General features: G+C 42.9%; 2 protein-coding genes across 9 annotated transcripts in view; both read right to left on the bottom strand.

Annotated features, from left to right (window-relative positions):
- Nucleotides 1-18,185, bottom strand: part of LOC149322992 (plasma membrane calcium-transporting ATPase 3) — a 173,602-nt gene extending 155,417 nt beyond the window's left edge. For all 8 annotated transcript variants that reach the window (XM_089485876.1, XM_089485929.1, XM_089485881.1 and 5 more), the window contains exon 1: nucleotides 17,851-18,185. The gene's annotated coding sequence lies outside the window, so the exon portion shown is untranslated. The remainder of the gene's footprint in view (nucleotides 1-17,850) is intronic.
- Nucleotides 18,186-37,411: 19,226 nt separating this feature from the next.
- Nucleotides 37,412-113,996, bottom strand: LOC149322991 (biglycan-like). The gene is made up of 8 exons (XM_089485866.1): nucleotides 113,914-113,996; nucleotides 60,926-61,194; nucleotides 57,196-57,308; nucleotides 55,973-56,186; nucleotides 55,404-55,514; nucleotides 52,868-52,961; nucleotides 43,783-43,921; nucleotides 37,412-41,937 (listed from the first exon to the last, which is right to left on the bottom strand). The coding sequence occupies exons 2-8, from the start codon at nucleotides 61,170-61,172 to the stop codon at nucleotides 41,740-41,742; spliced, it is 1,116 nt and encodes a 371-aa protein (XP_089341992.1). The 5' UTR covers nucleotides 61,173-61,194; nucleotides 113,914-113,996; the 3' UTR covers nucleotides 37,412-41,739.
- Between the last annotated feature and the right edge of the window lie 30,183 nt (nucleotides 113,997-144,179).

Raw genomic sequence — 144,179 nt, 5'->3', positions numbered from 1 at the left:
TGCTATAACTGCATAGTGAGAAAGCCCCCCACCTCTCCCACACACAAAATCTGTAGCCCTGTTACTGCAATTCCAGTGTTCTGCCCAGTGACTATGGTCCAAAGCATACTGCAGAAATAGTCCAATTTGAGACTGCTTTAACTACCCTGGCTCAGTGCTAGGGAATACTGGGAACTGTAGTTTGAGGAGACATTTAGCCTTCTCTGCCAGAGAGCTCTGGTGCCACAATAAAGTTCATTTCCCAGGATTCCCTAGCATTTAGCCAGGGCAGTAAAAGCAGTCTCAAACTAGATTATTTCTGCAGTGTGTTTGGACCTATACAACCACTGGAATGATTAACAAGCTCTTAATTTTCAATTTTATTACTATTAATTTCAGTTTTATTACAGCTGTCTAAGAATTTAAATAATGTCTAGATTGAAACACAGGAGACCAGGGTTCGATTCTCAGCTCAGCCATGAATCCCACTGGGTGACTTTAGGCAAGTCATATGCTCTCAGCCTCAGGGGAAAACAATGGCAAAACCCCATGTTAGGGTTGCCTTAGGGTCGCCTATGTCGGAAATGACTTAAAGGCATGCAACAGAGAGAGAGAGCACTTATATGTATGGATTCTGGCTTTATTTTCCCCACATTGATTTAAGATACATTCCCAGGGCTGGATGGTCAATGGAGCAGCTGGAACAAAAGCATCAGGGCCCCAAAGTAGTCCTGCTGGCATTACTCACAGTTACAGGCACACACGTACTGTGATGCTGTCAAGAGAGAAAAATATCCTGGGGAAAATGGGATTTTATCTGCCTCTCCCCCTGCAATCCCAATTTTTGCCCCACTCTGACTGTATTTCCCAGCTGCGATGTGAGCAAAGAGACAAGTATTGCACTGGAGTCACTGCCTCAGAGCCTCTGGCTTCAGTCATGCCAGCTGGAATGCATTTCGCTTCTTCCTCTTAAGCCTTAAGGGGATCGCTTAAGGGAGGGCTTCTATTGGCCTCTCAGCAAGCCTGATACATCACAGCACACAGCAAGTTCTCCAGTGGGAGAGCTCAGCCCCTGGGATGACGGTTTGGTTTGTGGAACAGTGCCCAGCCACAACCACAACAAAGCATGCACACAAGCACTCACACATACCCTGACTTCATCATCTCCAACATTTGCAGATGAAAGCTGGGACACTTATGCCCATGTGACCTCAGACGGTGATCAAGATGGCAAAAGGTATCCATGAGGAAGAATTGACAAGCTAGGAGTGGCTGCAGCTGTTTGCTTTTGCCTGAGCTTCTTGGGAAGGACAGGTCTCTGCTCCTTCCTCTCCTTTCTCTCCTCCTGCATTACTGGAGTGCAAACTATTTGGCACTTAGAACTCAGGGCAATGGAAGTAAGCAGAGGGCAAAGAGGAGATGTGGAAGGAGGAAAGACAAATGGAAACCATTTGAAAAGCCACTGAAAAAGTGGGGTGACAGAAGATTAATTGGGATTGTCTCTGCCAAGTCAGCAAAGTTGGAGGGGATGCAGCATATAATGCATGAAACATCTTGAAAAAGTAAAAAGCTTAAACTATAAGGGGATAACAGGTCTATCGTGGCCTGCAAATCGTCTCATGCTCAAAACAGAAAACAATAATTCACCTTGACCAGCATTCATGTTCTGACTTCTCCTGATCTTTAGCTAGACCTTGCTCAGATTGCTAACTGGAAGTACCATTTCCAATAATATAGCTTGAGAACTATTTTGCCAGTTGCTCATTGTTTTATTTTTAGTGGGGCCTGGAGGCTGGTCTTGAAGTCTCCCTTCCGCACTTCGTAGACCCACCAGGTGTCTTTCCTGCCCCATCTCCTCGCCCCCTATATTAGCAGTATAATATCCCACCAGCAACCTTGACCTTTCTTTAAAGCAACAGCTATCAATGGGATGAATATGCAACAGAAAAGCCTAACGTACAACAGAACAATAGACTAATATAGTGCAGAAATAACAAAATAATACTACAGTATTCTCAGATTCTACAGAACAAACCATTAAACACTACAGAAAAGACTGATATATTACAGAACAGAGCAACAATGGACTAATATATTTTCCCAGAAAAACCCCTCTGAGCATGTACAAAATGTTCCTTTTTTAAACCACTAAAGCAACTGAGGTCTGTCCACACAAAGTTAGAACTAAAGACCAGGCAGGGCCAGACATAGTTAGGCTCATGAGAAGCTCTGAACACTAAAATCCTGATTTCCAAATAATTAATACCTTGTCTCCCCTTGGATTCTAGCAGAACATTACACAAATGTGTTGTTATTATTGTTGTTGTTATTTTAATTTAAGCTCCAGGGTTGTGGCAGGGACGTAGCTAGGATTTTAGGAAGGGGGGGGGGTCCAGACTAAGTGCCACCATTATAATGGGGCTTGGATGCGGCGGCGCAGCAGCACACACCATTCATTTTTCTAATGGAAGGGGGGGTCCGGACCCCAAGAACACCCCCCCCTTGGCTACGTCCCTGGTTGTGGTGGCACTTCTATAGCTCTGCTAAATCTCATGGCAGTATACTATATCTATGCTATACCTCCTATAGCATCTGTATATAGATACATCAAAGGATGCAGTGCCATGCCCATTTACCTGGAGGTAAGTGGGAGAGCCAGCATGGCAAAGTGGTTTGAGCATTGGAAAATGACTCTGGAGACCAGAGTTTAAATCCCTACAGGGCCTTGGAAACACACTGGGTAGCATTGGACAAGTCACATTCTCTCAGCCTCAGGGGAAAGCAATAGCAAACCTGCTCTGACCAAAGCTTTCCAAGAAAACCCCGTCATAGGTTTGCCTTAGGGTTGCCATAAGTTGGGAAAAACTAGAAGGCACACAACAACAATTTTTTTACAACCTCTCCCTCCACATCTGATGCCCTTTCATGTCATAAAATATTATGCATGAGGCAACTGCCTCACTCAGCCTGGTGATAGTCAGCACTGTTAGTCCTGGTGTCCTTTTCCCGTTTCTGGCAGCTAATTCGTATGCCTTGAAATATATATTTTTAATAAGCATTGCATGCACCTTCATGCACTTAATCCATTCATTGATTGCCTTATTAATGTTTTAAAAAGTAATTGACATTCGTTTGGGAGCTTTTTTTAAAAAAAACATATCTAAAACTGCTTTGGCGATTCAGGGCCAGTAAAGCTGCACCTGACATTACCAGCCTCTCTCTGTCTGACTCTCTTCATCTGACCCTGTTGCCCCCTTCTCTCCATTCTACCCCCACCAGCAATGTTACATCTATCTTCACCCATAAATTCGGTCTGCAACATTACCAGGGCAAGGAGTTGCTCCTCATTGTCCTCTTGATTGTCCTTGATTGAAATTGGCATGGGCTACTTAAATAATGTATGAGCTGTTGAGAGCAGAATAGCTGGGTTGCCTGTGAGAGGCCAAAGTGGATGGGGGGAGGAGAGACCAAACCCCATCAGTAATGCACCAACCCCTAGCAAGCTCTGAGCAAGTAGACTGAGAAAAGGAGAGGGGGAGCAAGGATATGAAAAGGGAGGCTTCATTAGGAACACGGAGGGTCTACAGCCCTCCAGAAGCGATTCTGTCATGATGGATGATGATGAGTCCTGGATGAAAGTGGGAGCACCCAGAGTGTGGGAAAGTTTGGACTACAGCCACTGGAACAGAGGGAACAGTAGTTCAAAAAAGAAACTTTTTCAGGCACTGGGAGGTGAATAGTTGTTTGGGATACTGACCCAAATAAATACTGCCCAGTCAGCCTGGCGTCAAGACCAGGAAAGATTTTAGGGCAGATCATTAAACAAACAGTCTGTAAGCACTTAAAAAGGAACACCATGATCACTAAAAATCAACACTGGTTTGTCAAACATAAGTCATGCCAGACTAATCAGATCTCTTTTTTTTATATAGAGTCACAAGCTTGGTAGATGAAGGGAATGTTGTGGATGTAGCATATCTTGATTTCAACATGGCCTTTGACAAGTTCTGCCATGATATCAGGGCGAAAAGGCTAGTAAAATCTGGGCTACACAATGCAATTGTTAGGTGAATCTGTGGTTCGTTGAGTGACCAAACCCAAAGGGTGCCCACTAATGGCTCCTCTTCATCTTGGAGAGAAGTAAACAGTGAGGTGTCACTGTTCAACATACTTATCAGTGACTTGGATAAAGGAACAAAGGGCATGGTTACCAAATTTGCAAATGACACCAAATTAGGAGTAGCTAATACCCCAAAGGCGCCAGTCACACTCTGGTCTAGCTTGTCCATCCTGCCAGTCTTGTTCCAGGCATCTGTGCCTGTCAGTTTCTCCCCTATCTGTCTCTGCCTTCCTTGCCCCTCCACATCAGCTTGCCTCATCCTGCTGCCAGCTTGCATCTTGCTTTCTAGGCAGGCTTCTCAGTTCAGACACTGGCCTGCAGTGACCTCTACTCTGCTCTGAGAGTTGGCACTCCTGCAGAATTCAGCAGTCTATAGGCTAACTTTGGTGTCAGTCAGGGTCAGACTCATCAGGTGGCAAAAGAAAGCCACCATATCAAGTGGCAAATGCTGGAATGAGGCACCAGTAGCAACCCCATAGCATCTTGTCCTTCTTATAGGACAAGACTTGTCCCTCACAGAACTTTATCGCACTGCGTTCCTTCCACGCGTTCTGAGAACGGAACGGAAGGAGTAGGGATGAGTGCGGAACGAGTGGGGGACGGATTTTACCGCACGCATCCATCCCTCATTCGTTCCGTTCCCCCTCTCTTCCGTTCTTAATCTGTTCCAGAGGGGGAAATTTTTGAGAACTGTTCTGAACAGTTCTCAAAAAGCGTCCCCTCTGGAACGGAAGGGGCAGGGAAGAGAGGGGGAACGGAACGAGTGAGGGACGGGTGTGTGCGGTAAAATCTGTCCCCCACTCATTTCTGTTTCCTGCTGGGCCGGGCCGAGAACCCGGTGCAATAAACTTCATAGTCTGCTGGCAGCACCCTAAGCTCTAGAATGGTGGCGGATGCTGTCCCCATTGGCTGTGTTGAAGCAAGACTCAGCAGCTAGTCTGGTATGCATCTCGACAAGGAATGGGGAAGGGGTCTCAGGTAGTAAAATGTCTTGTGAAGGTCCTGGAACGAAACTGGACAAGAATCTCATTTCAACTCCTTACATCAGGAAAAGGAAACATATGACCTTCTGGACATCATTGTTATGCATTTCCCACCATCACTCACAACTGGCCAGGCTGGCTGGAACTGACAGAATTTAAAGTTTAATAGCATCTAGAAAGCCACACTCTAAAACACTAATCTATATACTTGCCTTATCCTTTGCTAATGGTAGATGATAGATGAGGTGGACAAAAGGACTGCTAAGTTAAAACCCCTGGCTCAAGACAGATTCATTCACAGGCTAAAGCCCAAAATTTAGATGATGGTGAGCCAAAGAGAACAGAGGCAATGACTATGACTCTGGAGAACAGGATTTGAATTCCCACTTAGATGGGTTTGTCTTAGGGTTGCTATAAATCAGAAATGACTTGAAGGCACACAACAAGAAGAACAATATGAGTAACCAGAGATCTCCAGATAACAAAAAGCAAGTGAGCCATGCAACATGCTGTTACAAAGACTGTGTACCCCTAACAGTCTAAATCCAATTGTTAGCGTCAACTAGAGCAGACTCACTGAATCATCTGAATATTACAAAAATGTCAATTTATCAAACAGATAATTTTTGGTGAAGACTAACAGTTGGTTTTAAGCCCAAGATAGCATGGTAATACCATTGGGATTTAGGCCAACAATACCATGGATGGAAAAATAAACATCTCTGGCCCTTATGGAAGCAAATCTATGTTGAGACTCACTCTGCCTAGAAGACAGAGACATTGCTGAGTAAGATGTTGAATAAATTGCTGAGTAAGAGTAAGGTGGTCACAAGGAGAGGTGTCCAGCATGGCTCCATGTACCTCACTGTGGGTAAGGAGAATAAACTATGCAGAAGAATTGAGTTTAATCTGCATTTTTTTGCATTTTTTTTTTGTGTAGGTCACACTATTCAGCTTCTCAGTGCACCATTCTTAAGGACTGTGGGGCAATGAGAGGATATAGAACAAACACTATCTTTGTAATAGTGAAATATATTTTCTGTCTCTTAATCTCATATCATTCTGAAAAAACCCTTCCCAGATATAATTAATCAGATTAACTGAGCATCCATTCCAATTAGGCTGGATTAATTGCCCCACCCTGAACTACAGCGGAATACTCTCACTTACATAATGATGTACAAATGAGGTAAGTCTACTAGTGGATATTTTGCTTTATTTGTGGTGTGATGCTTCTTTTACTTACTGTTACAGACTCCAGGTCTTTAAAATGTAGCTGCTGATGGAGAACAGGGCTGTGTGCTTGCCTTTCAGCCTACTCCCTAGAGATGAAGGGATGAATGGATGGAAAAAATGGACATGGATAGGTAGGTTGGAAGGGAAGGGGGAATAATGTGTGTGTATGTCTTCAAGTCACCAGTCAACTCATGGTGACCCCATACTGTTTTCTTAGGCAAGGAGTACTCAGAGCTAGTTTTGCCAGTTCCTTCCTCTGAAATCTAGCCACAACACATGGTATTTGTTGGTGGTGTCCCATCCAAGTACTAACCAGGACTGACCTTGCTTAGCTTCCAAGATCAGACAGGATCTGGTGCCTTTAGGGTATTTAGACCACACTGTCAGACAGTCACACTGGCTGGTGCTATATTATGTTCCTTCCTTCTGTGACTGAAGGATTGTGAAGCTTGAGCACATACAATACTTAAGTATCTTACTACACTTGATCCCAACCTCGATTGTTCATGAGCTCTTTGGTTAAAACCTCCGATATCCCATCAGAATGGAGGGAAAAGAATATATATATATATATAGTGCCATTCTAGAGATCTAGAAGGGAAAGTGTAGGGTTGCCACATTCACTCTTTTACCGAGGACACTACTCTCTTTGAAGGACTGTTCTACCATGTCTAAGTCCCGGGTAAACATAATATTGTTAATAGTTTAATTTGATTTTAATGTTAACTTTTTGTATTTGTTTAATTATATTGTAATCATTTTAAGTTGTAAGACACCTTGAGCCCCAACCTTGGGGAAATGAGGTTGTTTTACCAGTTCCTTCCTCTGAAATCAAGCCTACAACATTTGCTGCTATTCATTGGCAGTCTCCCATCTAAGTATTAATCAGAGCTGATCCTGCTTAGCTTCCAAGATCAGACACGTCAGGTGCCTTTACGGGTTTTATGCTGCTCCATACATCTATCGTCTTTCCCCATATAGTGAATAGGATTGCATTTTTAGTGAAGTTATAGCAATTATTTCTCTATTTCCATCTACATGGGTAAATTAACATAAATTTTATGCAAAGCTGCATCCTCTAATGCTGTCCTTGATCATCCTAGTTGACCAACTCCACAGTATAATACTAGGATAGCTGGAGGGGACCAGGAAGGGATCTGGGTACTCTTGAAAAATGAGGCCAGAGACAAAGGGGGGGGGGGGAACTGAGCCCAAACACTTAAACTGGAATAAAGGATGGGATGGAAGCAAGAGCATTTATTTTGCAAGTCACTACCAGACACATCAGTGGGGCAGCTGGGTTTTTGGATAGATATGGGCAAAGGATTGGAACATAACACTATGTGCAAGCCTCTTATGCATCATAAGAGCAACTGTCTTTTAAGGTAGGACTGTATACTGTACATCTTGCTGTTTGTGAAAAGGGATTTGACTTGACAATCTGGGAGGTCTGAGGGGATGTGAGTGAATAGGGATGAGATTTAAATCCAAGAGAGCAGAGAAAAGGGTAGAGGAGTGCATGCGGGGAGGAATGTTACTGCAAGGAATCTTTACAGAAAAGGAGAGGATTCATTATCTTTCTTTTAAAAGATCAGGTTGCCAGGACATGGTTTTCTGGGGCTGGAACCTACTGAAATAACAGGATCTGTATATATTCAGGCTTCAGTTCATAGGCATTTGGGGCATAGAACAACAAGCATGTATGCAATACCAGGACCAATTTTAAATCAGGCCTAACTAATCTAGAGATTTCATACTCTCTTCCAGTCAAGGCCTGGGTAACGACTGACATTGGTCAATTAACTTGAGACACTTTAGCCCTCTCTCACAGTTTTCATGGACCCCTGGATTGGTGAATTGGGCAGGTCTGAGAGATTTTACTATCTGAGGCAAAGATTAAACCCCTTCCATTCCATGTACAGAAGCTGGCTGGACTGTCAGTGGAAACTTATTCTAACAATGGCAATGTGAATGTGTCAGACTTGAGAAAGGAGTTTATCCCATTAACTAATAAGTTGGCTTACTTCTTCCAGGTTGAATTCAGGATCCATGATGCCCCCGGATGTTATCATACCTAAATCGCTGCCTATCAAGCCGGGATGCCACCGCCCAAATGCATCCCGGATCAAAGCCTTGCTCAGCCAGCACTTTTTCGAAATCAGGGAGCTTACAACTTCAAAAACTGGCCGGTTGAGCGAGGCTTTGACCCAGGATGCATCCGGGCAGCAGCATCCCAGTTAGATAGGCGAGTGATTTAAGTATGATAACGTCCGGGGGCATCCCGGATCCTGAAATCAAACCGGAAGAGGTAAATGACTTATTTGTGAATGGGATAAGCTCCAAAGACAGGCTAGTTTAAGCGATGCAAGACAGGGAATGTAGCACATGCAGCCCTGTCCTCTCAAAGCAGAGAGTGAAAGAGGACTAGAAGGAACAGCTGTGAGCCTGCCATTGCTGACACTCCAGAGTCCAGCATATGTTGCCCAAGACAGCTGCCTCACTCTGCCTAAAGATAGTGCTGACGCTGTGAAGAATATATTCTTCAGGTCTAGATGAGTTCATGGTGTAGTTGTGACACAAATGGGGGCAGAGGTCAGGAAGACCACTGGAAGACCACTGAAACTATCTCACCATCTCTTCATTCCATCTCTGTTATCTGAGCAGAAAAAACTCCAAGAAGGAGATTCCTCTGAGGTTGAATTATGCCGGCAAAACCAGGACACACATCTTACCTCGTTGTTGTTGTTGTGTGCCTTCAAGTCATTTCCAACTTATGGTGATGCAAGGCGAATCTATAATGAGGTTTTCTTGGTAAGATTTATTCAGAGGAGGTCTGCTGTTGCCTTCCCCTGAAGCTAACAGGATGTGACTTGCCCAAAGTCACCCTGTGGGTTTCATGGCTGAGCTGGGAATCAAACACTGGTCTCTAGAGTCATAGTTCAACACACAAAACACTATGCCACACTGGCTCTCCTATCTTTGTCATACCTATATCTAATTCTTATTCTAGTTCAGAAGACTGTACAAATCTGACTGACAGCTAGCTAGGGGGATTTGGAGTCAGTGAAGACATTATCATCATGTCATTTAAGGACAGAGGGCATCTCCTCCCTTGTGTTTCTGAGTTTATGTGCGTTTATTGGTCAGGAATTCTTATTCTTCTGGTCAACTTCCTGAAATTAAACGTACTATATATTTCAAAGGCCTTATATATGCAGTATGCATGACAAATAGGCAAATCCCTTTGGTATTATTTATTTTTATAGGGTTGAGATTATCATTATGATACCCACTTATACAGCAGCTCAAAATGTTCTAACAGCTGTACAGAGATGACGAGAAAGCAAATACTGTAAAGGATCCACCATGAACACTCTTAAAATAGACTATTGGTTGATTGTTCTTTGCAGGTTCGTATTAAATATGTGCAGGATCATGTCTTAGCAGTCAGGTGGAATATGCACTGCCAGCCCTGGCCCCCAAATCTGAAAGCAGCATCCTAGGAGTTGATCCAGAACAACCTAATGTAGCTTTCCCTAAGTGGGAGCAGGCAAAAGGGATAACATTTGGAGGCTCTGGGAGCAGAGATGGTAATGGGAGAAGTAGTATGGCAAGGGTGGCATCAAAAATCAAAATGAGCAGGGAATACATGAGTAGGTTACTTAATACAGGATTATATAAGGAGAGAGAGAGAATATGTAGGTGGGTGCTTAGTTACTGGAGCTAACCATGGTTCCTATACTGCTATACACAATAATAGGGTTAGAAATTTCCTAGAGGTCATCAAATCCAACCTCTCCTTTAAAACAGGATCCTTCACAATCATAGTCAAATTAGGTCAGCCTTCCCCAACTTGGTGCCTCCCAGATATGCTGGACTAGGACTCCTAGTCATTTCCAGCCAGTATGGCAAGTGGTCACATACAGCAGGGATGGTCCACGTATTGTTTTCTTTCCATACATTTGGCTGATCACAACTCTTAACAAAAAGGAGAGAATGGATCACTAACTATAGAATCCATTACAGAATGAATCACTCTTTAAGAAGAGGAAGCTAATGGACAGGGACTTAACTCTCTGAGGTTTTTACCTTCAACAAAGATAAAACTCTTCCATTTGGACTACAATTGTCCAGGTTTACCTATTCAGCAGCTAAACATTTTTTTTCCAGATGCATAGGTACTTCTTGAGAAATTTAATGTTCTCTGTCTAAAAGAGAAGCAGTTAGCTTTGCACAAGGACAACCTGGTCTCAAGGGAAGTTACTTTTCTTTTGCTAATGGATTTCAAATTTTATTACCTGCCTTTTATTGTCTCTCATCCCCACAAACAAGAAGGGATGTGACTTCTGCCAGCATTGAGATCTGTCAATAACTGACAACAGAGCAACATCTGAGACAAAATGTAGGCCTGTGACTCTAACATGGTCACTTTTCCTCTGTGTGATTTTTAGCACATTTTTAGCCTGATGAAGAAGCCAGTGAAGCTTCAAAATATTGCTTGATGTATCTTATGCATTTTGGTTGGCCAATAAGGGCACCACTCTTTTGTGGATTTTGTTGCACCAATTTGTAGGGCAGCATCACACACAATAGAATTTTGCAACTTGGACAATGACACGATGCTGAAGAGAGAGACCTTCAGAAAGTAACAAGCTTACGGCACATTCAAAATGGCTGGAGATAACAAACCTAGGGAAGGCTCACTGGACACAGCATATCAATGGGAATGGGTAGAAATGAACGAATGGACTAGGCGTGCATGGAAAGAGGAAGGAAAGCACATGTAGAGAGGGATGAGAAGGATGTGTAAAAATAAAATCTTATATAATGTGAACAGGGGAAACAAGGAAAGAAAGAGAGAGAGAGAGTCTGGTAGTGGGCCAGTCTGGCTAGGGCTGATGGGAACTGGAGTTGAACAGCATCTGGAAGGACACATTCTTCTCCCAACCATGCTCCAATGTGTAAAAGCGTATGCCAGTCTTTCTTAACCTCAGGGCCTCCAGATATTTAAAACTACATCTGGAGGGCCCCAGGTTGGGGGTGACTATTTATGCTATTAGATACCCATTTGCTTTGCAGCTTTGTCACATCCTTTGTTGTTTGAAACAATTAAAATTGTTCTACTTTTTGAAAAACTTTGTGTCTACATTTTAATGCTTGTATTGTTTTTAGCTTGTACTGCTTTAAATTTTTGTTAGCTGCCTTGAGTCTCTATATCAGGAGAAAGGCGGAATATAAAGGCGGATTCCTAGTGATTGGGCGGCATATAAATAAATCCTATTTATTATGCAGCCTCAGAGTAACATTGCTAGACGTCATCTCACTTCATGAGTGAGGCAGGCCACTTTATGTGGTGGAGCAATGTGCACACAGATGTCATCTCCACCACATAACACATATAACAATTTGTGCAACAACCTTCCATTCAAGGAGAGTGTGAGCTGGGCTCCCATGTGAAGCACCTGCAAACTCACACCATATGCTCTATGGGCAGCGAAGAAGAAGAGCAGAATTCTGCTCCTTCCTATCAGGCAAAAAGAAAACCTGTGTGAAGTCAAAGGCTTTCATGGCTGACATCCATAGATTTTTGTGGGTTTTTCAGGCTATGTGGCCATGTTCTAGAAGAGTTTATTCCTGATGTTTTGCCAGCATCTGTGGCTGGCATCTTCTCTGAAAATCTATGATTGCAACCTGTTTAGGGGCAGAAGAAGGTATGGTACCCCACTAGGCCTTAGTGGCAATCATCTTCTTCAAAACAGGAACCATATTTAACCTGCAACAAGGATCTGAATTTTAAATCTTTGATTATGAGTATGAGTATTACTTTTATTGTTAAACTCACTTTGGAGCTAATGTTTTCTCTTGCCTGATTTCTCTGCCAGCCTTTCCCCTTCTGTTCCTGCCTTTCGTTTTCTCTCTTATCTCCCTTCTGCCTCTCCGCAACCTTCAAAAGATGGTTATGAGCATGGCACCACCAGTGCTAGCCACGTATATGCATATTCAGATTTTTCCTTGTCTGCCATCCCCTTTTCATGAGTAGCTTACCCAATACAGGGAAAGAGTTGGCGAGGTGGGATTTGGACTACAACTCCCATCAACCATTGCCAGCCTGACCAGTGGTAAGGGGTGGTTAGCAGTCATTCACCAATATCAAATGTGTAAATTTACAGCGCTATATAAATAAAGGTTAATAATAATAATAATAATAATAATAATAATAATAATATCAGGAGGGTCCAGAATCCCCCCACCAGAGGCTTAGAGCCACTGAGGAACAAATTCAGAACAAATACTGTGGAACAAAGGAGATGGAGTGGTATAGTGTTTTGAGCGTTTGACCATGACTCTGGAGACCAGGGTTCGAATCCCTGCTTGGCCATGAAAACCCACTGGGTGGCCTTGAGCAAGTCACATTCTCTCAACCTCAGAAGATGGCCTTGGCAAATTCCCTCTGAAGAAACCTGCCAAGAAAACCCTGTCATAGAGACACCGTAAGCCAGAAACGACTCAAAGGCACACAACAACAACAACAGCAACAACAAACTGTGGAACAAATGCTACAGAACCAATTCAGGCTTAGAGCAGCCTCCCCCAGTGGCTGTAGCAGCAGCCTTGTGGTTTATTCTCAGCCTCTGAAGTCCAGTGTTATACTGCCATTTTCCCACTAAGAGTAGCAATCTGAATTTAGAGACAGCTCTTCCATGACTTTGTCACATCCCTTTAAAGAAACAACAAGATCTTAGCCAGCACCCACTCCATCTTGTGGCAGGGAGTTCCACTGTGGAATCCATAGAGGACCTTTCCTTGGAAGACCCACAGGAAGGAAGAGCCAGGCAGACCCTGATCGAAGGGGAAATTGGTCCCCATATCGTCTGAATTTTAAACCTAAATGGTTTTAATACACATGTGTCTCATTTAAATTGATGTATGTTTTAACTGAAGTTATGTTCTTAACTGATGCATGTTTGTTGGCCTGCTGTTGTGCCCTGCCTCAATCCATGAGGAGAGGTCGGTGAATAATAATAATAATAATAATAATAATAATAATAAATTTAGATTGTTTTAATACATATGTGTCTTGTTTGTTCTTTTAAACCGATGTATATTTTAAATGATGTTGTATTGTTAACTGATGCATATTTGTTGGTCTTTTATTGTTCCCTGTCTCAATCTATGGGGAGAGGTGGGTAATAAATTATCATTATTATTATTATCATTATTTAGATTGTTTTAATCCATATGTGTGTTTGTTCTTTTAAACTTATGTAAGTTTTAACTGGGGTTGGATTCTTAACTGATGGATATTTGTTGGGCTGTTGTTGTTGTACCCCACCTCAATCCATGGGGAGAGGTGGGCAAGAAATAATAATAATAATAATAATAATAATAATAATAATATAGATTGCTTTAATGTGTATGTGTCTTGTTTGTTCTTTTACACTTATGTATGTTTTAACTGAAGTTGGGTTCTTAACTGATGGATATTTGCTAGTCTGTTGTTGTTTGCTGCCTTGATCCATGGGGAAAGGTGGGTAAGAAATAATAATAATAATAATAATAATAATAATTGCTTTAATACCTGTGTGTCTTGTTCGTTCTTTAAAAATGGTGTACGTTTTAACTAATGTTGTGTCCTTAACTGTTGCATATTTGTTGGTTTGTTGTTGCTGCCTATCTCAGTCCATGAGAGGCGGGCAAGAAATAAATATCAGTAGTAGCAGTAGCACTAGTAGTAGTACATGGATCGTTTCAATATGCATGTGTCTTGTTTGCTCTTTTAAACTGAGTCCCCCGCCTTGATCCATTAGGAGAGGCGAGTAAGAAATGATGATGATGATGATGATGATATTCCAACTCTATGATTCTATTAATATTATTATTATTATTATTATTCCCACACAACACACAGAGATGGGATTGTCCAACTCTGTGATTCTGTTACTACTACTACTACTATTATTATTCCCACACAAATCACAGAGATGGGAAAGGGATGCCCAGACCTTGGACCTGTGTATCCCTTTCCCACCCCTGTGTTTTGTGTAGGAATAATAATAATAATAATAATAATAATAGAATCATAGATTTGGAAAATCACCACCATCACCACCACCACCATCACCTTCACCACCATCACCACCATCACCATCATCATCACCATCATCATCACTATAATCATCATCACTATCATCACCATCATCAGGTTCAGGGTACCCTGAGGTGTGCCTCTGCCTGCTGCCCCCAGAGCTGCCCTGGGCCTCTCCTGCCAGAAGACCCGCATCTGCTGCTCATTCCCACGACGCCTTTCCCTGTCAAGCTCGGCCTCCGCCCCGCCCCCGCTGCCAATCAAGCCCTCTCGGCCAATCAGGGACGGGGGAAAGGGAGGCAGCCCCCTCCCCTCGGCAGCCTGTGGATCCCGCCCCCTCCCCTGCAGTTGCCTGGAAAAAAGCCTTGCCTTCCCCATCCGGAGCCTTGCAATGCGCCAAAGCAGAGAGCAGGGCAGGAGCAGCACTAGGGCTGCCTGGCCCCATGCCCTTGGCAGGAGGGCACAGCTGACCCCAGAGCAAAGGACTGCAACACCCCAAATCCACAACTCCCTGATGTCCTTCTCATGGGCCAACCCCAATGCCCCCAAGTGCATGGTGCTAAATGCATGGAAGATTCCAGGGGGGAAGGTACTGTAACCTCCCAAATCCACCCCACCTTGAGACCTTGCTTGGGCATCCATGAAAGGCCAAATGCCCAAAACACATGATGAACCCAGGGAGGAAGGCACTATAACATCCCAAATCCACCTTTCCTGGGTATCCAAGAATGCCCAAATGGCCCAAATACATCTAAGAACCCAGGAAGGAAGGCACTATAACATCCCAAATCCCCCCATATCATGAGACCTTTCTTAGGCCAACTCCAATGTTCCAAATACATGGTGCAAAATGCATGAAAGAACCCAGAAAGGAAGGTATCATGAGATCTCAAATCCACCTCATCGTGAGACCTTTCTTGGGTATAGTGTCCAAATGCCCAAAATACATCGAAGAACCCAGGAAGTAAGGTACTACAAGACCCCAAATCCACCCCATCTTGAGACCCTTTCTTAGGTCAACTCCAATACCCCAAAGCCATGATGCCAGTTTGCAAAGTTTCACTGGTGAAGCTGCTAAAACTCCACTGTTTTGTGGATTTGGGATGCTATAGTACCATCCTTCCTGGATTCTTTCATGTGATTTGCATCATGTATTTGGGGCATTTGGGTTGGTCCAATAAAGGTATCATGGTTGGGTGGATTTTGGATGTTGCAGTACCTTCCTTCTTTACTCTCCCCCCATTTCCTACTGGTATACCATATTAGTATAATATTATATCATATTATACCAAATTAGTATAAATCCTGTCAGTAAAAAACAACCAAATCTTCCTTGCAGGCCTTCCTGGAGGCCTCCTGGCCCTAGTCCTCCTCTCTTTCACCTTCGCATTCCTTCCCTCCATCTCTCCCTTGGCCCTCTATATCCCTCCCTCTCTCTCCTCCCTTCATCCCTCCATCTTTTTACCTCTTCTCTCTCTCTGGGTCTTTTCAGCTCCCCCTTCCTCCCTGCCCTCTTTCAGCCCCGGCCTTCCCACGCTGCCCCGGCGAGGAGCCCCAGAGATGCTTTCACACACCCGCAACACATTCAGACGTTCTCCTTCCCCCACCTCTGCCGCCATTCATTCATCAAAGGAGGAGGACGAGGAGGAGGAGGAGGAGGAGGAGGAGGAGGAGGAGGAGGAGGAACAGGGGCGGTGGGGGCAGATCAGTGCTGTCAGGTGCAGCTCATCCATCCCCACCCTATCTCCATCCTCCTCCTCAGCTCCATCTTCATCCTCATCCTCATCTCTATCTTCATCCTCATCTGCATCTTCATCTCTGTCTTCATCCCCATCTCCATCCCCATCTCATCCCATCTTCATCTTCAGCTCCATCCCCAACTTCATCCTCATCCTCATCCCCATCCCCATCTCTATATCCATCTCCATCCCCATCTCATCCCATCTCCATCTTCATCCCCATCTTCATTCCCCTCTTCATCTCCATCTTCATCTCTGTCTTCATCCTCATCTCTATCTTCAACCTCATCTCCATCTCATCTCATCCCATCTCCATCTCCATCCCCATCCCCATCTTTTATCTTCATCCTCATCTCCATCTTCATCTGTCTTCATCCTCATCTCAATCTTAATCTCTATCTTCATCCTCATCTCCATCCCCATCTCATCCCATCTCCATCCCCATCTCCATCTTCATCCTCATCATTTCCATCTCCATCCTCATCCCCAACTCCCTCTCCCTCTCCATCCTCATCCCATCCTCTTCCCCCTCCCCATCCCTTTCCTCATCACGATCCCCCTCCATCCTCGTCCCGTCCCCATCCCTATCTTCATTCCCATCCTCTTCCTCCTCCCCCTCCCTGCCCGCCCCCTGTTCACTGCAGGTCGGGTTCTGCAGTGAGAGATCCCCCTTGTGGGTTGGAGACCCCCTCCCTCCCTCCCTCTCTTGGGCTGAGGGGGGGGGCAGGGACGTCACCGGCGCCCCTCCCTTCCCCAACTCCTGGGGCGCGTGCCCGCGCGTGGGTGTGCGCGCGCCCTGCCTGCCTCTCTGCCTGCCTGCTTCCCTCCCTCCCTTTCTCTCTCTGCTGCCAGGACTACGTCGCTGTCACCTTGAGATGCCGGCAGGCAGCCTTTGCAAGGTGCAGGAGGAAAGGCGGAGATGGGGAAAAGACAGGCCCCCTCTCCTTCCCAAAAGGCACCAGGGGGGCGGCATGCCCAAATATCCCATCATCATCTCCTTTTAAAATATTAACAATAAAAAACCCACATCTTCTTCCTCCTCTCCTTCTGAAAGCATCTCAAGACCCCCGCATTCCCTGCAATGAAACCAGCCCCCCCCCCCAAAAAAAAAATCATGCAGGAAAAGCAGAGCCCACAAGCTTCCGCAGGAAGGGCTCCCTGTCCCAACCACAGTCCCAGCCCCCATGCTTTTGGACATCTTCTCCCCCCGCCCCAACAAGCACAGCTCTGCATTGCCTAGGAGGGAGGAGGGACAGGGGATTTACCCCCCCCCAGGCAAAACGGGTTCCCTCACTCATCCCCACCCACTCAAGCTCTGAGATGGTTCGTAAAAGTGTGTGGGGTCTTTCCCCTCAAATACCCCCCTTTTAAACTCTGAGATGGTCCTTAAAAGTGGGGGATCTTTCCCCTCAACCCCCCCCTTTCCAAACTCTGAGATGGTCCTTAAAAGTGGGGGGACTCTCCCCTCAAAATCCCCCCTTTCCAAGCTCTGTGAGGTTCCATAAAAGTGTGGGGGGGTCTCCCCCCTCAACCTTCCTCCCCAGTTTTCAAGCCTTGAAAATTCTCTTTCCTTGGAGAAACTGGATTGCAAAACTCCCCCCCCCCATTTCATCCCCATCTTCCTCTCTTCATCCTTCATCCCCATCTCCATCCCCCTCCCCCCAAAAAGGAGGCAATCTCCCCTTGAGGAGGGAAGCAGGTACTCACCAGGCCATGCTAGATGCCAGAAGGGACTCAGATGGGGGGCAAAGAGGGTTGTCTATGTGGGGAAGGGGGTGTTCCTTTAGGGAATCCTCTGCAAGGAGAAGATGCTTGGCTTTCCCCCTCTGTCTTTCTGCCCAGAGGAAGAGGAAGAGGAAGAGGAAGGGGTCTGGTGGGAAAGGGAGAGGGGCTTCTGCTTCTTCTTCCTGGACCCTTCCTTCGGGAGGGAAGTGGGGCAGGGTAAGGGCCGAGGGGGGGAAAGCAGGCCAACGATCTACAGCCCCAGGGATGCTGCGCCTGACATCGCAGCGCCTACATCCTGCAAGGATGGTCCAGCTGCAAATCTCAGCCCAGGGAGGAGGGAGGGAGGGAAGAGGGGGCAGCTAGGCAAGGAAAGCCACAGCCAATAGGAAATCGCAGCCTCTCCTACCCCCCCCCCCCCATCTATCTTTCCATCTCAGTCAGCCAGGTCCACCCCCCCTTCCATCCCCAAATGGAAAGGCACCCTATGGATGGAGCTCCCTCATGGTTCCTTCCTCCCCCCCCCCCCCTGCGTTGGTACCTTCCAAGCGACCTCTCTCCATCATCACAGCAGGGCCAGGGATGCAGGGATGCAGGAATGGGAGGACCAGCTCCTTCTCTCCTCTAGCATCTGGGTACCAACCTCTCTGCCAGGGTCACCCCCATGGCCCTCCTTTTCCAGCCTGTGCCCTCCACTCAAAAAAACCCTGTCAAGCGTGGGTTTGGATTGATACGAATGTTTCCAGCTTTTGTTGGGGCCTGGCCTAGCTCTTTATTTCTCCCTTTCATGTCCTGCATCAAAGGGTCAGGAAACCATGAAGCCCTATGAGGAGAGACTTAGGGAGCCAGGGGTGTTTAGGCTGGAGAAGAGACGGTTAAGAGGTGATATGATAGCCCTGTTTAAATATTTGAAGGGGTGTCATATTGAGGATGGAGCAAGCTTGTTTTCTGATGCTCCAGAGACTAGGATCCGGAGCAAAGGATTCAAGCTGCAGGAAAAGAGATTCCACCTCAACATTAGGAGGAACTTCCTGACAGTAAGGAATTTATCACACGGGGAACACTTGGAAGTGTAAACGGTGATTAACCCATGATACTCCCGCAATTGCGCTAATGGTTGTCACACAACGTCATGCTCAAAGTGATATCATTTCATGAATAACCCATTATCACGCAATTGTGCTAATCATTTTTGCATGACGTCGAGGTGAAACATGATTAAAGTGCCATTAACCTGCGAATAACCAGGCAAGAAACAGCAGCAAATCATGCACAGGATTTTCCCGTGAATGACTTTTTGCTGGTTATTGCCTGGTTATTCATACAATGGCTCCTGTATTAATCTCATTTTAATTGTGTTTTAAAGTCAGTTGAACTATTTTCTCAGATTAATCACTGTTTAAAGTCCCAATTCCCCCCCCCCCCCATGTAATGAACTCCTAAGAGCTGTTTGATTGTGGAAGACACTCCCTCAGAAGGTGATGGGGTCTCCTTCTTTGGGGATCTTTAAAGAGAGGCTGGATGGCTGTCTGTCAGGAGTGCTTTGGTTTTGTGTTCCTGCATGGCAGGGGGTTGGACTAGATGGCCTTTGGTGTCTCTTCCAACTCTATGAAAGTAATAGGCCCAGAGTCCAGGTAGATTTGAGTCCAAAGCACACTGCAGTTTGAGGCCACTTTAACTGCCCTGGTTCAGTGCTAGGGAATCCTGGAATCTGCAGTTATTGTGGCCCCAGAGCTGTCTGAAAGAGAAGGCTAAATGTCTCATAAAACAATAGTTCCCAGAATTTCCTAGCATTGAGCCAGGGCAGTTAAAGCAATCTTAGATTATTTTTGCAGTGTATTGTGGACCATAGTCAGAGTCTTTATTATTCCCATCTCTCTCCTCCTGCCATGTTCCCCAGGGCTAGTTAATGTATGTAATAAGGACTGGCCAGTCTAGAAGCTTAACAAAAGAGTCAGCTTGGCCAGAAAAGAACTTCAACAACAACATCTCCCAGTACACCTCCAAGAAAACTACAGATTTATCAAGATATAATAAACCAGCTCAGTCACCACTGGGTGACTTTGGTCAAGTCACACATTCTCAGGGGAAGGCAATGGCAAACCTCCTCTGAGCACACCTTGCCAAGAAAACCCCATGATAGGTTGGCCTTTAGGTCACCATAAGTCAGACTTGAAGGCACAAAACAGCAGTAGAACCACAACAAACATCTGCGGAGACTAGCATCTTACACTTGCATCTTACACTTATTTATTTATTTAACTATTTCTTATGGTGGTGTGTGCCTTCTACCATATGCCAGATGGTTAGACTCTATCATGGAAGCCACAGACCTAGGCCTGGAGGACCTGAGCAGAAAGGGAAAAGTCAGGGGGTCTTGGAGATAGTGGTAGAATCATGTTGGTATAAAACTGATAATAGTCTGCAAAATAGGTGTACATTTACAGTCATGTTTGAGGCCCCTCCAACCTATCTCTGCGAGGCACAAATAAACGGCATTTGTTGTGCAAAAACACTATTTTCCTTTTTATTATACTAAACTGTGTTGTCCTGCCTACACATTTTGTGGCCCATTAAAGCAAATAAGTGTGAAAAGCACTCATTGCAGTCTTCTGTAAAGATACAGATGAAATAAGACTTTCTTGCTTGCAACGTTGATTGATCAAGTTGAGAAAAACTGTGAAAAAATAGTGTACAATATGATTACAGCAACAAGAATAATATAGGCTCAGAGATGGAAGGACACTGATCTACCAACACAAGAGGGTTGACTAAGGAAGATTATTGTATTTGCTGAAATAGATAAACTGACAATGGAGTTTATCACACAGGAGGAAAGTGCCCAAATCCAGTGGATAAACGGAAGTTAAATCCAGGAATATCCCACAAAAGCGAGTTTGTTTTCAGATGACATCCTCCATCATCACCATTATTCCGTACTTAACCCATGAATTAAAGTGCACATTTTGTCTGTTTTTGGCCACTTTTTACTTTGGGGAAAATCTTGAAACTAAAAAGAGGCACATTTTGACCACTTTAATCACTGGTTAAGTCTGGGATAATGGCGACGTCGGGGGACGCCATCTGAAAACATTCCTGCTTTTGCAGGATATTCCCTGATTTAATCCTTGTTTATTCACTGGATTTGGGCACTTTGCCTTTGTTGATCAACAAAAATTCTTCAAATAATGTTATATTATTATCAATTATTATATAATTGAATAACTTTAAAATTTTGTAAAATCCACAGAATTGGTATATTGTAGTGTCAGCATGGCTAGTACCTTGAATATAGGACTGCAACTCTGGAGACCAGGGTTCAGTTCCCCACTCAGCCACAAAATCCACTGGGTGACCTTGGGGAAGTCACATGCTCTCAGCTTTAGAGGAAAGCAATAGCAACCCTCCTCTGAACAAATCTTGCAAAGAAAACCCCAGGATAGGTTCGCTTTATGGTTGCCATAAGTCAGGAATGAATTGGAGGCACACACCACCACCACCACCACCACCAGAAATATTTTAATAAACACAAAAAATATGTGTATGATGCAAGTGGGCTGTAGTCCACCGATGATTATTATGTCTTGCTAGTTGGAAAAAAGGTAAACAGCAACAACAACACTAACAACAACAACGAGGCTTAAATGTATTATTATATAAGGAAGTTGAATAACAGTGGTATATATTCACCAACTGGGGGAGGAGTCAATAGTTTACTTTTATTTAATAGTTTAGTTGAGTTTGTTCAGTTATTACTTGCTATTGTTGTTTGCATTTAGTATATCTACAAACTATGCTTGTGACTGTTTTCATGCTTAATAAAAATGGTTAAAAACAAAACAAAACCTATTATCTCCTGTATTTTGTTGTTGTCTTGCAGCACCAAGGTGGCAGCAAAACCAAAGGTCAGGCCAGGTTCTTGGGAGTGGTGTTTCATTGGCCACAAACTGCAGGTCCAGCAATGTTCGCTTACCACTAATGGCCGTGGAGCTATTCTGGGAGGCTGTGGCTGATGCAGATCATAGCGGTGTAATCCAAAGCAGGGCAACTGCTAAAACACAGATTAAAATTAAAATGTTTCAGGATTATGTTTTTTAAAATATACTAATAATGATGATGATGGAGACATGTGAATTTTCAGGGGCATGAAGCTATAAACTTGGGGCCACCACTGAAGAAGCCCTGCTCTGATATCTGCCACTGTGCCATCTTTCAGTGATGGGGAAGAGATCAGGGCCCCAGACACTGATCATAATTATCAATACAGTACAATACATTGAGGCTGTGATCAATATTTAGTTTGGAGTGACCATGCTGAATTAAACAGAAATAATTTTTATTTAAAAATATTTTATTATTAATTTATATAATAACATAATTAAAATAATTTATTATTAATAATTAATAATTATTAATAAAACACATATAAACATATATAAACATCCTGACACAACAATATCACATCCAATACATATATCTACATTCCTCCTAGACCAAAGAACAAATCACTTTCTACTACTTCTTAAATCTATCTGACTTCATAAGCTCTATATTCTCGGCTTCTAACCATCATATGATTTCCCAGTCTCTAGCTGTGCTACATCTATTGAGCTCAGTATTTAATATTTTGTATTTTACCCTTCCCATCTCCTCTTACAGAATTCTAGGATAGGGGCCCATTCTTTCTCAATGAGGGTCATATCCTTGTTATTCAACCTTGCCGATAATTTATCAAGTTCACACATGTCTGCTAGGCTTAGTAGCCATTCTTTTATTGTTGGTATTTCTTTAGATTTCCAATGTTTTGCTAGCAATATTCTGGTGAAAATGACCACATAATAAAAATAATAAATAATAAAATATTTATTTGTATCCCACTTCTCCCGTTTGAGGATCGAGGCGGGTATATAACATTATACCCATATATAACATTATCCTCCAATATTTTTTCTCATCCACTTTATCAGAAATTATTTCTGAGTATTCCCATAAAGGTTTGCATTGTTCAAAATTCCCAGAGATTCCTAGAAATAGCAGAACCAGATACCAACACAACACAGGATCCTAGAGTTGGAAATGACTGCAAGGGCTACCTGATCTAACCCCTGCCATGTAGGACTAGACAACTCCCCAAGAGATGGCCATTCTATCTGTGTTTAAAGACCTCCAAAAAGCGAGAGTCTGCCGTTTTCCAAAGTAGTCTATTCCACTGTTGAACACCTTACTGAAGGAAGTTCTTACAATGCCTGTGGAATAATAAGCCTTTAGCCTTTGTAAGATAGTGCTACTGAGTCACACAGGCGAAATAAGGTCATTCCATTACTCAGTGGCTATCAGAGACAAGGCCCAACGCCTGACAGACAAAAAGAAAAATCAGGAACTGGACATTTTATTTATTTTATGCATGTATATTAGACCTAAAACTCAATGAATCTCCCCCCACCCCCCCACCCCCCCCGCAACCAGCTACATATCCTTCAACATTTCGCAGAAGAAATCTGGGGCACATGTGTCCAAGCAACATCACAATGTGACCAAGGTGGCAAATGTTGTTAATGAGGGAGAACACACAAGCTAGAGGAGGCTGCAGCAGTTTGCTTTTATCTGAGTCTCCTGGGAAGGGCAAGATTGAGGTGGCATCCATGACTGCATCTGCATTGCAGAAATAATGGCGTTTGACATTTCTTTAACTGCCATGGCACAATGCTATGGAAGTCTGAGAACTGTAGTCTTGTGAGAACTTTAGCCTTTGCAGTCAGAGAGCTTTGGTGCCACAAAAAACTTCAAATCCCAGGATTCCATGGGATGGAGCCATGGCAGTTAAAGCAATATGAAACTGCATTAATTCTGCAGTGTGGCAGCAGCCAGAGTGTCTTCTTCTCTTCATCCCCCATCCCCAAGTTAACTGAATGTAAGCTAGTTTTGCACATTTGAAACCACTGCAATAAGCTAGGATGAAGTGAGGAGTAGGAGAGAAACAGGTACCAGTATGTTTTGAAAGCATTTGAAAAAAACAGGAGGACAGAGGATTAATCAGAACTGTTCCTGCCAAACTGGGATCTTATGAGGCATGCAGTTAGCTTCCAGAAATGGTGACACATAAATGGGTGCTTGGCTGTCTTATAAGAAAAAAGACACTCTTTCTGATCACCTGCATGTCATCTGCTTGAAGCCGCTGCCCTAGCAAACAACGCGTGGTACAAATAGATCCAGTAGATGGACAGAGGGCAGCTATGCAGCCTCTCCCACCAAAAGGTTGGCGAAAGCTCAAACAGGAGTGCTTCCCCAAATCCCAAAAGCATGGTGATTTATTATTAATTTTTTGGCCTTGCCAAGAAGGTTCTTCTGAGCAAAGCTATCAGCTAATGGGCATCATTGGCCAGCTGGCAGGGCAAGCATGATCCCCGCTCCAAGAGTCCACAGTCAGCAGCACTCACTCACACCATGAATAATGGATGTCCCCTGGTTTCCGCTCTTCAATGTTCCCAGCTGGTGGAGAGCACACTGGTTTCCTCAGACGTTTTTCTAGCACCAGGGACGAGACTAGGCAGACCAAGAAGAGTAGAAAGGGCAACCGGTGTGTGTATGTGAGCGCACATCTCCGTGACATATCTGTCAACAAATGCGTCAGGATGGCAGAAGACAAGCCAGCAAAGTAGGGACTCAATAGGAAAGCATAGCCTTCCTCTTAAATTTTATTCCTAGCCACGTCTGTGAAAATAGGATATATAATATTGTTCCAGGTTTTCCTTGCATAGGTTTCTCCATTTTCTTGGTAGGGTGCAAGTTCTCTGTTTCTAAAGTAGCACAATGTGTCTATCATGGATTTTTTTACTGATAAAGGAAAATACATTTTAAAACAACTTGCTATTGAGTACACTTTTTTAAAAACCAAAGCCCCTCTAAAGAGAAGTACTGTTGTGCCCCTTATTACCCAGCCTGTCCTGCTTCGACCTTATTGATAAACTAGTAACAGGCCAGACACAAAGTAGTTGTAGGGAGCGGAGTGGAACTTTGTTGTGAGGGGTTTGTGTCTGTGTATTATGGTTTAATTTGGGGCGGTACATAAGAGCAGGCCTTAGATAAACCTTGCAGCAAATCAAACTACCAAGATCTCCTTTTACATACCATATAGAGTTTGAGCGCCATGGTGTAGTGCTTTGAGCGCTGGATTATGACTCTGGAGATCAGGGTTTGAATCCTGGCTAGGCCATGGATGTCCACTGTGTGACCATGGGCAAGTCACACTCTCTCAGCCCCAGATGATTGGCAGTGGTAAATCCCTTCGAAAAAACTTGCCAAGAAAACCCCATGATAGGGTCGCCTCAGAGTTGCTGTAAGTCAGAAATGAAGGCACACAACAACTCATAAAGTTTGCATGGAAAATTGGGTTTTGACATCCCATTTACACTTCAAATCACACAGTTATACTACTAAGCAAAAGGATCTTGTAGCACCTTTGACACTAACTGAAAGAAAAAAAGAACATGCGTCTGAGGAAGTAGACTCTAGTCTATGAAAACTCATGCTGCCAACTTCTTTCTTTCAGTTAGTTTCAAAGGTGCTACAAGATCCCTTTGCACACTGATTTTCCAGGATAAACATGGTTATAGCACTATGATTCCCTGGGTGCAGCCTAAAGAAAGATGAAGTCTGTACTCTGGGGAGGCACCAGAACTCTCTGGCGGGGAATTCAAAATGCCCCTTCCTAAACTACCAACCCCAAGATTTCAAAGGATGGAAATATGGCAATTGAAATGGGACTGAAGACCTATCCTGTTGTAGTGTGAAAGAGCCCTGGATAGCTTGGGAATCAGAAAGCCAGTTTTTCAAAATCTATGGGAATTGCTGCTACACAAGCCCTCCTCTGCTGTGCTGTCAGCATTGCATCACCTTCTTTACACAGTGGCCTTATCATTTCCTTGTTCTTCCTCTAGCTCTGAACATAGCTCCCCAAACCCCCATTTATTATTTTTAACCTCTCTAATGAGCCTGAGCTCATTCTGAGCTTTAGCTTTTTCTGCCGCCCCCCCCCCCCCCCCACCTCAGGTATTGGCTATTTGTTTGTATTCCTCTTTGGTGCTTTCCCCCTTCTTCGATTTCCGATATGTGCCTCTTAAATCGTCATTTGAAAGTTCTTTGTATAACCTCCCTGGTTTCTTTAGAAGCCCTCCCATTTTTCATCCTCCTTGGAATTGTTTGGAACTGGGGCCTTCAACATCTCACCTTTAAGAAACTCCCATGAACTATGAGCTTATGAACTGACTTCTCTTTGAGCATTTCTGACCATGAGATTTCACTTGGTATTTCCCTAAGTTTGGGCCGGAACAGAGAGGCCAAAATAAAGCTGCTTCGGGTCACTTTGAAGGTATGCTGTTTAAATGACACAGGCATCTTAAGAGGCCAGAAGCTGAGCCAAAGCCGTGCTCCAGTCCTTAGGATTTAAGTAGGCATTTGATTATTAAGGGTCTTTTAATGGTGCTTATATGTGTATCCTTCTTGTTATGTTTTAAATTGTTTTATATTGTTTTAAATTAGTAGTATTTTAATATAATATTTCATTTAATTTTCTTAACTTTTGTATCATCAGGTTTTTAGTTGTATTTTGTTTTAACCTTGTGGTCCCCGCATTGGGGGAAAGGTGGGATAACAAATAAAAACACTTGTGGGTCACAGGATTCCAACCCCTCTGAAGATACTCTGAGAATATCACTTTTACCGTTGACCCTCCATATCCATGGATTCTGCATTCACAGATTCAACCATCTATAGCTCTCTCTCTCTCTCTCTCTCTCTCTCTCTCTCTCTCTCTATATATATATATATATATATATATATATCTCCAAAAAGCAAACCTTGATTTTGCCATGGAAACAAGTGCGGTGTAGTGGTTTGAGCATTGGACAGGGTTCAAATCATGGCTCAGTCATGTAAACCCACTGGGTGACCTTGGGCAAGTCACACTCTCTCAACCTCAGAGGATGGCAATGGCAAGCCCCCTCTAAAGAAACTTACCAAGAAAACTCTGTAATAGGTTCCCCCTTAGGGGTGCCATAAACTGGAACTGACTTGAAGACATACAACAACATCAACAAATATTTATACTATTCCCCTGTTTGTTTGCTTTTACCACGTTCACTCTTTTCCTGTATTACTCTAACCTATAGTCATTTTCTGTTCTCTCTCTCTCCTGTGTAAGACTGTATGTTTGTGAACAAGTGAGTAAAGCGTCCTTTATATATTTTACACAGAAGATTAAACTTGTTTCTTTTCTCTGGTGGATCATGCACAGGTTGAGTATCCCTTATCTGAAATATGTGGGAACCAAAATGTTTTGGATCTCAGATAGTTTTGTATTTTGGAATACCTGTATTTGCATATATGTACATAATTAAATATCTTGGAGATGAGACCCAAGTCTAAACACAAATCATGTACACTTTATACACATAGCCTGATGGTAATTTTATACAATATTTTAAAAATAATTTTGTGCATGAAACAAAGTTTGTGTACAATGAACCCTGAGAAAGCAAATGTGTCACTGTTTCAATCACCCATGTTTTTTGGCATATTTCAGAATTGAGAGTTCCAAATAAGGGAGATTCAATCTGTATGTGCATGGATGGCTGTGGGATTGGTTGTTGTTCAGCTTCTGCATTGCAATTGATTACTTTGTTTGAGGGATCCACTACTATGTCTCACATTTCCCAACCATCTGAACTGCAGAGCTGTGAACACATGAGAAACCTTGATGGCCATCATAGACTTTAGAGTATTGGTATGCATGTGCTACTTGTCTACTCAGCGCAGGGCGCAGAAGTGATCACAGTACGTCCCCCTTCCTATGTGAGATGTATCTGTTGTTTCAGTGCAAGAATGTTGATTAGGAAGAAATTACACCCATTTCTTTTGCGGGGCCACTAAAACACAGAGACATAAACGTGGTAAGGCTGATTGAAGAAGATGCGTCTGCAATCCAACTCTGAGAAAAAGAGAGTGAAAAACTAGTTCTGAAGAAACACATTTTCAGAAGAGTACGGGTGAAAGATGTGTTCACTACCGTGAACTCAAGCAGATCTAGAAAGTCAATATAAAGTGATAGATAATGAGATGTGTGACTAAATTACTCAGGAAGATGACCAAGAAGGTATTGTTTGACTAATGTTGAGGTATTGTTATCACAGTACCAAACCAATAACTAAGTACCAGACCTCCAAAGGGGTGTTCAGCATGTAATGCCAGCTTCAGTATGCAAGCATTATGTGGAACATGTGTACAAGGGAAAATATTTGGACAGATAAATGGGAGCATGTTCATGTCTGATGTGCTAATGTAGTGATACCAGAACATCAATGCAAGTTACACGTTGACATAATTTAATTTACAGTACCTTCCTTGATCACATAAATCGGGGGGGGGGGGGGGGCAGACCAGCAGTTGTTTTGTTTTGGAAGCTTCATTAGCCAAGCAACACAAAATGTGTAACATTATTTCAGAGGAAGGAACTGGCCAATCAGGTCTGAGGATTCTTTGCCTAAGGCACTTGAAGGCACAGATATATAAATTATTATCCTTCATCAGTGCATGGTGCATAGTGCATGGGACCTCTTGGAGCAGAAAGCCAAAATATCTGGAAGACCAACAGTTAAGAATCACTGCTATGGTGGATGCAATTACTGGACTTTGACTGGAGAAGTTATCTTTTCCCTATTACACTCTCTGGGTAATGTGACTTATCATATTCTCTCAGGCTAACCTACCTCTCAGGGTTGGCATGAGAATAAAAGGGAATTAACCCAATAGGTAACCTGGAGCTTTTTAGCAAGAAGGACAAAATGTAAAGCTTGTGATAAATAAATAATGATTATTAAGTGCATAAATGGTACTAAGTGTTGTTCAGTGAATGAAAAATGGACAGGACTTTGCCAAAATAGGGGGATTGTTACCATCTAATAGCCTTCAAGGGAAGAAGAGAGGAGGAGAGAGGAGATATAAACAAGACACACTCTTGTTTCCTTGCCTTCTTTTTCTGATTGCAGCCGGGGAAAATGGCCACTGATGGACCGATGCACTGACAATTATTTATGGCATAACCCATTACAATGGTCAAGATCTCACCAGCAAAGCTCAGTTCAATGGCAAAAGAACCTGTGGGAGGAAATCCTGATCTGTTGTCCCATTTGACAGAATATTCTGAGTGACGTGATGAGTCAAAAGACCTTTCCCCTTTTTAATTCACTTCTCCCAGGAGAAACATTCAGTCCTTTTGCTTTTCAGCAACAGCTGATGGGACAATCACCTAATGTGGCAGAACCTCTTTCCTCTGCCAACTGATGTGACTTTGCAGGGCCTTAGTAAGATTATTCAAATCTAGCATCATAAATGACTTAATTTCTACACTGAGAATATTCTGTTTCTGCACTCAGTGAGAGATTTTGTCACGACAAGGCAGTGTACATACAACAGGGCTTGAAGATCTTTGGTTCTTCATACTCTATGGCCTATGTTCCCATCAGCCCTACATTGTAACCAACATGGATAAAAGTGGTCCAAAGCATCTGGAAGGCCAGATGTTCTGCACCCCGTCTCTTAACTTGGGTGCATAAATTTGTGTTGCACTGGCATGTTCCAAGTAATTCTGGCAACCATAGACACAATGGTGAATGCTGAGATGTGGTTCTGGCTGAACAGCACCAAATCAGATGGCATCAAGCCACATAGTATCTCTCCCATCTTGAAAGACTTCAAGTCCATAAGGGAAGAATGCAATAAAGATCAGTATGACACCATGCAACAGAACATATCCTACTGGGGCAAGAACAAAAATACATGGCAGGTGAGGCATGCAGTCTGGATACCTCTGAGACTTACAACATTTTGCTGGATTCCCAATATAACAAATATGAAAGAGATTGCAGTGATTTTGAGTTTAGAAAAGCTACTTTGGGGACTACAATGCTCAGAACCTCCAGCAAGCATAGGATCTCCTTTTCTAATACTTTCCCAATTCCTCTCTTTGTCCAGCAACCTAACAAAACAAAACAATGTGCCAGGAGTTCTGCAGAGCATCACAAAAGGACAAACCCAATGGCAGATTTTGCTGGGGAACAAGAGAACCCAGCCCAGTGGGTGTTCCTCCATTACAGGAAATGGTTTGGGAGGACCACCAGCAAAGAGTGGGAGATGGAACACAGGAAGCACAGACTTTCACCTGAGGTTTGTCTATTTAAGGAACTAGACCAACATTTCCTTCCAGCTGGTCCTGGCTTGAACTGCTTGGCTCACTTCACCCAGAAGGCAAAAGATGAGATGAGGAGGAATTTCAAGAGCGCACTATCTAACAAAGGGAAGTCTTTCTATCCACAGCGCCCAGTATGTCAGCTTCATTCTGTCAAAGAGCTTGGCCTGGAGGCTTGACTGTCTAGTGTTTTACTCAAAGCTCAACAGGCAGGGGGTTCTTCATCAAACTTGGAAAGCTCATCCTGTTGTCTCCACAAATCCTCACTGACTGCTCCTGGGGTTTTGGAAAGTATATTTGGGCTGTTGGAAAGGAATGGAAAGTGGTCAATGTACCCTGTACCTTGGGTGCATTGCCCATAGGGAGTTCTATAAGCCATACAAAAGCCAATGGGGATTATCACTGTAGCAACTTAACTAACATGGACCCCAGAATGGGAGGAGGACTTGAGCTCTCCTTAAGACTAGGCTGGAGGGGCTGAGTTCCCCCTCACCCCACATGATCTGAAAAAATAAAAACAAAACCCTATGTAGTTGAGCCTACTCAGGAGTTATCAGTTGGAAGTGTACTAAATGGTGAAACATGGACATACAAAGACCACTATTGCAGCTGCAACCTCCCAGCAGTTACACAGGTTGACTGCGATCTATCCTGTGGAATCTTGAAGACACTTTTACATACCCACTGTGCTTGCAAGAGTCTTTGTATTTAAGGATGTCTGAATGATAACAAATGGGGAAAGTAATTTGGCCTCCTCTTGCAAGTACCTCCAATCAGGAAAAATTAATAGCAACTTCACCTGCCAATGTTGATCCTTCCTTAACTTCTGGTCTGCCTGTGACTTTGCTCATGGGCAAAAAAATCTCAGGTTATATCTGCATAATTTCTCGGATGGTTATGGTTCTGAGTGATGCCATCGACTAGCACAGCCCTTACATTTGTTGGTATTCACACGTTCCGGTGAAATCTTTCTTTCTATTCCAGCACCTTCTACTATAGGATTGGCTAATATTTTACTTGCTGGCTATGTGTGCCACCTCTGCTGATGAATTTGGAAGTGGAAATAGTTTTAAATGGCATTTCTCCCTTAAAGCAACATGGAAAGGAGTGTGCACTAAGTTTTAAAGGAGAATCACACTCATACAGGAAATATGACTCTCCTTTAAAAACAAATTATAGACTCCCAATGTGCCTTGTTTTAAGGGGAGGAGTAGTACTTTCTATGACCTGGAAATGTTACTCCACTTTCCACCACAGAATCTACATTGTAGGTGGTAAGTTGGCCTCCAAATGCATCAAAGTTGCCTTCATCATTCTACAACAAACACAAGACATGCAAAACATGGGCCATGCAATCTTGTCTATAGATTATGGTGTCCTTCAATAAGGATTGACTTGTCAAGGAATTCCTGGTCAAACTACTGCAAATAAATGTCTTCTATCCAAAGTTAGCATACCCATCACCCCCGTGCTGTATATGGGGCTTCATATTTACATTTACATTTTTTCATATCTAGAGCCAGGCATGTTCTTAAGAAGTCACAATGACTTTTGGAACACCATCAAGCTTTCCCATGGGAAGGGCACACTGATTCAAAGACATGTGAAGGACCCAGGTAATAGCAAGATAAAGGTTAAGTGGGTTTGCTGATCACTCTGTGTGTCCCCAAGCTCATAACTGGACCTGTCTGTTGCACTGGAGACAAAGGCAATAGTGAGTAAGACAATTTCTCCTACCTACCCCGTGCTGTGTTCCCAGTGAGCTTCCTTATACATCGATCTTGAGGTTGTCCTTCGTCCAATCACTGTTTTGTTAATCTAAAGTTAAGACCGTCTAGTGGGATTGTTCTGTTTGTCAGTTCCATGAGAAAGCAATCAAACTCTTTGTACTCCATGTGGGAACATTACGTACCCCTTGAGACTAGGGTATCAGATATAAATATCAGTCCCAGCAATAGCCTTGTGTGCACAAAGAGCCTCTTCCACTCACTGTATCACCCTCAGATGCTGTCTGAGTCACATCCCTCTGGTAAATATCACTCCCTCTATATCCCAAGCCTCAGTTATCCAGTTTCCATACCTCTATTTTGATTAGCCTTGCATGGTGTTTCTGCTTGAATTACTGTCGTGTGTTTGGTTGCACTCTTGCGCAATGCTAAATAAAAACCTTCTTTATTCATCAATCTGGAGTCCTCCTGCAGTTAGTACTAGTATACATAGGTGAAAACAGTCCCTTAGGTTACCTAACCTCTTGCAGGCCTCCTCTGATCAAAGCATTTCCCCCAACATTTAACTGCTGAAATTTGATGGGGACCTCCAGTCCCCCCACCTTTTTGGGTAACACCTACTATTTGTTAATGGAGTTATTGAATCTGACTCATAAAAGTGGAAGAAGCTCAGAGGATAGTTTGTTTGGTTTTTAAAAAAAATATTAAATTGGTATTTTGTGTTTATAGTAACATAGCTATATTTGTTGCTGTGTGCCTTCAATCATTTCTGACTTAAGGCAAACCTAAAGCAAGCCTATCATGGGGTTTTCTTGTGAAGGAATTCTTCAGAGAAGATTTGTGGTTTTTGCCTTCCTCTGAGGCTGTCAAGATGGATCTCTTCCAAAAGGCCTTTCCTGAATAGAAAACCCAGCCACCAATCTGAACTTACCATCCCTTGAATTTGCTGTAGCCTGTTCGCTTGATCTGTTATTTTAATGTATGATTTTAAATTATTAATCATTTAATTGATATTTTAGGGGAAGGTGCGATATTGGGACATGGGATTATTTGTAATTTTTAACTTGTAAGCCACCTTGATTGTCATTGACAGAAAGGCAGGATATAAATAAAGTTTTATTATTTATTATCATTTTATTATTGAGACTTGCCTAAGATTGATCAGTGGGTTTCCATGGCTGAGCAGGGGTCCTTGATCTCCAGAGTCCTAGACCAACACTCAAACCACTATAACATTCTGGCTCCTTAAGTTATATTGCAAAACTTTTTGTCTTCACAAGGCACTTTACAATACATTTTCTCTTCACAATACCTGGATCAAAGCTTTAGCTTAACTATTTGAACCTTACAATATATGAAGATCTTTTGTTGTCACAGTACCTACAAATATTTGCTTGAGGTTAAGGTTTGCTTAAGTGAATGAGGATTTTAAAGGTAGACTGAGAAATTATTATATCCAATAACAGTATGGTAGCAGGAGGAGAGGTGATGGTAAATAAGGAGCAGTTGAGTAGACCCATATTCTTGTGCTCTGAGAAGGAAAGAAGTTGTTGTGGTCCCCCCCACCCCAATATACTGTTCCTCGAATACAGAAGCATTTTGGATTCCTTGCATCTCCTTTTCCCCGTTGATCATGAAGGCTAGAAACTTTCTATTAATCTTTTCATTATTGGTGTCATGTGTCTTCAAGTCAACTCTGCCTTATGGTGACCCTACCCTAGAATTTTCTTGGCAAGATTTATTCTAAGGAGTGTTGTTGTTGCCTTCCTCTGAGTCTGAGAAAGTGTGGTTTGTTTTTTCCAAGATCAGCCAGTGGATCTCCATGGCTCAGTGGGGATTTGAACTCTGGTCTCCAATATTCAAACCATTATACCACACTATCTTTCCTCTCTGTTTTTATATGACGTCTCAAGCTACATACAGCCAGGCACATGGTTTTGCATGACATTTTGCTGCATGCATATTCAGGGTGCATCCAGACTGATTAAAAAATTCCCAGATTCTGTTCTTGTTCTTTATTATTATTATTTTGGAGACCCATGCACATTTTGTTTGTTCCAGAATATTTTCTATTGACCCCCAATACTGTCATGGACTTTTTATACCAGTTATCCAGGCCAGTTTATTTTAACCCAATATAAAATTGGAACGAACGGGAACAAAATCTGGGACTTTCCATGCAGTCTGAATGCACCCTCAGTTAAGTGAAGACACTGATCTAGGGCACGCATTGTCTCTGTGTGCAGCTGAATAGCAGGGTTGCCAATTGTCTAGCAAAAAGCAGCCTGATCTGCCCTTGCACGCTTAACAGCAGAAACCAGCAGGGGAAGCCCTTTCACAGCACAGGAAAGAACATTATCTCCTGCTAGAGCCAGCAGCTTCTATTCAAGGCCCAGTTAGGGGACATGTTAAAAAAGTTGCCCTACCCAACTCAGTTGCAAATGCACAACCAGAAGGCAGGCAGTTTCCTATCCCTCCGTATCTTAGCCTTCATGCATTGCTTGCTCTGTTTGTTGGTCTGTGTCAAGAGGAGGCAGAAAAACATGCATATCTAAATTTAAAACAGCTCCTAAGGCAGATGGAGACTTGAGTAGTTGGGTCATGTTGCCATGACAACTCAAGTTTCAGAATTTGGGATGGTGGGATGCTGGATGCTTAGCGAGGGAAAGGATGAAGAGGCAGAAGGCGGGAAAGTGCTGGGTTTGACATTGGGGACGTTTTCCCACAAGGTATATCACCACCAGAGCTTTGTGTGGCATGGATGTACAGTTCTGTGGGAGTACAGAGAAGGTACAGAACAAGGCAGTCGCATGCTTCCTGAGAATCCCAGGCTTCTCTTTTTTACTTTATTTTTCAGTGCCCACTAAAGTTTAAGGTGACTCTATTAGATTTCCAATGGTCCAGGGACAGAGGGTGGAAAAAGAAATTTTGGGATACTATGGCTCCCTCAGATAGCATTGCTACTGGTTCTGGGAGGTGTAGTTTAAAAGTCACTCTTCCAAGCTTTGTTCGATAGTGGGACTTTGACTCCTTGAGCTCCCAAACTTTGTGACTAGCAACACCAGGATAAGTTATAAAGCTTTTTTTAAAAAATGTAGAATATGGGGCTGTACAGACTGGCACTTTATGCCGGCCGGTATGCGCGATGAGGGTGGAACGTCTACATGCTCCAAGCCCTCACCATGCTGCCCGGACACCATCCCCTGGGCGCAGCACCCGAATGGCACAGCGCAGAATGGGTGTCATAATGGCGCACCTGCGCACCTATGGTGCCCCTTCTGAAATGCAAAAAGAAGCCCCTTTGGGGGGCTTCTTTTTGTGTCCTGTGAAGGTCACGGTGTGCAGTTGCCATGGCCTGACTCCGGGGCAGAAAGGGATGGTGTCCTGTCACCCATCTGTACAGCCCCAAAATTATTTAAAAAGATGGATGGGGGCTTCTGGGAATTTGGAGTATTGCAGTGTGGGGAATTCTATGGCCTCATTCCCACTATGATTTAAAGCGAACTGCTGATCAGGTTATATGACTGTCATTCCCATTTGAAACCAGTTCTGATCCTACTGTGATCGGTTTCAGTCACGAAGTAGTGAGGCAAGCGCAAAAAAAAGCTCTTTCCTGACACTAGTTCTTTGGCACTTCAGCTGCTGGTAAAGTGATGGTTGATACATGGGAATTGGAATAAATATCTCACAAAACTACAAATCACAGAATTCCAAACCACAAGAGTCACGGCAGTTAAAGTGGGCTCAAGCTGCATTATTTCTGCAGTATGGCAGCAGCTTTAGATTGTTTTATAATGGTTCAACTTTAAAAAAAATCTGTACCCCTGTGTGAAAGCTAGATATGAGTGAGTGAGTGAGTGAGTGTGTGTGTGTGTGTGTGTACAGATATAGATATAAATCTATAATGTAAGAAAAATGATGGATCAAATTTGTTTTCTGTTTCTTCAGAAGCTAGAACTCAGTTCAAATTACAAGAAGATTTGGCTAAGCCTTAGGCCATTCTTGATGGTAAAAGCTATTTGACAGTGGGACTAAATGCCTCAGAAGGTGGTAGAGGTTCCTCAGAGGATTTTAAGCAGGGGGTATGTGGCCATCTGTTAGTGATGGTAAGTTAGTGGATTCTGTGCATGGGAGTAGGAGGCCTCTGAAGTCTTCTCTAACTATGGTTTGATATGTCTGGTTTGTCTGTTGTTGTTGTTCTTGTTGTGGGAATTCAAGTAGTTTACATGCTGGCTCTCTCATCCTTGTTACAGGGAGGCATAGTGAGTTGCACTACCTAAAACTCCTTTTGTTGATATTATTATATGCCTTCAAGTGGTTTCTGATTTATGGCGACTATAAGCTAAACCTTTCATGGGGTTTTCTTGAAAAGATTTGTTCAGAGGTTTGTCAGTGCCTCCCCTGAGGCTGAGAGCATATGACATGCCCAAAGTCACCCAGTGGCTTTCATGACCAAGGAGGGAATTGACCCCTGGTCTCCAGAGTCACAGTTCAACACCCAAACCACTATGCCACATTGGCTCTCAACTGATTTGTCTTCTGATACATTAAGAATTGGGAACACAGTGCCATTTGGATTCTCCACCTTGGGCACCCAAATTGTCCAGCCTTGAATTGCAAATCTCTCAATGGTTTAATTCTCTGAGAGCTAAAGTCTAACACTCTGAAACAGGAGATGCTTGAAAGAGTTATGTGTGGTACATGTTTGTTTCATATACACATACTCAGAACTTGGAAAACTTATATTTTTGGGCTACAACTCACAGAACCTCCCAGCCAGAATAGCCTTGCTGTGCTGGCTGTCAGATTCTGGTTGTAGTGAAAAAGCACCTTCCACAGTAAATAAGGGAGTTGTGTTTTAGCTATAACTCTCTGTAATGTCTATGTGCAGTTCTAGATACTTGTAGTTGCTTCAGATGCGATTAAAAATGCACACACAGAAAGGCAATTCATTCAAGGAGCTGTTTCACAAAATAGAGGAAAACAGAATATTTACACTTAACAGGAAACCACAACCAATCCCTGAGTATACCTATGTGAGATATGTGCTTGCAATCACCTGGTTGTCATATGCTTCACATTCCAAAGAGTATTTGCTGTTCTTCTGTGCCTTCAAGACATTTCTGATTATAGAGACCCTATTGTGGGGTTTTCTTGGCAAGTTTCTTCAGAGGGGGTTTGTTATTGCCACCCTCTGGGGCTGAGAGAGTGTGACTTTTCCAAGGCCAGCAAGTCAGTGTCCATGGCTGAGCAGGGATTCAAACCGTGGTCTCCAGACACATAGTCCAAAGCTCAAACCACTATACCAGCCATACATTTTAGGCATATGCCAAAAGCAGGAGTAGGTGCAATGTGGCTCTTCAGATACTGGACTTCAGCTTCCATCATTCCTTCCAAGAGTGGTGAATGCTGGGATCTGCAGTCCAACAGCATTTGGAAAGCTGCACTTTGCCAGGTCCTGATGTGCTAAGAGCACTGCAGCCTTTGGCATCCCCAAACCAGTCCAAAACAAATGTTTCCAGAAAGCAAAGTAACCCTCTGCTTGCCTTCACCCTCAAAATGATTCAAAACAGTGAAATGTTGGCAATTATCACTAACTTTATTGGACACCTTTACAGAAGTTAATATTGCACATGGTTTAAAAGAGAACATTTTTAAAAACCCAAAAGAGATAATTTTTTATTATTTTTTTTTTTGAAGAGAGCAAAGACTTATGAAGGCAATCCCTGCATCCAGACAGAAAGCCATAGGCACAGAAATAAAATTCACAACCAGAGAAAGGCTCTAGCCACAAAACGGGTACGACTGTCCTTTTAAAACTGTTTGTATTGCCCCAGATAGGCCATTATTAGAATGCAAATCATTTTGACCATACACAAACACAAGGTTGGGTTAACTATTAATTCATACCTAGTCAATGCCCTTCCCAAGTGTTGTGTCCTCCTATTTAACCAGAAAGTCTTGTATAAAATGGCAGTATAAACCCACAGCTCCATCTGCTGACAGGTTCTGAAATAACAACAAAATGCAATTCAAGGCACTATGGTGCAGCTTAGTTAACATTAATGCAGAAGGGATGAAGCCACAGAGATGGCCAGGTGCTGCGTAATTGGCTACTAAGTGGCTGTGTATAGCATAGGCACTGTAGTACATAGAAGCAGCAAGTGGAATCAAAATAGGGCTCCTTTAATAAAAGAGAATTCCACCATGCATTTCTGGACCAGATAAAGGGGAGGGGGCAGGAATGAAACAAAAACTTGGGAGTTCCACGTTCCTAAATTATTCCCTTGTCGTTCCAATCAAGTGTCATCTGTACTTCTTTGTAGACAGTATAACTTTTGCTGGGACATAAACAGATCTAGAAGCCATGCAAAAGGTTTAGCCGTGATGTAGGGTCCTTCATTGATGGGGCCTACCCCTATACATACGTATGTCTGTCTGTACGTATATATATTATTCCCTTTCCCTCCTGCTCTGGAGGGGGCTGGATCTTTAAATATGAATTCACTTGTCTAACAACAATCTATTTTTTTATATAAAAAAGAATACAAATTATGTTTGCTAAGGTATGTGGCCTTATTCCCTTGTATCCCAGGGATGTCAGATAATTTCTTACATTCATTTCCTTCCTTACCCAGACCTTGTTTGGGACAAAACCTACGACGGTCAGTGTTTTGAAGTGGGTCTTGTCCTCTAGGTTAGGCCTGGGGCTGCTGTGTCTCAATATTAACCTGAAGAGCAAAGGTTTAAACCTCCTTCACTTGGATCTCTGGAGGAAGACATAATTGAGTGGGGGGAATAACTCCATGCTCGATTTAGAGAGTTTCTGCTACTTGTTCCACCTACACTTTCTTTGTCATTCAGGGATCAACCCTGGAGCATTGGGCATAGCCATGCTCTTTCTCTCACCCACCACGTGCCCTCAGTGGGTGCTCTCACCCTCATTTTACCAGATGCCACCCTCACTCTACCAGGTACTACCCAGTAACTTTCAGCTTTTCTCCAAGCTCCGACCTTCATGAGACTTGGCAACTTGTGTGAGAAATGTGTGTGAGAGAAATGTGCAACACCATTTCATGCAGAGCATGGAAAAGTTACTTTTGGACTACAGATCCCAGAATCCCCACTGCCCATTCTTAGTGATGGCATTCTGGAAACCATAGTGCAAAAAGTTAAATTTTCCAACTACTGCAACTGGGTCATGAATGCAATTGGAAAGACAGCTCAAATATTTTAGGATCACTGGGCCTTAAAGGACTCCCATATCTCTCAATGTAAGTGGAGGCACAACTGAGAAAGGGTAAAAGGGAATAAAACTGTGAACCAACACAGCACACTTTTTCTGTGTCATCAGCACAGCAATTTTAGGGCTCATACTGGAGTTCACACTCCAGGGCTCATGCCCTAGACTTGATGCAGGACCTATAGAGTTAGGAAGTGGACATGGTGCCATTAACCAGACTGGGCCAAGATTGGGGAGGCTCTTCTCATTGGATATGCTGATCCACAACATCTGCTAACCCTGCCAAAACATGAGAGAGTTTAGAGCTGGACTGGAGGAAGGAGGGTGTCCTTAGATTTGGGCTGAAGCTAGGAAACGCTTTCACACCCTCCTTCCTCCACAGTGCCAAGAAGCCCACACCAAGCTTGTCCAAACCTCAACATCTATCATTTTCTCAAGTGCCAGCAAAAACCATGGGTAGCAGGGAGTGGGAGTCATAAGAACCAGTTAAGTTCGATTCCAGTTTGTAGCATTCTTTAGCATTGGTTGCTGGGATTTGCAGTCAAACAACCCCTGAGAAGCTGCACATTTACTACCCTAGATATATGAATTAGAAGAACAGCCTTATTTTTTTTTCTTCAATAAAAATGGGAATAGAAGCACAATAGTGGACACAGCAGATCACTCAAATGCTAGATATTATTACCAAGACAGAAAACAGCAACACTACGAGTTTAAACATGTTTAATAGCACTGCCTTTCTCCAAAGAATTTTCGGAACTGTAAGCTGGGTGGCAGCAGTAGCCAAGGTTTTTCAGCCTCCTTGATAGACTACAATTCCCATGATTCCTTGTGGGAAGATTTGATGGAAGCATCACTGGTATAACACTGATGTCAACTTGTAACACAGACATTCCTAAAAATGATTCTGTCTCCTCTCTTTCTCATTAAGTGATACACAGAAGTTCTTTTTGCATGTTGTAGGTCTACCGATAAAGAGGTGCAGAATTCCCTGGATCATCTGCTTTTCAGTACTTCCTACATCATGCAGTTACCCAGAATAGAAGGATGGAGTAAGGATGATGTCTTGTCTGTCATCGGTACAGTGTGACTGCTCCACTTCATAGCATGGTAATACCAGTCTTGGTCTTTGAGCAAAAAGAAGGGAAGGTCCCAAGAAAAATTGTGGGATGTCTCTATGAAGATATGGCTGATGTGATTGCAACAATTTGGGTACTGCCTGAATCTGTGCAGCCCAGTCAAAGCCAATTTCCATGTTATATTTTTGTGGATACACATGACCTTCACTTGGGTATGAGGATATGGGTATTTTGCAGGACACAATAGTGTCAGCATTAAATTTTTGGACTGAGAAGGTCTCAATATGTGTATCAGGTAAAAAAGGCACCATTATAACCATTTCTACATTACAAGATACATATTACCCCAGGTATGAGTTTGAATGTGGAGATACAATTGATTAATTTGTGAATTGATGAATGAAAAAAATGGGGAAACTATGGCCTTCCAGATGTGGTTTGAGTGCACTCACAGCATCCCCAAGCACTGAGTATATTAACAAGGGCTGACAGGAATTGCAGTCAAACCACATATGGAAAGTCACAGGGTGCTCACTCCAAATTTAATGTCGCATGTTTCTGATGACAGAGAACATGTGTGAGGAGCATGTCTTGGGACACTTGGAATTCTGTGAATTGCAGTTTAGGGAGAGGCACTTAGAAATCTCAATCAGAGAATTCTCCTCTGATTCCTCTATCCAAAATTCAAGTGCCAGGATTCCATAGGATGCAACCATGGCAGTTAAAGGGGAATCGTAGTGCTATAATTGTGCAGTGTAAAAGGACCCCAAGTAGGGGACACTGGCAAGGACAAAATGGAGGTGAAAGTCAGAGCCCAAGGCACATTTCTCACACACACATTTGTCATGCATATTCTCTGCCATCAGAAGCTTTGGTGACCATTCCCAATCACGAAAGCCCAGAGATGCTACCTAATGGTGCAATTCAAGAGACACCCCGAACAAAGGCAAAACACATGTGATTCTAAGATCTCATGTGGCCCCTGAGCATTGCTGATTATTCATGCAAACCGTCATTGTGGTCCAGAATCCACTGCAGCCCCTATACCAGCGGTTCCCAAACTTTGATCCTCCAGATGTTTTGGACTTCAGCTCCCAGAATTCCTGAATGTTGGTCAGGCTGGCTAGGGCTTCTGGAAGTTAAAGACCAAAACACCTGGAGGATTAAAGTTTGGGAACCAGTGCCCTGCCCCACACAGGGCAAGAGCTGCTTCTGTACCCATAGGAATAACAAAACTGGTCCTTGTTTTCCTATCACAATCAGTGCATTTGAAATGCAGGCTGATATAAAACTGGTCAGGTTTGTACCTATTTGCCTTTGTGCTTTTACTGTGTGTCATTTTCCCTGCCCCTTCCTCTTCTTTGGCTTGCAGCACTCTTTAACAGGCCCTGACTGTACTTTCTATCTATGGATCCCTCTCCCACAACTCTTTTTTCCACAGAATGGTTTTGACTTCCAAAGACCCTTACTCTCCTCCTGCCCACCCACTCCCTTCCAGATTCCCCATTGGTTTTCTTTTCTTTCATTTTTCCCTCCCCCCTCCCTCAACCCATAACCCGCCTATAGATATAGATATAGATATATTTATTTTTTGTAGTTGCCAAACTGAATAGCCAAGCGATCAGTGGCACAGCGGAAGGTAGCTGGTTGCACTTCCCAGTAGGGCACTGGGTTGGCAAAAAGGCTGATGCCATGGTACGAGGCACGCTTCACCCCAAAGCCAACAGGACAGAAGTCATTAACGCCAATGTGGGTGATGTTGTTGGAGTGAAGGTACACAACCTGTGGAAGGGAGACATGAGACTTGGTTAGCGGTGGGACACAAGTGCCTCAGATTTAGCATCTCACAAAGAGGTTTGCAACCCTGAAGTGGGTTTTCTTTTGATAACATTTTAGGCCCTGCAAATATGCTTCATGAGATAAGCATCTGTCTATAGATGGCTGTAGTTTTGTGAGATGAGAGGAAAACGAGGTAGAATGTGCTGGGGATCCCAGTATTTCTGAAAATTTCAACTTTAGCATCTTTTTAAAAAAATTGCAAGTCCTCATGGTTATGAAGATGTGCTTAAAAATATACAAGCAATGCCTGATGCAGTCTCAGAAGCGAGAGGAGTTACTGATGCTGAATCAGATTTTGGGAAACTCAGAGGGGCTCTATATATGAAATCCTTGCCTCAACCTATAATTAACAGATTAGAAATACTTTGTACAAAATGGTGCACAGTTATTATGCACAAGAGAAATAATGCAAATTTGCTTAATTAATACAGTACAGGAAACATAAGTCACCATTTCTTATTGTGGAAGCTGAAGCAAGTTGGCTAAGTTCCCTCGCCCTCCCATCTCACATACATATGTACATAGTGCACACCCTTTTAATCCACTCTTGGTAGATTAAAACAATATTGTGGTTGACCTTACACCATCTTTGCATATTTGAAGGAAGGTCAAGCTGACATCTGTCTCCATCCCCACAATTTAAAAAAGTTAGCTGAAGACAAGAAAACAGTATCCACTGCGGCACCTTCTGCCTACTCCACAACTGTTCCTGCTCAAAGCAGAAGTGAACCAACTGCATTTTGTCATGTTTTGCACAAGGCCAAAGTTAGATACCCAGGTACTCACTACTATTCACCTAAGAAACTGAGTTTTTAAAGATAATTTTCCTTGATTGCAAAAACAATGTTTTTAATGCTTTCTAAACTGCTTTTTTTCCTGGAAGGGAGTACATTTGCCAGGGAGAGAATGTGATTTAGTTATTCATTTAATTTTACTTACAAAATTAAATGAATAAACAAGTTAACATTCTTCTTCTTGTTGCTGCTGTGTGCCTTTAAGTCATTTCTGACTTATGGTGACCCTAATGCAAATCCATCACAGTGTTTACTTGACAAGTTTCTTCAGAGGGGGGTTGCCATTGCCATCCCCTGAAGATGAGAGAGTGTGACTTGCCCAAAGTCATCCAGAGGGTTTAGCCAGGTTTTTAACCCTATTCTCTAGTCAGAGGCGTTTATCATATGGGACAACTGGAAGTATAAACGGGGTTTAATTATAGCTCTGTTATTGCTATGGTTCTGTCCTAGGATTGGCAGTTGAGGGAGGCACATCCCAAATCCTCAGATAGAACAGTCCAGTGGCTCAACATATTACAAATCCCAGGAGTCCATTAGATGGAACTAAAGTGGAATAACAGTGCTATAACTGTGCAGTGCGAATGGGTCTTGGGACGCACTGTTAGCTCAATATCCAGCTATGCTCAAGTCAGAGCCAAGCCGGTGAGTTCTCCGTATCTTGATGGCTGTGAGTTTCTATATCAATTTATCATTGGATTCCCACTTATTAGTTACATTATATCTTAACTTAGCAGGATATGTACTTAAAGCTGCAAACATGGCTGTCCTTCTCTCCACGTTATCCTCACAGCAACAATATTGGTGAGGAAAATCTAAGGCTACTCACAGTTCAGAGGGTATAAGAACCTGGATCTCCCAAATCCCAACATGCTAACCACCCCACCACACTGTCTTTCAAACAACCAACCCTGAAAACCTCTGAACCTGCCCATGCAAAATGGTCAGTCCTCCTTTTGTCCTGTTCTGGACCATACCACCCCACATTCCCAGGTACCTGCAAAAACTTGAGGTCTGGTAGTCCAGGAGGGACCCGTGAGAGCTTGTTATTATCCAGATGCAACTCGCGTAAGATCGGCAGGAAAGCCAGGCTACCATTCTCAATCATCCTGATGTTGTTGTGTCCCAGACCCAGTCTTCAAGGAAGAAGGAGGAGAAGAAGACAAGGAAGGGCTTAGTCAACAGTACAGTGGTCCCATAGTCAATGACTGTCCATATCAGCAAACCAGTACTTTGTAGTTTGCATCTCCACCAAGAAACTGTATTTTGTTAGGCTAGCAGGTCTTAATTGTGCAGTCAAGACCAGGCTACCTCAAAATACCTTGGATTAGAAGTATAGCTCATAAGAATACAATGTTGCTGAGAAAATCTGTCCTCTCCTGTCTCATCCCAGCCCATCTGCTACTTTGAGGACTGCAGCTAAACTCAATCCAGGGATGACTTCTAGAGAAGTCAGAGGGGGCAGCCCCTGCTAATGACATTAAATATGATATATTAAGCATCAACCACAGTTGTATAGTGTCCCATTAAAATCAGAAATACAAAGTCTTACAAATGAGGGGAAATTATAGCACACTTTCCAAGACAACTCTCTTTCCTTGAGATTTCTCCCCTTGATGACTGGAGAAGAGGGTCCAGGCCCTGAGATGTGGGAACCCTACTCTTAATTGATGCAAATGTTAGATTCCAGTAGCTAGGTTCAAACTAGAGATGAGATGGGAATGAACCAAATTTCTTGACTGTTCAACACAAACAGCCAAGGACTGCATTGCACTGGGGACTGGGAGAAGGAAAGCCAGAGTTTCCTGGGGGCCATTCAGACTACCTTTTACCCCGAATCAGAACCCAGATTAACCATGGGAAGTTCATATTTGCCCCAAATCTCCCACAAGCGAATCCGAGGCTTGCACACCCATTTCGGGGCAAATGCCCCTTAGAGCAGGTCATTTGGAAGCAGAGTGAAAGCTGTATCTTTTGGGGGGAAAACAGGTCTGGCAAATATGAACTTGTCCCCGATCATGATCGGGTCAAGTTCAGGGAAGGGATTTAGGTCAGAGGGAGGGCAGAGGGTGGAACATGCCTCCCCTTCATCGGGGTGACAGAGGAGAAGGATGAAGCCAAGAGAAAGAAGGGTGCCATGGAAGGCAGCATCGGGAAGAGGAGGAGGAGGAGAAGGAAGGAGCCGGGGAAAAGAAGGGGGCCATGGAGGGCAGCATTGGAAGGAGGAGGAGGAGGAGGAGGCAGGAGCTGGGGGAAAGAAGGGTGCCATGGAGGGCAGCATCAGCAGGGAATGGAGCAAGCCTCCACTCTCGCAGGAAGCTTTCTCTCTCTTTTTATTATTTTTTTTTATTTTTGACAGACTATGCGCATGCTTTTTGCTACAGGTAGATATATATATAGATAGAATGTGTGTCTGCTTGTGCTACTTTCCCTTTCATTTCCTTGCTCCCAGCACGGCACTTTGCAAAAGGTTTTTTTCTAAATTATTTTTATATGCAAATGCTACAATGTGAATGTTACAAATGTTTCTCTTTCAATTTGGCAAATTGATACTGAATGCTTTTGCTACTGTATGTGTCTGTAAGGAATTCTGGGGTGGCTGAGGGAAAGCAAAGGATGCAGAGATGGCATTTGGGGTGAGGAAATAATAATAATAATAATAATAATAATAATAATAATAATAATAGTATGTGTATGAGGCATTCTGGGGTCACAAGGAGGGAGGATGCAGAGATGGCATTAGATTACATTTTGGGGTTGAAAACGGAGGCAGAGGAAGATCCATAATCTGTAGTGACCCAAATACACACAACACACACACAACACACACACACACACCTGGAGGTTTTTAAATTTGACAAAATATGTGCACACTCCCACCTGTTTTTTTTTAAAGGAGGGGGGAAGCACACATCCGATTACCCAATGGCTGTAGGAAACGTCACCTTGATGAAAGCGGAACTGAATTTGATTGACAGTAAAGGCGCCTTCATTTTAAACCAGTTCCGCAAATGTGAACTCTCCGCAAGAGCTGCAAGGGCATTCAGGGTTTAATTACCCTGATTGAGGTAAATTATTAGTGGGCACTTGCTTCCGGAGGGATTCTGGGGGGGGGGGAGGGAACTGAATCTTCCCAGTTCCATCCAGCGCAAATAGGTGAGTCTGAATGGGGCCCTGGTTCTACGTTTCCATGCTGTTTGCAAAGCTTGAAAAGTTACTTTTAAGAGTATTTGGTTATATAGTATAACTCACCGTCTTTACGCAAGTAAAGGTTGGAAGAAATTACCTTTGGGCTACAATTTCCAAAACCCCATCTACCAAGGTCATGCTGGCTGAAGGATTCTGGGTGTTACTCCCCCCCCCCAAAAAAAAAACACCTTTGCTGAACTCTGTGCAGATTAGTTATCAATAACATTGCAAATATATTTTAGTAGCTCTTTATGTTACTATTTCATTTCATTCCATTTCTTTCTCTTTTTTATGTAATGAAAGGATTGATAAGATTGGCTTAAAAGCATGTTGCTTTTGTTTCTATGTAGCATGCAACATTTTCCTAGTTGCTTTCAGAATTTCTTTTAAAGGGTATTTTTGGCAGCATTTAGAAATTGCATTCCAAATCTTGCTAAAAAATACCATTTAAAAGAAATTATGAAAGCAACTAGAAAAATTTCAGTTGTTACATATGAACAAAAGCAACATGTTTCTCACTTGTTACACTACTTTTTGTTAGGTATCTTTGATAAACCCTTGTTGCCAAAAGGAAACCTGTAATGAATTACAAATGCCTGCATTACTTTTAACTCTTTATTTGCAAGATCTGGTTGTTTGCTTCATGGGGCAAAACACATACATTTAGTTTGGGCACTATGTTTTTTCTTGCAGGTCAAATCTAACTCTTAGCAATGACTTAACTAGGAAAATTTATACCCTCTAACTGTCCTGATTTAACAGGGACAATCCCAATTAATCCTCTGCTGTCCCACTTTCTCAGTTGCTATTTAAAAGTCCCAGTTTCTCCCTCCTCTCTGCACTTCCCTCCTTTGTCCGTGGCTCATTTCAATTGCTGAAAACTGAGTTCACAGTGCCAAAGTAATTTGCACTCAATTAACTCAGCAGCGGAGAGAGGAGAGGATGGAGTGGAGTCTTGCTCTTCCCAGGCAAAAGCAAACTGCTGCAACCTCTCTCAGCTTATGTATTCTTCCTCAGTAATAACTTTTGCCATTTTTGACCATACACTCATATTTCTTGGCCACAAATTCCCTGGTTATACTGTATACACTCATGTATAAGTCTAGAAATTTAGGTCACAAAATTGACCCAAAAAACCTGAGTCAACTTATCCACGGGTCAATGCAAGTACTGCATCTTAACTCTTGTTTAAAAGAAGGAACACCTCCTGGTGAAAAGCAAGAGTATAATCTGTCCTGGAATCACTGGCCCCCTCTACTCTCTCATTCATCCACTCTTAAGAGTAACAAAAAAGAGTTATATCTGCTGGGATTTTGTAAGTTCTTTGACTTTGTTTTGCTTTGCTTCATCCTTTAGATCCTTTGCTATATGCCCCTAAGTTTTACCTCTGACTTATTCACAGGTCATAGCAAAATCCATAACCGTGGCCCTAAAACTTGCCCTCGACTTATACATAAGGTTGACTTATAGTTGAGTATATACGATAATCTGTGACATACTGACAGAGAAGATGAGGTACAGTGGACCCTTGGTATCCATTGGGGTTTAGGTCCAGGATTGCCCCCCCCCCCCCAAATGGATACCAAACTTCATAGATGCTCAAGTCCCATTGTATACAATGGCCTAGAAAAACGATGTCCCTTATACAAAATGGCAAAATCAAGGCTTGCTTTTTGGAATGTATAGATTTTTAAACTATTTTCAGGCCATGGATGCATGAATCCATGGATAAGGAATCCAAGGATATGGAGGGCCAACTGTATCATCCCTCTTCTCCCAGCATTGCAGTCCCAATCTGAGCCTCCAAGTTAGATTAGCAGGCTTTTCCATTTCTGAGAGTTTCTATTAATGGATCTCCTGCCTCATGTCTGTTTTGGCCCAGGGACTCTCATAGCAGCCAGTAGGTGGGAGTCAAAGATGGACAGCTCCCACTTTGCAGCAGAGGAACTTGCTGTTTTTTTGTTTCATTGTGTCTGTTTGTTAGACAATGTGGGTGACTAACTACAGGAACAAGCTATTGGACAGGAGGGCAGATTCTCTCTGGAACAGTTTCCAAATCAAAATGCTTCAAAGAAGGAAAGAATGAGAATGATTGAAAACTGAAGTTACTGAGGGCTCACAAGTATGGTTCTTTCGCCCTCTTGTGGCTGGAATATGTCTCACAACTGAAGTAGGCAAGCCATTCAGGAATTGATGGATATCTGAGACAACATGTTCTGCAGCCGAGATCAAACATTTATCAGAACGGAGACTGCAGTCAAGAAATAATAAGAAAACTAGGAATGGAAAGGGTAGCAATGAAAGAACTAGACAAGATCCTAAAGAGTAAAGGCATACAACTGAACACCAAAGTTAGAATTGTCCAATCCACTGTATTCCCCATCGCCGTGTATGGATGTGAGAGCTGGACAGTGAAGAAAGGGGATTAAAAAAAGAAAATCAATGCATTCAAGATGTGGTACTGGAGAAGAGTGCTGAGGATACTGTGGATAGCCAAAAAACAAACAAATGGGTCCTTGAACAAATCATGCCTGAACTCTCCCTGGAAGCTAAGATGACAAAACTGAGGCTGCCGTAGTTTGGTGAAATCATGAGAAAGCATGAATCATTGGAGAAGACAATAATGCTAGGAATTAGGAAAGGTAGAAGGCAGCAGAACGACAGGAAGACCACAGGCCAGATGGATAAATCAAATTAGGGAGGTCATGAGCCACCTGAATCTACAGCACTTAAGCAGAGCAATGGAGGATAGGGAGGCTTGGAGATCTCTCATCTACATGGTTGCCATGAGTTGAGGTTGACTCAAAGGCAGTTAACAAAACAATCAAATGTCTATATGCTACACATTCATATCTATTTAATTATTGCTGCTGTTATTGTTGTTATTTCTTGTCCACATCTCCCTATGGACTGAGTTGGGGAATAACAAAAGATTAAACATATGCTATCAGTTAAAAGAGCATTGAACAGCCACACACACACACACACACACACACACACATTAGAAAACAATTAACAAAGACTTTTAAATTCATAAATTAAAAATAATCTGGATAGACCTGCTGGATTCTTGCATTTATACCCAATAAAGTCTTGTCTCAGTTTTTATCCCTGTTCTCTCCTTGGGTTGAGCTCAGGGTCATATAAAATTTCTTATGGTAGTTTACCCTGGCTGAGGGATGATTAGACAGGAGAAAGACTTCTAACACACCAGTTGAAGACCGCTACATACACATGAATAGAAAACATAAAATGCATGGCTTTCTTGGTACTGCCTCCTCCCTCCTACAGATAGATAAACATTACTCAGTGTGGTTAGAATGGCATTAAAAAAGGGAAATTTGGATTTAAATGTGTCATTAAAACTATCCTTACTTTTAAAAAATATTTTCTTTTTCAAAGCTTTGTGTATCAAAATCTAGGTAAAATACCCTAAAGGCACTGGATCCTGTCTGGTCTTGGTAGCTAAACAGGGTTAGCTCCGGCTATTATCTCAATGGGAGATCACCAATGAATACCAGATATTGTGGGCTATATTTCCGAGGAAGGAACTGGCAGAACTGCCTCACTATAAGCCAACAGGTGGCCTGAAGGCACAAACACATACATATAATCCATTATCTTTGCTTCTCGGTATACAGGTTGTATTTTACAACTTGTCTGAAAGCCACAGCTAACCAGGAATTCCATGCAGGGGAGGCCATGGGCTCACAGAGAAGGGACCACCCTGCCATCTCTGCTGTGCCAACCTGCATGGATTATATGCCAATGCAGAGAAAGAGAAAATGTTCTCCTTTGCACTGAGAATAGAAACAAATCAGAGCAGGTGAGGGGGGTGGATTGAACAATCTCTCCTCCACAAGTCACTTTGGTAGCGGGGGGGGGGGGGGAGCCCTAGTCTGCCTAGAAGTAGTAGGCTGCATTTTGGACTAGCTGTAGAGGAAAGATGGGGCAGTTTACTTCAATTGCTGCAAACTGAGTCCCAAGTGCAAAAGTGTTTATGTTCAAATAATTCAGAAGGGACAAAGAGGAAAAGAAGGGATGGAATCATAGAATCATAGAGTTCTTGCCCTTCCCAGTAGGCTCAGGCAAAAGCAATCTGCTGCAGTATTTCCTAGCCTGCGTGTAGTTCCTCAGAATTTTTGCCATTTTGACCACATTCTGCTATTGCTTGGCCACACATGTGCCAGTTTTCAATTGTGAAACGTTGGAGGATGTGGGAAGCAACCAAGAGTAGTCCTGTAAAATAGCAGCAGATCAATAGCCTAGGATTACTCAGGACCTACTAAAACACAAAACAATTTTAAAAGCCTATCAAAGTTTCTCCCATCTTTCAAAATGGGCCTTGCAGGACTTTCTGGTTTTATTTTTTCCCCCAGGGCTACTTTCCAGCTTTTGGCAAACAAAGCTGGCAAGTCCATTATATGAGCACATAGTGACCCCTTGTGAAGATATGAAGCAAATAAAGATGCTCATAGGAATGAGTTGCATGCAAGTGGCAAGATGTTCCTAGATTTTGGATAACTTTTAGTTTCAATATCACAATTTCCTTACAATCTAAACCTATTTTCTTTATGCATTTAGAATACAGTGACGATTATTCCCTCCACCTAGTATCCATACAAACCTATCTCAAAACCATACAACAATTTCAGAAATAATTTCAGGTGTTGTCATAATGCTAATAAGGATTGTAGAAACAGGTCAAAACATGGCATTACATTTTATCACACCAAAGGTGGCAACATGCAAGGTTATGCTCAAAATAAAATTACTGATTGCTGAAATAAAATGGCTTTATATCTATATATAGAATGAAGGGATGGCATATATCCCAGATACGGTTATGCAGTGGGCCCTTGGTATCCACTGAGATTTGGGTCTAGGATCCCCTGTGGATACCAAAATCTGTGGATGCTCAATTCCCATTATATGAAATGGTGTATTCCTTATATAAAATGGCAAAATAAAGGTCTGCTTTTTGGAATTTATATTTTTTTTAAAATAAATTCAGATTGTGGATGTTTGGATCTGTGGTTAAAAAAAATCCATGGCTATGGAGAGCTGACTATATATGATTTTTAAGAATTGTGTAGTGATAGTATAGACAGCTTCATTGTTGTATCATTGAATGCTATTTAGATTTTGAGGGGTGAGATAAAAGCATGACACTCACATCTCACACTGACCCCTCAGTAACTTATTTGCTGTTAGAAATACCCTCCAGCCAACATATTTGATCATTGGCCTTCATCATGAACAGGCAATGGAAGCCACTTAACCTGCTGTAAAGAGCATCAGTCTAGAAATATTTCTTGTGAGTAGACCCACTTATGAAAAAGCCAGTCCTAAAACAAGGCAAGGTCTTCTTTTGATTTGCTGGGTGTAAAGAATTTACCAGATGTTGTTACGTATAAGGCATCACTTCAAAACTTTAGCCAGAATGATGGAAGAATGAGCTGTTTTGGGCTCATCTTCCCTCAAAGCTTTGTTTTCTAGACCCTTCTCTCTTGTGGGTAGCCAAGTTCAGCCCACTGACCAGTGGTAAACGTACGACATTGGTTGAGGTGGAGGGGGAATAAGGATCTCATCCCCAAATGAGAATTCTTCCCAATGAACTATTCCTTCAGTGCCCACAATTGTACAATTGCAGAGTGAGAGACTCCAAAAACTATTCACATCCTAGAGTGCTTTCATTTGCTATTTTCACATTCCCTTTCACATACTGCTTTCTCCTTTTCCTTGGATGCCTCAACAGTGTTTGTAAATGTTCGACTGACATTTTAAATTACTGCAGTGCTGGAAATTTGGGGATTGAAGCATTACCCCAAGCTCCATCATCCTTTCACACAAACACCCTTTTCTGATATTAAGTTGATATAAAGCAATTGTCTAAAGCATGTAGTCACAAGGGCACCTCCAGCGTGGGAAAACAGCCATATTTTATAATAAAATAAACTATATTTTATGATGTTTTTACTGTTGTAATCCCACTTCGATCCGAAGGGAGAAGCCGGAAATTTAAATAAATAAATAAATAAATTTATTATTATTATTATTATTATTAGGAGATCCGGGCCCATATTTGAGGATCTGAGAGGCTCAGTATGAGGAAGCACAAGAGCAAGCAACTGAGGAGAGACTGATCAGGATTGGGATCTGCATATTCCCTTTGCTGATAGGGGCAATTGTGGGCGATAAACCTTGGGTTTAAAAGTGAACAGAAATCCAAGAATATCTCCCTCTGGGAGTGATACTCCTTTGTCCAGGAACATTTGCACTGATTGTCCAGCCATTCCCAACTTCCCTTCCCGGTTTTCTCACCTGGAAAATCTACTCTAATCCTGAATTCTGCCACAGGATAGGTTTTGCACTAAAAATAGGCCTGCTTGGGCACCACCATTTCAATCTCGCTTGAGGTCAGACACCCTGTTTGTCCATATCTCACTGCACTCCTCAGTTTGCTGGCCATACCATGATCCCCAGGCAGCTGCTAAGCCATTTCATTTCCTGGTGTGTCCCCCGATCACGGCTCCACTTCTGGAATCAGCATAGTATTGCACTCTGCACCCCCTCAAATTCAATGTCTGCTATGCCTTCTATATCATTAGTTCTTGGATGTGTGTGCATGGAGAGAGTGTCTTTGTGTGGATGATGACTTCCTTCTGATTAATAAAAATAAGTTGGACCTCACACTCTGGAGTTTTATTTTTCAGAACCAGTATACAAAGGCTAGATCCCTACTTTAAGTTGCCTGAGCTCCTTCACTGCTTTCAGTTGAGCTGATAAACGCTGTAACATGAGTTGCCTCAAACCTCAGGCTTTGATCCATCCACACAACTCTGGCAAGATCCTCAGAAGCAATTACAGAATGACTTTGCAACTCTCACTACCTGTAGACTTTGGAGTAGCGGATCAGGTCCTCTAATTCGATGGCCTGGATCTTGTTGTGGTCCAAATGCAGCTCGTTCAGGGTTTCAGGCAGATCTGGTTGGGAAAGAGGCACAAGATTAGTGCTTTTATTTCTGTCCGGCTTTTCAACAACACTTTTAAAACACTTAAAGTGCTGTGATGATAAAAGCAGCAATTTAAAAATAGGGAAAACAAATGGAAAAACCGTGCAGCAGTGACAATAAATCAGTATGACTAGTGCTTCATTCAACCATAGCCAGCTGAAAAGTAGAGGGGCCTTTTGTCTGCAGAAAGCAAAGGGGAGATTGTTTCAGTCCACAGGAAGGGAGTTTAGTGACTGCATTAGAAAAGGCCCTGATTCTTATGGAAGCTAGTAGCTTCTTGATACCATAATTTGGAGCAGGGCTGCATCAGCAGGTCTAAAATGACGGGGAAGGATGCTGGCTTCTTTGAGGCAAAAACAGCTGCCCCATCACCAACTACTATACTGACACAGTATCTTTGGCAGATGATAAAAGGCCTCTGCCAGTACAGAGGATTAGTGTTGCCAGGTGAAATAAGGAACTGGGCTCTTTAATGGTTATGTTGTTATTGTTGTTGCTGCTGTTGTTGTTGTGTGCCTTCAAGTTGTTTCCAACTTATGGCGACCCTTGGGCAAACCTATCATGGTGTTTTCTTGGTAAGATTTCTTCAGAGAAGGTTTGGCATTGCCTTCCCTGAGGCTGAGAGCATGTGACATGCCCAAGGTCACCCACTGGGTTCCTACAGCTGAACTGGGATTAGAACACTGGTCTCCAAAGTTGTAGTCCAACACTCAAACCACTACACCAGGTAGTTGTGTAATGGAGAGAATTTCAGCAGGCAGTTTTTGTCATGCAAGCCATACTTGCTGAAATTTCTTTTTCTACACAAAAAGGTATAAACGCATGCCCTCCAACTGTTTTGATTAATCCTTTGTTGCTCCACTTTTTCACCTGCTTTTAAAATGTCCCAGTTTCTCTCTTCCCCTTCCACTGCTTCCCTTTGTCCTCAACTTACTTCAGTTGCTGTACGCTAGGTTCAAAATACAAAAGGAGAGAGGAGAAGGTACAATATTTCGTTTCCCAGTATACTCAGACAAAAGCAAACTGCTGCAGCCTCTTCTAGCTTATGTGCTCTTCACTAAATGGCTCTTACCATCTTGACCACATTCTGATGTCATTTGGCCACATATGCCCTAGGTTTCATTTGTAAAATGTTGGATGCCGTGCTGAAGCCCTATGTTTTATTTCACCGCAACCCTACAGAGCTGAGGCTTACTGCACCTTCAAAGGAAGATATGCTACCACAGTTTCTCCACTGGTACCGCACCAAAAACCATGAGGCCAACTCCCTCCAGCCCTGTTCAGTCACAGCTTCCTTTCCCATGCTGACCAGCTTTCTGATAGCTTTTGAAGGTGCCGAAGTTTGGTACCCAATTCTTTTTTAACTTCCCATATGAACATCAGCTAGACCTGGCATGAGGATAATATTTCAGTAGTAATAGTAGTTCCGTAGAAAATTTTGAAAGGCAAGTGCTGATCAGTATAGTCTCCAAACACATGTTTCCAAAGAACAGCCAAAAATCCAGGCAGCTGTGATGATTCATGTCAACGAATCAAGTCTAGCAATGCTCATCTGCATCAGGATCAGGTCCTTTGTAATACTAATGTGTCTTACTTTTTTAGACCAAGCCAATCCAAAATACCTTTCATTACAATTGAGACTGGTCTAATATAGTGGGCCCTCCATATTCACTGGGGTTAGGGGCACAGGACCTCCCATGAAAGTGGAAAAACCAAAAATAAAAAATGCCCCCTTTTAACCTGAAAGAACACCTCTCTAGGACTCTAGCTCCTCCGGTGCAACTCTATGGTCAACATCTTGTGGTCTCTTCCAGCTCTATGATTTTATGATTCTATCTGCTGGATGCTGACCACAGAACCACATTAGAAGACCTACAAATGCTTAGAGAAGTGTTCTTTTTCAGAATCTCTAGATCCTCCCATGCAATGTTTGGTGGACGCTGGCCAAAGAGTTGTGCTGTGGAACCTAGATATGCCTAGAGAGAACATATTAATCAAATCCATGAATAATTAGATCCACAAAAGTCAAATCTACAGATGGGGAGGGCCAACTGTATACTGTTGCTGAGGAAATTAATTCTGCACATACCTCTTACTATGAAGCTTGTAGCTAGACTCAGAGGAAAGAAAGAGTGGCAGATGACATCACTGTCCCTGCCAGTCAAAAAGTCCCAATTCTTCTACCCCTTGAGCCCTGGTTCCACTACAAAATTAGATAAAAGGCACTGTGGGTTTACAGCAACTACTCTTAACAATAACTGGCGGTGATCCCAAATTAAATAATAAAACAAGGAATGTGTTTGAGGGTCACTCCTAGGTCCATGGCTACTGGAAGACAGGCATCAATAGCTGAAGGAAGTTGTGGCCAGGAATTGCTATGGGGAGGTATAACTGAGGTAGTTATATACATTACCTTTGGGTACACCTGTAAGTTTTGCTTCTGAGATTCTCAGGTAGTTCAGCTTTAAGCCATCAAAGGCACCAGGTTCAAATCCACTGTTTTCCAGAGGATTTCCACCCATCTCTGTAAAGAAAAAATCTACGTCGTGAAAAATGCCTTTTAGTCCCAAAAGAGTAACAAGAAAAAGCAACACTGCATTCTCACTACATTACAAAGTCTTAATATTACCAGTCTTTTTTTTAAAACCTGCTATTGCTATGCTCTCATTACTCCAAAACTAAATGCTGTGTGTTACAGGTAGTGTTATTACTTGGAAACTGTCACTTCCCATCTGGTTGGAGCAGACAATGCTTGACTAGGTGGATAAAATAGTCTGGCCTGGCATAAGGCAGTATTGGGCAATGCCTTTGTTAGCACCAACCAGAATGTGTCAAAAACAGTGTGCAAGCTTTTGAGTTCTCCAGAAATTCTTATCAGGCTAACTTGGAAAATTCATACAAGAGAGTATGCTCAGTACCGGAGCTCAGACAGCATGTCAGTATCAGAGCAGGCATGAGTCCAATAAAGTGCCCATGTCTCACCAATGCAATTCATATTATTCATCCCATTGAACACATCCTTGGAGACCTTCTTGATTTTGTTATCATGGATGCGGAGCTCAACCAAGGAAGGGGGCAGATTTGGTGGGATCTCCACTAGGTTGTTCTTGGAGATATAGAGTTTCTGTAGCTTGTGCAAGGGGCTGAAAGCCTTTGGATGGATCTTTGAGATCTTGTTGTTCACCAGCACCAGGGCCTGCAGCCAAAGATGTAGAAAACACATTAAGGCAAGGTCACATAATGCATACATGCTAGCGATGGAATTAGGGTTGCCAGGTGAAATAAGGGACAGGGCCCCTGTACCCTTAATGGTTGTGTAGAGGAGGGACTGCCTGCATGCCAAAACATTCTCTTTTTTACACAAGGCTTAAAGATACAGGAGGCCTGTCCCTAATTTCACTGGGCAACCCTAGCTAGAATCCATCAGCACAGGGAGATGAGCCTATCTCCATAGCTAAACCAGGGTGTAAAAAAATAAATAAACTTTCTCTCATTATAGAAAGGAATGTTTTTAGAGCACAGTGAGCAAAAGCTTTTGACCATGTATGACCCCCAATGTAGCCCCCTAAACTGCAAAGTGCTCCCAATAGCCCACTTTGTTTGCCATGGAAAAGGCAAATCACATTCCCCCAAAGCCTCTGTGAGAGCACAATTTGACCAGTAAATGAATTCCTCTCCCTCATCCCCCTTTTAGAACAGAAATATCCTTTTTTAAAAAATGAACTGGAAGTTATTGTCTTCTTGTTTCTTTTCTTTTTTAAAAATTAAAATAGGTGGTGAATTTACATTTAAATGGCAAATTCCCCCTTACATACACACACACATTGAAACTTCTTCAGCATACGTCTTTGGAGAAAATTAATTTTCTTATGGAAGAGTTGGCCAGGAGGGGGCAATGCAGATTTGGACCAGCCCAGACACGTTGGATTGCCTCAGCATAAAACAGCTCCTTAAATAATTAAGAATAGACTTACAGGTAGTAAGAGCCTAACTGGGGGAAGCCAGTGGGGCATAGTGGTTTGAGTGGTCCGAGCATCGGACTACAACTCTGGAGACCAAGGTTTGATTTCCCACTCAGCCGTGAAACCCACTGGGTGATCTTGGGCAAGTCACACTCTTTTAGCCTCAGGGGAAGGCAATGGCAAGCTTCCTCTGAACAAATCTTGCCAAGAAAACCACATAAATGAGGCTATTATGATACCTACATACAGGTGCTGGAGCCCCTTAAAGTCATCTTTGCGCAACTCTGTAATCTGGTTGTTCTGCAGATCCAATAGTGTGGTATCTGGTGAGATCTCCTTTGGCACTTCCTTGAGACCTGGATAGAACAAGGAAAAGGAGAGGGAGATAAAGGTTAGGGCTGGTAATATGGGGTGGGTGAAATCATGACAGGTGGGTGCTAAGCTGAGCCAGGACTGGCAAGGTTGGTAGATGCAAAAGAGAATGGGGGCCCACTGACACTACAGAATAATAGCACTGTGGTTCTACTGTAACTGCCATGGCAACATCCTATAGAATCCTAGGATTGGCAGGAGGGCCATTTAGATTTCTTGGTCAGGGAGCATCATTGGTGCCTCTGACTAAACTACAAATCCCAGGATTCCATTGCATACTGGCAGTGGAAGTAGATATAGTACTGTATAAATGTTTCCAAAGTTTCTGCCCCTGTTCTTTAGAAGAGGGAATTCCAGCATGCGTAGCTTACTTATTTGTTGTGCTTGTTAACTACCCTTGAGTTGACCTCAACTCATGGCAGCCCTGTGGATGAGACCCGCTGTCCTCCACTGCTTTGTTCAAGTCTTGTAGGTTCAAGCTCAGATCCTCCATGCCCAGACCCATGACCTCTCTGACTGAGTCCATCCATCTGACCTGTGGTCTTCCTCACTTTCTGTTGCCTTCCACCTTCCCCAGCATCACTGTCTTGTCTAATGATTTATTCCTTCTCATGATGTGGCCAAAGTATGCCAGTCTCAATTTGGTAAATTTTGTTGGTGGTGCTTATATGCTACATTTATATCCTGCCTTTCCTCAAGTAAACCAAAGGCTGTGTAGAAGAGCGCCTCTCCTGTCACCACCTCATTTTACCTTCACAACAACCCTTTTAGCTAGGTTAGCCTGAGAGTGAGTTGTTTGGGCCAAGGATACTCAGGGAGTTACAAGAATGAGAGAGGACTGGCACTTGGGTCTCCTCAGTCCCAGTTCAGCCCTCCAACCCCTAGACCATACTGCCCCTCCAACAAATTACAGCCAGTGAAATTCCTTCTTCCGCACAATTAGGAAAGTGCAGGAGCCTTGTCCTCTTTTGCAGCAGCCCTCTCTAAATCAAATCTACTAGCAAAGTAATTCCCAAATTTTGGTCCTCCAGGTAATTTTGGACTTCATTTCCATAAAGTCCAAGTCAGCTTGGAAAGTCCCAAACAACTGGAGGAACAAACTTTTGGAACCATTGCACTAGTAAAAAAGCACAACCAAGGCTGACTTCATCTAAGTATGTGACAGTATCATCAAGTACCCCAGGTCCCAAACAATGATAAAGAATATGCAACATTTTTTTTAAAAGTAATTTGTCCATTTTTCTTTTCATTTTGTTTATAGAAATTTAGGATGAGACTTTATAACAGGCAAATTAAAAAGGAAGAGTAGTATCTGTGTTTAGCCTCCTGACTGCTATTTAGCATAATTGCCAATAGATGGGCATAGAGCACTGTCAATGCATTTAAGGTTGGGCCTGCCTGCAGCAGAGATGCAAAATGTAGGATAGTGAAGGAAGAATCAGCTGCCACCCACCAATCCTCCATTGCACCCTCTTCTTTGGCATTTCTTCAACACTGCAGTGGGTGTTCTGATGCCATCACACAATGGTTTTCCACGTTCCCTGTGTCCCATGGCATGAAGCATCATGCTAGGAGTTGTGCAGTGCTACAGACATTGCCATGGAAAAAAGGCCAAATTTTACAGGTCCACATTTATAATCACATTTAGGTCTGCCCTAATAGCAGCTCCGCCTTGATGTGGAAATGGTCTTTGCACAATCTGCCAAATATAGTTGCTCAGCAGGCCTGAGATGAATTGGGTTGTCCCCATATTGCCATACTAGGGTGTTTTTTGTTACCTGGTAGCATGACAAACAAAACCTGCTGAAACTCCCTCATCTACACAACCACTAAAAGAACAAGAGCAGACTCCAGTTTACAGATCTTGACCACCCAATATATTGTTGTTATTATTAACTCCCTCAAATCACCCCTAGCTCATGTTAACCTGTGATGAGACATTCAGACCTCTTTTTTTTAGTGGGATGATGTGGATAAGCCAACTCATGTGTTCTGGGTTTATCACACCATTTTTTCATCAGAACTGCATCTCTTCACATCTCTCTATGTTCTGTTGTTCAGACATGCTCACCAACCCTGTGCCCTACACCCCCCCCCCCAAACTATCCCCAGCTGGGTCTCTCAAGGCAGTGGCAATGGTGGCAACATCTCCCACTGCTCCCTGGAGCTGCTGGCAGCCCAGAGTCAGGGAGTAAAAAAAGATCTCCTCTTCCCTCACTGGAAGGTAAAGACACAGCCGGGCATTCAGGGTTAAACCCTGGGTCTATTTGGAACGTTATTCACACTGCCAAAAATGCAAATCTTTTTTAAAAACTCAGGGGGGGAAACCCAGTACCAATTATCCCAGGTTTAAGTGGGTTGTTTTGGCAGCCACCCCCCTCCCCCCAATGGCTATTGCCTCCCCAGTGCATAGAGGAACAGCCAGCTCTGTCCTTGCTGCCAAACACCCCTCATTACTGTCTCCCCCAACCAGCCATGTTGGAGGGAATGGCTGGGAAGAAGGAAAATAGATATTTTGTGCCAGCTGACTGAGCTTTGGGGTACCACATTCTGCTCCAAGATCTGACCTCTGGCCTCCAGTTGCTATAAAGAGAGTTCAAAATGCAGAAGTAGTTTGCACTCAATTAACTCAGCAGGGGGAAGACCAGAGGAGAGGGTGGATTCTTGCCCTTCTCAACAGGCTCAGGCAAAAGCAAAGTGCAGCAGCCTCTCCTAGTATGTATGCTCTTCTGCATTAATAATGCCTTGACCATACTCTGAAGTTGTTTGGACACACATATCCTGGGTTTCATCTGTGAAATGCTGGAAGGTATGATTGGCTATTTAATGAATAGTACTCTGGAACAGCTAGGTCTTTAGTCTAATTCAGTGGTTTTCCAACTCTGGTCTTTCAAATATTTAGGACTTCAAATCCCAACGTACCAAAGGATAGCAACAGCAAGTACATTTCTATACTGCTTATCAGTGCACTTAAGCACTCCCTAAGTGGTTTACAGTGTGTAAGCCAATTGCCCCCAACAAGCAGGGTATTCATTTTAGTGACCTATGGAAGGATACAAGGCTGAGTCAACCCTGGAGCCCTGCCTGGGATCGAGCTCAAGGCCTTGTGGCTGTGAATGGCTGCAGTACCAGCATTTAACTGCTGCAGCACCAGGGCTCCTGGATTGGTCATGATGGCTGGCAGGTCTGGAAGATGAAAGCTAAAACATCTAGGATGAGAGTTTGAGAACCACTGGTCTAATCTAGTTCTGTTCTTGTGCATTTCAAGGTGGTTCTTTTGAACTGGGTTTCAGAGTGATGCATTAAATTCTTTCACCATCTCTGTTTATCTTGCCCCCTGAGACGCCTTGAATCGAGGCCTCCACAACAAATCCTAGATCAGTACTACTCAAAGTGGTAGTCTCTGGACCAGTGTTGGTCTCCAAGTTTCCAAGAAAGAAAGAAACCACTGTAGCCAATGGACACAAATATGACACTGGTTCCTGGCACACGGGGGGGGGGGGGGGGGGGGGATTGCCAGTCCCACACATTTGATAAACAGAGAAGCCCTCTTCCAACTATTTCCCTCTCCTCCAGCCATTTCATCCACACATTGACTTACTCAAGTCAGAACACTGCACCACTCTTAGGTGGCAATGGCAGCCAAATGGACAGAGGCCTGGATAAAAAGGGTAGCTTTCCTCAGTTTCAGCTCCTCCTGAAGTTGGGAAGATTCCAGAGGCCTCTTCCTCTTCTTGGACATTAGGATCATCCATGGAGAAGTCCCAGAAGCCTCTCTGCACAAACGGCCGGTCACAGCTCACCAGTCCCAGAAGAGGTATCAGGAGAAGGAGAAGGAGGTGATCCATAGTGAGAGTTGCCAGGCTGTGACTGAAGAGATAGGGAGGGGAAGAAGGAGAAGAAAAAATGAGAGGAAGAGAGAGAAAGTCAGGTGTTGCTGTGAAGGGACACATGTCCATCCAAGTTATCAGCAGAATTTGGAAATATTACATCTTTGGATTGCAACTCCCAGAACCCCCCAGCCAGTAGCCATGCTTGCTAGAGAATTCTGGGAGTTGTAATCCAGAATGGTAATATATCCAAGCACTGATCAAATCTGTTACATATATACGTAATGGTCAGCCATAAAACTCACTCACTGGCTGAATATCAGTCATTTGGTGAGGGTCAAAATAGAGAGGTGATGTTGTTGTTTATTAAATTACATCATTTCCCAACCAAATACAGAGGTGCTCCTAATTCTCAGTTGCTTTATTATTTCAGGAACAGACATGGCTTGGGGTGAGCTGGGGTCAGAAATTGCAGAAATGAGACAAGAAAAATTGCCTTGATAAATAGGGTTACTTAGTAAGGAGCATCCCAGGCTTGGAGATTTCAGGGCCAGAACCTGAGACTAAGGGCTATTTGATGTTTTTAATTTGTTGCCTGTTTTATTGAACCCTTTCCTGTATTGTTATGTGCTGTTTATATGTATTAGGCTACTACAGCGCTCTATAAATAAAGCATAATAATAATAATAATAATAATAATAATGATAATAATGGCCATCTTATTTTGAAGTTAGAAGATATGGATCCTGGGGATGTTAAGCAGAATACATTTAGCATCAAGCACAGTTGCTCAGAGCATGCCATTCAAATAATAAACTACAAGCCTGACACAAACAACAAAATATTTATCTTCTTGGAAATTCAGTTTTCCAAGCTCTGCATTGAATAGAAACACACAGAGAGCTCTGTTTTTAATACTCATGCAAACCCTGCTTTTAAAAACACGAGAGCTGAAGTCCAAACAAATAATGTTTTCTGACTTCTTTGTACAGAAAACAGTTGACAGTATCTGTAAGGAAACAGACATTTGGAAGGGGGAAACACACACACACACTGTTATCAGGTAGAACATGGATCTTAAGATACTATAAAACTGGAGTTGATTAAATAAAATTTAATGAAATTAAACACTGCAGGTTTTTTTAATAAAAGCATCATGTAGTTTGCTTATGCCTTCCTCAGTACTGTCTATTGGGATGAGTAGAGATAACTGGATCCAGTAGTATTCAGAGAATTCCTTAAGAATAGTATTGTATTCCGAATTAAGGTCAAAAGGTATCAAGATGTCAAGTCTGTAGATCCAGAGTATTTGCCCTTTACAAGCATGGTTGGATCATGAGGTTTCTCTATTGGAAATATTGCCATATCAGAAAGGCAATGCCTCTCAGAATTAAAATGTTTAGCAACAGGTTGTTCCAGCTTTTTGGTAGCGATTATTGACCTCTGGTTCCTCAATCTTGTGAACACATCAGGGGTGGTTTCCCCCATATATTGCAATTTGCATCTGGGGTGCTGGCATTCAATCACATAAGTGACATTGATGGGATTGCAAACCATTCTGTGTTTTTGCCAGTGCTGCTGCTTTTAATAGTTCTAGTTTCACATGTGATGCAACACTACATACACACAAAGAGATTTATGTACAGTGGTCCCTACACATTTGCTGGGAATCTCTAGGTCCTCCACTATATCTCTATGGTCAACGACTGCCAGAGGCTGACCACAGAATCATGCTGGAGGACCTACAAATGCCCAGAGATGAATTTTATAAGTAGGAATCACTAGGTTCTCCAGTGCAACTTTGGCAGAGATGCGCTGGAGGACCTAGAGATTCCTGGAGAGAAGAAAATAATAATCAAATCCGCAAAAGTAAAAGCTGCAAATGTGGAAGGGTGATTGTATAACTCAAGCAAATCTGATTTTTCTCCATCACCCCCTAAGAACTGAGAGGAAGGGTCAGGCCATGCCTGGCAATCTGGGAACCCTAGATATAAGGTCTAGTGCCAAAGGGAAATGAAAAGCAGGAAATACATATGAGACCAAGACCAGGCATAATTGGGGGGTGGGCAGCGTAATACAAACTTGTTCCCATGCTGATACCACAGCCCCTCATTTTATATATATATAAAATACAGTCTCATATATATACATACAATTTCATCAGCCATGAAAAAATAATTATGTGTTCTACATTCTTTTTTTAAAAAAAATACCTGCCTTTGCTAATGCATCCATTTTAATAATCCTACAAGTCTGGTAACTATCTTGTAACATTTTAATCATTAATAAAGGAGTTATCAAGGCAACGCCTTGGCTTTGTTAGTTTTTTATAAATATAGTTGCAAACATTAGGCCAATTAACTATGCAACTTTATTTGTTTTTTTATTGCAAAATCATGCATTAGTCCCCCAGAGTTCTGTTAGTGGCTTACATGCATGTAACCCACAGTTTGTTTCTGGATGTTGCACAAGGAGCCATTCACTAGCTCCCCATACAGAATCCAACTCCTGCCCAAGGGAGCTGTCAAACCTTGGAGTTGTTACCACAGCCAATTATGGTTAGGACCAGGCAGCAGCCATCTTGGCTGCAGTTTTGCAACTAAGGGAAGAGAAATGAAGTTGTCCTCTTTGATCTCCAATGGTCTGGATATTCAGCAAATCCATTTCTGTTCCCCTACCTCCTTGCCTCCTTCTTCCCTCCCCTGGAGTTACACTGGGTTTGGAGAAACACAGAGCTGTGCATGCAGAGCACTATGCTGTGCACGGTTTTACATCAGATCTCACCAATTGCTTTCACAAGTTCAACTCAATAGATAAGATTTCTAGGTGGCCCCATTGTAGAATGCCTGCAGTTTTTGATGAGGGTCAGAGCTGTTGGGTTTCTGCAACAGGCAATGTGCAAAAGAATCTATAGGACTATACACATTTATCTGAAAATTTGCTGGAGTTTTTTCTTATACATTAGCCTTAGTAAAATTGTTTTCTGTGGGTTTTCCAGGCTATGTGGGCGCATTATGGAAGAAATTATTCCTGATGTTTCACCTACATCTTTGACTGGCATCTTCAGAGGATGGTGGCATGGTAGTGTGGGGGGCATATATATACTTGTGTGGCCCTTGGTTGGGAAGAACTGATTGACATGTTAAGCTGTATGTTGGTCTGCTGTTGAGGTGTCTCCCATCCTATATCTGTGCATTTTATTTTTTCTGCCTCGATGTAGGACCTTACATTTCTCCCTGTTGAAATTCATCTTGTTAGATTTAGCCCAGTCGTCTAATCTGTCCAGGCCATTTTGAATTTGAAACCTGTCCCCTGGGGAATATACAACCCTCCTAGTTTGGCATCATCTGCAAATGTCATCAGCATGCTTTCTATTCCTTCATGCAAGTCATTGATAAAGATGTACAAATCCCTGTGGCACTCCACTAGTCACCTCCCTCCAGGATGAAGAGAAACCATTGCTGAGCACCCTGACCTGGATTCAGTCAGTCAGCCAATTACAAATTCACCTAACAGCAGCATTGTCTAGGCCACATTTTACTAGCTTTTTTTGCATGGGGAATTTTTGTCAAAAGCCCTACTGAAATCAAGATATGCTACATCCACAGAATCCTCTTCATCTATGAACTCTGTGTAGGGTTGCCATATCCCGCCGGTAGGCGGGACATGCACGGTTTTGGCGGTACCAATACGGTCACGTCCCGGTTCCCACCAAATCCCGCCTCTGGAGCTGGCTCCGGGCCTGGCCTGCCGATGCGGCCATTGTCCCAGCCGGCGGCCATTAATGTGGCCGGCCGGCCAGCCACCCACCTCCTCCTCCTCCGTGCTCCACCTCCTGGGTGGGCCGTGGTGGCGGCTGCACCGCCCAAGGCAGCTGTGCGGGCTGCGGATGGCTGCGGCTTGCGCTCCATGCATTAGTGTGTGCGCACCGCACTAGTTTGCACAGTGCCAGCCGGCCAGCCACCCACCCACCTTCTCCTCCTCCGCCTCCTCCATGGGCTGTAGTTGCCCGGGCCATGGCTGGCTGTGGTTCGCACGCATTGCGCTTCCACGCGAGCGCGTGCGCAGTTTGGCAGCAGCTCCTCTCCATCAGGCTGGCTGGCCAATAGGAGGACAGCAGGGGCGGGGCTGTTTCTAGCCCCAGTCTCCTATTGGCCAGCCTCAGGAAGCTTCAGAGAAGGAGGAAGCTTCAGAAGAGGAGGAGGAGCACTGAGAGCCTCTGGCTCTCGGCCAGGGGGAGGAGAATGGGCCATTTCCTGGCGCGATTTGGCACCAAGTATGAAGAGGAGGAGGAGGAGGTGGGTGGCTATTTGCACAATTTTTATTTTACATTTCTGCCATCTGCCTAGGAATAATGCCAAAATGTCCTCCATTTTGATCATACCTAAGAAAAATGCATTTATATTTACATTTTTTAAAAAAATCATCATTTTTTTGCATGTCCTCCATTTTAAAAAAGTGTCCTACATTTGAAAATGTTGTCCTACATTTGTCCTGGTTTGGAGGTCCTGACCTATGGCAACCCTAACTCTGTGACTCTATCAAAAAAAGAAATCAGATTAGTCTGGCATGATTTGTTTTTGGGAAACCTGTATTGACTCTTAATGATGACAACATTGTTTTCTGAGTAATTACAAACCATCTGTTTAATGATCTGCTTTAGAATCTTCCTGGCTATTGATATCAGGTTGACTGGGGGAAAATTATTTGGGTCCTCTTTTTCCCCCTTTTTTGAAGATGGGGACAATGTTTGCCCTCCTCCAGTCTGTGGGGATTTCTCCTGTTCTCCAAGAATTCCCAAAGGTTATTGTCAGTGGTTCTGATATTACTTCTGCCAGTTCTTTTAATATCCTTGGATGTAGCTCAGCTCGGGAGACTTGAATTCATGTAGAGTAGTGAGGTATTTCTGTACTATTTCTCTACCTATTCTGTGCTGCATTTCCCCCTACTACATCACCTGATCCATGCTCCTCAGCTTGTACACTATTTTCCTTTTTAGAGAAAACTGAGGCAAAGAATATGTTGAGTAATTCTGCCTTTTCTCTATCCCTGGTTAGTACTTGGCCATCTTCTCCAAGCTGCAACCCTATCATTTCTTTGTTCTTCCTTTTGCTGCAGACATTACTAAAAAAAAGCCCTTTTCTGACTGGCAAGCCTAAATTCATCCTGTGCTTTAGCTTTTCTTACTGTCCCCCTACATATACTGGCTATATGCTTGTTTTAAAATGCATGTGTCTTGGCTGTTCTTTAATTGATATGTGTTTTTAACTGATGTTATGTATTTGTTGGCCTATGCATGCATCCTAAGAGGCTGGAAGCTGCACCAAGGCAACGCTCCAGTCCTAAGATGCATGTCTGTTCAGGCTCATCTGTTAGGAAAAGCAGCAAAGCACCAAAGACAATGGGATCAAGTGTTTCTTCATCTTTTGATGGCATTCTGAGTAGTAGTAGTACCAGTAGTAGTAATATTTATTTCTTACCCACCTCTCTCCATGGATTGAGGCAGGAAACGAGGACCATAGGATGGGGCCTGGCCAGGTGGCCCCCCAGTTCACAATATGGTTTGAGATTGTTTTAACATTGCTTCTGATTGATACCAACTAATCTCACAAAATGGTGACAACAAACACATAGATAACAAGAATCCAAAAACATAGGTGTGTTAGTCTGGAAAATCAGGATGCAAAGAGATCTCGTAGCACCTTTGACTAGACCAGCCTTTCTCAAATAGTGGGGCGGGCCCCCCAGGGGGGGCACGAGGCTCCGTAAAGGGGGGCGCGAGGCTCTGTTATGCAGAGGTGTACTTATAACAATTTTATAGACAAATGATACTATTTACAGTCGCGCGGGGGGGCGCGAAATGTTTTCTTCTTCCTAGGGGGGGCATGACAGAAAATAATTGAGAAGCACTGGACTAGACTAACTGAAAGAGAGAAGCGGTAGCATCAGCTTTCGTAGACTTGAGTCTATTTCCTCCCAGCACACCATTCATCCGAGGAAGTAGACTCAAGTCTATGAAAGCTCATGCTACCAGCACAGATAACAAGAAAATGCATTTCTGTAAATATCCTGAGGCATGATGCATCCTCACAGTAATGGGATCTGCAACCTGGGTGAGGCCTCTCTTGACTTCAGGGCTCCTCTGGGCCTTGGTAAAATGTACCACCCCGCCTCCATGTGGGGGTTCCTATGAAAGAGAGTGTACTCACTGCCCACAGCTGGTTATGCAACAAAGAGCTTTTGAATCCCTGCCCAGAGGGTCTGGATTTACAGCCTGCATCCTTGTCCAAGGACTTGGCCCACCAGAGCAGTGTGAGGCCCTGGAACATACAGCTGTGTTGTTGGCTTTCCTCTTTTCCATCCAGGGCTGGGGTGGAACTGGCCAGCAAGCGGCTGTAACACTGCACCTCTGAGGATGCCAACTGGCTCTGCCAAGAATCATATGAGAACATGAACAAAAGGGGTTTTCTGCCTTTTCTTGGTTGCAAATGAAACTTGGGATGGAGCCGGGCATGAGGAAGAGAAGCCTCCTGAGCGTGTTGACTGAGATGTTTTTTCTTATTTCAACCCAGAGCTTGGGACAACAGTTGCATTTTTGGACCGTAGGTCTGAGTATCCACCAGCCAGTATGACCACTCACTTTGATGGCTGGGGGATTCTGGAAGTTGTTGTCCAAAAAAAGAAACTGTTATCACAAACTCGGCTTCAGTTCATGTCACCATGTTCCAAATGGAAAGTAGAACTGTTCTGGCTTTCAAGGATCCCCTCTCCCCTTTTCACCCTTTTACGTGATTTTTTTTAAAGTTAAAAACGTTATTGAAATGGCTATAAAGGCAAAAATTAAACCACACTAATAACTAACCTTAACAATTCAGTTGTGACATTTAGCAGCTTTGCACATTTTTGTCCTCCATGTGCATTTTGAGCGATGATGTTAACCTGAATATTCCTCTCCATAAATTACAATGTATTGGGAGAAGGTTATACTTTTTTTTCTGTTTATTTTTACCCAAAACTGTAGGACAATTTCTGTTTCTCTGAGCTTCAATATGCCTAGTTAATTTCTCCATTAAGTTTAGTTCCTGAGCCTTTTAAAAAGAAAATGTTTATTTAAATGTTCTTCAACTTCCTATTGGCCACTCTTTCAGTTCTTGCAACTCCAATATTTCCTGGTGCAAAACACTGCATATGAGGGAGTATTTTTCTCTCATGCCCCCTTTTAGGGATACATTGGAATTGAGACAACTTGTCTATTGGTATTACAGTACCTACACTGCAATTCTTTCAGAGTTTGTAAAAACTGCATTTTTGGTGTAATACTATCTTGGGAATCCTGGGAATTGTAATTTTGTGAGACATTTTGTCTTCTCTATCAGAGAGTTCTGGTGCCACAACAAACTACAAACCCAAGGATTCCCTAGCATTGAGCCACAGCAGTTAAAGTGGTGTCAAACTGGATTATTTCTGCAGTGTGGATGCAGCCATAGTTTACTGGTCGGATACCATTGTTCTTCTCTGTCCCTCTTACATCATGCATTTTGCCATAAATACAACCATCTCCACAATAATTCTTTAACCAATGTCATCTCCAGCATTTGTATTACTATTCACAATCCCCATGCCCACACTTTGGTGTAAATGATATACATTTGATGGAGTGTGTTCCATCACAATATGCTTTAACTGCCATGGAGTTCCTAGAATTAAATAGCACTGAGCCATGCCACAGTTCCCACATGTCATAGCACTGAGCCATGGCAGCTAAAATGGTGTCAAATTGGATTATTTCTGCAGTGTGGATGCAGCCTGATTCTATGAAAGCTCATGCTACAAATGTCTTTCTCCCAGTTAGTCACTACAAAATTCCTTTGCATCTTCAGCTTTGCTTCTCCTCCCACATCTAAGCAGCTTTCCCCTCTCTGTAGGGGCTTTTAAACGATTCAGTCCATATTGGGGTGACCTAACCTCACATCTGGCTGGCAACATCTGCAGCATCTCTCTTGGTGGCCTTCCCTGGTCTTCTGCTGTTTCTGATCCTTCTAGTCAGTTCCAGATGCTAAACTAATGTTTCTCACTCCTTCACTACAACCACATTATTTCTGTCTTCAGTTCCATAAAGTAGCTATTGGTTCCTGTCACTGTATTGAAACATGTTTTTAACTCTTGTGTCTGGCAACATCCTCTACCACATCTTTTCTTCTCCTTCACTCTCCTTACTTCTAGAGCATTTCTTAATATACTTTCAGATTGATCCACAATCTCTTAGAGCTCTCTACCAAAATATTTATCTTCACAAGATAAGAAAAAGGAAGGTGTGGGATAAAGAAGGAACTGTGGTTTTTTTTAATGTCAATGATATTTGGGTTAGTAAGCATAGTAGGTATATAACTGAAATAATAAATTACAATAAATAAAGAGAAATAAATAGAAATGTAACATTAAAGCAAAGATTCTATTCTTGTCTTATTTATGGTTCTTTTCATACTACAACCCACAGGAACTATTGAATCATTGCTTCTCCATAAATAGCTGGAATTAGAATTGAAAGAAGATGTTTAGCACAGCACTCACTGGAGTGCTTTATTACCCTTCCCCAGGCTGATATTCTTCCAGTTGTTTTGGACATAAATTCCATTCAGCCTCAGGAATGGCATAGTCAATGCTCAAGGAATGCTGGGAGTTGCAGTCCAATATATGGAAGGTATCAGATTGGCCAAACTAATAATCCAGCAATAAACTTCCCCATGGTGAAGATGCTGTTCTACATAGTTCCTTTTCAGCATTAGTTAAAAGATTCCTGGTTTTGGTTACTACTAGAGTGGCCCGGAGCAAAAAAAGGTCATAGTACCTGTTCCTTGAATAGTTGCATAAAAAATAACCAGCACAGTTAGTGTAGCTTCTCATGCAAGCTACACATGCTGAAATTCCCTATACTGTGCAAATGTTAAACCTGTGGAAGCTCTGTCCTCTTTTGCATCTGGCTATGCTACATCCTACCCTATTACTGCTTTCTGTGGATTGTGACTAGGAGATTAGCGATGAATTGCCTATGCATTACCCCAGTGATTATTATTGTACCTGCAGGCTGCTGGTGAGTTCGTTCCATTTTTATTTTCTTGCATTACTATTTTTTCCTGTCCAGAATAACACCATTTTATTATAAACACTAAATAGAAAAAAATACAAGGAAATTACTAATTAAAGTCTTCTTTCCCCTCCTTCTTTTGTAGATTAGACATTTTAGTTCAAAGAGGAAGTTCAAGGAATATTTAGCAGGCGATTCATCATGAATCCGCCATTCATGCTCATCAGGAAATGATAAAACTAGCTAAATCTGGAAAGAGTAAATGTTTAATTAAAGGCACAAGACCCCTTACAAAACTTGACAAGTGTCTCACCCTTCTGTACTAGATGGTGTTGCAATCACATGTTCTCACCAAGCAATATGTATGCAACAGATCTGAAGATGGCACAGAATACACTGTTGTGTAATGAGTTGACAATGACATTGTCTGGTTATTTCTTAATAATCAATAAGCAAAGGAGGGAACTACCACAAAGCAAAGGATCAGTGTAGCAATAACAAGATACCCTACTTCATCACTCCTTAACTTCCCCGCTACACACAAATAGACTTACTGTCTGTTTCCCTTCTTCATACTCTTCTTGTGACATAACCCCCTCAGCCTGAATTATCTCTCTCTCTTCCAAATGCCTTCCCTGAAGGATAAGGAATTTCTGCACTGTCAGGATAAGTTGTCTAAAACACCAGGTAGTGAAAACCACATTCACATGGTTGGATCTGAGCATGCTGATATCCCTCCTGACAGAGGAGATACCATCCTACTTGGTTTAATAGTAGAACTAGAATCTGGAAAAGTCAACTTTTTCTGGATTGCACATGGGTTGTCAAGGATTCTGAGAACTGGTGTCCAAAAGGGTAGTTCAACAACTCTATGGCAAGTGCACAAGCTTTAAATGTTGGAAGTCTCAGGTTTCCTCCTTGACATTTCCAGTTAGAAGGATAAGGTAGAAGAGGGATGGTCCTCTGGACCTTAACAGAAACTGTCTTTTCCCCATCTTCATTTATGTGAGACTAGATGCCCAGATAATTTGATCTGATATCAGACAGTTCAGAGAGCCAGTGTGGTGTAATGGTTGGAATGCTGAACTATGACTCCACCAAATGCATCTGAGGAGGTAGACTGAAGTCTACAAAAGCTCATTGGAGGTCTTTAAGCAGAGGCTGGATGGCCATCTGTCAGGGATGCTTTGATTGAGATTTCCTGCATGGCAGAAGGGTTGGACTGGATGACCCTTTGTCTCTTTTCCAACTCGATGATTCTGTGACTCTATGATTCATGCTGCCAATTTCTTTCTTTCAATTAGTCTCAAAGGTGCTACAAGATTTCTGGTCACCAGGGTTCAATTCCCCCACTTGGCATGGAAATCCCCTGGGTGACTTTGGGCAATCACATTCTCTCAGCCTCACAGGCAGCCGCTTCTGAACAAATCTTGCCAAGAAAACTACACAATAGGGTTGCTTTAGGGTCACTATAAGTTGGAAATGACTTAAAGGCAACACAACAACAGTCAGATCAGGCCGTTTCTCCATCCCTGTCCTGCACAATCATGCTTGAATATAAAATTGTCTTATTACATAAAATGTTCTTTTTATTGTGCATTTAAATTTTGGGTGGATGCATGACAGCACACAGTGCTTTTTGGCATAGTGGTGGGATATAAATCATGGAAATAATAACTAACTGATCCCTGACCCCCGCTGCCCAATTTGCCATTTGTCTTTCCACTCTGTATTGGCAGTCTCTGAAAATCCTTGTTCTTTTCCCCCAGCTGTAAGCCCTTTGGAGTATAGTAGAACAGAACAGAGAAAAGTACTTTGCTTCATCTAGTCTTCCATTGTAGCAACCAGCTATAAAGTGTTCATTCCTATAAAAAGAATGAGAAAAGGATAAAGGTATAGCAATACATTCCAGTTTAACTGCCATGCAATGTCCTGTGGAATCCTGGGTTTTGTAGTTCAGTGAGGCCTAAGAGCTCTCTGGCTGAGGATTCTAAAGGCCCTTCCCTAAAGTACAAATCCCAGGATTCCATAGCATGCTGCCATGGCAGTTGAAGTGGAATAGTAGCACTATAACACTGTAGTGTGATAAGGAAGAGCAGAAATTCCAGTGATCAGATACTGTATGTTATCTTACATAAAAAAATCTCCCTGTTACATAGTTATAAGAAATACTTTCGGATAATTAAATACTGTATATGAACACACTGTTTTAAATATTTTGTTGATCATTAATTAAAAAAGAAAATATATTTTTCCCTCTCCCCCATCTCCAATTTCAGTTTTCCAAAACAAATAAAAAAGGCTTCCAGGTTTCCAGTCCCTCTCTCCATGCCTTCACATCTCTAAACAAAAACAGATGAAATGATTTCAATATAGAAAGTGCATCCGTGGGAGCTGATAACAAAGAAAACCTGCAAGATGCATGAAGAAATGCCCATTTAATGCTTTCAAAAGACAGGTAATATCCCAATTAAAATAATTTGTTTCCCCTTAATTCATACACACTAGGTAGGGGAAAAAGATAAACTGAAAACGTCTACGCATAAAATGTTTGCAGTCATTAAAACAGCCCCCCAACAAATTAAGATAGTGACAAAAAAAATTAAAAGCTTTTCAAAAATTGGAAGTTTTATAAGACTCTTCTCCAGGTTAGATATAATGTATCTACGGAAACAGGGTGAAGAAAGAAAAGCTCTACGTGGGCCACGGTGTAATTTTGGAAATGTAGAAAGTGTAATTTCAGAATTAAAATAGAAACCTTTCTTTCATGACTCATGAAACTGCATATAGGGATTGGGATCGGAGGGCGTGTGGCACATTACAAGGCATCCTGCTTGCTTCCAAAATCCAGTGCTTGGTGGTAGTGATCATGAAAAATGGGGAAAGACAGGCATGCCTTGGGTGACCAGCTCCCAAGGACTGACAGGGTTGGTGACACATCAAGTAGAAGAAAGAACCTTAGAAGCTGGGCCTTGTCAGGTTGGGCTAGGAAATGTGTCATCTCCTGAACTTCTCTGGCGCATGTAACTGTTGATGACATCAACATCTACATTTGCCAGAATACTCTGGTCTGCCCCTGGAATATTCTGACCCTGAATTCCCTCTTCCCCCCCCCCCCCGATCCCATCCCGCTAGGGATTTTTGGCTAATTACAGGTGACCGCTTTCCCACATGTTGCCTGTGAGGCAGCCATGTTGTCAACACTGGGCACCTTGTTGTGATCTCAAAGCAACTTGAACCCAGGGCAAGGATGCTCACAGGGATTGTGTGGGAAGGAAGCTCACTGTCCTTGCAGGAGACACTTAGGGACCTCAGTATGTTTAGCCTGGTGAAGAGAAGGTTAAGAGGTGATATGATAGCCAGTGGTGTCACTAGAGGGGTGTGTGGACCACACCAGGTGACCCCCTAAGGGGGGGGACACCATTACATTCAGTGGTATATGGGAATCACAATTTACAAGCAACAGTAGTGCAAATAATGCATTACTAACGGTTCTATATGATGTGAAATGGAGGGGCGTCAATGGGGGGGTTGACACCATGAGTTACTGCACTGGGTGACGTCAACCTGAGGGACGCCACTGATGATAGCCCTGTTTAAATATTTGAAGAGATGTCATATTGAGGATGGAGCAGGCTTTTTTGCTGCTGCTCCAGAGATTAGGACGCGGAGCAATGGATTCAAACTACAGGAAAAGAGATTCCATCTCAACATTAGGAAGAACTCCCTGACAGTGAAAGCTGTTCAATAGTGGAAGACACTCCCTTGGAGAGTGGTGGAGTCTCCTTCCTTGGAAGTTTTTAAACAGACATTAGATGGCCACCTGTGTGGCTTGCTTTGATTGTGAGTTCCTGCATGGCAGGGGGTTGGACTGGATGGCCTTTGGGGTCTCTTCCAAGTCTACAGTTCTATGATTCTGTGATTTTGTTCTGGGTTTTCTGGCAAACCTGTAGCAAAAGGTAAGCCTTTTTAACGTGTGACAAGGGGTGGAAACACGAATTGGGTCAGGATGTTGTGTAAACTGCCCAAAGCAGATTCTTGTTTTTGGCCTGTTTAGTGTAGTAGCTTGGGGACTATGAATCTGGAGACCAGGGTCCAATTCCCCTCTCAGCCACTGAAACCCACTGGGTGACCTTGGACAAGTCACATGCTCTCATCCTTAGGGAAAGGCAATGGCAAACCTCATCTGAACAAATCTTGCCAAGATAACCCCATGATAGATTTGTCTTTGAGTCTTCATAAGTTGGAAATGACTTAAAGGCACACAAGAACAGCAACAATGTAAAAAAGGACAGTGAACCCAGGGGAAATTTGTGGTTTGTAAGTAATATAGACAAGCCCAGAGTAGCTTGTCTAGTTGGTCAGAAGTTTGCCAGAGTGAAAGCTGGAAAGGGTTTGTGTAGGAAAGGGAATTTCAGCATGCGTTGCATGTCACACAACCAAGTAACAAGCAGCACCTGCTGAAAGGACCACAATGCCCATCTAGTGTGGCCCTTTGCTACAGTCAGCAAATGACCTATGAGTCAGATGGTTGTAAGACAAAGAACTGTAAGGTATTCAACCCAGTCACAGGTTATCCATAAAGATGAAGGAGAAACAAGAGCAAGGTTATAAATTGGTCTAGATGTCCTTACAACAAACCTTTAATCCAAATACATAAAGCCAACAAGGAGTAAGACACTTAGTTGTCAAGCAGGAGTACTGCTAGTCACCAAGACAGAACAACTCAAGCAACAAGACACCAGGGAGCTGCTGGAAGATTTATACATGCTTATTGAGACAGTGTTTCCTATTTAACAGATGCTGGGCACTTACAATGCCTCTTCTTATCTTTCTTGAGCTCTTCAAGGAAAGGAAGTGTGTCCTCAGCATCTGCCACGTCCTGCTTGTCCACAAGCCAAAGTAAATGAGTATCTTTGAACACTGAGGAACTACACAACCAAAATCCCCCCTTCCACATTAAGGTTTATAAAAAAGAGCTGCAGGAAACATTGAAAGCTGGCATGTGCCTTGTTTTTTTACAGAAAGCTTCCTTGGTTGCATCTGCACTGCAGAAATAATGCAATTGGACATCACTTTAACTGCCATGGCTCAATACTATTGAATCCTGGGGTTCGTAGTTTTGTGAGATATTTAGCTTTCTCTGTCAAAGACCTCTGCTGCCACAACGAACTACAAATCCCAGAATTCCATAGGATGGAGCCATGGCAGTTGATGTGGAGTCAAACTGCATAAATTCTGCAGTGTGGAAGCAGCCTTGTTTGTTGTTGTGGCGTACTGTCAAGTCATTTCCAACTTAAGGTGACCCTAACGCAACCCTATCATAGGTTTTTCTTGGCATGTTTCTTCAGAGGGAGTTTGCCACTGTCATCCTCCAAGGATGAGAGACTGCAACTTGCCCATGCAGCATTCAAACCCTGCTCTCCAGAATCATTGTCCAATGTTGAAACCACTATATCACACTGGTTCTCTGGCAGCAACCTTAGGAGATTATCACATGGGGGAAGAGAAGTGGTTTGAGGAGTACAATTGTGCAATTGCACCATGTATTATCACATGACGTCATGCAAAATCCGTAGCCGCAGCAGCAGAAGAGAGCAAAATTTCATTCACGGGGAACTCCTGTAAATTAATTCACGATAGCGGGAATCAAGCGGGATTGAGAGAGTGCAGACGTCAGTCACGCATTACCACTATTGAATAAATAACTTGGGATAACCAGAATACATTGTGGTGGTCGTAATCCATTCTCATTGCCAGAATCAGTTTTGTAGTGGATTTCAGTCTCATTTTGAGGTATGGTGCACAATTTAGTTAACACTTGATTAAAATCATGTGTTGAACTAATACATTTTATATTGCTGTCTTTATTCTTTGTGGTCCAAGAGCATGATTAGCGGACATGCGCAGTTGCACTGATATGCCATGCATGCGCAAAATGATCTATTGTGATATATTAACAATTCATTTGTTGTACAAAACACTATTGCAATATTATTTCAAGTGTGCAACTGCGCAAATGGATGCCGTCTGAGAGCATTTGGCAGAACTACATGACTATACCTCCTCAAACCACTTCCTTTTCCCCATGTGATAATCTCCTTAGTCTCTAGGTTTAATCTAGAGCCTACAGTGATGTTTGAAAACCACTTTGCTTTAAAGGATAGGCCTCATGTTATAGACACAACTCAGTCCTCCATAGCCTGACTACCATTTCTGACCCTTCCAGATTTGATTTTAAAAAGCTGTTGCCAACATTAATGAAATCCACTTGGATTGAACTAGTAGTCTCTGACACAGAGGTCTCTGCACCCTCATTAGACCACCGTCCCCAGCCAGGATTCTTTGTGGGAAGCCACAACAGTCTAAAATGCTCTCTTTAGCTTTGGGACACAACCCTCCCCCAATTTCCCACAATCTGTTTCCAGGCAAGGGCTGTTCAGTGTATAGTCACTTGCCTCATTCACAAGATGACACAAGAATCTTTCAGATAATTCAATTTGTAACCCTTCTGTGTTTTCCCAGAGCATCTTCTGCTTGCCCCACTCCCTTTACCACAGAAAATCTGTGAGCTCTCATGCCAGTGCAATAGCAGATCTGCTTTGGGTTTTAGTCTGAAGTTGAAAGGAGCTATCCAAGATATAACCTTTTTGAAGATAGGGTTGAGCACCTTGGAAATCACCATTAAAGTTAAGCAAAAAGTCCAACATGGATTCCCTGCCATTCCACTGACATGAAACCAACAACAGGCACTGAAAGCTGGGCCAGCCCTGCCATGAGGTGAAATGGGGTGAGATTGCCTCAGGTAGCAAATGCTGAGGGCAGCATGGTGTTAGAGAAGAGAGTTGTGCACCATGCAGCTTGCCCCTCACCAAAAGCTACCCTGCTGCTGCATTATGAATTGCTGTTGATTCAGAAGTGGAGTCACCTTGTATTTGCCTGAGGCAGCAAAATGTCTTCTCAAATCCCTGCTGTGAAGGAGAGAAAGACAGAATAGCTGCATGGCCTCTCTTGATGGGTACTGAGAGGTGCCATCCATCTGGAAACACCCACAATCATTCTGCTGTTTTAATGATCATTTTCACACATGCCACTAAAAAGAATATTTTTAGCCTTTCTCCAGGTCTGCCATGGTCTTGTCTTCCTTGGCCCCCTGCTTTCTGCTGCAACTCTGCCTATATAATCCAACAGCATTTATCTAAAATTTGTAATAACCCTTTTTTGCTCACTGCCTTGGTTTTGTGGAAGAAATGGAGGCATCTCTTGGCTCCCTACCCTTCCCCTTTACAGCCTTTTCTTACTCACCCTCTTTTCCAGAGCCCAGAAAAATATGCACAGTTTCAAGGCTGGGAGGTTTATGGCCTGTAAACAGTTAGGGACCTGTTCCATAATGGGACAACCATCACAATGGAGCAACTAATCTGTGCTCTGGGCCCTGGTCATCAGAACTGGTATCAACTAATACAGATACAATTATTCTTAAAGAAACTGCTTCAGATACAGGAATATCCTCGCCCACTTACATTTTTGAAAGCATGTGCTTCTCTCCGGCTATATATTCTAAAGGCCAAATAGCATGCATATATAATTGTCTGCTAGAAGAAACATTTGGGAACTCACGCTTCATAAGGCAAGATGGGAAGCAGAACTTTCCCTTTCAATTGATAGTAAGACCTGGGAAACTATATGGACTCATTTACCAGTTAAAACTAAGTCCATTGCCATTAAAGAGAACACTATTATTATTATTATTATTAAACTTTATTTCTAGAGCGCTGTAATTATACACAGCGCTGTACAAAGTCGGTAAAATTAAAGAGTATATAAAAGCCTGCCCAAGGCGTACATTCTAAGATAATAACAATTAAAAGAGGAATAGATAAAATTACCATATAGAAAATAAAAAACAAATTAAAAACATCAAATATAAAACAAATCACATCACATCAAATATTGTCAGACAGCCAGATGACAATCACAAATTCCCTAAGAACGCTTCCCTAAACAATATGGTTTTCAGCTCAGCCTTAAAGCTGGTTAGGGAAGTGATGAGCCGTGCATGCAGAGGAAGAAGGTTCCAGGAATGGGGGGCAGCAAGAGAGAAGGGACGGATCCGGGACGGGGCAGAGAAGATCCTGGGTTGAGAGAGGAGACTTTGGCTACCAGAGCGGAGAGTGCGAGTAGGGATGTAGGGAGAGAGAAGATCGGTTAAATAAAGAGGGGCCAGCCCATGCATGGCTTTAAAGGTGAGTAGCAAAAGTTTGTACCTGATGCGGAAAGGAAAAGGGAGCCAGTAAAGGGAGGACAACAGAGGGGAGACATGATCATAACGGCGAGCAAGTGAAATAATGCGTGCAGCTGAATGCTGAACAGAAATTAATGGGTGGAGATGAGAGAGGGGAAGCCCTGCCAAGAGGAGGTTACAGTAGTCTAGTTGTGAGACCACTAGGGCATGGACCAGTGTCTTTGCGGTAGAAGCTGAGAGATATGGACGGATTTTGGTGATATTATAGAGAAAAAATCTGCAGACTTTGGCTGTAGTCTGGATCTGGGGGATGAATGACAAAGAGGAGTGACTATCAAGTTGGCCCATCAATGGTACCTCACCCCAGTCAAATTGGCTTGTATGTCTACCAATGCTAATCCAAAATGCTGGAAGGGTTGTGAAGGTAGGGGAACCTTTGTACATATGTGGCTGGATTGTCCCTTAGTGCATGAGTACAGGACAGAAATTTTACAACTGATCTCCAAGATCACTAAACAAAGTATATAATTATCACCACTCCTGCTCCTGTTTTCCATTTTTATGAATGAAAATACAGTCCTGAAGCATAAAGAACTTATTAGTTTGCTTCTGGCTGTTGCCAGGCTTGACATAGCCAAGAACTGGCAAACTGGAAAGTGGAATATTGCAGGATAGTGGACTAGACTCTGGGACTTGTGGTTAATAGAGAAAATGGCAGATAATAACAAGAGAGCGAGAGGCTTACATTCTGGATTGACTTTTCATAAGATTTGGCACCCATTTATTGAATACATCCAGCAAGATTTAGTCTCTAGACATCCCCCAATTTTAGCTAAATTTTTATGGAAATACGTCTTTCAGGATCCCTGAACATACCTTTTATCTATCATTTTCAGGGCCTTACCTGGGTTATTGTCTTTATTTATTTTTGTTTTGGTGTACTGTTCGTTGTCATGTATTGTTTTAGAATGTATTAACACATTTTAATTTAAAAACAAACCTCTGCATGCCTTGAATGTGTTTTGAATAAATCCACCTCATAGGTCTTTATCACATGGGAGGCAAACGCCCACATCCCATAAATAAATGGCCATTAAATCTGTGAACATCCTGCACGAGCTGGATTGTTTTCACATGACGTCACCATTATCCTGGCATTATCCCATTAATAAAGCAGAAAAATTGTGCCATATTTCTCTGAAATATGGTTTACAGCACCTGGTATTTGCTAGCAATCTCTCAGTCGAGTACTAACCAGAGCTGACCATGCTTAGCTTCCAAGATGAGATAGGATCTGGTGCCTTTGGAGTATTCATAACCCCCCTGTGTTATGTACTCTCACTGTATGACATCAGCTTACAAGATCCCTGCTTCCTTACAGTAAGAGATGGGTGGGGGGCCATAGAGACAAGTCACAATGATCTCACTTTTTCAGGCGTTGCCATCTGGAAGGCCATGACTTACTACAATTTTCCACTAGCAAGGAGCAGGATGTGGAGAGAGAGCATGCCAACTACATTTTCAGCAGGTTCTTGGTCACCTCCCAGCATCAAATACTGGCCCAACGAAGCACTCAGAGTAGTCCAGAGAGGAGACAGTGAGGACCAAAGGATGGGTCTCCCTGTGATCACTACAGGCCTGGAGGAGGCAAGCTAAAATAACTGCTAAATTACAGCCCGGCTCATCTTGGCTTTGTGCAATTACAGGACACATGCTTACTAACAGAAGCCAAGCAATGTTACTGTATTTTCCCCTCCTGGGTATCTATAAATGTATGTAGCTATAAACAGCACTGATTTAGTTGCTGTCGGAAGCAGGATGAAAGGGTGAAACATAGGTGGCTGGCTCCTCATTCATCCGTCTGTGGGGTGCTCCTGCTGTATAAGACTCAAGACTGCTGCTACAGAATTAATGCAGTTTGACACTGCTTTAACTGTCACAGATCAATGCTATGGAGTTCTGGGATTTGTACTTTGTTGTGGCACCACGGCTCTCTGACAGAGGCAGCTAAATTTCTTACAAAGTTACAAATCCCAGAATTTCATAGCACTGACCTATGGCAGTTAAAGTGGTGCCAATGCATTAATTCTGAGGTGTAGATGTAGCCTTAGACAAATGAATCAAGACCCAATCACATACCCTCCAACTGTCTGGATCTGGCAGAGATGGTCCTAATTAATGCTCTGTCCTCCCACTTTTTCAACTGTTTTTAAAATTCCTCTCTCCTTCTCGCATTTGCTACCTTTGCCCTCACTTCAGTTACTGCAAGCTGAGTTCGAAGTGCAAAAGTAGTTTGTATTCCATTAACTGAGCTGGAGGGAGAAGAGAGTAAGGGACCGAATCTTCTTCTTCCCAGTCAGCTCACAAAAAAGCAAGCTGCTGCAGCTTCTCCTAGCTTGTGTGTTCTTTCTCATTAATAACATTTGGCATCTTGACCACACACTGATGATGCTCAGTCACCTGTCACAGTCTTCATCTGCAAAATGTTGAAGGGTTTTTAATCATTTATGTTTCTGGAGATGCCTCATCCCTCTTCTAGGGTCACCATGGGTCAAGATTGATGTAAAGGCAGTTAACAATAACAAATGTTTCACCCTGAATGTACTCTTTCCTATAGCAAGCAAATCAGATCTATGTACATACAGGTACAGTTGTCCAGAGAGAGAGGGAGCGAGATTCCCTTGTTTCTTCTAATAATTACATGTCTCCACTCCACTGCTCAGAATGATACGGAAGTAACTGGTTGCATTGACATTCAATCTAAAAAATATTCCAGAAAGCCAATCCACTGGTGAAATAGAGGATCATGGTGAAGCAACAAACTAAGCATATCATTCAACAAGCTCGAAAGGTGCTGCAAACCCTCAAGAATATCTGCATCAACCTTTAAAGCAGGTTTTTTTAGATCTCACTAATGTGAAATATCTGGAAACACAGGAAACATACCACAGTGAGAAACAGAGATGGGAAACACCTGCAAATTTTAATGTACGAATTTTCAACATTACTGTGGAATTTCCATGGACTGCATGGCTTCCACTCATGTATCTGATACACCTTACCTCAGGTGCACAGAAATTTTCACATTTGGTGTGTTTTCACCTTTCAAGATGAGATATAGTTACAAGTGACTCAAGTGCAGCATCTATTTCTCCTCCAACGTTTCCACCATGATTTAGGAGGCTGAGTCATCTTCTCCCTTGCCCCGCAAATGTTTATCCCATTAAAATTTTGTTTTGGCATGTGATTAATTAATTTGTTTACTTAAAACAAAACTACCTTGTTAAACTTGAGAACAGTTTTGCTTGGAGGTCCCAGTTTGCAATGGCAGAAGGACCAGGTAATGAGAGTAATGCCAAACCATATTTTGCAAACATGGTAATAAGCTAACAGTAATGGATAGATGACCTGGGATGTGCATGATCAGGATTAGGATTAAGGTGCTGGAAATGAGTTGACTCTTTTATTCCCATGCTGTATGTGTCCCATTCAATTCCAGTTCCCCCCAAATTACTGTTAGGTCTGGTGGAAAAGGGAAGGGAGATTTCACAGAGACCACAGCAGGAGAGGAAAGAGTTCAAACAGCTCATGGAAATGTTATCTAAAATGCATTTACCTAGTCATTACTTTAACCATTTTGGAATTAATTAATATGACTTATTATTTTTATTACATTGAATACTCAGCGAGCAATCAACTAATGCTAACATGTTAGTAATGTATTATTCACCGTTTATATATATATATTCATTTTAAAAGTACAAAAATGTACAAAAACAGCCCCCCCCCCAAAAAAAAAAAAAAAAAAAAAAAGAACGCCTGACTTTTCAAAAATAACTTTCGGGAACCAAATGTAAATGTAACCCCTTGGAATTGCAGAAGTAAATGTTACCTCTTGAAATTATTAATGTTAACACTGAAAATCTTTTAAAAAACAAATCAAAGTTGTCATGACCCCTGAAGTAATGCATTTCAGATAATAATAATAATAATAATAATAATAATAATAATAATAAGTTTTATTTATATACCGCCCAATCACTGGGAATCTGAGCGGTTTACAACAGAGGGGATAATAGACGGTTCCCTGCCCTCAGGCTTACAATCTAAAAGACACGACACAATAGGAGAAGGGAATGGTGAGGGGGGGAGGGAATCAGGTCCAGTATTCTTCTCTCCCTCTGAGGCCTGGGCCAAAGCAGATGGACCGGAGGGAGGGCTCTTCTTCTTCAGGCTAGCCCTGATGGAGCTGGGCCAGCCTATTCTCTCCCTCACAGGCTGAAGGATGACAATTATGGAGAGAGAGGCCTCTTTCTTCAGGCTAGCCCCTGATGACGCTGGGCCAGCCTACTCTCTCCCTCAGAGGCCAAAAGATGACAGTTATGGAGGGAGGGGCCTCTATCTTCAGGCTAGCCCCGATGGAACTGCGCCAGCCTATTTTCTCCCTTACAGGCCGAAAGATGACAGTTAAGGAGGGAGGAGCCTCTATCTTCAGGCTAGCCCCGATGGAACTGAGCCAGCCTACTCTCTCCCTCAGAGGCCGAAAGATGACAGTTAGGGAGGGAGGAGCCTCTTTCTTCAGGCCAGCCCCTGATGGAACTGAGCCAGCCTTCTCTCTCCCTCAGAGGCTGAAAGATGAATGTGGTTCTTTTACACACATTCCATCCCATCTAAACTCTAGGTTAAAACATCTCACCATGCACACCCTACATGTCTCAGTCATGATCAAATGATCACGCTTTTACACACAATCATTGGCAATTAAGACTAAAAGAAACACACATGCAAGTTCAAATGATGTGCTATATTAGTGTGCAGAATCTGAAACTGAATGTTCTTCTGTACAAAACCAGATACTACATATATAATTCAGCAAGAATTTTGGAGGACAATGTGGCACACTGATGGTCTTATTAGTTGTTGTTGTTGTTGTTGTGTCCTTTCGAGTCATTTCCAATTTATGGCCACTCTAAAGTTAACCCATCATGAAGCTTTCTTGGCAGTATCTGTCAAGAAAAAGGGTTGCTTTTGCCTTCTGAGGATCAGAGAGGGTGACATGCCCAGGATAACCCAGTGAATTTTCATGGCTGAGTGGAGATTCAAATTCTGAGTTCTTAGAGTCCTCGTCCAATGCTCAAATCACTATGCTGGCTCTCAGTTGTTACCTGCTTTCAAATTGACTCTGACTTATGGCAGCCTAGGTTTTTCTTGGCAAGTTTTATGCAGAGGAGATTTGCCATTGCCTTCCTCTGAGGCTGAAAGAGTGTGAGTTGCCCAGGGGCACCCACTGGATTTCAGTGGCTGAATGGAGAATCGAACCCTAGTCTCCCAAAGTCAAACATTCAAACCACTACTATTATTACCCATTCTAAATATCTTTTAGACATTCTGTTTCCCTGCAAGCTTTATGAACAGTGAAGCTTAATTGATTTCAGTATTAAATACCAATACAAGGTACTGTACCCCTAAAAATGGCACAGGCAGTATTTTTCCTTCTTCTTAATCGAAACATTTGTTTTCCTGATACAAATAAAACCCAACTGTGTGTGTGTTTCTGGGTGTATTCAAGTGCATAAACTCATGTCTGTGCAGAAACAGAAATTATCCAAGCTCTTATCTGTCAGATTAAATTCAGTGCTAAATTCAGGATGAAGAAAGCTGCTTCAGGCAGTATGACTCAAGGTGGAGTGGAATCATGAGGCCTCCAGATGTTATTGAACTCCAACTCCAAGCAGCCCCTAACCAGCAATCAGTGGTGAGAAATGTTGGGACTTGCAGTACAACAACATCTTCTGAAGGTCTAGTTCCCATCCCTGAATTAGGGAAATAGATGAAGACAAGTACTGATGTTTGAATGGTGCCGCAAGTATTTTTTAAGTGTTCGTCTTACAATGAATGCCATTTGGGCTCTGTTTCAGTCACCAAAATGCCTTGGGCCACTTCAAAGCCAACTACATCCAATATAACTAACTCTGATAATTTGCACTGGAGACTGATAGGGGCATTTTTATTACTTTTCTAGAAAATCATATTTATAGAGCCAACAGGCCTCTTGCCAGCCAAACTAAAATTCAAGAATAGACTGAAGGAAGTGTATAGCCATTGCAATTTATTATCTATGGTTTCAGTTAGGATTGTTCCCTGCCATAACATGACTTAAGAATCAACACAGCCTGACACATTATTTAATAACTTTAAGCCAGTTCCCTCTAAGCTTATACCCTCTTGAGATTTCACTTCATTCCATCTGCTGTTATAGATGGAAGATTTCCTAACACTTTACACAATCAGCAGCATTGTGGTTGGAGGAGATGGAAAATCAAATATTTCAAACATGATTTCTAGGTCTTGTAAACAGGAGGGTAATAAATACTATCTCAAAATTTTGAAGCAGCATGAAACATGAAGTATCATGAAGATTTGTTCCATGAAGGAGCAGGAGATTTGTTTCTTATGTTACTTTCTTATCAAGAGGATGTAAAAAAAAAAGGGGGGGGCTACTTTTGGTAATACCAGAGTGAAGATAGTGTGCACTACTATCTTCTTTGCATTTAGAATCAATGACATTTTGGTTTGTGTAGGGTTGCCATATCCCGCCGGGGGGCGGGACAATCCCGGTTTGGGCGGTGCTGTCCCGGTCCCGGCCCGGTTTGGCGCCCAAACCGGGACGGCCCCGCCCACCGCGGCCACCTCAGGCCCCGCGGCGGCTCCAAGGCCTTGCTGAGGCCTGGGAAGGCTCTCCGCGGTTGGAGCTCCAGCCGCGGAGACGCTCCCTCCCGGGCCCCAGCGAGGCCTTCGAGGCAGCTCCGCGGTCGGAGCTCCGGCCGCGGGGTCCTCAAGGCCTCCACGAGGCCAGGGAGGAGGAGGAGGCCGCTTCCCACCGCGGCGATCGCCGCGATGAGGGGCGGCCCCCGCCTCCTTCCCGGCCTGGGAGCCGGCCGAGGCTTCTTCCCAGGCCGGGAGGAGGAGCAGGCCGCTTCCCACCGCGGCGATCGCCGCGATGAGGAGCAGCCTCCGCCTCTTTCCCGGCCTGGGAGCCGGCCTAGGCTCCCTCCCAGGCCGGGAGGAGGAGGAGGAAGCCTGGCACCTCGGCGATCGCCGTGATGCCAGGCTTCCCCCCGCCCTTCTCGGCCTGGGAGCCGGCCTAGGCTCCCTCCCAGGCCGGGAGGAGGAGGAGGAAGCCTGGCACCGCGGCGATCGCCGCGATGCCAGGCTTCCCCCCGCCCTTCTCGGCCTGGGAGCCGGCCTAGGCTCCCTCCCAGGCCGGGAGGAGGAGGAGGAAGCCTGGCACCGCGGCGATCGCCGCGATGCCAGGCTTCCCCCCGCCCTTCTCGGCCTGGGAGCCGGCCTAGGCTCCCTCCCAGGCCGGGAGGAGGAGGAGGAAGCCTGGCACCGCGGCGATCGCCGCGATGCCAGGCTTCCCCCCGCCCTTCTCGGCCTGGGAGCCGGCCTAGGCTTCCTCCCAGGCCGGGAGGAGGAGGAGGAAGCCTGGCACCGAGGCGATCGCCATGGTGCCAAGCTTCCCCGTGCCCCTTCCTGGCCTGGGAGGCGGCCTAGGCTCCCTCCCAGGCCGGGAGGAGGAGGAGGAAGCCTGGCACCGTGGCGATCGCCACGGTGCCAAGCTTCCCCGCGCCCCTTCCCGGCCTGGGAGGCGGCCTAGGCGTCCTCCGAAGCCGGGAGGAGGAAGAGGCCACTGGAACCGCGGCGCGATTCCAAGCGGCCCCTGTTCCTCCTCCCGGCTTGGGAGAGAGCCTAGGCGTCCTCCGAAGCCGGGAGGAGGAGGACAGGGTTTGAAAATGTAGGACTTTTTTTTTAATTTCCTAGCCAGGAAATTAAAAAAAAAAAGTCCTACATTTTCAAACCTGGTCCTACATTTGTCCCGGTTTGGAGGTCCTCCATGATGGCAACCCTAGGTTTGTGTGACCACCCGTCTCACTACATCTGATGTTCATTTGACATTTTTGTGGTGCACTAAAGCTAAACTAATACTTTCTAAATATCAGATGCTATAATAAATTGAGAATTTTAAGACAAAAGGGTTTTTAAAAAAAGCAAATGAGGCTGCTCTTCAGAGAAGTCTTTTTAATAACAGGAAGCAAGTAGAAGTAATTTCTTGTTTACTTCGTCCTTCAGAAAAGGCCTCTCTTAAGCCTAAATTGGCTGGAGGGAGGGGAGGGCACAAAATGTCATGGGAATACAACCCTAGGTCTCCTAAAGGGCATTGTGGGGCAATTCTTTTTTAAAAATTAAAAAAATATTTGTTTTTGACCACAGAGGGACCCAAGGTGCCTCCAAATATGGTGGAAATGCCCTCTAAACTCTCAAGAGTGTATTTGGGGGATTTTCTTGGATCAAATAAAGTTTTGACCATGGAGCCCACAAAAATGGCTCTGGGGGGGGGGGGCACACTTTGCCTACCCTGGTATAAAAAATGGATAAGAAATGGGGGGAAGAGTCTTGTGGCATCGTTGTTGTTGTTGTTGTTGTTGTTGTTGTTGTGTGCCTTCAAGGTGTTGCCAACTTATGGTGACCCTAAAGCAAACCTATCCTAGGGTTTTCTTGGCAGAATTTGGTCAGAGGAGGTTTGCTATTGCCATCCCCTGAGCCCAAGTACATCTACGGCACTTAATAAATAAAGCGAATAATAATAAAGCTGAGTACACCCAGCGGGTTTCATAGCTGAGCAGGGAATTTAGTCTTCAGAGCTGTAGTCCAGCACTCAAACCACTACATCCCAAAACCTTATGCGGAAATAAATTAGTTTTAAAAGTGCAATACAACTCTTCTTTTTCCTGCTTTCTTTCCTCTTTTTATACTATGACAGTAGATCACAAAACCATTTCACATTGAAATACGTAGCCATAATTTGCATAGATAGGATGTTGCGTGTCAGGGCAGAAGTGGCACATGTAGACAGTTTGACCACTGTGAGATGTTTAAGGTGGTAGTCTGTCATTCACCTAGATGCAGCTAAAGCCACCACCATCAACCTACTTCAGCAGAAGAAATGAATGAGGAACTAGACTCCAACAGAGTCCAAAATTCAGAGCAGCCCAAAAAGTTAGCAACACTCAACTCTGTGACATGAGCCAATGCAGAAAATGTATCCAGGGGTAGTTTATTGACCCTGCAGCAAAATAAAATAAAATAAAATAAAATAGAAATCCAAACTATACATTATGGTGATACTTTTATTAAGCCAACCAAATGGCATGAGATACATTATGCTAGCTTTCTGAGACCACTGGCTTCTTCATCAGACAACGGTGTTAAAAATTACACAAAAGAAAAGTGACAGGTGTTGGGAGTCATGGACTTTCAACTTGTTTGAGATGTTTAAGGTGATAGACACTGAGAGGGCTACACAAATCAACCAGACTAGAAAAGCTAACTGAGCATTATTAACAAGTACAGTCAGCCCTCCATATCCATGGACTTTTTTATCCACAGATTCAAGCATCCACAATAATTTGTGATTATCATATGGAAACGTATATATGCTTGAGTGTCTGTTCTTTTCCTTTGTGTCAGCCTTTCTGGTTGCTAGACCACTTGAATCTATTCACTGCATAAAATAAAACTGTGGATTCTCTCTTTGGTGTGTTCTGGCTTATTCACATTAAGGCTAAAGAACTCCAATGTTTATGAATATCAGTAGGGTGGGGGGCAGAGAATCTTATTTTAACATGAAAAGTGGCTCATGGGTGGGGAAAGTACAACTGTTACCCCTCACCACCTTGTGTGATGTGGCTTCAAGAATACTTCTCTCTAGCCCAGCTCACATTTAGTAAGAGAATTAAAAGTGATCGCTTTAAGTGATCGCAGTGCAGAGAAGGGAAAATGTGACAGCTCCCCTCACCTCTATGCATCTTATAAGATTAAAAACAGACCTCACCCTTTCTACATCATACATTAATAGGACTAGGGTTGCCAAGTCAGCAGCTTCCCATCCCAAGATTTCAATGCCAAAACTTGAAACGAAGTGGTTTTACCAAAGGTAAAAAAAAAAAAAGCAAATGAGACTGTGTGTGTGTGTGTGTGTGTGTGTGTGTGTGTGTGTGTTACAGAGAGAGACGGAAATAAAGACAGAGACAGACAGACTGGATTTCCTGCTATACCTCCTAAATAAATACTATATTCAATGTATTGATAGCCAGTGGAACTAATCCTGCACAAATTATTGCTGTTCAAACTAGTGTATCCGAAGAACCATCCAGCAGTTATATACTGTAATACTCGACTATAAGTCGAGAAATTTTTGCCCCCAAATGGTACCCAAAATCCTGGGGTAGACATATACATGGGGCAGTGGGATCCTGAAGAGGAAGCCCGGCATTCACCCCTCAGAGCCTTCTCTCCAGCCGGCCTCCCTCCTCATGAGGCGGGAGCCCGGCTAGAGAGACGCTGATCGGCCCAGAGCCTCTCCCCAGCTGGGCTGCCCCCTTAAGTCTGACCCTCGATTTATCCATGAGTCATATAAAAATCCCCAATTCTGGTCCCAAAAGTTGACCTCGACTTATACATGAAGTCGACTTGTACACGAGTATATACAGTACCCGTTTATACTCAACTATAAGTCGACCTCATGTATAAGTCAAGGTAAGGTTTTGGGGCCAAAATTATGGATTTTGCCATGGATAGGTTGAGGGTAAAACTTGGAGACTCCTTCAGTGTGTGTATGTGTGCGTATGGCAAGAGAGACTCTCACTGAGTCTTTTTGCTTCATCACTTCATATTTCAGTTCAGCCAGACGACTCTTAAACAAACAGCAGTATCAATCAATCACCCAGGACTCTTTCTGCTTTGCTTCAGAGAGAAATAAACTCCTCTCCCAATGGCATGGGAAAATCTGAAAGATCACATTTCCATAGTGACCCATAAATACGTCAACCTGGGATTTTGCGGTCAATTTTTGGGCATAAATTTTTAGACTTATCAGCCAGTATATACAGTAATCACTTCTTACATAATATCACCTGAAAATAATTAAGCAAAACTTAAAAGCTGACTAGTTTTAATGGTGTTGCATCTCTTCCTTAGTGTTACTAAGGTCTCTTTCACACTGCACAATTATAGTGCTTTGGTACCATTTTCATATACATTTATATCCATATGAATGTAAATATATAAGTATTAAATGAATAATCCTATGGAATTCTGACATTTTTAATTTAGTCCCCTGCCTGAGAACTCTAGTGCTTTACCAAATTGCAAATCCCAGGATGCCATACATGGTGGAGCCATGGCATTTCAAATGGGATCATAGTGCTATAATTGTTTTAAGGTGAACAGTCTTTCTAATCACGTCATGCAATAAAAGCAAATATTGTCTTCCTTCATGACCTCTTGTCTTGAGATTTGTCTCCTCATCTAGATAAAGAGGAGAGCCAGTGTGGTGTAGTGGTTTGAGACCAGGGTTTGATTCCCTGCTTGGACATGGAAACCAACTGGGTGACCTTTCTCAGACCCTGAAAACCCTATGATAGGGTCCCCATGAATGGATAGAGAGCACAGTAGTTCCCCAAAATCTCACCATGACAGCTGACAACCCTCATTTATAGGACAGAGCCATGGCTGCCCCTCTCCGATGATGGGTGAGATGCTGAGGAGGCAGCAACTTAGCAGTGTTGTGTGTAAAGAAGACAGCAAATGATTAGTTATTTAATTTGGTTAGTTGTTTAATTTGTAGTGCCAGGGATAAGGGGAGATTCCCTTGGAATTTTCTACTCTATATATTAATAAAGCATAGTGTATAACATGGCCACTTTGCAGTGCTATTCTCCTTGACTTGTTTCTGTGTCTATAGCCAGTCCTACATCCCGATTCCCTCTTATTAGCTCTTCAGCCTTTACTTAAATGGGGAGACGTCAGAGACATAAACACATCCTTTAAGAGCAGCTTAAGTTGCCTCATGTAATTAATTCCAAAAGACTATAAGGAGAAGCCTATAAATAAAAGTGGTTTAGTGGTTTAATGTAAAGACATCTCCAAGTTTATTCAGTCATAATTACTGAAACAGAGTACTGTAGGGCTCCCATATCCATGGATTTGCTGTCTATGGTTTCACTTATCCATACCTGAAAAAAATATGTTCTCTTTGGAATTTTCTAGATTCTAGGGCGATTCTATGGTCATCTTCCAGCTAAAGCATACCACAGCATTGTGCTGAAGGGTCTAGAAATGCCTAGAAAAGTGTTCTTTCGTGGCATTTCTAGTTTATCCAGTGTGATTCTATGGTGAACATTTGGCTCAAGCATACCATAGATTGGGGTTAAGGACCTACAGATGCCTACAGAAGTGTTCTTTCTAGGCATTTCTAGTTCCTCCAGTATGATTCTATTGTATGGGGCTCCCTATTAGCCATGTTTTTAGGTCTCCACAGGAGTTTTGTGATATAACTCCTGAAGATACAGTGTTCATACTGCATAACACAACTGAAAAGCAAGGTAGCTTCTCAGACTTTATGGGAGGATTAAAGTTTCTAAATTTAACCTTTCTGATTATTGTCAGTATTTCAAAATCATCAGCAAAAAATACAAATAAAAATGCTCACATCGGAATCTGGTCCATTGCAGGCTCTCACTATACAGTTTATCAGACAAGAGGAATTGGAATTATAATCTGATGGCAATCTGAACGCAATCATGGGGTTCACACACAAATTTGGGCAATGGCATGCAATTTCTGGGCAATGGGGAGCCAGTTCAAATGCAATGCTTATTCACGTAATTGCGCGAAACTAGCGACTTTAAGTGAATGTGTTCTAGCCCCACTTTCTTTTCATTTGAATTTAAGAGAAATTCCTCCCATTTGATAAACTCCTATGTGATTTTGGATTTATAATAATCAGCAGAGAAGGTGAACACATGAGCTGGTCTCCTGGCCTTATGACCTTCCAGGAGTAGCTCTGGAATTCCTAATACCAGTGGGATTTCCTAATCCCTTTCCTCTCTGGACTTTGTTCTTGGGGCTCCTCTAACAGATATATGCATAGTATCCCAACCTCCATCTGCCTCCTTTTCCACCAACCCAGGGTGTTAAAACCACCTCCTTGGCCAGATCCAGACAAGAGTTGAAAGAGGGTGAAGAATTAATGCAACAGGCAACATTCCCTTGATATTGGACTCAGAGTGGTTAGAGCCTTTGCCAGAGTTGAGTAAACTCTTTTTTAAAAAAGCAATACAGTTCCAAGTATCCCCCACTATCCAAGTTGCTTGGAAAATTCTGGAAGCTATTGTCCCCCCTACCAAAAAAACCAAAACCAAAAACCAACACCAAGCCCCTTTCCCAACTTCGGTTCCATCCTAAATCGTCCTCTTAGTTCAACCCAGGTTGAGTAGGTTTCTATCTCAACAGCAGTGTTGCCAATTACCAAGGAATTAGCTGGAATCTGGGAAATTTAATTAATTTCTTTCTGGGGATTTTGACTGAATAATAATAATAAATATTGGGGAATTCCGGGGATTTTGGTAAAACATTCCGGGGAATATCTTCGAGGCTTGTTGGCAACACTGCTCAACAGGCTCTCTGTGCAATAATGGGCATGTTTACTCAGAAGTAAGTCCTACTGAGCTCAACAGGATGAATACCATGCCATGTGTGCATAAGGACTACAGCCTTAGAGTATGTAATTTACCAAGAAATGGTTCACAATGTCAGATATACAAGTTATGCTGGCAGGCCATAGGGTTGCTTACTTTTGCCTTAAAGAAATATATCTAGAGACAGTGGAGAAGCCAGGCAAGCCAAGCATAGAGTCCAACTGGAGGAAGATGGTAGATGAAAGACAAGGATTAGTATAATTTTATGTATATATATATTTAATTACCTTTAAACAGTACACTATATGCCCTGCCTTGAAGTCTTAATGATGCACATAGATATCTCTTTCCAACATTTATCCTTATATAGCAATCCTGCGAGATAAGTCAGGCTAAGAAGCTGTTATGGGGCCAAGGTCATCCCATAAAGGGAAATAAAACCAAGGCCTCCTGGATTTATAAATTAAATTTAGGGAATTACAGTTCCTAGAATCTACCAGCCAGCATGGCCATTCGCAAGCTCTAAAGTGAGGCCTTACGTGAATGAACATTGCCCCATTGCAAATATATCAAATAAAATCACTGCACAGAGAAATATCACACTGCCACTCCCATATCGTGCACAAATTTAGTGGCATCTATTCCTTGCCCCCACCCCCCTTTAACAGCTAATAGCTTTATATATTTATGTTCAACACCATGGCCATATTCAGACATCACAGCAAGCCATGGACAAACCACTACAAAGGATGCTGATGAACAAGCCACTCTTTGAGCCTGCCCATGGCTTCTTGCTTTCTCATCATGACTCACTGAAATAATGAATCAAAATAATCTTTCACAGAAAGACCAAGGTTTCCTCATAACACTGTCAGAAAACTATTGCTCCAAAAAGCCCGTAGGCTGGAAATTGAGCTGGCCCTTTTCTTGGAACATCGGAAAAGGCACAGAGGGGCGAGACTGTGGCAGGGTGACCAGAGGTCCTCCTTTTCCTGGACATATCCTACATTTCAACCTACTGTCCAGAGGTCTGGAAGGAATTCCAAAATGTCCTCTATTCTGGGCCATTAAACCTTGTGTCATCTGGTGCCTCAGCAGGCAAGCAAGAGGTACTATAATAGATTTATTACTGCCGCCAGCAGCTGCAAAAAGGCTTGTTAATTTTCACCAAGCGATAAACATGACTAAAATGTTTAGCCTGAAACAATACATCCTAATGAATACAGACAAAATGTTGTCTGTATCAGAGAAGCAAAGGAAAGGGGACGAATTGGCAAGGTTTGCAGGCTGCAAAGACACTAACTTGAGCAATGCAATCCCAGAAAATGGGGAGCAGGGAAGGGGTGAGAAAACTGTCATTGACCATGTGGTGGCTTTGTTTATGTGTGTGTGCTTTTTCTGTGGAGGCTTGGAAAGAAAATGAAGATTTGGGTTGTTGAAGCAGGTCAGCAGCACCGCAGGGAAGGGGGCAGTGAAAGTGTCTGATTTGGGCTGAGAAAGAAGCAGAAGACATGAGAGAGCAAATGGGAAAGCTACATGTGAAAGCAATAAGTAAAGTCATTTAAATGTGGATTCAGTTTGATCTAGATACTATACTTCTATTGATGTAGCCTAAAATCGCATTGACCTTGTGAGCTGTCACATTGCACTGTTGACTCATGTTCAATTTGTGGTCTACTTGGACTCCTAGATCCCTTTCACATGTAGTCTCATTCAGCCAGGTGTCCCCCATCCTATATCTGTGCGTTTCATTTTTCCACCCTAAGTGCAGTACCTTACATTTCTCTGTGCTGAAATTCATTTTGTTAGTTTTGGCCCAGCTTTCTAATCTATTAAGGTCATTTTGAATTTTGATCCTGTCCTCTGGGGTATTAGCTATTCCTCCTAGTTTAGTGTCATCTACAAATTTACTGTGACTCTATGAATGAGTGACCTCAGAGTCACCCTATCATCAACAGCCTTGTTCAGGTCTTGCAAACTCAGGGCTTCTTTTATTGTGTCTATCCATCTGGAATGTGGTCTTCCTCTTTTTTTACTGCCTTCTACCTTGCAAAGCATTATTGTTTTTTCTAGTAAGTCCTGTCTTCTCATGATGTTGCCAAAGTACAACAGCCTCAGTTCAGTCATTGGCTTCCAGGAGAGTTCAGGCCTGATTTGTTCTAGGACCCATTCATTTGCCATTCTAGCAGTCCACTGAAGTCTTCTGCAGGCTGCAGCACATATCAAATGAGTCAAATTTCCTATCAGCTTTCCTTACTATCCAGCTTTCACACCCATAAATAATAATAGGAAATACGATTGCACCCTTTAGGGAGGTAATTCTAGGTCTCACAAAAAGACAGTTATTTTCTTTGTTATTATTGTATTTTTACTGTCAGGAATGGGGAGGGCCACTAGTGGGAGAGGAATTGCCATTTTCAATTCTGACTCAAGCAGCAAAATGTCTTGGGCTGGCCCTGCTCAAGCAGTGGTGGCCGGTTGCTTCAGCCACATATTGGGGCCTAAGACCTTGGAGGGCTCACTTACCCGTTTGGTCTTTTGTCTAGAGAGCACCAGACAGTGAAACAATAGAGGTAACCTACCTAGGCCAACAAAGCAAACATGATACATCATGCTCTCCCCCCCCCCCCCACATGCACTTTAAACATCTTATCAGAGAGAGATCCACAAATGCACACAATATGAAATAACATTAAGGTGAATTTGGCCAAACAATTTGCGAAACTGTTTCAACTATTAATTTACAGTTTGGAGTAAGGCAGAGCTTGTGCACTGGCTTCCTGAGCTGGCTTCAGACTGGACCAACATGAACTACATGAGAAACACAGATAAAAGTCCTGCTTGACCATGAGGCAAAATGAGGCAACAGCCACAACTGACAGATTTCAAGTGAAGTTTAAAATGGAGTCATCTATAAGCTCTTATTTGTTTACCTATCTGTGTAGGTGAAACCATGTTAGTGGAGCAGTGAATCTAATCTGGGTTCTAGTCTTAATGTTAAAAGGAGCTGTCCAAAGTCCTGAAAATTAACTTCTCCCTGGGGGAGGTACACCTTGGACAACTTCTTGGAACTGCACACTTTTGACAGCTTCTTGAAATTTCAGACTGAAACTATGGCTCCAATCACACTTACATTTTTTGCATGGAGAGATTCACCTCTGAGAATTGATTCAAAATCAGTTCATTATTCCCACTACATTTTAAGGCAGCTAATCTCTCTATCGCATTTAAATATGGTCTGAAGTTCCCATTCGCCACCATTCTGGATCAAAATGGAGGGACCTCCATTTCCCAAATGGTGGCTGTGTGATCCAAAACGATCCGATAGCTTACTCATGCTATCAGAGATGTGGATCATTTCGATTCTTTAAAAAATAACTGCTAAGGGATCCGGTGTCAAATGCACCGGTTTAAATTGACTTTTTAGTTGCCCCCCTGCAAACTGCACTGAATACAATCTGTGCAAGTATAAACGACAGGGAAATAACCCGGTTTCCAAATTACATTATTTCATAGTGTGAATGGTGCCCTGGAGGAGATTCTCCTCTCCGTCAATAAAGCAGTCACCAGGATGAACATCATCTGAGCTGTTGGTCACAGGCAGTAACCTGTCTTGGGACATCCCTAGTTGTACTATGCTATTATTATTATTATTATTATTATTATTATTATTAGTTGTTGTTGTTGTTGTTGTTGTTGTTGTTGTTGTTGTTGTGTGCCTTCAAGTCATTTCTGACTTACTGCAATCCTAAGACAAACCTATCATAATAATAATAAATAATAAAATTTTATTTCTATACCGCTATTCCAAGGATCACAGCGGTGTACAGCAGAATAAAAACAGTTAAAACATCACAAGCCCACACCCCCAACAACATTACAAGAATGATAATAAAAACAATAACAAGCAACAAACATCCATACAAGTGGCTGTGTAGAATGGAATACAGCAAAACACTGTGAAGGGGAAGAGCATGACAACAAGGCTCACGGGGGGAAAAGCCTGGCAGAATAAATAAGTCTTCAGATTCTTCTTAAAGACATCAAGGGAGGTGGAAGTACGGAGCTCATTGGGGAGGGAGTTCCAGAGCTGTGGTGCTACAACAGAAAAGGCCCTCCGAGATGTAACATATCTAGCATCTGGAACTTTTAAAAGATGTTTCTCACCCGATCTGAGAGTGCAGGGCGGATTATATGGGGAGAGGCGGTCCTCCAAGTACCCTGGGCCCAAGCCATTTAGGGCTTTATAGGTAATAACCAACACCTTGTATTCGGCTCAGAAGCGAATAGGCAGCCAATGAAGATCTTTTAGGACTGGTGTTATATGGCTGGCCCTGGAACATCCAGTAACCAGCCTAGCAGCCATATTCTGCACTAATTGAAGCTTCCGGGTTTGGTACAAGGGTTGCCCCATGTAAAGCGCATTACAGAAATCTAATTGAGCGGTTACCAGAGCGTGTACCACGGTTTCAAGGTCCCCCCGGCCCAGGAAGGGTCGCAGTTGGCGTATCAGCCGAAGCTGATAGCAGATGCTCCTGACCGTCGCATCCACCTGAGCAGTAAGGTGGAGCGACGAGTCCAGGAGCACCCCCAAACTGCGAACAGAGTCCTTCACAGGGAGCGTGACCCCATTTAGGACAGGTGGAACAATTTCCTTACTCGGGCCAGGAGAGCCAATCACCAATACTTCCATTTTCTCTGGATTCAGGCTGAATCTGTTTTCCCTCATCCAGCCCATTACCGACTCCAAGCAAGCATTAAGAGGAGAGATGCCATCCCTAGTTACTACATCAGTCGCAGACACAGAGAAGACTATTTGGGTGTCATCAGCGTACTGATAACACCGCGCCCCGTGTCTCCGGATGATCTCTCCCAGCGGCTTCATGTAAATGTTAAATAGTATAGGGAACAAAATCGCTCCCTGAAGGACCCCAGATGTAAGGGCCCTCCTATCAGAGCGACAGTCCCCCAGCTCCACCATCTGGAATCTGCCCGGGAGGTAGGAACGGAACCACTGCAAAGCAGAGCCCCCGATACCCAACTCCCTCAGGCGATCCAGAAGGATATCATGGTCGATGGTATTGAAGGCCGCTGAGATGTCCAAGAGCACTAACAGGGACACACTCCCCCTGTCCATGCCCAGACGGAGATCATCAACTAAGGCGACCATAGCAGTCTCAACTCCATAGCCCGCCCAGAAGCCGGTTTGAAATGGGTCCAGATAATCCGTCTCATCCAAGATCCCTCGAAGCTGAAAGGCAACTATCATGGGTTTTGGGGGGCTGAGAGAAGTTTGTGACAAGATCAGCCAGGGGGCTTCCATGGCTGAGTGGGTAATTGAACCCTGATCTGCAATGCTCAAACTACTCTCCAGAAATTATGTGAGGGCACTGAAGTTCTAGAGGATTTTAGGGAGGGGGGAATGCTTCTCTTTACAGGCATGCATATGTAATACACACACACAGGTTATTTTGAAACAGTCTAAAGAGACTCAAGTCTGTAATTTGGTTGCACTTAAAAGTACTCCTTCTAAAGGACCCCATCTAAAGCTGGGCTTGGTAAGATACTCCCATCTGGCACCTGGAAGTTCTCTACTGTATTTTATGTATTTCCACCAACTTTGCTTTTGTGCTGTTAACAGCAGTAGTGCAAAGTAAACTGCTGTCTCCTCTCTTTCAATATCCAGCCTAGAAAATACTTGTTGTTGTTGTGTGCCTCCAAGTAGTTTCAAACTTATGGAGACCCTAGCATGAGGTTCTCTAGGGTTGAGATGCATGCCTTGCCAAAGGTCACCCAATGGGTTTCCATGGCCCAGTGGGGAACTGAACCCTGGTCTCCAGAGTCGAAGTCCAATGTTTAATTAAACCACTAATTACGGCTACTTTATTTTATTTTATGTTAATTCCAATTCCAATTTCAAGCTGCTTTTGGTGGGCACAGGAGCAAGGCCAGAAGAAAAAGTGACAATTCCTCCTGGCAGGCTGACTCTCTTGGGCCAGCCTAGGATATACGAATGATGGTTTTCCTTGTAAAAGAGAAGAGCGGATTCCCGTAAAAGCCGCTCTCCGCATAGGCCGCAGCCAACAATTACAGGAGGCAAGCATCTCTGCCGAAGCGCTTCACATCCCTTCCAAACCCACAGCTCCCCTGGAGCCCACAATAGCAGCCTTTATATCCCAGGACCCAAGTGTTTGCGATTAGAGGCAGGGTCACACCCAGTTCTCGGTTCCAGTTTGAGAGCAGACGCCGGGCTGGTGGAAAACTCTCCCTCCTCCCTGGCAGCTGGGTTCACTCGTGCAGCACCAGGCAGAGATGAAACAGCAGCAGGACTGTCCAACAGAGCCTGAGCTGTGTGTATGTGTGTGCATATGTGTGTGTACAGTATTTGAGAGAGAAGGATACACAGAAAGAGAGAGAGAGAGAGGGCAAGGTAGGAGTGGGAAGAACAGCGCACCCATTGCTAGGCTGGCCCAAGACATTTGGGTTCCCGATGCAGAAATGCTAAATGGCAGCCTGGTCCTATCCTATCCCACTAATTAACATGGAACACAATGTCTTAGGAGCTTCTCCTCCATAAGTCTCACCAAAATGAAAAGGGAGCTGTGCAAGAGCACTCTTGTCATTATGTGTCTTCAAGTTGGCTCTCAAGGGCAACTCTGTCACTGGGTTTTCTGAGCCAAGCAATACTCAGAGGTAATTTGCTCTTGTTTCCCACTGAATTTAGTCCCATAGCAATTTTAAAAGGCACATGTTTGTTGTTGTTGTTGTTGTGTGCCTTCAAGTCATTTCTGACTCATGGCGACCAGATATGAAGTTGGTGTTACTCGGTAAGGTAACTCATGGTGTTAACCCCACACACCCCATTGGCTTCCTCCCATACCACACCATACAGAAACCATCATAATGTTTTTGTACTAATGTTACTCATAAATTGTAATCCCCATATATCACTGAATGTAATAGCAATAGTTGTGACATAAACAACTAGCAACATTAAAATTATACTTCTAAATTACAATATCATACGCACAACCTAAATGTATTTAGAAGTATATAGTTGCATGTAGTTAAAGTGAAAATATGGTAAGATCTGAGGGTTGTATTTTTTTAACTCTTATTATTTAAAAGAAAAGGGTAACAAATATTGGCCCAAGACAGATGGGCCGAAAGGGGCATGATGGGGTTGATACTAGGGTTAGGGACTGCGCATCAACAGTGTGGGCAGCGGCCTGATGGCAGCATCCCATCCACACAAGGGCTGCTATCTTTATGTAAGCGATGTGCAGCATCCGCATGTCACTGTGCGTCGCTTACGTCACAAGTGCGCCAATGGCGCACTCATGACATCCGCTCGTGCCATAAAAACAATCCAATTTTTCCGGGTTCTTTTTATTCTGGAGGGAAGCCGCACGGTTTGGCGGCTGCGGCTTCCCTCCAGAGAAAAATAGGCCACTAGCAGGCCGCTCTTTTGGGGTGGTCTGTCCCAGGCCATTATTACTTATTAGTAGCTTAAATCTCCTATACCCCCACCCCCTTTTCTCCAACTTATATTGCATATTGTACTGGTTTATGTTTTTGTAAAACAATAAAAAATTTAAACTATTTAAGATTTATCTGCTCAACTTAAGTGCTATATCTTCCAAGTACATTGTCTAAATGCTGTGAGATATTAAATTATGTTTAACCATTTCTTTCTCTGATCGATCAAAGTCTGTCTCAGATTCTTTGGTGTACTGGGTGTCCTTAAGAAATTAATTCCACAGTGCCTCTAGTTCAAAATTCTGTTCTTAATTTTCTATGTTTGTACAGCTCCAGGTTTCTTCACAGTATGTTAAAAAAAACATGCCATAATTTCTTTTGTTATTCATTAGCATCCCCATCAATTGCATTTAGTGTCCTATCTAGTTCAGAAGCTTCCAACATTTTAAGCATCCAACTGTATATTGAAATCTTCAGATTTCCATTTTTGTGCAAGCATTATTCTTGCCATTGATACCGTATATAATTTTCCAATACTTTGAACTATCCTTTATATGTATACTTTGTAGCATATTAAGAAGGTACAGTTCTGGTGTACATTCAAAAGTTATACCCAGATCTTACAGATTATTTTGTGCAGTGTTTTCCAGAACTTCTCTATCACAGGGCATATCCATCACATGGATCCAGGAACCAATATTATTTTGGCATTTCTAACAAATGAGGCTGCAGTTTTTATTAATTTTGTCCAACCTGGCCAGAGTTAATGCCACCTGGTTTCCATTTGAAAGAAATTCTCTCTAATGTTCTGGCATTTGGTGAATTTATGGTTATATTGTCTAGCTTATATCCAACTGTCTAGCTGGACCACCTTTCCCATATTTTTGGCCCATCTTAGCATGTGGTCCATGATTGTTTCTTGCTCCAATTTTCTTTCTAAAAGAGTTTTATATAACCTGACAATCTGTTTGGGTTTGTCCTCTAATATTGCAATATCTACCGTATATACTCGACTATAAGTCGACCTCGTGTATAAGTCGAGAGCAGGTTTTCGGCCCAAAATTATGGATTTTGTTAAGACCCATGGATAAGTCGAGGGTAAAACTTAGGGGTATGTAACAAAGAATGAAGCAAAGGAAAACAATGCCAAAGAACTTACAAAATTCCAGCAGACATAACTCTTTGTGCTCACTTTTAAGGCTGGATGGATGAGAGAGTAGAGGGGGCTGGTGCTTCCAGGACAGATTATACTCTTGCCTTTCATCAGGGAACGGTTCCTTGTTTTAAATAAGAGTTAAGATACAGCCCTTACATCAACTCATGGATTAGTCGACTCAATTTTTTAACCTACATTTCTAGATTTATACATGAGTATATACAGTAATTCATTTTTTAAAATGTAGCCCCCCCAAATTTTTTTTATCAGATTTAAGAATTTCCTGTAGTTGGTAGTGTAAGAACCAGTTTGTTTTTTGTTCTATAAGTTGTAGTTCTTTTAAGTCTTTTATTTATATGTTTCCATTATCTGTATTCCTTTTTGTAGTATCATCATATCTTAGCCAGGTTTTGGTTGTCTTGTATCTACCTAACAAGACTTCCTGGGGAGATACCCATACTGGAATCCCACTACAGAAGAGTATTTTTACCTTGAGCCAGTCTCTTAGGGCCTTTCTCAGTATGTGATTCTCGAAGTCTTGGTGGAGTTTAGACTCATTGTACCAAAGGTACACATGCCACCCATACCTGAAATTATAGCTCTCTAAGGCCCGTTACAGACCGCCCAAAAGGGGCGGTCTCAGGCCGCTGCCGGTTGCAGCGTGGAGGAGCCGCAGCAGCCAAACCGCGCGACTCCTCCGCGCTGCAAAAAAGGAGCGCGAAAATCGCGCTCCTTCTAGCAACCCGGAAGATACGTCGCAAGTGCCAAAGCGCGCACTCGCGACGTCTCTTCTGGGTTGGGATGTGCGGACGCAGAGTGTCCGCTACGTCAAAATGGTGGCGCCCATCTGTATAGGGCGCCGCTATCTTGACGTATCGGTTACGCGCGAGGGGCAAGGTGCGTCCGGAAGCGCCGCCCCTCGCACGTAATCACGGCACAAGGACGGCGCCTCTTAGGCCCGTCTGTAATGCGCCTAAGTTTAGGAGCCGTGTATCATTATCCAATCCTTTAGCCAAGATAAGGCGCTGGCTTGAAAGTATGTTTCCAAGTTCAGGAGTCTACAGCCACCATTCTCCTTTTGAGAGATCTGAGGTTTTTAATGAATTAAAAAAGACTTTTACAACTCCTTTCTCCTCACACTGAACCTCACCCCAATCACAATATCTCTTCAGCATTTTAAAGGGTTGTAGCCAAATGCCACATTCCATTTCTGCCTAAAGGCAGATGTTTGGAAATCAGTGGTGTCATGGACTTTGAGTATATCCCAGCAGCCACATGGCCAGAAGGAAGAGGTGCAAGCCTGCAAGTAATACCGCTCCATACCATCTCAACTGAGAACAGAAACAGTAAAATGCAGACCCATGACTAACATCTTCACTTTCCCCCCCTCCTGTATGGTTTTTAACACCTTGCCTGATGCAGAAGCCGGTGGGGCTTTGAAAGCTTGCAACATGTATATTGTGCATTTTGGTTAGCCAATAAAGGTATCACTGTTTGGTAGATTTTTGACTGGATTTGCTATATGACCAACATAGCTACCCTTGGATATTTTCTGAGGATTTGACTGTAAGCAGATTGCCACTGCAAACTGTACAGCTGTCAGGGCAGAAGCTGCAGAGGCAGCTGTCTGGGACTGTCCCTTGCGGTGATGATCAAAACTGCAGCTTTGGAACCAACAACTGTCCTGGTTATTAGGCAGCGTGTTCTCAGGCAGTGGACTGGTGGTTCCACCCATCCAGGCTAGCCATTGGCCTTTAAAGGGTTTCCTGTCTGGATTAGGGTCTTGTCTGAGCAGCAACATGATTTTCCTGGCTCAGGTGTTTTCCATGGCCGTGGCAGCTGCCAACCACTCAGGTCTGGCAACAAAATGTTACATTGCAGAAAAGCATGTCTAGACCAATACTGCTGTATTTGCCCGGCTTAGAGTATCATGGCGGCTAGCAGGCAGCTCTAAGTTTAATACACAGTTCAGGCTGTGAGCTACTCTGAATCTTTTCTTATCCTTGTTGATATCTGGAAATTGAGCCTAAATAGCCTAAAGGCATCAGATTCCATCTTATCTTGGAAGTTCAGCAGCCCTAACTGTTGCTAGGGATGAGAGACCACCAAGGAATTCCAAATGCTGTGGGCTATATTTCAGAGGAAGGAACTGGAAAAACTACCTTTCAGTATTCTTTGCCTGAGGAGTTTATCACACTAGGCTAGGAAAATACAGGGGTAAACTGTGATGGCCATTTAGTAAATTCAAACAAAAATCCACCAAACAGTGATACCTTATTGGCCAACCAAAATGCGCAATATACTTGTTGCAAGCTTTCAAAGCTCCTCTGGCTTCTTCATTAGGCAAGATGTTACAAACCAAACAAGAAAAAAAACTAGAGATGCAAGCATCTTACTAACATCTCTAACTTTTTCTCCTGAAATTTTATTATGCTAATGTAATTGTTGTTGTTGTTAGTTTTATTATCAGAAGAATAAGGAGTAGCTGTGCTTTAAGTAAACCCTATGAAATTCATTGGGTTGCCATAAGTCAGCAGGTGACTTAAAGGCATGTGTTGTTGTTGTTGTTAACTGCCATATACACACACACACACACACACACACACACATATATACTCTACTTAGGTCCTGCAGATTCACGCCCATGATTTCCCTGATTGAGTCTATACACCTGGCGTACAGTCCTTCTCATTTCTACTACCTTCTACCTTCCCTAGTACTGCCATCTTTTGTAGTGATTCATGACTTCTCATAATGTGCCAAAATACGACAGCCTCATGTTTTGTCTTCTTGACTTCCAGGGAGAGTTCAGGCTTGATCTGTTTAAGGACACATTTATTTGTCTTTTTTGCTGTTCATAGTATTCTCAGTACTCAGTGGGTTTCATGGCCAAGCGGGATTTGAACCCTGGTGTCCAGAATCATAATCCAATACTCAAACCATTATACCACACTGGTTCTCGATTAGTAGTATGCCTAATTTGGATTTGTTTATGCCTCCCCATCCCACCCCAAGATTTCCTAAATGCTATTAATTAGCTGATAGATCTGCAAAAAGAAAGCCATATGGCCAAAACAAGCTCCTTGCAAGAGCTCAGCTACTTGGGGGTTAGTAAGGAACAGCAAACTGAGCTTCTCCAGAGTTCATCTGCCTAAAAGTGAAGTTAAGAGAGCCAGCATGGCGTAGTGGTTTGAGTGTTGGACTGCAACTCTGGAGACCAGGGTTCAATTCTCAGCTCAGCCATGAAACCTCCTGGGTGACCTTGGGAAACTCACACACTCTCAGCCTCAGAAGATGGCAATTGCCAACCTCTTCTGAACAAATCTTGCCAAAAAAAAAACCTCATGATAGGATCACCATTAGTTGGAAATGACTTGAAGGCACACAACAACAACAACAACAACAACGAATTTAAAACACTACTCAGTTATAATACTTGGATGCCATTTTTAACTGTTATGGCTCCTTCCTGTGGCATTTTGGGAATTGTAGTTTGGTAAGGGATAGAGCTTTAGAACTGTAATTCAGGCTTCTGGAACTGGTACGTATTGTGCCACTGCAAATCCTTTAATCTGAAGTCTGCTACCACCTTTTATATCTTAGTTCTTGCGTGTGTGAGAAAAAGAGTGCTTTGTGCGTGTGTTGATTCCCCTTTCTATAAATAAATTAAACCAATCTGGAACCTACCACTAGAGTTCTTTGGGTTTGGAATGGATATATATCAGCTGAAAGCCCTGGATAGAGTTATCCTGGCCCTCTCACTGCTCCCTATTTAGCTAAATTAATTTCCTCATTGAATATAACTTGTGGGGGCCCTTCCAGGAGCCTAGGTTTTGGGGTAACAAAATCACACTCTCTCAGCTCACAGGATGGCAAACTGCCTCTGAAGACACTTGCCAAGAAAATCCCATGTTTGGTTTGCCTTAGGGTCACCATAAGTAGGAAATGACTTGAAGGCACACAACAACAACAGCCTCCTTAGCAGGGGGAGCAGAGACCAGCAACAACATCTCCCATATAATGAACACCACATGTGTTTCCCTCTGTGACACAATGTATTCTGACAGGTGCCATGAAGAACTCTTCTAGTTTCACTGGTTTTTATTTCAGCTCAGCGCCATATACATAGGAGTTTACATGCACCAGCTCTATCAGTGCTCCATGGCCACATTTCCATGGATGTATTTCTACAAGACTTGCTCATGAGTACTTCTCAGTGTTCTGTGTTACTGAGAGTGCACTTGCACAATGGGTCACACTTCAATTTTCTGTAGCTAAAAAAGTCCTGGGCCAGCCCAAATCACGCTCACATTCTGGAACTCTTTCAGTCCCCCCCAAACATCATGGTGAAGCTTCACACAGCTATTTCTGTTACAGACTCCTCCCCTGTGACTGACCTGGGGACTGTGCCAGATTTTGCTTTTCATGAATCCAATGTCAGAGCCCAAACTCCAAGTCATCAGTGCTCCAGCTCAGCAAATTGCATCTCCCCACCCAACGTGAGGTATCAGAACTCGAGTCTTTAATTCCCAGCCAATTCTGGGAATTGGCTGTTGTCCCTACCAAGCATCCATTCAGGGACCGAGGTTTCTTTTTAATGGCAAAGCCAATGGGACAACACCTTACGCAACACATAAACTTACATGCAGCCTCTCAGTGCCTGACAGCAATTCTGTATGGTTCTATGAACAAGGGTCATGCTCTGCATCTTTCTGGATCCTATTGCATTCTAGTCCACTCCCACAAGTGTATGAATATGCTTTATACCTGAGGCTTTAATATCAACCTGTACTGCACGTGAAGAAGTGGGTTTGTATACATGAAAGCTCATGCTAAAATAAAACAATTAGTCTTTAAAGATGCTGACACATTCCCCTTTTTCTCCCCCTCCAGCATGGTGTACTGGTTTGAGTATTGGTCTATGACTTTGGAGAGCAGGGTTTGAATCCCCACTCGGCCATGAAAACCCACTGGGTGGCCTTGGGCAAGTCACACTCTCTCAGCCTCAGAGAATGGCAATGACAACCCTCTGCTAAAGAAACTTGCCAAGAAACCCATGATAAGCCTTAGGGTCACCATAAGTCTGAAACAACTGGAAGGCACACAACAATGACAACTTCCTCCTTTTTAGGTTTCTTAATAGAAACAGAAGCATTCTCATAATAATAATAATAATAATAATAATAATAGATCTAAAGTCCATTAGAAAAAATAATGAAACACGATATTTCATCACAAGCATACACACATGGAAGCAGGATGTTTGTACTATAGGCATGATAAACCTTTGCACAACCCCAGTTGTGTGAGAGTGTGTGTGTGTTTGTCTGTGTGTTTGTCTGTGTGTGTGTGTGTGTGAGAGAGAGAGAGAGAGAGAGAGAGAGCTACAATTTCTATCAACCCCAACCAGCATGGCCAATAAGAAGGGATTCTGGGAATTGCAGCACAAAATATGCATGGTTGTGAAACTTTGACAGTGAAAAAAGCTGACAGGAAGAAAAGCAACTCATTTTGTTATACAGTTGGCCCTTCTTAAACAAGGATTTTTTATACACGGATTCAAGCATCCACAGTTTGAAAATGTTAAAAAAAAAAGTATAAATTTCAAATATCAACCTTGATTTTCCATTTTGTATAAGGGACACCATTTTGCTATGCCGTTATATTTAATGGGACTTGAGCATCCACGGATTTTGTTTTCCACGGGGGATCTTGGAACCAAACCCCAGCGTATAACAAGGGTCCACTGTACAATGCTGAAGGGAAGTTCTACAGATACCATGGGCTGCTGTGAAAGATGAATGAATAGGTTTATAGCAAATCAAGCCTGAAATCTCATTAGAAGTGAAGATTCCTAAACTGAGACTGTTGTACCATAAGATGACATGCCTCGGGGGGAAAAATGATAATGATTGGTAAAGTGGAAGGCAAATAGGAAAATAAGGAGACTTCACTACAGGAAAATTTGTTCAACCAAGAAAGCCATTAGCAAGACCTGAGCGGGGCAGTTAGGGTTGCCATAAGTGAGGACCTCCAAACCGGGACAAATGTAGGACAAATGCAGGACAACATTTTCAAATGTAGGACACGTTTTTAAAAAATGGAGGACACGCAAAAAAATTGAGGCTTTTTTAGAAATGTTCATATAAATGCATGTTTCTTAGGCATGATCAAAATGGAGGACATTTTGACATTATTTGTAGACAGATCACGGAAATGTACTTCCTTTTCTGGCCACCCCCCTCTCCCCATTCCAAACAGCACATTTGAGCATTGAACATGGCTTTATTTTAACATTGCCTCTTGCATATTTCAGAGGCTTATTCCACAACCAAACCCTTTGGTCAAGAGACTTTGGTTTTTCTTCATTTTGACTTGTTTTGTCTGTATTCCTCCCCACTAAATAAAGGAGACATGAAATGGAGTTAATGGGTACAAGTAGTTAAAAAAGTCTTGTGAGACTCTGTAGGCAAGAGGTGCACCATGTTAAGATCTGCATTAAGCACACTTAGGCTGCTGCCACATTGCTTTCACTCTCATCACTCCATCCTATGGAATCCTGGGATTTGTAGTTTGTTGTGGTGCCAGGGCTGGGCTTTGAAATCTCAGGCATAAGAGAGGCAAAAGGCTTGGGCTGCATCTACACTGGAGAAATAATCTGGTTTGAGACCACTTTAACTGTCTTGCCTGAATGCTATGGAATTCTGGGAATGGTGGTTTGTTCCAGCACCACAGCAGAATGGCAGTTAACCCCTGGAAAGCTCTCTGACCAAGGTGACCAATGCCCTCACCCCAAAATGTAGGGCACCCAAGCAAAAAAACGTAGGACATGGCCAAAGATAAAAGCTAAAAACACCCATGTACTTATAAATCCATGCTTCTTAGCCATGATCCAAATGGAGGACATTTTGAAATGTGACAGAACAGGACATGTCCTGGAAAAGGAGGAGGATGCCTGGTCACCTTGTCTCTGGTCCAAAACACACTGCAGAAATAAAACAATGTTGGACTGAAATGACTGAGGAAATAATCCAGTTCGAGAGTGACTTAACTGTTCTGGGTTAGTGCTGGGGAATGCTGGGAATTGTAGTACACTGTGGCCCCAGAGCTATCTCTGACAGGGAGTCCCATAACCCTCCAAACGTAGTTGAACTGCAGTGCCCAGAATGCCTCCCCAGGTGCATCCACACTGAGGAAATGGTCCAGTTTGAGACTGCTCAGTGCTGGGGAATCCTGGGAATTGTAGTCTATTGTGGCCTCAGAGCCATGACTGACAGAGAAGTCTCAATGTCTCCCAAACACTAGCATTCCCAGGATTCCCTAGCACTGAGTTAAAGCAGTCTCAAAGTGGGTTATTATTCCTGCAGTGTGTGTGAGAGATATAAAAGCTAGGGACTGGATTCATTTGGAGGATCTCTGTGTCCAAAACACACTGCTTGGACTGCCAGGGCTCAGTGCTATGGAATCCTGGGAATGGTAGTTGATTGTGGCACCAGAGCTCTCTGACAGAGAAGGCCAAATGCCTCACAGACCCCAGAATTCCAGAGCATTGAGCTTTGGCAGTTAAAGGGGTCTCAAAGTGCAGAGGGGGGGGGGGAAGAAAAGCCAGGGAGTGTGAATGAGCTCTGAGAGGAGGAGGAGGAGGAGGAGGAGGAGGAGGAGGAGGAGGAGGAGGGAGGGAGCCAAGGGAAGTGGCCAGGACCACCAGAGGAGCCCCTGCTTTTCCTCATCATCGCAGCCTTCTCACTGCTGGCAAGAGGCTCTGCCCCCAGCCAGGCAACGCCTCCATTCAGTCTCCTTTTGTCAAAAGAGCTCTGGTGCCACAAGAAACTACAATTCCCAGAATCCCATAGCACTGAGCCATGGATGTTTAAGGGGGGGGGGGTCAAACTATTTCTGCAGCCTTTTGCAACCCCAAAGCCTTCTATTATTTACCAGCAACTTGCAAGGCAAAATCTCTACCTTCCAAGCCCTTGAAAACCAACCCAAGGGGAGGGGGGGCTGATTGCTTCTTTCCCATTGGTCAGCTTCGGGAGAAATTTGCATATTACAAGGAAAGGTGTTTAGGGCCTCAAAAACGACCCTGTGATAAAGAATTACAACAATACTGAGTGGTAGACATTTAAAAGATGAGGAGGCATTTAGACTCCCAGGGAAACAGGAACCATTGATGGCCTTTTTTTCTTTGCTCACTGTAACCTGAAAGTAATGCCTCTTGCAGGGTATATATACCAAGTGGGCTGGCAATAGCTCTGAGTGGCAGATGTCTTGAAGACCTGCTCTCTAGGCTAAGCCAGGCAGGGAGGCGGGGAGGGTGGCACACAGCCATGGGGAGGGATGGAGCTGCCTCCGGGGCCTTGCTGGGGGGGGGGGGAGGTCCTGGGGGAGGGGCCAAACTGGGGTGGGACCATGTGGCCCCGCCCCAAACTGGGAAAGTCCCGCCCCCAGGCGGGATATGGCAAGCCTAGGGGCAGTCGATGACTAAAGTCTTGGAGCTCTCTCATTTATTGGGTTGCTGTAAATTAAAATTGACTTGATGTCAAATAACAACCAAAAAGTGCAAAATATCTGGCAAGCCAAAGGTTCTCCACCCTTGTTTTATTGGCCAAATATCTGTTCCCACCAAGGCATTTCCTGCTATGGGTCAGAGGGGTTGTTGGGCTCCATGTGTGATAAATGAAGTCAAAGGGTCAGGAAGCATGAACCCTGGGAGCCAACATCATCAAGATGTGTCAGATTAACCTGGGCAAACTGACCTGGTTCCACTTTAAAGGAAGAAAGGAAGTTTCCAAGCATTGTGCATTTCTCTAGAAGACTATAGATCTCATCACTGTGCAATGGATGATAGGTTACAATTAGGTATCTTGAGCATTGTGATGGGTAACTAAATGCAGGCACCCTGGCTCTCAGTGTGATGGAGAAAGAGGTGGAATGTGGTGACAAGTACCTTGGCAAAGCACAACTCCAGCTAACCTAATGAGAGGTTAAGAACATTTCAGCTAAAAATCAATCTGGGCAGAAAAGATGGAGGGAGGCAGACTAAGAGATGGTGCCCGAATGCCACATGCCATGGCTGGGAGGAGTTTGTGTGGCTTCAGCAGTTGGGTCTGTGCAAAGCCAAGCTGGTATGGAAAGCCTTGGGCCATGACTGCCAGCTCAGCAGCCAGCTTGCCAAGGAAACCACAGGGCCTGAAGGCAGGAACTGGCACAGGGATGTGGACAAGGGGGGATGTGTGTGTGAATGTGGGTGTGAATGTGGGCATGTGTGTATTTTATCCCCACTCCTTCCTACCCAGGCCTGCTGGACCTTCTTTTGCAGAGATGGAGGGAGAACCTTAGGAGATTTTCTTTCCACTCCCATTGAGCTGACCCACTTCGGCATTCTGCCCTTGTAAAACTCTGCCCACCCTTTCTCCATGAGACCTGTTAGCATTCTCATATCAAACACTTTTAAATGGGGCATTTCTCCTTCTGTCTAAACTTTGGGTAAACCAATCTCCCTCACCTACCTCTAGCATCTCTTCTTCTTGAAAGGACTGGGGAGATTTTTGCTTAAACTGGCAGGAGCAGTGCTTTCCGATTCCCCTTGGGGCCTCCCCATAACCGCTTCCAAGGGTGGGAATATAGGATGCTCCTGGAGACGTTGCTGGATTTGCTCTCAAGGTTTGCAAACATTTATCCTGGCTATGAATGAAAAACTCTTCCAGTCTGCCACGTTCAGGTTTCATGCTCACTCTGGACAAACACCAGGCAGGAGAGTTCCATATTCCATCTCTAACCAACAACTGGGCTTGGATTGAGAAATGCAGTGCTGGGACTGGGGGACCACAGGCAGAGATTCCAGTCTTCCCAGAATTAATCTAATAAGGGACAACGGGTCTCTAACAAGGTTCATGGATGGCTTATTATTCAGCCCTCCCTAGATTCAAGCATCCACAATTTGAAAATACTTTCAAAAATATATAAATTCCAAAACCTTGATTTTGCCTTTTATATAAAAGAGACCATTTTACTATGCCATTGCATTTAATAGAACTTATGCATCCATGGATTTTGGTATCCACGAGGGTTCCTGAAACCAAACTCCAGCGGATACCAAGGGCCCGCTGTATAACATGGCAGTTTTTGAGTGCTATTCCCATTGACCTGTTTCTGTGTTTCTAGTTCAGGTAGTAGAAAAATATCTACAGCTAGTCCTACATCCTATTCCCTATTATTAGCTCTTCAGCCTTTACTTAAATGGGGAAAGCTGGGGGACATAAACTCCCTCTTTCAAAAGGGCAGCTTACATTGCTTCATGTAGTTCCAGATGATACATCCTAAACTGCAGATCTATATATTAAAAACCCTCATGGATATGGAGAGCTGATTGTATATGCTTCCAGGTTCCTTCTCTAGCAAAACTGTTGTACAGTCCCTTTTTCAACAGCAGGGGTAACAGAAGGAATGCTTCTGAGAAAACTTCAAAAACTACTGAAAGGATGTGGGATCCAGCGGTTTGGGATGAGGAAGGAAAGGAGTGGTACTGGGTCAAAGGACAATAAAGTGGGTAGACAGTGGGTTCAGAGCAGAAAAATCAAAACAAAGTCCTTTTTAAAAGAAAAATAGTCCCATGATTCATTGGAGGAAGTTGTTCCTACATGATGTAGGGGCAGCTTAGATGGCTTTAGAAAGGGATTAGAAAAACACAAAGGGGAAGAGGAGTCTCTACTGCTGGCTGTGAGCCATGAGACCGAAGTGTGAAGCCTCTATGTCAAGAGGCAGTTTACCTCTAAATAGGAGATGCTGATGGATTCATGTCTGAGGGAACTAGCTGACTTTCTTCTCTACTTGCCGCAGGGATCTGGATGATTACAAGATGCTGATTAGATATAGTTCTGGTCTGAACTGGCGCTTGAGAAATTTCAGTTTTTTGAGAAAGCTCAGGGTTTTTTTGGACTACAACTCCCAGACTCTACTCAGTTCATATGGCTACTTACCATGACATAGGAGGGGAAATCTGGGCATTGTAGTCCCACAATGAAAGAGCCACCATGGCGTAGTGGTTTATGCTTTGGACTATGACTCTGAGACCAGGGTGCAATTCCCTGCTCAGCCATGAAACCCACTGGGTGACCACACTCAGCCCCAGAAAATCCCATGATAGGGTCACCTTAGGGTCACCATAAGTCAGAAAAGACTTGAAGGCATACAGCAACAACAGCAGTCCCCAAATTGTCCCCAAGCTCTGCCAGTGAAGCCTTTCTTCTGACAATCCTTTGCAGTGCCCAGCTGAAATGGAGGGGGCTGGCTGGAGTCAGTGAGCCAGGCTGAGTGTGTACCACAACACCACAGGAGCACAGAAATAGCTTGTGGGATTCAGCTTCCTGACAATCTCAGCCTGAATTTGGATCTCAATCAGAGCTTGGAAATGCTCCTGAACTACAACTTCCAGAATCCTCCATCTTACATGGCCACTGGTAATACCATCCTCCACAAAAAAGCATTTCTAAGCTCTGAACCCCATAAGGGAGGAAGACAGTCACATAACCCTGAGTTGGAACAAAAGACACAATATAATCATGAGGATTCTAGAACCAAATCCTTGTGAGAATCCCTGTTAGAAAGCCAACTTGGTACAATGGTCTGAGCATTGGGCTAGGACACTGTAAGACCAGGGCTCGAATCCCTACCTCACCACAGTAACCCACTGGGAAACCTTGGGCAAGTCACATTCTCTCAGCCTCAAAAAAAAAAAAAAAAAAAATAAAGCAAAGGCAACACCCCCCTGAACAAATCTTGTTCAGGAAACTCCATGAAAAGTTCACCTCAGTGTCTCCATATGTCAGAAATAACTTGAAGGCACACAACAACAAACCACAAAGGTAGGAATTTTCTCTTCCTGCACACAAAACAGTTCCAGCTTTCCTTGAGCACAAACTGGCATGGATACACTTAACATATTAGATGCATTCTCTGTATTTCCAGAAGTGGCATTGATGAGATTGACTGTAATCACTCAGCCATTTGTCCTGACAAATATGTACACAGAAGCAAAGATGAGACCTATTACCAGGGCAGATCTAAGAAATTATGGGGTCTGAGGCAGAAAAGAGATATCATACACACACCTCTAAAAAGTGGCACAATCCACTCTTGCCTCAAACCATCTTCCATCCGGACTGTGTAAGAGAATTCCCAAGTGAGGTGATCCTTTGGATCAATCTGATCTTGTCTCTCCTGCCACTACCATTAAAGTCAGACAAAACCAAGCCCATGAAGTGCCCACCCCTTCTTCCCTAATGATACGACCCTCTCTGACTTTTCCCATAAAAAAGACAAAATGGCATGATTCCCCCTTCCTTCAAAAAATGTTTGGGAGAAAATGGTCATGGAACAAGAGTAACAACTGACTGCAAGTTATAGCTGAGTTCAGAAAACAGCTCCAGCTTTATATATACCTATAAAGTTCTCTTCCAAGGAGAATAAAGCCAGAGGTGTAGCCTGGAAACCCTGAGGATTATTCCAAGGAGTGAGAAAGCAAATCCAAATGCCCCGCTTTCTTGTTCTCATAGTGTTAGGCAGCTGCCAAGCAGATGAAAGTACCAAGCTGGAAACCTGAGAACAAGAGAGTTTAAGAGCAAGCTGTTAACAGCCCAATTCTCATCAGTTTGTGGGAAAAGTGGAACAGAATTTAGGAAAGTGACAGCCACAGTTGCACCATAAAACACCCAGAGACATGTCTGTGTGTAATAGAGATTTATTAGAGCATCTGTCTATCCAAAAGAAAAGAAAATCAAAGAAAAGAATTAATATTAGATTAACATAACGCATGTACAGGCAGGCATTTGCATTCTAGATTTAAAGCCAAAATGCCCAAGATTCCTTTGTTTTCCAGAAAAGAAGCAGTTATCAGTGGTTATGGGGGAGCTGGGGTCTCTAATAGAGCAGGGGGGGGGATGAAGATAACACCAAAAGAAATGAAGATAACAACCAATGTGCCAAGATGAGATGTAAACAGTGTAAGGAGATGGGCACAGACAGTGATGGTTAAAGCAAGGAAGCATTTGGAAGTAAGGTTTAGTGATAGCAAGGAGTCTAGAAATTCAAACTCCTGGGTTCCCTTCCCACATCTGGGATCTCTGTGTGGTCCCTTGAACATAATCCGTCCACCGCAAAGGCAGTTCATTCAAGAGAAGGAGGATTTTGTAAAATGTACTGAGGAGGAGAAGGAGGGGAGGAAAGCAGAATGAAAAGAGGAAAAGAAAATGTACCTTCTGGGTGAGACTCTTGTCCTGCGTATCTCAACCTGGGGCAGAATGGTTCCCCCAAACCAAGTCGCCAGGTCTCTCCTGTTGCCTTTAAAGTCCTTTCTTTTTGCTGTTCCTTGAATTCCCTTTTCCCCCTTTCTGCCAGCAGACTGAAGCTGTGTGCATGTGTGTGTCAAGCCCTTCACAGGACTGGAGGAGACTGTACTCTACTGGAAGGAACTGAGAGGGGTTGACTTCCCTTGGAGGCAAGCTGGTTTCAATGAGGTATGGAGCTGTCTCTCTACACACACACACACACACACACACACTCTACAGAAAACTGACTTCAGGGGCTGAACCGTCATGTGGTTTCCATCAACCACCTGCCAAAGGGGAGAGGGAAAAAATAAGAGAGAGAAGGGGGAAAAACACCTAACAACCACAAAGATGAAAGATTATACCCACACATCTACCCTCCTTTGCTCCAAAATGACAATCTTCCACAGTAGATCAGAGTAGTCACAGGAGCGGGTTAGAAGAATGGTGAGGAGATGGCATCTGAGTCTGTGGTGTCACCACAGAGGAGGCTTTTGTGTTGGTTTTCAGCCATGCAAAATATTTGTTTCCCTAATTGGGAGAAACTGGCCAGTGGTAAACCTGAAAGAGAGGAAGCAATCTGGTCAGGTTTTTTGTAGGTTTCTCAGGATATGAATTTGAAGGCTTTCACGCCTGTCGTTCTAGAAGAGTTTATTTCTGATGTTTTGCCAGCAGCTGTGGCTGGCATCTTCCAAGAAAACTATGGATGGCGGCCGTGAAAGCCTTCAAATTCACATTAGATCTGGTCAGGGATACTGGTCAGGGATATAGGGTTTTAGGCTTCTAAAAAAATAATGGGGAGAAAGAGGAGAGATGGTTAGGAAAGGGAGAGAAAACTGTAAGATGGAGAGGTAAGGGAGAGGGAATATTTTATTTCTTTATTGCTGGTTACATTGCCTGAGGAGGGATGGACTTGGAGGAAGAGCAGGGAGGATGTGAACTTGCAGATGCTGTTGCACTCCAACTCCCATCAACCCCTGCTAGAATGGCAGGGGTCAGAATGATGGAAATTGTTGTTTAACAATATCTGGAGGGCCACAGGCTCCAGATTCCTGAAAGGAAAAGAAAGAGAACATAAAATGGCCTCAGCAAGAATAGGCTAGGAATGCACCTAATCCTGCCTAATACCACCTAGCACTCTCTGCATGTGTTAGTCTATAACTCCCACCAACCTCATCCAGTGGCTGAGATGATGGAAATTATACTCATCTAGGGGCTGTGTGACAGGCATTCCATCTCATCAGTTTACCTGTGCTGCTCCTGTTCATTCCAAGTGGAACTTGTGAAGGTGACTTTCTTCCTAGACTGCTCTGGGACTGAAAGAGCGTGACTTGCCCAAAGTCATTCAGGGGGCTTCCATGGCTGAGTGGCGAATCAAACCCTGATCTCCAGAGTTGCAGTCCAATATTCCAACCAACACACCATGCTCACTCTCAAAATGCCACTGTGTCCCATCATATATATATTATATTATTATATTATATAGCAATATGGCTGGCGTTTGGTTAAACAAGCCACACTTTGGGCTTATGATTTCCTCACTGTGCCTTACTATATTGCAAAGGTGATCAACCTTCCACCCACCACATGTTTTGCATTTCAAAACATCTGAAGAACCAAGAGTCCCCCTTGTGTAGAGTGAAGCAGAGTTGCACTCACAAGCACAAACTGAATAACAAAGGGAGGGGGAGTGGTAGTACAGTATGCTAGTCTTATCTAGCATTCTCCAGTATGGTGCCCTCATCTAGATGTTTTGGAATACTGCTTCAATATGTATAGCCAATACTCAGGGATGATAGGACCTGTAATCCATACCCTTCAACATTTCATAGATGAAAACCAGGACACATGTGGACAAGTGACATCAGAGCGTGGTCAAGATGATGAAAGTTATTTATGGGGAAGAACAGACAAACTAGGAAAGGAGAGTTGGAAGAACATTTCAAAAGCAGCTGAAAAAGTGGGGTGGCAGAGGATTAACAGGGACTGCCCCTGACAAAGTAGGATAGGACACAGCAGTTTACAGTTTAATAATGGCGTGCAAATTATTTTCAAACTTTGAACTTAGTTTGCAGCAATGGAAGTAAGCTGAAGACGGGAGCTGAAGTTGGGAGGGACATTTTAAACACAACTGAAAAAGTGGGATGGCAGAGGTTTAATAGGGACTGTCCCTGCCAAATTCAGACAGTTGAAGAGTATGGTTAATCCCATAATATCTGGAAGGACCCAGGTTGGGGAAGGGACCCCCAAAGTAACCTACACAAAGCACAAGAGTAGATTTATGTATGTCTAAAACAAGTGTAGACATATAAATGACCTTTCAATATGAAAGTTGAGGAAATAGCTCCTGATGACTCAAGCCACCTCATAATGTAAAGAGGAAGGCAACTGGTTTCCCACCCCTGGTACAGGACCATCATGTGGGACACTGACAACCTCAGTCTGGTTGAATGGCTTTTTTGCAAGTCATCTAATGTAATATGTTCCTTTACTGCCTTCACCCAATTGCCTACCGTATCCTTCTCCAGTTTAGCACCCTCCATATGCTGGACTATAATTCCCATAATCCCTCAGCCAGAAGGAGACTAGGTTGGGCAAGACTGCCTTACCCCATGTAATATGAAACAACAAAATACAGTGTGCACTTGGTATCTGCTGGGGTTTGGTTCCAGGAACCCCCCATAGATACCAAAATCCATGGATGATCAAGTCCCATTGTATACAATGGTGCAGTAAATTGGTGTCCTTTATATAAAATGGAAAAATCAAGGTTTACTGTTGGGAATTTGAAATATATATATATATACTTTCAAGCCGTGGATGAGTGAATGAGTGAATGTAGAAACCATGGATACAGAGGGCTATCTACGTACATGAACCTAAGACTAGGAGGGCATTTGGCACCAGCTGCTTAGATTTGTCTGGTGATGGAATTGACTCAGGGAGAAGATTACAAAAGCAATTTTATCCCTCAGAAAAAGTCAGAGAGACAGCTGGTTGGCTGGATTTACATGAAGATAAATTAATAAAACTGGTATTGCACAACAAAGAAGCGCACAGTTGCCAGAACTCTTCATATCACTGGCTGGTCAATTTATCATTAAGTTCCTTTCTATGAGTAAGCTACCTTGAGCACCAAATGCTTTTATTTTACCTTCCATAAGCATGCCCACACTTGCCCATACATAGAGATCTGTTTGTGTTGTGTATTTAAATATATATCTGATATTTGAACATACCTTAAAGTCTTTTCCCTGATTGGATGGTAAATCTGGCCACTTTTGCTAATCAGCTGGATCTGGAGATGTCCCAAATCCATACATCATTCTGAGGAGATAGAGGACAAATGGTGGTATTTTTATGTTAAAATGTACACAGTCCAGCAGTCTTGTGCAAGCAATCTGCTCAAAATGCTTGTTAGGCCATGTAATACAAAATATACGTGTTATGAAATATGAATATGAGGTTCTGCAGTATTTGAATATATATGATGTAGAAAGTAAAAAAGAACCACTGCAGCTGGAGGAGCCATATGAAGTGGTGTAGTGAGAAATTTTAAAATGCAGGTGGAGGTAGACAACTTGGTGCTCAACAGATTTTTTCACTACAATTCCCATAATCCTCAACTTTTGGGTATGCTGTTTGGGACTTTGGGGACTTGTAGTTCAAAACATTGCAAGGGTACCAGGTGGTTTATGCTTGAACCCCAGCTGTCACCGTACTTTCCATTGCCACAGTCCCTGAAGAGAGTTCAAAAATTCAGGCAGCTGTGTTGATCCATACTAGCAAACCAGCTACTCCAGGGACAGGTGTTTTGCAAAGTGAATGGGTTCTAATTGTCCCATAAGCCATCCCCAAATACTTTACAATACAATAGTACAAATCACATCAGTTTATTGTTATTAAGAAAATGCACTCCACCATTCCTCCACCATTCTCAATTAATCCTCTGTCCTTCAGCTGCTTTTAAAATGTCCCAGTTTCTTTCTCCTCCTCCCACTTCCTCCTCAGCTTACTTCAATTGTTACAAACTGACTTCAAAGCCCAAGAGTTATTTACGCTCAGTTCATTAGTCAGGGAGGGAAGCGGGTTGGATCTTGCTCTTCCTGTAGACTCATTCCTGGCTTCTCTGGGCTTACTCATTTGCAAACTTTGCCATACTCTGATGTTGCTTGGCCATGTGTGTCCTCATTTTCCTTTGTAAAAATGTGAGAGGATATGCTCTCCACCCTGCTGCTATTGTGAGGATTTGAACTAAATGCAGAAGAAATTGAGAAGACCTGGAGGGAGGGAGCTAGTGGATTGTTAACCATGGTAGCTCTGGCTCAGCTGTGTGTGTATGTGCCTTCAAGTTGTCTGTCAACTTATGGCGAACCCATAAATTTCATAGATCTTTCTTAAGCAAGTAATAGACAGAAGTGGTTTTGCTAGATCCTTCCTTTGAAACAGAACCTATAAAACTTGGTATTTACTGACAGTCTTCCATTCAAAAACTGACCCTGCTTAGCTTCAAAGATCAGAGAGGGTCTGATGCCTGTAGGGTATTTAAGCCCTGGGCCTAAATATCCATGGCACTGGAAATATGTTACATTGAGGGGTAAAGATCTGGAAATTGGTCATATTGGCCTGATACAGATGGGCGAGAAGCACCGATTCTAGGGTTCTGGAGCATGCAGCAACTTCACAATCTGGAACCCTAGTCTGTACGGACACCGGCATCATGGTGACCTCCCATCCACACAGGGGGCACAATGTTCACACGTCCAGGTGCCACACTTGCTTCACTGACATGCCGCAGTGAGCCAATGGAGCACTGATGACGTCATCCGTGCATGCCCAAAAGAACCTGTTTTTTTCTGGGTTCTTTTTGGTGCGGAGGGATGCCGCGCGGTTTGGCTGCTGCGGCATCCCTCAGGAGGAAAAACAGATGCCTCCAGACTCCAGAGAACCCCATTTGTTTTGCTAAATTCATTAGAATCTCACCAGCACTGTCATCTCCTCCCAGTTCCTAATCAAGTTGTGAGGCATGTTCCCCCTTTTCTGCACGTTTCTGCCTTTCCCTCTAAGCTATGAAATTTTGTTCTTTCTCCAATAGCATGTTTCCAAATATATACATTTATAATGGTATTCCTTTTCTCTCCACATGTACCCATAATTTTGATTGAATTTTCTTCTTCTTCAATGAAACACATCCCAAGCCTAGGAAATACATGGATTTATGTGGGGAGGTGTGCTTTATTGCTTTGCCTATTTGAAGCGGGACAAAATGAATATTTTTATTAGGAAATGCAAACCCTATGCATTTAATGATGCACACCGCTTTGATTGTCTTACCAAAAAGTGGGATATAAATAAAAGTTTTATTATTATTTATTAAGAACATAAGATCAGTGCTGCTGGACCAGACCAAAGGCCTAACATTTTATTCCTACTGTGGCCATCCAGCCAATCTATGGGAGCTCCACAAACAAGGCATGAACTCAACAGGACCCCTCTGCTCTGAGCTGTGCTCCCCATGAACTGACATAGCAATAGCAGCTTCATTTATATACCACCTCATACCGCCTAAGTAGTCTGCAGAGGATACTGCCTATATTTCTTTTACTATCCCTCTCAAGTATCACAATATCCCTGACAGGAGAGTGTGACTGGATGGTGTGAGGGATTTACAGCCTTAAAGAGATTTTCCTTAAAAAGAAATCACACAAAATTAGATTGTGGGATTTGCTTGCTACCACAAGATACAGTAAAACCCACTGCCTTAGCTGTCTTTAAAGGAGGATTAGAGAAATTAATGAAGAAGGACAGCAAGGAGTAAGCACATTGGCTTAATGCTACCTCCAATTCAAGAGGATAGCATACCACTGGATCCAGCTGATGGGTGCAACAGTTTGAGAGTTTTCAAGTCCTGCTTGGTGCTTTCCCCAAAATATAATATTTTTTACTGGTGAAAACAGGATGCCATGCCCTCAAAATGTTCCACTTTGGAAGGGAAAATCACAATTAATCTGTCCTTCCACTTTTTCAGCTGCTTTGGAAATGTCTTGGTTTCCTCCTCCTCCTCCCACTTTTCCCCTTTTCCCTCAGTTTACTTCCATTGGTGCAAGTTCAAAGTGCAAAAATAATCTGTACTCAATTTAAGAGGGAAGAGAGGAGAGGAGGGGGGCAAAATTTTACCGTTCCCAGAAGGTTCAGGCAAAAGCAAAGTGCTGCAGCCTCCCCTAGCTTGTGTCTTTTTCCTCATTCATAACTTTTGCCATCGTGACAATGATATTTCCTGGCCATATGCCCCTTGGTTTTCATTGGTTAAATGGTGAAGAGTATGAGATGCTGGATTAAAGTGACCATTAACCGATCCAACAGAGTGCTTCTTATATTCTCATCTGCACAATTGGAACTAGAACCTTGCTCCTTGTGCTACCCTTTTAGGAATGTAGTTCTAGCACACAATCTTTGCAAAATAATTATTATCTCTGAACTCCCCCAACCCCCCCCCCGCAAAAAAAAAGAGAACAAATTCAGAGCAAGTTGGTGAAGTTAATTACCAAGGGGGGGGGAGGGAGAGGAGGGGTTGGATTTTGCATTCTCGGAATGCAAAGAATGTAATGCTTTTGCTGAGATATCCATGGAACAAAATCGTGATCAGACTGGCTGGTGGCCGGGGACTAGTTCATCAAGGGTCTGAAACCAAACTCCCAAGGCCCTTACAACCATGGGGATTTAGGACTCCATGCCAGGGAGCAGAACCACAATCTAATCTTACTGTAACAGTGCCAAATCAAGATTGCTGTTGTTGTGTGGTTTCAGGTCTTTTCCAACTTATGGTGACCCCTATCATGGGATTTTCTTGGCAAAATTGGTTCAGAAAAGGCTTGCCATTGCCTTCCCCGAGGCTGAGAGAGTGTGACATGCCCAAGGTCACCCAGTGGGTTTAATGGTCAAGTGGAGAATCGAACCCTGATCTCCAGTCATAGCTCAGTGCTCAATCCACTTCCTGGCTTCAGGTACAGAAGATAAATCCTCTCTAATTCTGGTCAAGTGGTAACTACAATCCCACCCAAACCCCCATGTACACAGAGAGACAGACACAAATGGGCACCAAGTAATATGCACTGCTTTAGTGCTAGCATTGCATTTTGCCTGCAGTGAAATTTTGAGGTGAATTTAGAGATTCCTACTCAGAGAAAACATCTCAGGAATTCCAAAGGAAGGGAAAAGGAAGTAAGATTTCATAGTGCAAGAGTAATATGAATTCCTCTTGGGTTTTTTTTAAAGGCAGTAGAGGCACTAGAGCTCTTTAGCTGAGGATTTTAAGTACCCATCCCTTAAACTACAAATCCCAAAATGCCATAGGATACACCTAAGAGAGTAAATGGAACCATAGTGCTATCACTTTGTAGTGTGAATACATCCTAAGCCACCTAAAATGTGGCATGAATACTAAGGGGACACCTAAGGCTATTTCTACACTGCAGAAATAAAGCAGCATGAGACTGCTTTAACTGTCATGGCTCAGTGCTATGGAATTCTGGGATTTGTAGTTTTGAAGTCTATTTAGCCTTCCCTGTCAGGGAGCTCTGATGCCACAACAAAGTACCAATCCCAGTATTCCATAGGATGTCAAACTGTATTAATTCTGCAGTGTGAAGCAGCCCAAGCGTGTGTATCTCTCCGTTTATCTAAAATTGCTAAAGTGGATTTAGCAATTTAAATACAGTAAGTGCAATCTTTCCTTAGCCAGCAGTATGTTTTAAAGATATGTATTCCCTAATCTACTTTAGAGACAATGCAAGGGGGCAAACCTGGGAGAGTAATTTCTTTCTCTGGCTTTGGAAATAACTCCAAGTGCTGTTTCCACCTTAAGAGCCCAGAACATCTTCAACAAATCAAAAGTCCTCCCATATGGAACTGGACAGTGACTAGTGAGGAAAAGAAAAGCCTTAAATGAGCATGAAGGTGGAAGGGAGGAAAACAAAGATAATGGAAAAATTGGGAGGTAAGAGAAATTGGACAAAGGAAGAGTTCCCATACTTTGGGTCAAACATAGATCAGAATGGGGACTGCAGTCAAGTGATCAGGAGAAGACTGGAAAAGGGGAGGGCAGCTATGAAAGATCTAGAAATGATCCTAAAATGTAATGATATACAAATAAGCGTGAAAGTTAGAATCATACAAGTAATTGTTTTCCCTATTAACATGCACAGATGCGAGAGCTGGGCAGTGAAGAATGCAGATAAGAGGAAAATAAATTCATTCAACATGTGGTGCTGGAGAAGAGTGCCGAGGATACTATGGACAGCCAAAAAGACAAACAAATGGGTCCTAGAGTAGGCCAAGCCAAAAATCTCCCTGGAAGCCAAAAGTTGAGATTGTTGTATTTAGGTCACGTCATGAGAAGGAATGACACTCACAGTGATTGTGCTACCAACTCCTTCCCAAAGATGACTGCTATGTACACATTCACACAACAGTGGGCTTTGAGAGGCAGTTGTGCAGCAGCAATTGCTCATCTCTCCCTCCTCCAGAAGCACTGAGCTGCTTCAGGCCGGAGGAAGACTAGAACATTCACACAGCAACCAACTTCACAAGGTGGTTGGTAGCCATAATTGCTAATTTCCCCTCTTCCTCTCGAAGACAGTGTTTGGCAGTGCGGGAAACAGATAATGTGGTCATCGATTGCCAAAGCACTATTGTGGGGAAAAGTGTGATAAGAAATAATGCTAAACTGATATGCTTCCATTTGGAGTGTGGTGAAGTCTGCTTCTTGGGAGGTTTTTAAACAGAGGCTGGATGGCTGTCTGTTGGGAGTGCTTTGATTCTGTGTTCCTGCATGGCAGAATGGGGTTGGAATGGATGGTCCTTGGCGTCTCTTCCAACTCTATGATTCTGTGATTATGTTTTTCATTCTTAAACTAGTGCAATTGTGGCAGGATAGCAATCCACTGCAATGAAGTTGTCAGTCATGCATCTGAGGTCAGGTTGGTTCAAGACATTTTGTTGTGATGCAACAGCAAATGGTTCTTCCATTTCCCCCTCCACAATCTGAACAAATCAAGGTACATACAGTATCCAAATCTATATGGTATTTTAGCACGAGACAGAAAGTCTTCCAAGTGCCTCTCTCCAGTCTCAGCAGTAAAATTAATACAACAACAAAGTAAACAGATTAACATTTTTATCAATATAATTAGAAGATATTTATTAATTTAAAAAAGACAATGCAACAAATATTACAAACAACAATCAACCTCATCAATTAATCGTAACACTTCCATCCTAAAAGAAAGAAGAAAGAGAAGAAAACAGACAAAAACAGAGAAACATTCTACTAAGAACTGGTTAAATACAATCCTACTAACTACTCTATTCCCTAAATAATTAATAACAATAATGATGACAATAAACCCTCCCTCCTCCCTTTCCCTCTTATCCATAAAACCCCAATCTTTTATGTTCTAGTTCTACCACACATGTATCAAATCTAAATAAGTATAATACACCCGATCATAACAACATCCTTACTCCATTACCCCACCCCTCTCTGTTCTCCCTCTCGTCCTTCATGCTTTCATTCACTTAATTCACTCTTAGTGTAAGAAAGTATGTGTAAGTGAAGAAGGGTATGAGAAGGGTTGTGAAAGAGAGGCCTGAAGAGACATATGGAAGAAAGAGGGAGATAAGAAGGGATGAGGAGGTGAATGATAAGTAGAAGGTGAAGAATAAGGAGGGAATAGAAGGGATGGAAGTACAATGTTGAAGGACAAAGGAAGGAGAATGAAATAGAGAGAGTAGGAAGAGTAAGGAACAAAAGGGTATGGAGTGAGATTGAGCTCCACTCACTTTTGAACCCTTCTTAGTGTTAAAATTAAGCTCCAATCTCTTTATAAGCAAGTAGGGCAGACATGATGTGAGAGACAGAAACAGCTGCTACAATCAGATATTTATTGTTATTGTGTGTCTTCAAATTGCTCCTGACTTATGGCGACCCTAAGGCAACCCTATCTTGGGGTTTTCCTGGCACATTTCTTGAGAGAGGGTTAGCCACTGCCATTGCCATCCTCTGAGGCTGAGAAAACGTGATTTGCCCAAGGTCACCCAGTGAATTTCCATTACTGAGCTAGGATTCAAAACCTGTTTTCCAGAGTCCTAGTCCAATGCTCAAACCAGTACACCATGCTGGCTCTCTAGCATAAGGTATAGGTGGGCCTCCAGTTTACATTCTAGCAACTCTATAAAAGAATCAAGTCTGGGTGTCACTTAAGGTCCACCATCAGGTATAGGTGATGGGCCTTAAAAAACACCCAGACTTGATTCTTTCATAGGGTTGCCAGAGGGAGTTAGCACCTATCCCTTCAATGTGTAGAAAAGGGAATTTTGACAGGTGAAGCAACACCTGCTGAACAAGCAACAACTGCAGAAATTCCCTCTTCTAAACAACCATTAAAAGTGATCGATCTCCAATTTTTCCCTCTGCCAACCCTAATTTATGTTCCATGAGAAATATTCATGGGTAGCCAGTAAGAAAGGGAGAAAAATGGAGGAGAGATTCACAAGTAACTCCCTGTAGAGGAGTTAAGATTCCAGGGGGATCAAGCAAAACCCCTGCGGCGATCAAAGATCTCATCAGGAATGTTCCTGCTGGCGTCACATCTCATCCAGCCTACATTCCTGCAGCTGATGTCCCAACCCAGCTAGGACCAGCTCCCATAGGGAAGGGGAGAGTTTAGGAGCATAGTCATGTATGTTTGTTTGTATGAGCCCACATCCTCACTTCAGAAGGATAGGAGAGAAGATGTTGGTTTAGCCCCACAATCAAAATAAAGTAGGTGCTCAGGAGGCAGATACAAGAACCAGAAGACACAGAGTCATGACAAAATGTTCAACGGCAGAGCTGTGCATGCGCTGTGCACTCTGCCCTGCTGTGACCCTTACATTACCCTGCTACATACCCAGGTGACAAATGACACTTGCTGAAATTCCCTCTTTACTCAACCATTTAAGTAGTAGAATTCAAAGATATAGCCATATTGATCTGTAAAATCAGTTTGAGAAGAGATATTGTAGCACCTTTTAGAAAGAAATTGGCAGCATGAGCTTTCGTAGACTTAAGTCTCACTCTCCACCAAATGCATCTGAGGAAGTACGTAGACTTAAGTCTACGAAAGCTGATGCTGCCAATTTCTTTCAGTTGATCTCAAAGGTGCTACAAGATCTCAATCATTTAAGCTACAGACATGCATTAATACATACAGTATATTAATTCTAGAGTCCTCACTATTGCACATATACCAAAAAATAATCCCAGAAAGAGTTTTGTACACAGGGAAACTGTGTTTTGTTAAGCAGGTTTACTGCTTTCACATATCAACACTAACAAACCACTGTAAAGATCAGAAAGACCTGCATCACGTTACATAGCCCTTTGAAAATTTAGGGCAAGGGACATGATTTTCATCTTTCTTGATTCTATTATAACTCATCTTACTCCCACAACTGTGTAAATGGGTTTTATATTCTGAGGCCTGAATTTCACTCTGTACTGCATTTGAAGAAGTGAGTTTATATCCATGAAAGCTCCTGCTGAAATAAAGTACAATAGCATTCAAAATCCACAAAACCATTATAGCTTTGTTGGGTCAGTCAACAGTATACATGTTGCAAGCTTCTGAAGCTCCACTGGCTTTTTCATCAGCCAAAGTGTTAAAAATCATAAGGTTAGTTTCAAAGAGCCTACCACATTCCTTTTTTCCCCTTCCCCCTCCAGTTCTCCTTTTTATGCTTAAAATTGGACAAAAATGCTATCTGGGTCCATACGGCCACACCTTTTTCGTTGAAAAACTTCAGACGATGTGATATGAGAATAAAACAAACAATCGTTTCTTATCACAGGGCCATGTGCACTGCTCTTCTACCTGTGTCCAACATTTATATGGCGTATGCAAATAAATGCAAATATTAAGCCATCAGTTATCATTTTTCTGCAAAAAAACCAAGATGGCACCCTCTCCTATTTCATATTCAAAAGCTGGTTGAATGGTCAGTTCAATGTTTGTTTAGTACTGGTGGTAGGACTCTGCTCTCCATCACACCTGAAGGCAGTAGCCTATCTTATGGGATACAGGACAGGCCTTGTGAAACCCACAGCTCTGTCCTCCAACACTTTGCTGCTGTCTCCCAGCATCTTTTGTCTAAGGTGACCATTTCTTTCAGAAGAACAAGCCTGGATAAGCACTTCTCTGCTGGAAGCTCTCACTGCTTAGAAAATAAGGGTGAGTCCAGTGAATAGCACACAAATCCAGCTTATTTGCATTGGCAGGAGAGATTCTGGCAGTTCTGTACTCTTTTCTTATACAAGATGAATTTCATCAGAGGCACTAAACCTGCATAAATCCAGCCAGTCATCCACACCATCCTATTATATCACCATCTAAGGGACAAAATCACTTATGTAAGTTTCTCCACACAGCACACCAAGACACATACATGTTGCTGTGGTTTTAAAATAGTTTCTGATCTTGGAGACCCTAATGCAGAGTTCTCTTGGTGAGGGGTTTTCTTGGCAAGATTTGTCCAGAAGTGTTGTGCCGTTGCCTTCCTCTGAGGCAGAGAGAATGTGACTTACCCAAGGTCACCCAGTGGGTTTCCATGGCCAGGCAGGAATTTGAATCCTGGTCCTCAGTGCTCAAAACTGTGTATGCACAATCATTAAGCAAATCTGAACAGCTGTCTTTGGTGACAAATGCCCTCCATCTGAATCAAAAAGAGAGAGTCAATGGCCTGTCAGGTGTTGCATCTCCCATCATCCTTCAGTATTGGCTATGCTGCTTAAGGCTGTTGGAAGCTGCAGTCCAATAATTTCTAGAGGTCTACCCTATTTAGATAGATGATTGTATTCTTAGTTGTTCTCACATCTGTATGTTGTCATAAACTTATTTTCCTGGACAAGAAGGTGATAGGGGAGAGAGAAAAATATTGTACATTTACTATAGTTTAAATTGTTTGTTGCCATAAGACCCCAGTAATCCTAGGTTTAAAAAGTTTATGTAGAATGTTGATTATCACAAAAGAAGTTATTGTGAGAAATAATCATGTTCAGGAGAGATGCATGTGCTTTGAGAGGTTTTGCTCATAAATAGATCATCCAGAAGACACAGACAAACAGACCTGAATGAGCATTATCCTGTTCATATTGACCTGTTTCTAAACGGTTGCCTGTTCTTATCAATATTTTTTCCAGGCACAGGTATACAGATCTGCAACATACTAAATGGTGTTCAAATCTGCCCCAAACTAATGTATAGCAATTTTAAAAAATTGTTAAAGTGTGAAATAGCAGAAAAGGTCACACTACAGATGGATTGACTCAGCCAAGAAAAGCATGATCCTGACTTTGCAAGACCTGAACAGGGAAGTTCATGACTGGAACTACCTCATTCATAGGGTCATCAAAAGCCAAAGTTCACTTGACTTAACACCAACCTTTCCTTGAGTAAGAATATGGGGCTGAACGATAATTGAGGAAGTCTTATTTTAAAGAAATAAGTGAACAGGAGCCTGGTCTAAAAGGAGAACTTATACAAATGGACGGATTTATCATAGATCTTGAAGACAGAAGAGGCTCATAGCTATAGATGAACAATTTGAGATCAGCTCCCTTTCAACAGATCTGGACTAAAATTTATAGCCAATTATACAAGTTATGTGGGTATTTCTCTGCTTTCCTGTCACCTCTGATTTTAGCCTAGTAACTGCAGGAGAGGAGAATGAATTTTCTTAGCAGAAATATAATGTTGTGTGCTGTCCCTCCCTCTTGTAATGCAAAGTATTTCAGCTTGATTTGTTTTAGGGTGGGCAAAGAGACCTATCAGCTTTACAAAAACAAAAACAAAAAGACCTGTTGCTGGTAAAAATGAAAATGACTAGCTTGAACTCTTCCTTGAAGTCAAGATGACTAAACTGAGGCTGTAGTTTGGCCATATCTTAAGTAGACACGAATAACTGGAAAAAGACAATGATGCTAGGAAAAGTGTAAGGCAGCAGAAAGAGAGGAAGACTACAGGCCAGATGGTTAGATTTGATCAGAGAGGACATTCGCCTGAGCCTGCAGGGCTTGAGCAGAGCTGTGGAGGACAGGAGGTGGCTTATGCTCTTTGGGGACATATTGCACCCCTCTCTTTCTGTTTCTCTGTACCATCCAGGTATCCTGATTTGGTTCTGGTGGCGCAGTGGTTAAATGCCTGTACTGCAGCCACTCACTCACAAACCATAAGGTTGCAAGTTCAATACCAGCAAAAGGGCTCAAGCTCGACTCAGGCTTGCATCCTTCCGAGGAAGTTGCTAAAATGAGTACCCAGATTGTTGGGGGCAATTAGTTTACACATTGTAAACCACTTAGGGAGTGCTTAACTACACTGATAAGTGGTATAGAAATGTAGTTGCTATTGCTATTGCTAATTAATTCTCTGCCATGCCATTTTCCCAGCTGCTTTTAAAATGTCCCAGTTTCTCTCCTCTCACTTTCCCTCTTTGCCCTCAGCTTACTTTCATTGCTGCAAACTGAGTTCCAAGTGCAAAAGTAGTTTGAACTCAATTAACTCAGCAGGGTGGGGGGAAAGAGAGGAGGAAGGACTCATACCCTTCCCAGTATGATCTGGCAAAAGTAAACAGCTACAGCCTCTCCTAGTTTGCATTTTGTTCTCATAAATAACTTTTACCATCCTGACCATACTCTGATCTTGTTTGGCCATGAAATGTTGGAGGGTATGGTTTTCTCCAGCCACAGTCCTACATACGCTGGTCTTTGCCAGATTACTATTCTGATTTTCAGATGATGTTTTTAATTCACTATGATTGGATACGATGTACAGATACACACCCACGTGCACACCAGACAACAGGGTTATACAGCATAATAGCCATCTGTGTGTATGTGTGTACATGCACATATATTAAAAACACAAAGAGATAAAGAATATGGAACAATACAGCTGGCCACATTTTTTAAAAGGTTTCTTGGAAGTGTGGCAATGGTGACTAGGTTGATGAGGGTCCACACGTCAACATTTTACTAAGCCACCACTGGTTTCTGTTCCTCATTTACAGGAAGTCACTAGGAAGTCTGTAAGATATCCTAGTGGCAATAATTATGTTATGACATTTCAGACCAAGAGGTTCCAGTGCTGATAGTCTTAAGCAGAAAGTTAGTTTCTGGTGGAGTCAGGATATTTATATGTTCAGCATTCTTGGAGTCAGGCAACTGAAAGGTTATTTAGTTTGCAAGCAGCTAATTACCAATAATTAGTTACTTTTAAATAATTCCTTCCTACAATAACTAAGAGAGAGATCAGAATCCCTCCCTATCTTCTGTTTTCTCTCCTTCTTCAAATGTCAGGGCATGATCCTCTCAGAGCAGGGGCTTATTCTGTTGTTCTTTGGAAAGTGTTGTTGATATTGATGATTTTATATATTAAAAACAATAATTGTACTTGTAATATCAAATTACATTTTTGCAAACATAAATAGACAGAATCCCCTTCCTCCACACAAAACACATGCCCACTTTGCTCCAGCTTTAGTCCATTTTACTAGATTCAGTGTCCAAGTACAGAATATGCATGACTTTGTCTGGAAAAAACTTGGGCAGAATCCAATAAATCATCTGTGGTTGGAAGGAAATACTATTACAGATGAGATTGTATACCTTTTCACATTTTTCAGGGCATAGCCCTGGCCCTGAAGCAGGTACAAGTGGTAAAGGAGGCTATTTCTTTACTTTTTTCTTGCTGGACAGAAACAGAAATTTTCTCTTTTTCTCTAAGCTTTTATTTAGCTTTCCCAATGGGGTACCCATGGCTGGAAGGTGATTGCTTAATCTAGTCTTGATGGTTTCTGATGGCACTAGGCTACAATCTACAGGGCAGACCTCTTTGGCGTTTGACAGCCTCAGAGGATGGCAATGGCAAATCCCCCTCTGAACAAACTTGCCAAGAAAATACCATGATAGATCTGCCTTAGGGTCACTGTAAGTCAAAAATGACTTGAAGGCACACAATAACATAAGTCGATAGGTGATTTATAGGCACATATGTGCACACAAAAGGCTGAGAGAGGGTGCATCTACACTGTAGAAACAATGCAGTTTCACAACACTTTAAATACTGTACCTCCATGCTATGGAAGCATGGGATTTGTAGTTTAAAAACCTTTAGCATTCTCTGCCAACGAGTGCTAGTGTCTCACAAAACTACAAATCCCATGGTTCTGTTGGATGGAGCCATGCCAGTTAGTGGTGTGAAACTGCATTATTTTGACAGTGTAGAACTTAGATGCACCCACAGAATGATTTATATAGTAGGTTGCCATGGCTGAGTGGGGATTCAAATCCTGGTCTCTTGGAGTCCCAATCCAATGCTCAAATATCTATACCAGTGATGGCAAACGTTTTAGTGACTGAGTGCCCAAACTGCAACCCAGAACCCACTCAAATATTGCAAAGTGCCATGTCCCTCTGACTTTCTAGTAACAAATTCTGGCGAACTCTGTGCTGAGATGATGGCGTGTGTGCCCACAGAGAAGGCTCTGAGTGCCACCTCTGGCACGCGTGTCATAGGTTCGCCATCACTGATCTACACTATACTGGCTTTCTTTCATATTAATCCTGCCTTAAAACACTAGCACTGACTGTCAGCCTGGGTGCTTGCCTGGTTCCCCATAACAAACATTTGCCCCCCCAAAATGGAAAAGGAGGGCAGGAGAATAGGACTAAATGGTGTAAGCCTCTGGTGGTCCCAAACCATGGCACAGTAGCAATTTTAAAAAATGAAGCCATGCCCTTCAAGAATAAGATTGTCACCATGATGACATCCCCATAGCAACTAGAAGAGCTGGGAGATGGAAAATTTTAGCCTCCTTCTTTGCTAGGAAAAAGAGGACAAGGGGGGAATGGGCCTGGGAGGCACCAAAAAGGAGGGTTGGCATCCCTCTTGCCCCCAATAAGACCTTTGTAGTAATCACCTCCAGATGTGCTTCAGATTGCATTTGCTGAAGCCCTGGCCTGGGGTCTTTCTGCCTTTGATTCTGGGCCGCCCCACCACTGACTCATGCATGCCTGGTTGAGGGGGGAGACTTTGGAGACAGCTGTGGGTGGCCCTCATTTTGGTTGGCAACCCCCAGGGGAGCCGTGAAGGACACCTGGCAGAGGAAAATTGGTAGATGGGCAGAATCCTCTATGGGGGGTAGGGGGGTAGGCGAGGCAAGGCCTGAAACGAATTTGGAAAGAATTGCTCACCCTGAAATGGTTTATGTGCCCTGGAAAATCAGCATTTCCAAATTGAACATGGCAGTTTTGCAAATCTATGTTGAGTTTTTCAAAGCTTTGAGTGGACATCAAGGTTTTATGAAAAATGTCAGCCTTTGGAATATCTGAGTGTCACTATTAACACTTGGTAACTTTAGATTCTGGGCTCCTTTTAGATGGCATTACTTCACTGTGTTCAAATGGCTTCCAGGACACCATTCATTTTCTTCAGGAGACTTTCTTTTTAGATTGCAATGCATACTCACATACATAAAAATATGGTATATGGAGATAATCAATGTGTTTGGAGGGTGTCCTTTTCATTCTGTTGAGTGTGACTTTGGAAAAGGTTGTCTCCCTAAAAGGAGACCCTCACCCCAGTCCATAAGTCTATTCTTAACATGAAGGTCTTTTGTGCCAGATCAGAATAATTGTCCTTTCAGTGGCAACTCCTAGACTCAGATGAAAGGTGCCTCACCCTGGCTCATATGTGTGTATACATTCCTTTAAGGACATTAATACATGAGCCTAGAAAAGCAGAATTTTAACATCCTAAAAGCATCTTTCATTAGTATTTATCACACGACGTCATATCTGTCCTGCTGCTGTCTTGAATTCCACTCATTACTACTGCACCTTTTCATTGATGGGCAAAACCCATCAATAGATTCTCAGTCTCACTGCTATTCTATCTCTGCCAGGTCCCTTCCACTGCAATTCTGCTTCCCAAATATTTACGTGGTGGGAGTAGGTGTGATTTGCTCTTCTTCTCTCTCCCCTCGCAGCAGTTGTGGCAGCCAGCACCTTCCCAAAGCTGTCTGCCGTCTGAACATTCACATAGCAGCTGGCTTCAGGAGGCAGTTGACAGCTATGATCGTTCATGCCCATTCTCTCTCCCAGAAGGCGGCATTTGGCAGTACAGAAAACAGATCATGCAATCATGGCTCGCCAAGTCGCTGTTGTAGGAAAAATGTAAAAAATGATGCTAAATTGGTATGCTTCCATTTTTAAACTAGCACTATTGTGGCAGGAGAGAAAGCTGGTGTGATAAAGTCCTAAGTCACTTGTATACTTACAGTTTTCCCTAGGAAAGGAATACTCAGAAGTGGTTTTGCCAGTTCCTTCCTCTGAATAGAGCCTCTAGCACCTGGTATTCCTTGGTGATCCCCCATCCAAGTGCTAACCAGGACTGACTCCTGCTTAGCTTTCAAGTTCAAACAGGACCTGGTGCTTTCAGCCTATTTAGGCCTCTTCCCTTTTACCCTGGTTCATGAATCATCTTTAATTTTAGCCCACTATTACTATCAAGGCAGACATCACAGTGGATTAGAGCTAGACTCTTCTGCACCGTAGAAAGTGGCAAATGGTCTCATACTGGGTCATCCCTTCCCAAGTAAGAGTACCTCTGACTCCCCTACATTTTAAAGGTAAATCTTTCTGAGGGAAGATGTGGGCGTTCAGTTTTAATTCTGAATGAGAGACAATGCCAATCATCCTCATGAGATGTGAAATGAATGCTTAAAAAAACATTTAAGGTCAAGGTTTGTATTTTTGGCACCCTTTCTCCCTGCTTCTCCTCAAGTTGCTTTGAAAATAAAATAGAAACCTTCTCTAAAATATTCCCAGCGTGTATAGTTATGTAAGATGAGTTTTAATTTGAATTCCTCAGCTTGCTTTTCAATATTTTTCAATTCTGAATGTCTTTTTTTATTATTATTTGGGGGATGGATTTCAAATGCACATTTGCATTTGTAAAAAAGAAAACCTTCCTCCCTCTGGCTGTCTCTCTCAGTTATAAAATGTATATGCCACTAGAGTGCATCTGATCAGTGTGTATATGCCTTCAAGTCACTTTATGAACTTGAGAGATATATAGTTAATTAGAAAACTTCTGCTCTGTCAAAGGTGGTTGTTCCTACATTCAAGGGAAAAAGAAAGATGAAAAAGGAGCTCAGTTCAGATGGCAAAACTGTGAAAAAGAGGCACGTAGAAAATAAGGGACAGATTGTGCCATCTAACTCTACCCTCCTGGATTTTGGGAATATGTTTGATCTGTTAACTCCTCATACCCCCAGCCAGCATGGCTAGTAAGGAATTTGGGGCGTTGCAGTAAAAAAACAAAGTAACCTCCCCAGATGCTTTCTCTCTCTGACCTTTATTTGTCAACTGTCATCTGAAAAACTTCCTCAGAGGAACTAAGCTCAAGTCTACAAAAATTCATGCTACCAACTTCTTTCTTCCAGTTAGTCTCAAAGGCGGCACAAGATCCCCTCGCATATTAATAATACAGTGGCCCCTTGTTATCAGCTGGAGTTTGGTTCCAGAATCCCCTGTGGATAACAGAATCTGAGGATGCTCAAGTCCCATTGGCAAACCAAAATGATGTTCCTTAGATAAATGTCAAAATGGAGGTTTGCTTTTTGGAATTTATACCTTTTTAAAATATTTTCAAACCGTGGACAGCTGAATCCATTGATAAAAAAAATCATGGATACGAAGGGACTGTAATGTATAACAATCACATCTGCTGTGTGTGATAGGCCTGAGAAAATATAAGTGGAGATTGGGATTGAGGAGAGTGACAACAAAACATGTGTACAAAGAGACAGGTTCGCTACCACAACTACTACTACTTGCTCGGCCAGGTAGAATACAACCTTTTCTACCTGGCCGAGCAGCTGAGACTGATAGGATTAGGGCCCAGGGTGAGGCATTGTACCTGCAGGCCATGGAGAACAGGGTGCACCCTTTGAGCTGCCTGCAGGTGATTGCAAGAAGGTGGGTGGGGTGCTGCCACCCAGTTATATAATACACAATTTGTTGCGGGTGCAGGGAAGAGCAGGAAAAGTCCTGGGGGTCTTTGGATATGGACATGAGTGAAGCACCCAAGAATACAGCAAAGCGATGGCCATGCAACTCTGAAAAGACTTTTCTTTTCTTTTTTGCAAAACTTCTAGCATCTCTCCTTCCCCCAGCTCTCATTTCTGGCTAGCTTAGCAAGCGGCACTGTTTTTACAGCTGCAAGCCTCACATGCCTTGGAAATGGCATTACCTCAGTCCTCCCTCTCCCTACCCCTGGCCCCAGCAAGTCAGCAGCAGCAGGGTATCAGTTGCTTGGCAAGGCCATTCAGAGACCAAAACTTTGTGCTTGACAGGAATAAAGTCAAAGGAGAGCAGCAGAAGGATGGTTCAACCAGAACACCTGAGCAAACTAGATTTCTATATAAGTAACTCTTGGTTGTTTGGTTCTCTGTTTGCCTTTACTTAATCTAACGTTGCTTTGAGTGCTCAGAGGTCAGTGCGTGTGCATGAATTTGTGTGCACGCATGTCCCTTCAAGTCACCTGTTGATTTATGGAGACCCCATAAATTTCATACAGGTTTTCTGAGGCAAAGAACATGGAGGGCTGGTTTGCCATTACCTTCCTCTGAATATAACTCTTACTTGTTGGACTCCTGTCCAAGTCCTAAACTCTCTAGAAATGCCAAATTATTTGCAATTAAAGTTTCCCTTATCCGGGATTCCAAAATCCAAAATACTCCAAAATCCAAAACTTTTTCCAGGAGTAGCTAAGATAGAGATATCTTTGCTTTCTGATGGTTCAATGTGCACAAACTTTGGACTTTATCACATGGTGAAAATTGGGGGGTTAAACATTGATTATCCCGTGAAAATCGTGCAATCGTGATTAGCCTTTTCACATGACATCATGATTAAATTGTCATTTTCCCAGGAATAAACAGGCAATAAACAGCAACAAATCATTCATGGGGAAATCTCATGAATGATTTGTTGCTGTTTATTGCCTGTTTATAATGGAAATTTAATTGCAATGTGTGTTAAAATGTTGGTCATGATTGCGCGATTTTCACAGGATAATCAATGTTTATACCTCCCTATTTTCCCTCTGTGGTAAAGTCCTTTGTTTCATGCACAGAAGGATTTAAGATATGGTATAAAATTACCTTCGGGCAATGCATATAAGGTGTATATGAAACATAAATGAATTTTGTGTTTAGATTTGGGTCTCACCTCCAAGATATCCTATTATGTTTGTTGCTGTGTGCTTTCATGTTATTTCCGCCTTATGGCAACCCTAACGCAACCCTATCACAGGGTTTTCTTGGCAAGTTTCTTCAGAGGGTGTTTGCCATTGCCATCCTCTAAGACTGAGAGAATGTGACTTGCCCAGGGTCACCCAGTGGGTTTCATGACCAAGTGAGGATCCAAACCCTGTCCTCCAGAACCATAGTCCAATGCTCAAACCACTGCACCATGCTGGTCCCACATCTTATTTTATACAAATACACTAAATCCAAAATAAAAAAATATCCAAAATTCTAAACACTTCTAGTCCCAAACATTTCAGATAAGGGGGATTCAACCTGCAATTCTTATCCAAAGCAATGAAGTTTTTATGTTTGTTGTTTTTATGTACAGCACTGTGCAAATTTACAGCGCTAAATAAATAAATAAATAAATAAACAAACAAACAAACTACATAACATTATGGTGGTTATTTAATAAGAAATAATTGTATTCATTTCTCACTGTCACTGTGATTTCTCGTGTCACTTTTTATTATTCAACTCTATATTAACCTCCAGCAGTGAAGAAGGAACATCACATGGTTCAAGTGCTGGCTGGGATATCATGCACTGGGGCAGATGTTGAAGTGATGACAAGATGGATTGGAAGGTTTGTCCCACAGGCAAGTGACTTGTACCATTTGGATAGTTTGGAAAGTTTTGTTAAACTTACTATAATGTAAGTATTTAGTTGCTTTTGAAAAAGCAAAAATACAGTGTTGCTTTCAGAAGCTGTCTTTTTACTTCCTTCCAGCTGTAATTATCCAGGCAGTTATCCAGTTGTTCTCGGCACCTTCTTCAATATCCTTGTCAGGCTTGGCTCGCCCATTAGGCAAGGTGAAGCAGCTGCCTCAGGCGGCAGATGACTAGTAGGAAAGTACACTAGACACAGGCACCAATAGCTTCAGGGCTTAATTGTTGAGTTGCTTTGTTTGCCTGTGCTACCCCCCTGAAATTTGCTTGCTGTTCTCAGGTATAATAATAATAATAATAATAATAATAATAATAATAATAATAATAATAATATATTTATTTATTTATTTATAGCCCGCCTTTCCAGAGATCAAGGTATAGTGAAGGATGTTCTCTCATTGCCTTTGAATTTGGTTGGCCTCTGTATAAGTGTTGTGCTTAGGGTTGCCATAAGTCAGGACTTCCAAACTGGGGCAAATGTAGGACAACATTTTCGAACACATTTTTTAAAAAGTGGAGGACACGTGAAAAAATTTAAATTAAATTTAAATTAACATTGTTAATTAACAAAAAAAAATAAAAAGAAGGGAAACTTAGATATTAATAATAATAAAAATTAACAAAAAAATAAAAAGAAGGGAAACGTGGATATTAATAATAATAAAAATTAACAAAAAAATAAAAAGAAGGGAAACTTGGATATTAATAATAATAAAAATAACAAAAAATAAAATAAAAAGAAAGGAAACTTGGATATTAGTAATAATAAAAATAACAAAAAAATAAAATAAAAAGAAGGGAAACTTGGATATTAATAAAAATAAAAATTAACAAAAATAATAAAAAAATAAATGCACACAAACCACTCCACCACACTGACTCTCTTAAACAGGCCTGCCCTGAAAAAATAAATAAAAAACAAGGGCGACTTGAAATGGCCACTCCCCTCCTCTTAATCCTGCTCCTCTCCCTGTTTGTATTTGGCACCGATTCCCCTCCCTCTGACCCAGAGTCCTCCTCCGCTCCTCCGCCTCCTTAAGGGAACCAGCTCCCTTTTTAGGCCAGTGCGCACCTGGGCAGCTGCTTCCTGGGCTCGGCGCGGTCGTGGAGGAGGAGAAGGAGGCAGAGGAGGAGGTGGGTGGCCAGCCGGCCCCAAGAGAAGCCGCACGCGGCCATAGAAAGGGAGCACGCGCAGGCGGAGAAGGAGGAGGGCCTGCTGGTCCCGTGCAGCCGCGCGCGGCCATAGAAATGGAGCAGGTGAGGGCGGAAGAGGAGAAGGGCCTGCTGGCCCCATGCGGCCGCACGCGGCCATTAGAAGGGTGCGCGTGAGGGCAGAGGAGGAGGAGAGTGGCCACGGGCGGGGCAGTCCTGCTTTGGGCGGGAAACCGGACCGGGACCGGGCCAAGACCACCAAAAGTGGGATTGTCCCGCCTGCAGGAGGGATATGGCATCCCTAGTTGTGCTGGAATTGTATTTCACTCAGGCAGCAAAATATCTCAGGCTGGCCCTGTTCATTGACTAAGGACCTTATCGCACACACAAATTTAAACGTTCTAGGGACTGGAGGAGGACGCTCGTGTGCGCGTGAAGCCGCCCAAAAACGGATTTTATCGCACACGAAGGCATCCTCCAAGAGGCCCCGTTCCGTCCCCCGGCGCGCACCCGTTCGCGTCCAGTCCTGACGGGCGCCATTTTTTGCCGACGGAAGGTAATCCGTCAGGCAAAAATCACGCCCATCAGGACTGGACGCGAAAGGGTGCACGACGGGGGACGGAACGGGGCCTCTTGGAGGACTGAATTGTGTGCGATAAAATCCGTTTTTGGGCGGCCGCGCGCACACACGAGCGTCCTCCTCCAGTCCCTAGAACGTTTAAATTTGTGTGTGCGATAAGGTCCTAAGTTATTGGAGCTAGTAAAACAATGCTATCATAATGTAATTCAACTTGCACTCAAAAAGGTATTGTCTTATTCTCTGCTGTATAGATTTCTCACCTACCAGACAATGGCCTGTTACAGACAGCCAAAATAAAGCTGCTTCGAGTCACAGTGGAGGTATGGTGTTTCAATGATGCATGCGTCCTAAGAGTCCAGAAGCCACACCAAAGCCATGATCCAGTCCTTAGGGCTGGAGTGTGGCTTTGGTGCAACTTCTGGACTCTTAGGACGCATGCATCATTGAAACACCATAGCTCCACTGTGACTCGAAGCAGCTTTATTTTGGCTGTCTGTAACAGGCCAATGTAAATCCATGTGTTTCCTTCTCTTTTAAGGGTGATACACAGAAGTATTTGGCTCTTTCATTTTTATTTTTGTCTTTGCATGCTTTCAAGTTGTTTCTGACTTATGGCGACCTTAACGTGAACCTCTCCTGGAGTTTTCTTGGCAAGATTCGGACTCTTGCATACCCCCCGGTATTTCACAGATGAAAACCAAGACATGTATGGCCAAGAGACATCAGAGTGTGGTTGAGATGGCAAAAGTTATTAATGAGGAAGAAGACACAGACTAGGAGAGGGTGCAGCAGATTGCTTTTGCTTGAGACTATGGGGAAGGGTAAGACTCTGCCTCCTCTCTCCCCTCTGAGTTAATTGAATGCAAACTACTTTTTATGTTGAAGCCAGTTTACAACAATGGACAGAATCTGAGGATTAAGACCAAAATGAGCAACTAGGAAATGTTAAAAGCAGCTGAAAAAGTGGGACGGTAGAGGATTAATCAGGACGGTGCCTGCAAAATCAGGATGCTTGGAGGGTATGCATTTGGTACCAGGAGAAGCATCTCCACCATGTGTCTCCTCCTCACCTTCTTTGCCACATGGTGCAGAAGAAAGAATTAGCACTTGAAGGATTTATGATCCCAGGGGCCATTTGTTCAGGCAAGGCAGACGGCCTAGACATTTTTTCCATGTTCCATTTTGGACCTTTGGCGAGTGGCAAAGTCTCGGAGCTGATGAATGTTTCAAGAAGTTGGCATCCCTCTCTTGTATTGCTTTGCTTTTGGCTGGAAGACATGGATTAATTAGGAAGTTAACCTTTTCCAAGCCTCCTCCCCAGTTCTCCCCATCTCCAGTTATCCTAGCCAGCCCTATAGCTAGAAATCTAATTTTATACAGACTAGTGAGAAACTATCTGGCTTGGATTTTATTTTACTCATATTGAATGCCAGCAGACAGAGAAAAAGGCCTTGATGCCATTCCTGTCTGCATGAGTTTTGCTTTGACTGTGGAACAGCTTTTCCCTTTCAAACAAGCAGACCAGGTTCCTTTCCCACTTTCAGAAATCTCACCTTAAATATTACATCTTTGAGTAAGTTGTTTGTGGACTTGGGCCAAACTGCCAAAGTTCTGTACAAATCCTGACTGTGTGCCAGGACAGTGGCTTAAATCTCCCCAGAAGACAAATGATGGCTGTCAGACCTTCCTGGAATACAACCCTGTCCCTCAATCCCAGAAGTGTGGATACTGGCTGGGATTAGTCAATGGGGCTGAAAAAAAAGGAACTTTGCATATGTTCCCCAGCACTCTTGTTATTACCCAGTTTGTTGCATTTTCAAATTTCAGTAAAAGGAGGAGGCAAGCTTCTCAGCAAGGTTTGTAAGGCTGATCTTGTATACAGAGTTGGAATCATAGAATCCTTAGACTAGGAAGGGACCATAAGGATCTGCCATTCAGTAATATATAACTAAAGCATACCTGAAAGATGCCCATTCAACCTTAATTTCAGACCTCCAAAGATGGAAAGTCTATCACCCTCTGAGGCAGTTTTTAAACACACACAGAGCCCAGCAAAGTGTATGGTATTTTAATACAGTTAATTTTATGCCTGTAGCAATGTTATGAACAACAGTGCTTCCCTGACCTTAAAGCAAAAGGGATTGTGCTTTTGCCATGCGTACTGACTCCTATGCTCATCTTGATCCAGTGTATATTGTCTCGGGAGAAAGTTCCCTTAATGTTCTGCGGAACTTTGTTGTTGTTGTTGTGTGCGTTCAAAGTCATTTTCAACTTACAGCGACCCTAAGGCAAACCTACCATGCGGTTTTCTTGCCAAGATTTGTTCAGAAGAGGTTTGTCATTGCCTTCTCCTGAAGCTGAGAGCATGTGACTTTGCCAAGGTCACCCAGTAGGTTTCATGACTAAGCTGGGAATTGAACCCTGATCTCCAGAGTTTCAGTCCAACACTCAAACCACCACTCAATTAAGGTACACAGAGGTGCTGTTTTAAATGTTTATAAGAGAGGTGGAATATGTAGCCTTCCAGATATTGTTGGACATCTTCCCTCATCATTGGTTATAGTTGAGGCTGATGGGACTGCAGTCAACAACAACTGGAGATCCACATGTTTCTCACCTTCATTTATAACAAACAGATTACTCAGTATGTAGAATCAGTGAGCCAGTCATAAATATAAGTGCTTCCTCAGAATAAACTATATGTTCTCTGAAACACTAAATATTTCCATTAAATGGTTTCTGTTCTGGCAAAGTGGCACCACTTTCTGTTCAGATGAAACACAGCTGGAGTACAGTTCCTGAACATTGTTGGGGGGAGGAATATTCCCCATCCTTTTAAAATTAGGGCTGTCTAGGCAAAAAGTGTGATGTACTCATACTCATGATGATTACTATTTGTCCTCTCTCATTCTTCATGCTCATAAATTCATATGCCAGAGGTGGAAATCATGTGAACCTCCAGATGATGTTGGAAGCATCCACGGTTTGAAAATGTTCCAAAAAAGTATAAGTTTCAAATATCAAACCTTGATTTTCCATTTTTTATAAGGGACACCATTTTGCTATGTCATTATGTTTAATAGGACTTGAGCATACACGGATTTTATTATCCACGGGGGATCTTGGGACCAAACCCCAGCGTATAACAAGGGTCCACTGTAGTTAAAGAATTCCCATACCTAGTATCAAACGTAGACCAGAATGGTGACTGCAGTCAAGCAGTAAGAAAAAGACTAGGAATGGGAAGGGCAGCTATGAAAGAACTAGAAAAGATCCTGAAGAGTAAAGACATACAACTGAGCATGAAAGTCAGAATCATTCAGGCCATTGTAGCTACCATTACCATGCATAGATGCGAGAGCTAGACAGTGAAGAAAGCAGACAGAAAGAAAATCAGCTCATTTGAAATGTGGTGCTGGAGAAGAGTACTTAAGATACTACGGACAGCCAAGAAGACAAACAAATGGGTTCTTGAACAGTTCAGACCAGGACTCTCCTTGGAAGCAAAATAATAAATATCATACTTCAGCCACATAATGAGAAGGCATAGGTTACTAGAAAAGACAATAATGATCGGAAAGGTAGAGGGGAGAAGAAGGAGGGGAAGTCCACAAACCAAATGGATGGACTCAATTAGGGGGGTTACAGGCATGGGCTTGCAGGACCTGAGCAGAGCAGTAGAAAATAGGGATACTTGGAGATGTCTCATCCACAGGGTCACCACAAGTTGGATTTGACTCGAGGGCAGCTAACAACAACAGCTGAGTGGTGTCACTAGGGTTGGCATCATCCAGTATGGTAACTCATGGTGTCACACACACCCCATTGACCTCCTCCCATACCACACCATACAGAATCTGTAGTGATTTTTTTTGTACAAAAGGCATTCATAAATGTTAATTTCTATATATCGCTGAGTGTAACCGTTAATAGCTGTAACATAAACAACTAGCAAAATTAAAAGTATACGTTTAAATTACAATATAGTGTATACAGACTAAATGTATTTACATGTACATCATTTCATGTGGTTAAAGTTGAAATTGGATAAGAAAATTTAAAAATAATTTAAAAATAAAAAATATTTAAAAAAAATAAAATTAAACATTAAAAAAACATGGGGCTCTCCTTTCTCCTCCCACCAAACCTCACTCCACTCACACCATCACCCCATCATTTTAAAGGGACATAGACAAATGCCACAGCCTGTTTCTGACTAAAGGCAGATACAGTATTTGGGGAGCAGTGGTGTCGCCCCAATTTAGGGTGCCACCTGGTGCGGTCCCCATACCCCACACACCCCGAATGATGCTCCTGCTGCTAATTGCACACCACTTCTATATGTCACAAACAATACCAGAATATTGATTAAGGAATAGGGAACCTATTCCTTTCCAGGTGTTTTAGACTACAGCTCCCATCAACTTCACCCAGCATGTTTAACAAGGATCGTGGGGATTGTAATCCAGATCATCTGGAGGATACCATATGCTCAGCCATTCATAATTTTCAAAACCAAACTGCATGCTAATGATAGTCACATGCATCTTTCTCTGGCTTTTTTTTGTTTGAAAAAGGAAACTAAAGAAAGCCTAGCTTCAGGAGGCAGCTAACTAGAGTGGATGGTCTGCAGATGGGAGAGAAGGTGCTCTTTGCCTGCCTGTTGTTTTCCATTCAAATTATGTCCTGTTTTCCATTCAGATTATGCCCTGCTCTCACTCATCTTTTCTGTCCACTGAGGAAAGGCTACACAGGGACAGCAGCTGTGTTCCTTGCAATTTTTAGTTTTGCCCTGTGGCAGATTTTTTTTTAAAGCATCCCTTATTGTGAGAGGAACACCTGCATATCATATGAACAGCCCTAGCTAGTGGATTAAGGAAGATAATTTTTTTTCTGTGTCATGGATTGTTTGCCTAATGCAGAGATGGGCAGTCTTTTTGCTGCATGTGGCACAGGGACCACAAAGTAGGCACTGGGTGACGCTTCTAATGAAAGTCAGTGTAGCCAGGGCCCAAATCTCCTCCTCTCTCCCCACATGAGAGCCATCTTCCTGTTTTTATATAGACAATCTTCCTCCCATTACTTCTTCACCAAGTCTCACTATTCATACACATCATACACATTTGTATACTCTCTCTCACGCACACACACGTAAAATCTTCTGCCCATTCCCTCTTCTCACTCGCTGATGGCTTTCTGCCCATTCTTTCTGCCACACACGTACACCATAATGGCAAACCTTCCAACTGTCCGATTTGGCTGGGACAGTCCCAATTTTCTGTCATCTCATTTTTCATCTGCCAACAAGCCTCTCAATGCACTTAGGATATTGTGGGATGCAATTTTGAATACATCCATAAAATTATTCTCAGCAGGTTTCCACAGCCTCCACCCTGTGGCTATGGCACTGCCAACAGTGATTCCCACCTTAAAGGACATTAACAGGGGGATTAGGGGACAAGGAACAAGTCCACCTCCTTCACATTTTGTGCACAGATGCTCCTCCCTTTTCACTCCTTCACTGAGGCAGTGGTTGCACTTGTTGTGTCCCTTCAAGTCATTTCCATGCATGTATGTATATGCAGGCTTTGCCAACTGCAGCAAACTGGGAATACAAATCTTTTTTTAAAAAAATTAAAAAATCATTTTAGAGCTGTTTCTCCAAAATAAAGGTGCATTCCCAGCATTCCCAGTAGGATTTTTTTGGGGGGGCAACAAATATTGTACCTTGTTTGTGTGTGAGAGTAGTTATGAATCTTCCAATGGAACATGACTTCTGTCCCTGACACACCAAATAATTTTGGTGGAGGAGGGACGAAGGAAGACTAGGTCCACTCTGAACTGTTCCCAGATATTAAATATTCCAAGGGCATAGGCTTGCATAACATCCTGAGCTGTCTTTCTTGATAAGGAACAGAGGCATTCCACATGCTTTGTTAGGTAATCTTTTTTTGTGACTCCAGCTGCTGTGAATTGGGAGATGTTCCATTTGAGGTTTGGCTTTCAAATTTGCTCTCTTTTCAATCCACATGACTTTTCATTTGAGCTCCAACTCTTACTGTGAAGCAGCAAGGGCTGGACATGGTAGCCTCTAGTAGGCAAATTATTTGCTCTTTCGTTGGATGGTAAAGCTTCCCATGTTCATGTCAGCAGGGCTTCTTGTGTTGGCTCCCCCGAGAGAATTTACCTGTGAATTTGACTAGGGCCAGCCCTACTGTTAGGCAAATAGAGGTCACTGCTGCCTTTAGTAGACAATGCCGTGGAGCATAGAATAATGGCAAGCTGTTGGAGGACCAGAGTTGTGGGTGTGTGTCACTTATGTTCGGAGCCTCCTAAGCTAGTCTACTGTTCCGAGAGAAACAATTCAGCTGTGAAGTAAAATTCA

The sequence above is a fragment of the Sceloporus occidentalis genome, unplaced genomic scaffold, assembly GCF_023333645.1.
Source record: "Sceloporus occidentalis isolate IW3139 unplaced genomic scaffold, rSceOcc1.0.p SCAF_1, whole genome shotgun sequence".
NCBI lineage: Eukaryota > Metazoa > Chordata > Lepidosauria > Squamata > Phrynosomatidae > Sceloporus > Sceloporus occidentalis.
The sequence above is the reverse complement of the archived record's forward strand: the minus strand, read 5'-3'. Positions and strand labels throughout refer to the sequence as shown.

Bases quoted from the DNA above. Each gene is read 5' to 3' on its own strand.
- LOC149322991 (XM_089485866.1), bottom strand. From the start codon at position 61,172: ATGGATCACCTCCTTCTCCTTCTCCTGATACCTCTTCTGGGACTGGTG. The intron at 57,309-60,925 runs GTAAGTCAATGT...TGTTCTATCCAG, and splicing joins GGTGCAGTGTTCTGACTTGA to GTCTCAAGGAAGTGCCAAAG. The intron at 43,922-52,867 runs GTAGTGAGAGTT...TCTTCCTTGAAG, and splicing joins CGCTACTCCAAAGTCTACAG to ACTGGGTCTGGGACACAACA.